Source organism: Salvia splendens, chromosome 18 (genome assembly GCF_004379255.2).
Source record: "Salvia splendens isolate huo1 chromosome 18, SspV2, whole genome shotgun sequence".
Taxonomy (NCBI): domain Eukaryota; kingdom Viridiplantae; phylum Streptophyta; class Magnoliopsida; order Lamiales; family Lamiaceae; genus Salvia; species Salvia splendens.
The window spans coordinates 7,093,696-7,210,829 of record NC_056049.1 but is presented as its reverse complement, the minus strand read 5'-3'; the positions used below and the strand labels follow the sequence as shown (position 1 = coordinate 7,210,829).

The window sequence follows — 117,134 nt, the reverse complement described above, 5'->3', positions numbered from 1 at the left end:
TTAAAATCTCAACCCCTTTTGCGTGGCAGCAGCCATTTTGTCCAAATTCTCTCAATACTAGCCTACGAATCCATCTCTGTGGGATCGACTCCACTTCCCTATACTAATCCATAGTATTCGGGTTGAGGAAATTTAATTGTTGAAGGAGAGTCGTGAGTGCCCAACGACCGGAGCGCCATTCGATCCCTCGAGTTACTGGACCCTGTGATTCAGTTAATTCGGAGAAGCGTGGTGTCTCGACCTAGCAATTGCTTAGATCGAATTTTGCAAGCGCATAACTCATAAGAGACATCCCACCCTTCAAATGGCGCCGTTGCCGGGGATGGATGGCGTGCTTAGTGCTAGTGTTCAGAGTCTGTGGTGTAAATAGTTTTGATTTGTTTTCTTTCTCTTTTTGTTTGCAGTTTATGAGCAGAGGCTCAAGGTCTACCTACTGGAGCAACTCATCTGGGTGGACACACGGCCAGTTTGGTTGGCGGGTTAAGGATACAGTCTCTACTGTGACCACCAGATCAGGGTTCACCACGGGAGGCCCGTTTTCGAGTGAATTTACTAGCGACGAATCTTGGACGTCATCAGGACGCGAAGATCCAGAATCACCACCCGAATCAGAAACAGAGTCAGAAACAGGGGAAGCAGAGGAATTAGTCATGGCGCAGGTGGTAGACCCAGATCCAGAAATCGGCTCTCTCACTGCCCATTTAGATGGAGAACCAGCTCAAGCTATAGTAATGAATCCACGCCAGAGGACTATCGAGATCAAGACAAACGTACTCGGCATCTTGCCGACGTTCTCTGGGCGTAGAAATGAGTGTCCGTATGAGTTCTTAAATGAATTCAGTAAGTTATGTGGTATCCAGAAGAGGCCGAATGATGCAACAGAGGAGGATTATCGCTTACGAGCGATTCCGTTTACCTTGAAGGGGGAAGCTAATACGTGGCTATTGAGGTTGCCTCCGGATTCTATCCGCACGTGGAGGGACTTCAAGTTGGAATTCTTAGATTATTTCTTCCCATCCAACAAGACGAATGCACTTAAGAAAGAAATACTAGAGTGTAAGCAAGATTACGATGAATCGTTGAGTCAGTACTGGTCGAGATTTAAGGGGTTGTTGGATGCATGCCCGAATCACCGGATGATAGAGGTAGAAACCTACTCTCTGTTTTACGAAGGAGCCACTCCCGAGTCAAAGGACTTAATGAACTCCTCGAGTGGGGGAAATTTCACAAGAAAAAGGGGAAGTGAGGCAAGAGAGATCCTAGGGAAGTTGATTGACGCTAAGAAGGCGTACGATAACCCTAGGAATGCAGTGAAAAGAGGATCGGTGCATGCTGGGAGAGAACAAGAAGATAACAAAGTCGAAGCGAGGATTGATAGGCTCGAGAAGGCTCTTTTGAACGCGATTGAAAAGACGATTCCACTGGCTTCACAAGGGAAGGAGAAATCTCCTGGTCCAGGAGATAATCAAATGCAACAATATTACGGGACCCAGGAAGGAGATTATCACGCCCAGGTCAATGCAATGGGAAGTTGGAATCCCGATGGGAGCTGGAATCCAGGGAGACAGAGAGATGCGCCTTGGAGAAACCATCCGAATTTCAAATGGACTGACAACGAACAGAATCAGCCGGCACCACAAGTCAGCAGTTTGCACCTCAGCCCGAAAGACAAGGTAACTGGTCAGGAAGGAATCAAGAGGGGCAGGGCAACTGGATTAATCGGAACCAAGGAGATCACTCGAGCTGGGGAAACATGAATCAGAATTATCAAGGGAACCCTTATGTACCACCGCACCAAAGGAATTTCCAAAACAATTACCAGGGCCAAGGAAATCAATACAATAACTCTTCAGGCGGTCAAGGAAACGCTCGTCAGAATCAAGCAAGTGGACCGACTCTGAGTATAGGGCCGGGACCCAGTCAACCACCAAAGTTAACAAAGAATATCGATGATATGGTGCAAGACCTCGTCAGTTCTCAGCAACATATGCAAAACAACCTGCAATCGAACAATGACGTAGTGCACAAGCTGCAAGATGCTCAACAGGAGCAGAAAGCAGCCATGGATATGTTGGCTAAGCAATTGTGCCAAATAGCCACTTCTTTGAGTGACATGCGGGGAAACGAAGGAAAAATTCCGGCCTCAGTAAGGCCACCTGATAGAGCTAATATAAGTCAGATTACCTTGAGGTCCGGGAAAGGATATGAGGGACCGGTGGTGAGAACAAAGGAGGGGACAGATCCTAAGGAAGGCAAGAAGAAAGAGGATACAACTCCCAGACCCAGACACTTGGAGGGAGGAAGTCCCTTGGTCAAGGATGACCTTGAGGAGAAAGATTTGGAGAAATAATTGCCTAGACCGACCGAACCATTCTTCCTCGATCCAGAGCCGGAGTTGGAAGATGAGGCAGTGGGAAAAGAAACTAGAGAGTTATCAGCTGAAAGTTCTACCGGAGCAGGGAAGCGACTGAAACCCTTTCCGAGTCGGGGGGAAGCCAAGAAACAGAAGGAAGAACCGGTAGACTTCATGGACATTTTTGGGAAGTTGGAAATCAATCTGCCATTTTTACAGGCCCTGAAGATGCCAGTCTTTAGCAAGTTCATCAAGGAATTTATAGCTGGGAAGGCTAGGCCCAGTGGGAAAATTCTTATAGGCGAGAATGTCTCCGCAGTAATTCAGAAAAGGAAGATGCCTTCAAAATGCAATGACCCAGATATGTTCACCTTACCCATCTCTATTGGTAATGTGAAAATCGAGCATGCTATGTGTGATTTAGGTGCGTCGATAAACGTGTTACCACTTTCCATATACAAGAAGTTAGTTGGGGTAGGCATGGTAGATACGAAAGTTGTGATTCAATTGGCGGATAGGTCATGCATCTGTCCTGAAGGGGTGCTTGAGAATGTGATAGTCAGGGTACATGACTTCTTGTACCCTGCTGATTTCCATGTGATTAAGATGAGTGATAATGAGTCTGCTGAGTCGGGCGGAGTACTTTTAGGGAGACCCTTCCTACGAACCGCTAAGACTATCATTGATGTTTTTGATGGAACAATTTGCCTTGATTACAATGGGGAGAAATATACATTCAGCATTGATGAGGCAATGAAGAAACCTCTTGACGTTGAAAATTTGCATGCTATAGATGTTATTAACCCTTTGGTCCAGGAATATCTTGAGACGGAATTAATGCAGGAACAGATTGAGAACTCCGAGATGAGTCTTGACATTGATAGAGAGGTAGCCAGTTGGTGTCAAGCAATGAACACAAGTGAGTTATATGATGAGGAGTTAGCTGAAGCAATTCTGGAATTCTGTGCAAATCCGGAGCTAGCCAGGTCAAGGAATACACCTTATGTGGCGAGTGTGGAAAGTTCTGCTGGGTCAAGGAAGGGAATGACTACGGAAGTAACAGAGAAAAATCCCTTGCCCCAGGAAAAAGATGTTCCCAAGAAAGAGCTGAAAACACTTCCACCAGGCCTAAAGTATGCTTATCTAGAGGAGAACGAAACTTTCCCTGTTATTATCAACAGCAGCTTGACCAAGGGACAAGAAGAGGAACTGCTGAAGGTAATCCGAAGAAACAAGAAGGCTATTGGGTGGACACTCTCTGACCTGGTAGGAATTAGTCCAGATTTGTGCATGCATCATATCCGCTTGGAGGAAGGAGCAAAAGCCTGCAGAGACCCTCAACGCAAATTGAATCCTAACATGAGGGAGGAAGTGCTTAAGGAAGTATTGAAACTACTCTCCCTAGGAATCATTTATTCCATACCAAACAGTGAATGGGTGAGTCCAGTCCATATGGTACCCAAGAAGTCAGGAATACAGGTGGTCAAGAACGACAAGAATGAATTGGTGCCCACCAGACTAGTCACTGGGTGGAGGATGTGCATCGATTATAGGAAGTTAAATGAAGCGACCAAGAAAGATCATTTCCCTCTACCTTTCATTGACCAGATGCTGGAGAGGCTAGCGGGCAAGCAATACTTCTGTTTCCTAGACGGGTATAGTGGGTATTTTCAAATCTATGTGGATCCCGAGGACCAGGAGAAGACAACTTTCACGTGTCCTTTCGGCACGTATGCTTACAGGAGGATGCCGTTTGGCCTGTGCAATGCGCCAGGCACTTTTCAGCGGTGTATGATGAGTATCTTCTCGGATCTTTTGGAGGACTGCATCGAGATTTTTATGGACGACTTCACTGTGTACGGGAATTCATTTGACTCATGTTTGGCTAGTCTGGATAAAGTATTGAGAAGATGCCAGGAAAAACATTTGGTTTTGAACTTCGAGAAATGCCACTTTATGGTCCCTAAGGGAATTGTCCTAGGGCACGTAGTCTCGGAAAAAGGTATACAGGTAGACCAGGCAAAGATTGAGGTGATATCAAAACTGCCTCACCCGACGAACCAGAAGGAGGTAAGAGGATTCCTAGGGCACGCAGGATTTTATAGAAGATTCATTAAGGATTTTGCGAAGATTGCTCAGCCACTCACTCATTTGCTGCACAATGATGTTGAGTTTGTTTTCAATGAGGAGTGCATAAAGGCTTTTCAACTACTGAAAGATAGACTAGTATCGGCTCCCATTATCCGAGCGCCCGATTGGAGTTTGCCATTTGAAATAATGTGCGACGCGAGTGACTATGTAGTAGGGGCGGTGCTAGGTCAAAGAGTTGACGGAAAAAGTTACGTAATTTTCTATGCGTCAAAAACGCTCAGCCAGGCCCAGAAAAACTATGACACCACGGAGAAGAAAATGTTGGCAGTCGTGTACTCTTTTGAAAAATTCCGACCATATTTGCTTGGGTCGAGGGTGATAGTCTTCACTGATCACGCTGCGATAAAGTACTTGCTGGCGAAGAAAGAATCCAAGCCGAGATTAATCCGTTGGGTGTTGCTTTTGCAAGAATTCGATTGGGAAGTTAGAGATAAAAAGGGAACTGAAAATAAAGTAGCCGATCATCTGAGCAGGATATTTCAAGGGGAGACCGAGGAAGCAATACCGGACGCATTCCCTGAGGAACATTTGTACTACGTGAAAAAATTTCCTCGACCTACCAGCTGGGAGGAGGTTATGGAGTTAACAGGTCCAGGGGATGACGAAAAAGGGAAATGCCATCAAAACGCTGAGCCATGGTTCGCAGATCTGGCAAATTACTTAGTCACTGGAGAAGTGCCCAGTTCGCAAGTAATCTCCCGGGCCCAGAAGATGAAATTGAAGAGCGAGGCCAAGTACTATTTCTGGGATGACCCGTATTTGTGGCGAATGAGAGCCGACCAAGTAATCCGGAGGTGTATCCCGGAGTGGGAACAGAGGGATGTGCTGAATCATTGCCATGCCCTAGCTTGTGGAGGTCACTTTGGACCTAGGAAGACAGCAAGGAAGGTGTTAGATAGTGGTTTTTACTGGCCTACGTTGCATAAGGATGCGTTCGAGTTTTGTCAGAATTGTGAGAGGTGTCAACAGACCGGGGGAATATCCAGGAGGGATGAGATGCCGCAAGTCCCAGTGATTGTGTGTGAGATCTTCGATGTTTGGGGGATGGACTTCATGGGTCCATTTCCGTCTTCATACGGGAACACCTACATACTTGTGGCAGTGGATTATGTGTCAAAATGGATAGAGGCAAAAGCAACCACCTCGTGTGAAGCTAAGGAGGTAGCAAAGTTTCTTAGAGCTAACATTTTCAACAGGTACGGAGTGCCCATAGCTATAATATCTGACAATGGGACACACTTCCGCAACCGGACTATTGAAGCTCTGATGAGAAAATATGGGGTCCATCACAGACTGTCTACACCTTATCATCCTCAATCCAACGGCCAGGCGGAAATATCCAACAGAGAAATAAAGGCGATACTGGAAAAGACGGTTAATCCGTCCAGGAAAGACTGGAGTAAGAGGCTTGGAGACGCACTATGGGCTTACCGGACGGCTTACAAGACGCCTATTGGGATGTCACCATATAGGCTTGTGTTCGGCAAAATGTGTCACTTGCCCGTGGGAGTAGAACACCGAGCATATTGGGCGGTCAAGGAAATAAACATGAGACCCGAATCCTGCGAGGAAGAGAGGAAATTGCAGCTGCAGGAGTTGGAGGAGCTAAGGCTGGAGTCATATGAATCGGCGATGTGGTACAAAGAGAAAACAAGACTCTGGCATGACAAGAACCTCCGGGTCAAGGAATTGCAAGTCGGGCATAAGGTTCTCCTATTCCAATCCCGGCTCAAGCTAATGCCTGGTAAGTTAAAGTCCAAATGGATTGGGCCATACACTGTTGTGAGTTTGCGTGCAAATGGAGCTGTAGAAATCCAGGGAAGTTCTTCAAACTCTACTCCTTTTCTTGTTAACGGTCATAGGGTAAAGGTATTTAGGGATAGCTCGGAGATGTGTGTAGTGGACGAAATGCCACTACGCGCACTCCACGATATCGCCTAATAGATCTGGGAAGTGAGTGTTCTTAGAGATTTCCTAGGTCCAGCATCCAAGAAGTTTTAGCATGACCTGACCTAGGGAATCTTGAGAACACTTGAACATAAATTGTAAATATTCAATCGCTTTCTTTAAATCAAGAAAAACCCAAACAAAAAAAAAATAATCTTCCAAAAATATTTTCGAAATACCAGACTCCTTAAGGAATTTTTTTGATACTGTCATACCCTAGACCCGGGGAGTCTGGCGTTTCAATTTTTAGTTTAATGTTTTTCTTTAAGTGTGATTTTGCAGAAGGAATTCACAAGGGCAAGGAGTTGTGGAGTAAAAATTTTGGAGGGAGTTGGCACCGGTTCGGATTTCAAAAGGAACTTTATGGGGAGGCGTACGGTCGCCAGCGTCATCACCTGCAACCGCCTGCCAAAAACGTCCTCTCTCATGCCTACACTATAATCGGTTTTGCCTTCTTATTTTCATTACCTATTCTCTGTCCAATATTCACAAACACAAAAAAAATCCCCAATTTCCTCTCCCCTTTTTTTTCTCTCTCTAACCCTAATCTGCAAATTCCGCCCCAAATTCTTTACAAAAATTCCACAGAACATCCATGGAAAACAAACAAGGAACCGGAAGCACCTCAGGGTCCGCCGACTCTGGGGCGGCGGCGTTTATGGCCGAGCTATTCTAGAAATTTGGGGGTGCGGAGAAGGCGATGGAGGCATTCGCCATGTTTGCAACCGCAATGGGTAAATCCGTACAGGCTGCTCCGTTTTCTAGTGTACCACAACCGGAGGCCGTCTCAGAACCCGTCGCCGAACCTGAAACCGTTCAAGAAGCCATCGCCATTCCGGAACCCACTGCCGTACCAGAGGAGACAGTTGTTCCGGAGACCACCACACAACCAGAGGACATTCAAGAATCCACGACCACTAGCCCGGAACCAACCACCGCAGGGAATCGTGAAGACGACTCAGATTTGGTCACAGGGTTGGAATTGTTGGCTATGTGCGAACCAAGGGTAGACTCTGCAACTGAGGGGGAAACCCCTGTTTCGATTAGTGTTTCTGAGGGGGTGAAGCCCGTACTTGCTAGTGAGGAATATGTTGAGAGAGATGTTCTGGAACCATCTGGGGAAGTCAAAGATTTTGTTGCTGATGTTAGTATTTCTGAGGGGGAAACCCCTGTTTTGGAAAAATCTGTGGGGGGGGGGGAGGCCCCTATAGTTGGTGAAGATGGGGGCGACGAGGCCCTAATTTCTGAACAAAATGTGGAGGGGGATACCCCTGAGAAACCGGTGGGTACTGAGGCCCACGTCGGGGAAAGATTTGAGGGGGTAGAGACCCCTGTTTACATCTCGGGGGCAACCCCATTGTTGTCCAAGGAGGGAGAAGCCCTCGATTCTGAAATTAGCCAGGAACCCGCTGACGCCGGGGTGAAGTTGATTGTGGATCTGACCGAGATCCCAGAGGATACCGACTCGCCGGTCAACCCCAGAGATGCTAGGAGGCGGGCTCGCCGGAGCCTCAATGATGAGATTGATGAAACAGTGGAGCCGACGGAGGAAGAATCGCTGGGTCCAGAGACCGCAGCATCTGAACAGGTGAACTCTCCCAGACCTGGCAGGGGGGAGAGTGATGAGGAGAAGCGTCGCCAAGCGGCTGAGAAGAAAAGGAAGGGGAAACAAATTGCTCCTTCCTCGACCAAGAAGGCGAGAGGGAACTCTACTGAATCCACACTTCCGCCGGCAGCTAAGGTACCATATGCCGCAGAAACCGAGAGCCCTTCTGAGTCCAGCGACTCGGAAAAAGAACAGGAAGAGGAATTCAACTTTGAGCCAACCGAAGTGTGGATAACAAACAGCTTGCTAGATGAAATGAGGACGTTTGACGACCCAAAGCGCACGGCCATTTATAAGGAGAAGAGTACTGAGGGGAAGGTCGCTAAGTCAGGAAAGATGTATAGCTCATCGGAGCTCAAAACGATTGCTTGCAACGATGAATTCCGGACTTATATCGACGCAATAGGCTTCGATTGGTTGCTCAAGCACAGTACTACCGAGGTCCCGATTGACCTGGCCCGAGAATTCTTTTCCACCTTCCGATTTAAGTCCACTACCGATTTGGATGCCGAATCCATTAATTTTAGACTTTTCAGTGAGGAACATACGATGAGCATCCGGGAATGGACCTTGCGGATGGGTTTGCAGACGCGAACGGAGGACGATGAGGGCCTGTGGAACGAGAGGATGATTGGTCCACCGAAAATGACGCCGGGATTCAAAGCGCAAAGCGCCTGGGAGTTCTTGACTCACCCGAGGGTGGGTCAGTTTAAAACGAGCTTTTCGAAGGCACACCACATCGAAAATAGGGTCCTGCGATTTGCCCAGACTTTTATTAGTTACAATTTAATGGGAACATTAAACAACGCTCTGACTACCGCCGATCTATACTTCACATGGTGCATGGCTACGGGGGTAAGAGTTCACTTGGGCTATTGGATAGCCCAAGCCTGCCATCAAGTGACTGCAAATCCTTCCCGGCACCTATACACGTGCCACCTGCTCGGAGCCTATCTGCAGAGGAATGTAATCATGAAGATCCATAAGGCATGCCGAGAGGTAAAGACATGTTCGCCCCCTGAAGTTTTTAACATGGATTATTTTTTCAATAAAGGGTTTCTGATCGCACGCGGAAGGGAAGTATGCTTTTACGAGGTTGGGCAGTCAGAGGCTCAGGTGAAACAGGACCCCGATGTGGTGGAAGTGAAGGATACTGCTGCCGTAGAAGCAGGAGCCAGGATAGAAGTAGAGGAAGTGCGAAAGGAGGTTGGTTGGATGAGGTCAGAAATGAAGATGGTTCGGGAGGAAATTGTGTCCCTGCGGGGAAAAAGTAAGAATAGTACTGAGAGTGTCAGGAAAGATGTCGCTGGAGTACGAACGGAACTGGAAGAAATAAGGACGGAAGTTCGAAAGGTTAGGGAGGAAATGGTGACCCTCAAGGGGCGCATGTCTGATCTTGTGGCGACATCGACCAGATGTACTGGGAAGATGACGGAAGGAGTTGAGTTGATGATGGCGATGACAAAGTGGCTTAGAGCAAGGTTCCCAGAGCCACCGAAGGAACTTCCGAAGCCTAGCGGCGATTCTACAACGCCAGGTCAAGGAAGTCTGACTGCGCAGAAGCCACCGCATGCCCCAAGGCCCCAGACTACTCCATCTCCCTCTCGGCCCGTGATATTGAAGACAATCGTACCCCGCCCGACAGAAGAACGACATGAGAAGCCGGAGTTGCCAGCCAGAACGAAAGCTAAGGTGACCCACCAGACAGCGCCACCAAAGTCTGGCCCTCGCGGGGGCCAGACCCCGAATTGAACCCCCCACGGAGCCAAGTAACCCTTATTTTCTTTTTTTTTTTTTTTCCGTTTTGTTTGTGTTCTTATATGCCAGCATGCTCTGTAATTGTACATATGTGTTGCCTTTCTTACACTTAGCCCAACTTTTGGTCTAAGTGTGAGAAGAGGGTGTTTTGTTTTTTTTTTTTTTTTTTTTTGCATGCCTTGGTTTGTTTGTTGCGCCTTCTCCCACTTAGCCCGATGCTCGGTCTAAGTGTGAGAAGTTTTGCTCTGTATTTGTGTTTGTTGTTGTTTGCTTTATCAGTCTGCTGTTAGTACTTCCCTTTTCCCCCCTTCACTACGATGGCTTGGGGACAAGCTTGAGTGAAGCGGGAGGGGGGGAGTAAGTATCGTTTTTGTGTCTTAGGATGTGTGCTTCGCATGAGCTAGCTAGATAATAAGGCGAGATCCCCTTAGTAAGAGTGATTGAAGAGAGAAAGCAGATCAACTTTGACACTTTCTTCCTTAATAAGCCGAATGCGATCTGAATGAAGTTAGGACGATGGAAAATGCCTTAGATAACCTAGCTGTACAGCCCTACTATAAAGTGAGTTATAAGCCTAAACACTTTTAGAGCTAACATGAAAAAATGGGCTATCACTTGATGCTTAGGGAGTAGAGTATGAATGGGAAAAAAATGGGTTAAGGAGGAATAAGCTGGACGAAGTCCAGAAACCGGAGGTATAAGCTGGACGAAGTCCAGGGGAGGTAAAAAAAAAAACAAAAAAAAAAAAAAATTTCTAGGAGGAATAAGCTGGACGAAGTCCAGGGGAAAGGGGTTATAATACAGGAAAATGAGGAAGAAAAAAAAATGAAAAAAATATAATCCTCAAGGGCAGAAAAAATCGTAGCCTGGCCCAGGGAAATTCATAGGAAAGGAGGAAGAATAGGGAGAAAACTCTCATAACCCGACGCATCAGTGGTATAACTCTAACTTTGGAGCGTTTCGATCCTAACATCCCTGGTGAGGAATGAGTGATCAAGCGAACCTAACAGATGGGAAATCAATAGGCTATCTTGACTAACTGACAGACCGTTTAGGCAGACGAAGGAAGGGGGAAGATTTGAAGACTGTAATCGATCAGATTGAACTTGAGCTTGTGGGGATAGTAGCTTAAAAATTCGAAACTAGTTCATGCTTGTTTGTTTTGTTGTGTTTCTGTTCTTTGTGTTCTTTTCTTTTCTTAGTCCGTAGTTGCTTAGGTCTAGGAGTTTGTTTTGTTTTCATTTTTAGGGTTTTACTTGGTAACCATGCATTGAAATTCGCCTTATTCCTATTTTCTTGTCTTTCATACTTGAGGACAAGCATGATTTAAGTGTGAGCAGTTTGATAAGGCTAATTTCATGCATCGGTCTAGGGGTTCATTTCATGAAATTGCTGGGTCTAACGCATTGAATTAAGTCAGGTATGTGAAGTTTTTCGCCTGATCCAGGAAAAGAAGAGGACGCTTGCATGGTCCTAGGAAACTGGCGAAAGGGTGAACAATTGGAAGAAAATTGCTAGACGGAGGAAGCCTCGGAGTTGAAGGGTAGAATAGGGATTTCTACGAAAACTCTAGAAGGCTATGTCCGCATCTATAAAAGGGAGAAGCATGCAGGCTGGAGGGACCTTCTCGGCTGGAGGCCTCACTAACAGCTCCTTGCTCGATTCACCTTTCCACACACTTGACTCTGAATTCGCGAGAGATTCCAGTTAGCACTTGGCTGGTGGTTCACGTTTAGCTTTCCGACAATGGTTCGAGGGTTGTAACACCGTCCTAGTTCAAGGGCGAAGAAACAATTTACATTTCCGTTGCTATTTACACTGATTCCGCCGAGCTTCGCTGTTCGAAGCTCGGTTTTCTTTTGACAACCAATATTTTCGGTTTTATTCCAGATTTTACTTTCGCTTATGTCTATTGTGTTCATTTCTGGTTTGCTGGTTGAGTTCGATTGATTTCGAGTTAGGATTGTCGGAGTTAGTTATTTTTGCAGTTGGTTCTGATTTATTGCCGATACTTGTTGTTTGGATCTGAAGAATGGTTCTGCTTTTTGGATGAATCGGAGGTTGGGTTTTGCTGGAGTTTGTGATTTGTTTGTAGATTGTTCATGATTGATTGAGATTGGAGTAGATCTGTGAAAATCGGAGTTATGGCGTTGGTTTTGCTGTTTGTTGGGTTCGGATGGCTTGGATCCGGAGTGGATTAAGCGTCCGACGTAATCTGAGAAGGAGTACTTGATTTCCATGCCTAGTTTACGTATTTACATTTCATTTCGCCTAGTTTACGTAGATCTGTTGTATCTTCGAGTTATTGTAAGTTTCCGTCGACCAAATCTGTTTATTATGTTTGAATCTGGGCATTTCCTCTGTTTTCTCCATTTGCGAATCTGAATTAGTTAGAAAAGTGCATGAAGATTGTTAGCTGCAGCTTTACCGTACGTTGTCAGGCTTGGATTTCATGGTCCCCACTTTTTATTTCCTTTGTCTAGTGGTTATCGGTAGTTATGTACTCGGTCTAGGAATTGTTTAAACTTTTCTGCCTGTTACTTGGTTTAAGAGTCCTTTGTTCTTCGGTCTAGTATTTACGTTTTGTACCTAGGTCTAGTAGTAGTTAAAATCTCAACCCCTTTTGCGTGGCAGCAGCCATTTTGTCCAAATTCTCTCAATACTAGCCTACGAATCCATCTCTGTGGGATCGACTCCACTTCCCTATACTAATCCATAGTATTCGGGTTGAGGAAATTTAATTGTTGAAGGAGAGTCGTGAGTGCCCAACGACCGGAGCGCCATTCGATCCCTCGAGTTACTGGACCCTGTGATTCAGTTAATTCGGAGAAGCGTGGTGTCTCGACCTAGCAATTGCTTAGATCGAATTTTGCAAGCGCATAACTCGTAAGTACTTCCACCCTTCATATGCATTAGAGGATTCATGTATATATCTCCTCTGGCCTCTTTTGTATTAATGTTACGAACAATTTGTCATTTTAAGATGCGTGGTTTTGTATATCTTTTTTACTGTATGTTTTTTCAATATAAGTATAAGATCCTTAAGAATAAAAAAATAAAAAGATTAATATTCATCATTCACGTTTAGTTCAATGGGTTAGTCCAAACTCTGATCATATATGATTATGATTTTTTTAATCTAATAAGATTTCAATCTCAGCAACCAAGTATGATTGATTGAAACTTGCTAACCAATCCAATTTACATCCCTAATTTCACATGTTCACATCGCCATCATTGATTTCGAGGAATTAACCACAGTTTAAATGTAAAAACATTCATATAATTAGACTATTGGAAACAAATTTTATAGTTTATGTGCAATAAGTGAAAGTTCATGCACTTATCCGTGATTACCCCAAGATATAATCACGAAGTACAAATTTACGTTTTTTTTTTTCTTTTTTAAAATTTATAACACTATACGAATAGGAATGTATTCAGGTCATTACACTAAATATTTGTAAAACAGAAAACTAATTAAAACCGTTTGATATTCAAATCTAATGCTTCTAAATTTGCCATGTGGATTTACTCAAAGAATATAAAAAATCATAAAAGTGCAATTTGGGTATTTTGCACAACATTACACGGTTATTGACTCCTAAATTAACGGCTACCATGATTTGATTTCCTTAATTACATATCATTATCTAAAAAAGTCCCGTCTCTAATTAAATTATTCACAAATTTCCATTAAGATTTAATATACGCTAGTCGTCTTCTTCAATCTTTTTTATCAAACTATATTCTCAAATTAATACAACACTGTTGGAACCATCAAACTTTTTACATTGAAATTTTAGCTTTTGTATAAGGTTTTAAATGAATTCAATTGTTTTAGTTAATATTATTTGTTTCTTCCAATGTCAGATTCAAGTGCAAAATATATTCTGGGAATTAATAAGTTCTCTAGGAATTAATAATTTCTTTTACATGATTCTATCTCAATGTAAACCGGATTCATATTTATTTAACATGGACAAGTCACAATTTTGCAGTATGTAATGTACGAATTTATTTGTTTAATGTACATTATGTGTAGTTGTAATGTAGTTTATTTAGTGTTTTGTAATGCATCAAAGTTCGGGCTTGACTGAATGTTCGTAGAATTCATACTGCTTGTAATGTACAAACTTATTATTTAACGAATACGTCACTTAGCTAGTAATGTAGATTTTTTTTGTTCGCTGATGGCCAGAAGTTAAATCCATTCCCCAATGGTGTAGTAGTCCATGGAGCTAGGGTGTAGTACCAACCCAGTAACCTAGAGTATATTTCTCATTCCCTGTGGGGTTAACTTATCCTTGGGGCTAGTGTATAGTACCCACACAGTCAGCTAACATCAATTCTCACTTAAGTAGCACATTAGTACAAAATAATGTAACCATTTGTCTACATAATGTATCGCAACCTAGTGCAAGCAGATAATTTACCATTACGAAGCATATATTGTAACATTTAAAAATGTATTAATCTCACAGAAAATAATACAACATCAAAAGATGTAGCACATTAGTAAAAATAATGTAAACATTTTCCTTAACAATATATCAAATCCTAATGTAGGCAAATAAATATTTCTTCAAGCATTTCTTGCCGTAGCCTATGCTCTGATGCAATAGGAATCTCGTCGTCGAAGTCATCAACGTAATCGACGTTAACCCTGTTTTTACCTATTCAAAAAAATTTACATTGATTAGTTATAAGGTTACATTACTAGTAAACACATGATTACATTACTATTAATAACAAACTATAATGTACACAGTAGTGCGAAATAATGTAAATATCAGTTGCAATGATGTGTAAAGACGCAAGTCACGCAATGTATGCTTATTTACTATACCAATAAGGAGTAGAGAATGTAACTGAACAAATTTATTAATGTAACATACCATAGTCTAACACATAATGTAGCACATCATTTTGAAATAATGTAGCACATTTGCTTAGATAATGTATCAAATCCTAATGTAAGCAAATACAAAACCCTTAATAGGCATACAATGTAACTCAATAAACATATTATTGTAGACAAAGCAAACAACAACACAATATAATGCAGCAGATTAATAAATAATGTACATATATGCTCAAATAATGTATCGTAGTTTAATGTAAGTTGATAATGTACCCTTATGAAGCATATAATGTAACACAAGATAATGTAGCAAATCAGTGAAAATAATATACAAATTTGTTTCAATAATGTATAAAAGCGTGCTGTAACATATAGTTCACTCACATATTTTTTTACTTGCTTGGCTATTGGAAGGGCGTTTTTTTTTCACCATTTTCGGTATTAAGAACAAAAACATAATTATTCACTGCAAAATGACCAAATTTACGCTATCAAGAATCAATTTTGACAATGAGGGAGGTGATTCACCAACGATTCAGTCTAATGAACAGAAACAATAATTCGACGAACACAAACCCCGAAAATTGGAATCTATAATTAATATTAAACTAAACTATAAGTAACAAACAGAAACACAAACAATTAGAATCGATAATCACCAAAAATCAATACATTCACTAATGAACAGAAAACCATTTGCAAAAACCAAACAATTTATGATGGAAAAATACCTGCCAATCCTGAGTTATTGTTCCCCGACGTTGAAACACTGAAATCGATTGTCTAACGACGAGAAGTTGTCGTACGTTGGAATAATGTACAATTTCTGTCTTGTTGACGGTGAAAAACAGGCATGAATTCGGTTTCAAGTGGCAGCGTCTAGGGTTTGGGATAGGGTTGAATTGGGAGGAAGAGAGAATGAATGAGAGTTGAATTGACGGAGAGAGGGAGAGAGATTGAGTTGTGAAATCGTCGCTCAAATTAATTATGCTAAAATCTCGGAACTGCAGTTTCAAAACTGCTACACATTATTGTGTGATACCAATTTTACCCCGATAATGTACGAAATTGGCCGAATAATGTAGCTCGCTTAGTTTAAATCATATCCATCCAATCTACTTATCCTATGATTGTAATTTGTTTTGTGTATAACACTAAAGGGGCGTAAGGACCTTAATGTTCCCTTATAACTATACATTGTATACCACGAGAATACACGTGGCGGCTTAATTTAGTTATGTCGTCCATGACCGTATCTATTTTCTCTAGCCAAATTAGTTCATCTACAATTAGGGTATGGACAAGAAATTGTAGTGTGGAAAGATAGAATCATAGAGACATATATGTTTGAGTGTCGTGAAATAGACTTTAATATGACGATTAATTAATTTTGGCTGACACTAATCTTCCATAACCTTGTTTAATTAAATTGAAAATCGGCGTAAGTAATTGTAATTCAGCTCAAATCGAACAGCTCAATATATCTATCTAATTATGTAGTCTTATCCTACAATCAATTTTTAATTCTGGCCTCTTATTAGTTTACACTTGGACCTTCGATAATATATTACGTGTCCCCTCCACCTAATTTTTTTAAATGCGGCTACGTTTTAGATTCTACTTATATTGCATAAATTAAATTAGCATAGTCTACGAAATAACTACTTCAACAAGATTTATTGTATTTCGCATGCCTGATTTCGAAATAATTGAAAAATGACCAAGGTACAACATGGGAAACTTTTAAAATTTTAATGTTTTTTTTCTTCTTATGTTTGAAGGGGAAAATTCCAGTTTTTTTTAGTGTTTGTGTCGTGTTATTGTTGTGCAACATATCGATACAATTTTTTTTTTATAAAAAAACACTGTTCAAACCTAAATAGAATTGCTAATTAATGCTCTTAATCTATTAGTAATTCTTCAAATTCGAAATTTGTCATTGATCTTTTCTACGCATTATAAGCTCTATAACATATCCTAGGGAATTATATGCGATGGTTAGAATGAAAATTTTATTCCGTAAAAACTACTCCACTAACCATGTTCTTTTATACAGTCCAGAGCCTTTGTCCTAGCGGCAATGCGCTTAGACATTATTGTATGAAGTGCCGAGTTCGAGCCTTGCATAGGTGGTTCATCAACTTCCAACCTAAAAGTGTACCGAATACTACCCTTTGGCAATATGGTTAATTTATCAAAATATATTACTATTAAGTTAATTTTTTGTTAGAAGTTCGAAAACAAACAAATAATCTGACTATTCTATGTAAATGGCTAGAATTTTTATGTTTTTATTTTTGTTGTTAAAGTTAATTTTTTCTTAATCAAAGTGGTTATTACTTATTAATGGTATAGATAGTCAAAACTCCTACGGAAAATGTACATTTATACACTGATGATTTATTGGTTTCTTCTTATCATTCAAAAAAACAAAAATCTTATTTTACATTACATACAAAAGCACTCACGCAATTGGTTTATGTATATACATACAAGTCGCAACTAACTCATCTTATTTCCACCAACATTATTGACAAATTATTTTGGTTAAATTTCACATGACTGAAATTGAGTATACAAGTACCTCAAACAAACCTTACTTCATTATTGAATATTGGTAGACTCTCATTTGGGCTGGTTTTAAATTTGGCCCATGTGTAATTGATTTGGGCTTGACCCAATACTTATGCCTTCCACTCCAGATGCAGGTATGTGTACTCCCACCCGAATCAAGGCTCTCAGTCGTTGGATAGCCGAGTGTGCTTGTTATGTGTGTGAATCTTTTGATTCTCTAACTCATTCTACACTCTTCACACTCTCTCTCTCTCTCTCTCTCTCAGAGTTCTTCACTCTTCTTCTTCCCTTCTTCTCCGACGTTTCTCTGGTGATTCTGTGTGATCTTGCACGGTTAAAAGTGCTTCAGATCTTGCTACAGTAATAGAGGAGGCAACCACTTCGGTTGCTGGTGTTGGGTGGGAACTAGGGTTTCCAGTTTGGAGTGTTTCTGTGCGAGGTTGTTCTCGAACGGTGTAGATCTGGGGTGTAGGAGTCAGTTAGGCTTGGAATCTGGAGTGTGAGGTTAATTACCGGTAGATTCAGCTGTGCTCCTCTGGATCTGTGTTCTGGAGAATATGCTTGTATCATCGGCGGGTGGTTGAGCCAATTGATTGTTGTCTTCTTTGTGTTTCTTTCGGTATTCCTTAATTGTTTGCACTGGATCCGAGTGGATCTGTTATCTTGTGTTTCTAACGAGGGTTTTGAGTGTGCAGGGTTATTGAAGCTTATCTTGGAGTGGTTAAACTCGAAGACTTAGTCTGTAATAGCTATTGTGTATCTTGACTGTAATAGCTAGACTCGTTGTATATATCAGTCGCTTGGTTGATGGTTTGACTGAGCCATCTTGTAACAAGACCAAAGAGGTCTCGGTAAATAGTGAATCCGAAATTCGTCTGATCCCTACATTCATTACAACAATTAATCAAAGCAACTACTCTTCATAGTAATATCATTCTCAAACTAGAATCATGTCAAAAACCATATATCTCTACTTTCTGATTCTTGCTGTAATCACAATCCATACTGAAAAATGCGATGCAGCTCGTCATCTATTGCAGTCGATTCCCCGGTTGCCAGCGATCCCATCAACGTTTCCTATGTCAAATCTCCGACCAATGCCGTCTATTCCAATGTTCCCAACTCAGCCAACTATGCCCAAGCTTCCCCCGTTTCCTTGGATCCCTACAAGCTTCCCAAATATCCCTTTCTTCCCTAGCTTTGGCCTTGTCTTGTCCCACCACCTTCTAAGTAACTTTGTTATTTCCTTATCATACACTTTCAATTGCGTGCAGCCATGTTACGATCGGTTTTGTAGATGCTACACTCGACAAAATACGATATATCTAGTATCATACATTCTATAGATTTCTTTCTATAGATTTTCAAGTTTGACACTTTCTTTAAAGAATTTGATGCTAGCTGTAAAGTTGGACCGGATGCTTCCAATAATCGAAGCAAATATGTAACTATTGTAACAGAGACATTTCTTTTCGGCACGAAAATTAAGAAAAATGTATGTACTTTAATAAATAAAAAGACGATAAAGTAAAAGAAAAGAAAAAATAGAAAGATTAAAGTAAGAGAAATGGAAAAATAAGTGAGAATAAATGTCTTGACTTTTATTAAAAAATGAAATGAGTCCACTATTATGGAACGTAACAAAATAGCAAAATGACTCCACTACTATGGAACAGAGAGAGTAATTCATTAGCCCCTTAAAAAAATTGTAAATTAGTTTAGCGTCCATAGCTTCTATTCAACGCAAGTCACACACGCCGACGTTTCTCAACTTATTATTTCTCTTTTAAAATGACAGAATTATACTCATCTGCCCATAGGAATAGACCATATTTCTTTTTTCACCTGTCACATAGAAATAGTCTGTATTGCAGTTTATGTCAATTTTTTCCTCATTTTCTTTTACTTTATCATTTATGGGCCTACCCTTCAGGCTTCACTACAAAATTTCAACAATTTTTCTCATTCTCTCTTACTTTACTAATTACGCATTAAAACTCATGTGACCTATTTAAATGGGATGGATGGAGTATTTGACTACCAATTCTAGTTATTTTTGGAACATTTTTCCACTTCTCCGTTTTCTTTTTAATTTAGAAAAATTAATAAAAAAAGTTCACTTTCACCAAATACTATCGTTATTTTCCATTTTTTTTCAATTTTTTATCATCCAATTCATCCTAAAACTCATCTATAAATACCATTTTCATCACATAATTTTTTTACAATAGTCTAACATAACTCTATCTCTCACTCATTTTCTTGAAATTTTTATTTTCATTCTCTATCAAGTATGTTTGATCCAAGGGAGGAAATTTTTGGAAACCTGGCGGAATCACTAGAATAAGCTGACAAAGCCCCCGCCAACCCTCCTGTGCGATGCTACGTCCATTGTGAGCGATAGCAAGCCGCCCAAAGACAGTTACTTGATTATTTTTTCGAGGAACCAAAGTAGAGAAATGAATACATCTGCCGCCGTTTCCGCATGCGTTGACACTTATTTTTTAGCATAGCAAATACATTGGTGGCTCGGGAAGAGTTCTTCCAAGAACGAGTTGATGTTGTTGGTCGGTTACTCTTACGACACTGTAGAAGTGTACGTCCGCAATCCAACAACTTGCTATTGGGGTAACGTCGGATTTGTTCGATGAGTACCTACACGTTGTACAAGCCACTGGCCGCAGAGGCTTGAAATTTTTTTGAAGAGGCATTCGGCAGCCATCGGTGGCGAATATCTTCGAATCCCCAACACCAACAATTGTCAATTCTTGGTTTGTCTTCACGAAGCAATGCACGGCCTCCCTAGGATGCTTAGTAGCACTGACTGCATGCATTGACAATAGAAGAATTACCCCACGGTGTGGAGGGAGACATACACAAGCGACCACAAAGGTACTTATAATTAGCTTTTCTTAAGCAAAGTGGTTAGTATTGTTTTTATTATTTATACACTGATGACTTATTGGTTCCTTCTTATCATTCAAAGAAAAAGTATCTTATTTTACATTACATACAAAATTACTCAATTGCGTTTATGTATGATTTCTCATCAGAATCGAACACATATATATACAACTACAAGTCGCAACCAACACATCTTATTTCCACCAACATTCGTGACAAATTATTTTGGTCAAATTTTACATGATTGAAATTGAGTATATAAGTACCTCAACCAAACATTACTTCATTACAACAATCAAAGCAACTACTCTTCATAGTAATATCATTCTCGAACTAGAATCATGTCAAAAACCATATATCTCTGCTTTCTGATTGTTACTGTAATCACAATCCATACTGAAAGATGTGATGCAGCCCGTCATCTATTGCAGTGGATTCCCGGGTTGCCAACGATCCCATCAACGTTTCCTACGTCGAGTCTCCCACCAATGCCATCTATTCCAATGTTCCCAACTCAACCAACTATGCCCAAGCTTCCCCCGTTTCCTTCGATCCCTACAAGCTTCCCGAATATCCCTTTCTTCCCTAGCTTTGGTCTTGCCCCGCCACCTTCTAAGTAACTTTGTTATTTCCTTATCACACACTTTCAATTGCGTGCGGCCATGTTATGATCGGTTTTGTAGATGCTACACTCGACAAAACACGATATATCCATCCGACATAGTATCATGCATTCTATAGATTTCGTTGCGAATTTATTTGCTTGTGTGAGTTTGAGTTGGTTCTAAACTTCTGTTATCGATGTGTAAGTTGGTGTAACATATGTTGTTGTTTTATGTACTCCTATTACATTTTCCTAATATTATGACACATGTTTACAATTATTCTCCATCTGATTTGATTTTATGTCTGCGTTTCCATAATTGTATATGTACTCATGTAGTATACTAGTATGTTCTGATGAACTAAAACACTAGAGCAAAATATGACACTAAAATTGATAAGTCAGCAACAGAGAAAACTTGAATTGGTAACTAAACTCAAAGAGCTTCTTAAGGTCTGCATCACATATCTCAGTACTCATATGAACTTTCTAAGCTCTGAAACAATGACGTCGTTCGGTTCTCGAAGAAATCATAAAAAGCGGGAAGAGCAAAAACTGGAATAATCTTACTTCTAATGACTCAATTCTTCAAGTTTGATCCCAGACAATGTTGCAAGTTCTTCCAATGGCTTCTCACCGCTGAAAACCTGTGGCCATCTGAGCAAATTAGACATCTAAAACACCATCATCAAAATTAACACCCTTTTCTCAATAATGTTGAATCCATCGAGAAAACGGCAACGTTAATGGCATGATGGTTTTTGTTTATTTGAAATATGCTAGCAATTTAGTACTACACCAAGGTCTGCAAACTAACTACTACTAGTAGAATAAAACATTTCATCGATGCAGATTTTTTGACAAATACACAGATCCATAGATATACGAAACAAAAACCAAGAAGGCGGAAAGATTTGGTTCAGATGAAGAGGAGTTTGCACCTGGCCATTTATTTCCCAAGACGGAAAATATTTAAGGTCAATACCATAACAGGCCTCGGCCATTTTAGTTCCTGCCTTTAATCCATCAGGATAGCACTCTACGTAATCTAACAGTTTAGCTGCTTCGCGCCCAAATATCTGTTTCCTTTGCAGTACAAAACAACAAAAGCAAAAGGAATTTAGAAGAGAATATCTGCAAATATCTTCTATAGGTCAATGTGAAGAACCAAATTTAGGATTTATAATTTTTCTTATTTTATCTCTATATCCTGAAATTTATCCTTCCTCTTAAAATCCCTAGATCCATACACCATAAGCTTCTAGAAGAATATGGCAGATGCTAAAACCAAAAATGGGGTAAAGAAAGAAGGAAAGAAGTTAAAGTAGCATAACGAGGAAAAAAAAAGTTAAAGTAGCATAACGAAATCTTTAACAATGGTGAGGGAAAACTTTTGGAGTTTGACTTCTATGCTTCAATCACTAGATAGCAAGAAATGAGAAGAACTAAAATATCATCATTCATTCCAGGAGAGCACTTATTCATGCTGTTTCTCAGTGCTACAGAATATCAGTAAAGCAAATGAGGTGTTTTTTACTGAAACTTCTAGCAAGTCGGAGACTCTGATCTTTTGTTCAAGTGTAACTGTGTAAACCTCAATAATGCTGAGAGGTTACATTTCAGGATTACGAAACCATACTTCTCATTTTTATGTTTCTAGTGGAGTTCGACGGAGAGCAATGATCACAAGTTTGTAAAGCAGAGTTTCCAACTCAAACAACATGAGAGAAAAAGAAAATTACCACTTTCTGATGCACACAATGTGAACACCAGAAAGCCCCATATAGTCTCGCTCCAGTAGAGTGCAGATGTTTTGCAAGAGAAATAGCCAAAGGACTTGATTCAGTTGTGATCTCTTTTTCTACATATGGTAATTCTGTCATTGCAAAACTGTTGGATACATAAAAAATCACTTAATACATAGATTACGGGATGCATGAGCTCTGACCATCAAAATCTAAACTTTGTAGTACCTTGATGAAACAGGTTGAAAAACATTATATGATGCAGCCAAGGCTATAATAAGCAAGCTAGCTATGCTCAACTTTGAGCCCAACATCTCTTTAATCTTGTCGATCCCAAGATTCTGCCAAAGGATTCAAAACTTCTTTTCATTGGTAACATAATGTAAAAAAGAGAAAAGACAATATCAGGAGAACCTTTATGATAATCAAGAACAAGCTGAAGGTTAGTGCTGATGATGTCAAACAGTGTAACCATGACTCTCCACCAAACTCGGTGCTCAGGGTATACAGAAAGTACGTAGTAGCAACTACAATTGAGGTAGTTATCCCAACCAAGACCGTATCAACATCAGTTTTCTTGACATCAAACAGTGTATTCTGGAAACCAATATGTTGTCCGAGGCCGAGAATCGCAACTAATCCATAGGCAGCCATGCCGTATAATGGCAGAGGAACACCTTAATATAGACAGCATCAATGTTATACTCCTCTCGTCAAAGGCACAGAAACAATTGGTTTAAACACAAGTGGTGGTGCTGATTTCCTTAATACAAAGCAAAAGCCAACTAGAAGCTTATGGAGGGCACAAAAATATCTAAAAATAAACATGCATTCTTAATAAAGTTCTGTTGGCAACACTAACCAAACAATTCCATCACAAATTAGTCACAATCGCTTAAAGCGGAGGGAAAATAAAAACCTAACTATTTCAACATTAGTCAAAGAAGAATACCTAAAATGGAAGCGAAGTGACTGTTAAGGATGCCATCGCAAGATCCCTCTCCTATGGGGCAAAATGCTTCCGAATTGGCGAGAGTCAGATACGCAGTCTCCAGAAACCCAACGCCGCCGAGAGCGGCGCACCATCCATATGCTGAAATGAGCCCGTCACTGGCGGCGGAGGAGTCGGATTTGGCGGTGCGCTGGCTGCCCGCCGAATCGCAGCTGACTTTCAGCATCAATAATCTCTGATTGGAAGCTCCTTTCTGCAATGACAACGGATCGGATTAATCGGTAGCCGAAGTGATGACAGAAAATCAAATACTAGTACTAAAACACGCGTAATTGGAGAGAAAATGCGGACCTTGAACAGAGACGCCGAGAGCTGAGGATGCGGCGGAGAAGTGAGGAGCTGCCGGGGAAGAGACGACGGAGATTTAGTGAGGAAACTGGTGCTGGACATCTTCGTTATTTGATCAAATTCAAATCAACATCAAACTCAACTAAAATCGGTAGTTTGATATTGTAGTTGATGTAGTTTAAGCTCAGCTCGAGTAAATCAAGAAGAGTAAACGCAGCAATTAATTTTTAGTGCAATTTGATAATTTTAATTCCTCGAATTTGCTGAGGGTCTCTTGAGAAAAACGTGTTGGAAATGTTAGGGGAGAATATACCTTGTTGCCAAAAAAACAAATTTTATTTAAAAATATACTACTACAATAATTTAAATGACCAATTATGAAATTCCAATTCTTTTGATGAGTGACAAGATAAAATATGGTCTGTCACACTCTACCGACTCATCTCTCGTCCACACTCATGGTGGATGAAATAATGGTTCCCCATCTATCCCGTGATGACTCGAAACTCCGATTTATTAGTTCTACTCCCGTGATGACTTGAACCCTCGATCTATTGATTAGAGGGGAAACGTCTTTACCAACTGAGCTGTGCTTCATTGTCTAAGCTATCTACCGATGGTGACGTCATTAGTTGTAGCAATGGTCGTGTCAATGAGATCGATGGGGAGATAGATGAATTAAAAATGGAGGAAGTGCTAGAGGATTTGTGGGTTGCAGCCTCTTAGTTAAAAGACTAATAACCTAACCATTACGGCGATAATGCTATTTTTTCAGCTTGATTAAGGTACATTTAGACTATCTGGATGGTCGGACGGGACAACCTATCTAAAGTCCCTAGATCCGCCACTGAATATGAGACACATATTTGCATACGGATGAAGTAATATGAATATTAGCTTGAGTTACCAGAAAATGTATAAATTTATATAATAATCATCTCGATTAAATAATTTAAATAATTAATTTTAAATCAAATGGTATTTTCAAATTTAAATCTTTTATATCAATAAAACATTTTTGAATTTAAAAAGCAAAAAAAGAATGCATGTATACAATTTTATTTGTGGGATTTATCTTGAAATATCATGTAATAATCTTATACTCCTATTAAATTTATAGTTACAATTTCAAGTGATAATCTTAAATAAAATTTAATAATATACTATTCCTCCAATTTCACAATAAGAGTCATATTTTACCATTTTAATTTATCTCATAAGAATAGTCATATTTCAATTTTACCATAAAATGTTAAATAGGGCTTACGTCTTATTAATTTATTCCACTCATATTTTATTATAAAATTAATATATATAAATAAGATTAATATTCTTTATTCAGTCTATTTTTCTTTATATTTTTTAAAATCCGTATCCAAATCAAATACAACCTTGTATTGTTGGATAAAGAGGGGACAAATAAGACTTAACAACCATTTCTAGTCGAACACGGCGGCTTCAAGTATTTAAATCCACGTTTAGAAAGAACCAAAATAGGTAGTGCGTTGTACCTAAAAATTGCAACTGATAAGTACCTAAAAATCTTATAGTAGTAGTACAAATTCAAAACTCTAAACTACCTCAAAAATTTATACATAAAAATACGGTTAATCTCATACTACTTATTTAATTTTGTTATATTTGAATCCGTAACTCATCTATGATATTACTATACTATTACATTTTATACACTTGATTAAATGATCATTATTTCAAGAAGAGCTTGTAAATCTTGAGCTAGCTATTCACATTATTACTCATACAATTTCAATAATAAACAACAGAAATTAAAATCGAAGGTAGGAAGATTAAGAGAGTAGTAACTGATAAGAATTAAAGAGGAAAAGAGGTAATAATTGCGATTTGCAGAGCTATCTCTAATTTTAGTAATCGGAGCAAGAGTTTCAGACGCCGCAGCCTCTATCTATTGATGTACAACTAAAGGAGTGCACTGTACAACCATCTAATGCTGAGTGAGGTTATGACCATCGTGTGACGAAACAACAATGGGCGTATCATGCGGCAGCTCTCTCAGGGATACGTGTAGCCGCGTAGCCGACCGATGCTCCCGCCTCTTCCCCTGCTTTTCCGACCCCGGTTGTTGTTTATTACTCTTTATTCCCAGCTTAGTTAGGTTTCCTTTTCATTTGATTTGATTTGATTTGATTTGGGGATTTTGTTTCTGATTGATTGTTTTGCTTTTGAATCTGTTTCTAGCCCGACGATCTGCTTTTTCTCTCAAATTAGCTTTGGTGCTGCTGCATATACTGTTTGTCGGCGTATTGTTTTTGTTCGACCGTGATTTGATTGAGAAGACCAAACACGAACCATGGTAATCTACAGATGCTTTGACTCTATTTAACTTCTTTCTGTAGGTGAAATTGGGCACAATTTTGGTGTAATTGGTGTGTGCGTGTGAGTCATAGTTGGTGGAGTGATCAGGAAATGGTAAAGCTAGCATTTTTAGGAGCTTCAGATGTTGTTTTAGGATACTAAGATATCGAGTTCAAATGCATATATGAGCTTTTTTCATAGAGATATATAAAATTTGTAGCTCAGATAGCCCCTAACTGCTCATAATGAGACTGACCTGCTTATTAATCTTGCCCAAATTTGAGTAGATATCTTCATACACTACAATGGATTTGGAAGATAAAGGTCCTTGTGGCTTCCTTGAGTTGGTTTCGATTGGATTTATCCTAGAACATTTAACCAGAAGGAATGAAGAGACGATCTAGTGGAAAATTCACAGCTACTGAAACTGGAGTACCAATTCAGGAATTAGACTGATCGCCAGTTTTATAATTTTTGGTTCTAATCATAAATGTTCTTGGCTTCTTGCATTTGCTTTTAGATCACTGGTCATTTCCATTCATATGTTTATTGTGATGGTGGTAACATGCTTGCTTCTCTTTTTCAACATAGGTACACTGCTACGTATGTATTATTGTTTGTAGCTACTCTGGTTCAGTATTTTGCGACTGCGGGAACATCTCCTGGGTAATTATGTCGTCAAGCTGCATATGGTTCCCAATATCTAATTATCTATTCAGAACTTCTTCTGAGAAGTAGATCATTTATTCCATAACTTTGTTGGTAAAGCCTCTGTATTTTTTCCTTTCCAAATGTAGCTATGTAATTGATGTTCAAAAGACTATTGATGAAAGGGATGCTGCAGCTAGAAGGACATTATTAGCTTCAGAGTAAGTTTGATTCTTCTGTGAAATTGTGGCGTAAGAGAATTTATAAGTTAATATCTCAGGAATTATATCCAGAAGGCTGTTCCAAATATGTAAATAGAAATTCTTCTGAGAAGCAGATCTCTTATTCCACATTAAACATCGTTGTTTCTCTATCTCTGAAATGTAGCATTCAGAAGGCCGTTGATGAAAGAGATGCTGCAGCTAGAAAGCCATTATTGCCCTCAAAGTAAGCAGGATCTTTTCTGATTCTTTTTATGAAATCAGCACCAGAGGCAGGAGTAGTTTATAAATTAATAGCTCAGATACTGTGGTGATGGTATTGGTGTTATATGCTGTGAATTGACCAATTGCCATGTTTTATTGTATGTCTTGTTAATACGTTTAAGCAAAGACAACCAGCTTCAAGCAAAAATGGCGATGTTGCTATCACTGTGGATGGAAGGAACAATCACAGAGGTAATGCAACAGCTTCAAGCAAAAATGGCGATGTTGCTATCACTGTGGATGGAAGGAACAATCACAGAGGAAATGCAACAGCTTGGACTAAATTAGTGATGAGTTTGTATCCGCAACGGTCATCAACTACGTACGTGCGTATTTTGAATATTTTACGCTGTTCAAGACAAGGATTTTTTTACTTGTTCCATACGTATCTCTTTTCGATAACCTACTGTTAGAGCGGATGAGTAAGTTACTGTCACTTAATGGCTCCTTTTCTGAAACTAGAAAGGACTTTAGTAGGACTTTTCCCTTTTAGAGTTTGGGACAGAGATATGAAGGTCGTTCTGACTTTAATATGATACTTAAACATGAACTTTCTAATGAAATTTCTTCCGGAATCTTGTCAACAAACAATATATTTGTTCAGATATCTGCCAGACTAGTATATTGTTTAGATTTGACTTCACATGGCTTTTTGCTCTTTTTAAAAATTATACTATGAGAACTTGGTACTATTTTAAATTATTAACACATAGAAAGAATCAGCGTTGCATGTTTGGTTGTGCAGAGTGCTGGTTGACAGATATTTTCATTCATCATTTTTGTATTTTGCATGTGAATTGGAGCTAATTGGTCACAAATGCTTGGCAGTCAGAAGATTCAGAAATTACTTGTAAAGAATATCGGCAAATAAGTTGCAATGTAGTGTAAAAGGAAATCTGCACAAAATCATAAAGAACTAGTTGGACTTTTGTAAGATTATGTGGTGGTAATACAATTGATGGCAACAACATTTGTCATTCACATACATAAATGTGATCATGATAGTTATATCCTGATATCTCAATAAATAAAATTTCTTTCAATAGCATTGTAGTTGCCTGCTCAAAAGTACTAAATTCCTTGTTTTGTTACTTCTTAGAATGGAGCCAATACACTCTTTGGAATAGTGTTGCACTGTTACTAATGATAGCGGTGGAAAATAAATAACTAAACACGTTTTATTTTGGTCACTGAACATATATTAATAATATACAAATTTATGCGTGGTGTCTTATTTATTTTCTGCAGTGAGGACCATAGACGTGCCTTGTGAAAAATGAAAACTGATGCAGTGATGCTTGGTTGAGAATGAGCATTGATTATACCTGAATAACTGTCACCGTTTCTGCTAATTGAAGTCATAAAGTGAATCATTAAAGCTTTTGAATGTAGATTACATCAATAACCATCTTGTTTTTTTTTTAAAATAGAATATGTCTCTAGTAAATATTTGTCACTATCACCATTTTTTTCTGATCGATTCTCTCTTTGTAATGATTGTTTTTTCAGAAGTTTGACCTGCCCTTACTGCAACATCCTTCAGGTAGAATATTTTGTCCTCATCTTTATTGGGCATCCTGACATTCATGCTTAGATGAAGCAAAACCTGATTTCTTTTGGCGCTGATCATACATACCAATCTGTTGCTCCCAGTCTCCTGTTGAGATTGGGTGTTTGAATTGTGTTTCTGTTATCTAAGAAACTGTTAGGATGCATTATCAAGTTGCTCAATCTCTAATCTTGCATATATAATTCCCATATATTCGATATAAATACTATGCTATTAAGTAGGTCTGATCTTGCATCAGCTTAATGCTTCTCTAGTAATTTATGATTGATGACGTAGACAAAATTTTTATCAAAATAGATCCTCCATTGGAAATATTGTAGTATAACATTTACGGGACTCAATTGAGTGAGGCAAATGCTGCTTCTGCAATGTGCTAAAATATGGAAATTAATTTTCATTTGATGGTCTTGTATATTACTCCTTGTATCTTTGTTGGTGCTATGTAAAACAAAGGTTTGGGAGGTTATTTCTCATTTTCAAGAGTAGAGAAGATTTATGCTGATTAAGTAATTGTTTTCATCATACCCATTTCTTCCTACAAACCTTTATATGTCTATTGCTTGTCCAAATGTTATTAATTTCTAAACTCAGCACCATTATATTTCTTTTGTAGCCTCCACGAGCTAAGCATTGTCATGATTGTAACAAGTGCGTTCTTCAGTTTGATCATCACTGTGTTTGGCTTGGAACATGCATAGGCCAGGGAAATCATTGCCGTTTTTGGTTAGTGCCGCTTTGTCTGTTGACATATTCAGTTTCTTATTAATGTTTCCAGTCCTAGCTTTTCATGTCTTATTTGAGACAATGTCATCAAATTCCTTGATATACTTTTGACTTGATGGATTGAAGAGCTAAGTGTTTGGGGGTATGTATGGGGGAATTTTTTTACCCCGCTACGAGTGTTCTCTTTCAAGATAGGCTCTAGTTATTTAAGCAGAGGAATGTTTCATGCTTGGTTGGATCGTTTTCACTACATAAAAATAATACATATTTGAATGTGCAACACATGTTTTCTTTAGTTAAATTTGTTTTTGTGGTAAAACAGGTGGTACATATGTGGAGAAACAGCATTGACCCTCTGGACTTGCATACTGTACATTGGATACCTCAAGTCTAACATATTGAAGGCATGGTATGTTACTTGTTATGCGTTAGAACCACATCTTCCTTCTCTTTGTCTATTTTGAAGAGGCATCCTGGTTCAAGTTGAGTTACGAGAGTGGTAGTTATTATAACTGGGGAATCCTTGACTTCTTTGTTTTTTTCAAAATTATCGCAATCATAGATAGTAGGAAAGCTTCCCCCTTGTTTTCCCAACCGTATTTCTACCAAGCTCCTCTAAGATATAGCTGATTTTGATATGGCCTTATAGTACTTATTTTAAGCTTGTCATGATTGAGAACTCAAATGTATTTCCTTCAGGTGGGCAGATATAATATTGATTTTGCTATTGGCTGCTCTCTCAATTTGTCTAATATTCCTGATGCTTCTGCTCCTTTTTCATAGGTATGTTTAATCAATCCATAGAACATACATGCTCTGTGTTGCCTATCTTAAAAATGCAAATATTTAACACGAATAATTGTGCCTCTGCCTGTATAAATTAACAGTTTCCTTATCATGACTAATCAAACCACGTACGAGCTTGTGAGACGGCGACGGATTGCATATTTAAGGTCTTCTTAGCTCCGTCCTTCCTGATATCTTATGCTTCACAACCAATTCTGATTCTTTTGAGTTATACTATAATTATTAATGAGTGTATACTATACAGGGGGATTCCTGAGAGAGTGTATCCATTCAACGAAGGAGTTTGCAGGAATTTGTATCTATTCTGTTGTGCTAGAAGCAGCAGCAGCAGCAGCATGTACAGAATGGAAAGACTACCTACAGCTCAAGAACTTGAGGAGAAGTCCAGACCTTATACTTGCTACGATGTTCTATCGTGTCGCTGCTGCTGATGGAACTGCACCCGTCTTTGTAATTTCGATATGTGTAAGATGCAAACTGAGGCTGTGCGATGCTGTAACACGTGTAGTTTCTCTGGCAAACATTATTTCCATTTGGTTCTTTGATGGATTTAGAGTGGTGAATGAGAAATTTCCCATAGTTTTACTGATACTGAAAGCAAAGGATCTTTTTAGTCCCCATTCAAATTGTATTCCAATGTTGTAATGTACAACACAAGGCCGAAGAACAATGCAAAGTCCATGTGTAGTTTTGGGTACTGAATGTGTAAAATCGACGTTTTATTTGGGCACTGAACGTGTAATTTGGCTGTCACGTCCATATTCCGGCCACCATAACTTTTTTGCAAGATATTTTATTCAACGAAGAGTATTATAATAAATAACAGTAAGACATTTTCTGGCAAACACAAACATGACAAAATTTATAAATTGATATTACAAGAAGAGTAATACACCAAAAACAAAATCCATGAGAATATCAACTCTCAAATAACAACATAAATCTGAAATCTTATTATTGTTATTATTTCAAACAGGAAAAAACAAGACTTGACTGACTAAACCTAAACCAAAATCCATCCATGCTTTCAAATCGCCACACAAAACTCATTAAGCAAGAACTCAAAATCTAGCAATGAAGAAGCAAAAACACCCATTTCACAATCAAAAAACCAAATCCATCAAGCATGATCATGCCTTGCCTGAAAATCCTTCATGAAAGCCACAAGCTTCTCCACTCCGGCCAACGGCATCGCATTGTAAATGGAAGCCCTCATCCCTCCAACCGACCGATGCCCCTTGAGCTGCACCATCTTCTCCTTGGCGGCCTCCTTCACGAACTCGGCCTCCAGCTCCGGCTTCGCCAGCGTGAAGGGCACGTTCATCAGCGACCGAACGCTCTTCTCCACGGGGCACCGGAAAAACCCCTTGCTCCCATCGATTGCATCGTAAAGAAGACTCCCCTTCTTCACATTCTTCTTCTCCACCTCCGCTAACCCGCCCTGCTCCACGAGATCCTCGAAAACCAGCCCGCACATGTAGATTCCGAAGCACGGCGGCGTGTTGTAGAGCGAATTGTTGTCGGCGTGGATCTTGTAGTCCAGCATCACCGGCGTGATCGGCTGCGCTTTCCCGATCAAATCGGATCGGATGATTGCGATGGTGACGCCCGAGGGGCCTACATTCTTCTGCGCGCCGGCGTAGATCATGCCGAATTTGGTGACGTCGACGGGTTTGGAGCAGAAATTGGAGGACATGTCGGCGACGAGGACCTCGTTTTCGCCCGCCGGGGTAGGGTAGGTCTTGAATTCGACGCCGTGGATGGTTTCATTGGCGCAGATGTGGAGGAATTTGGCGCCGGGGGTTTGATTGAGGGAATCGAAATTGGGGATTTTGGTGTATTTGTCGGATTTGCCGCTCCAGATGGAATTAGGGTTACAGTACTTGGCGGCCTCTTTGAAGGCCTTGTCGCCCCAGGATCCGGTGATGATATAATCGACGGCGTGGGTGGGGCTGCTGCAGAGGTTGAGGGGCGCGGCGGCGAACTGAGTGGTGGCGCCGCCCTGGAGGAAGAGGACGGTGTAATCGGGGGGGATGCTGAGGAGGGAGCGGAGATCTGATTCGGCCTTTTGGATGATGGAGAGGAACTCCTTGCCGCGGTGGCTCATCTCCATGACTGACATGCCGGAGCCGCGCCAGTTGTAGAGCTCGGATTGGGCTTTGAGGAGGACGTTTTCGGGGAGGGTGGCGGGGCCGGCGGCGAAGTTGAAGAGGCGGTCGGTGGTGGTGGAGGTTTGGGATTGGAGGGTGGAGGAGGAGCAGGTGATGGAGAGGGGACGAGTGGGGGAGGGGGTGGGGAGGGAGAGGGAGGTGGGGAAGGCGGAGATTTGGGAGGGTGCGGTGGGGTTGAGGTGGGTGAGGGGAGTGGTGGCGGCGGACGACATTGAGATGGACATTTTGGAAAGAAGGCGGAGGAGAAGAGAAGAGAAGAGAAGAGAAGAGAGTGTGAGCAGGTTGGGGGTTGGTGGGATATAATTATACAGAGTATAAATCAATATTCAAAATTGGATACTCCGTATACATTCTAATTTGACAAAATTAAATATTCACTGATTTCACTCCATTCCTCAAAATTTCCTATTTATCTTTCACTTTTATCATTTTTAGTAGTGAATATCACATTCCATTAACTCATTTTTATTCACATTTTATTACTCCCTCCGTTTCCAAAAAAAATGCACTTTGAGGTCGGCACGAGTTTTAATGTAAAGTAAGAGAGATGTAGAGAGAAAAAAATATATATAAAGTATTATTAGTAGAGAATGAGTCACACCTCATTAGAGAGAAAATAGTTTTCAAAACTGGAAAATGCATATTTTTATGGGACGGACTAAAAAGAAAATAGCGCATATTCTTGTGTGACGGAGGAAGTATAACACTAATACTCCTATATAAAAGTAGGACCCTTTCTCTACTAATTTTTTCAACTCACTTTCCATTACATTTCTTAAAACTCGTGTCCGATCAAAATGTGACAAAATTTAAGGGACGAATGAAGTATATTTTATCAGCGGACATTAATCTTTAATCTTCTTGATTTGTGTCGATCTAATTATTTATAATAACGAGAGATGATCAAAGTATAACTAATCTTAAATCATAAAATATAATTAATCTTAAATACATAATAAGATAACACGAATTTAGTTCATTATAAAAATGATGTTAATTTACTGTAAGAGCAATTTAATTCATTACAAAGACGATTTTAGTTCACTATTAAAGCGATTTAATTCACACTATGGAGTATAATTTACAATGAAGTATATTTACTTCGTGAAATATTTAGTTCACTATAATGACATTTTAGTTCGCTTTATGTAATAAAATTTGTATTGTGAACTAAAACGCTTTAATAGAACTAAATTACTCATAATAAATAAAATGATTTGTGGGAAATGATTTTATGTAGGAATATTTAATATTGAATCCGGGTGGTTGGTAGCTGAAAAGTGAAAAGGAAGGACAATAATTTAGACTAATATTCCACATAATGGTCACGCTCTTTTTTTTTTTTCTATATTCACAAATGGTAATCGGTTACTGACGATAGAATACGGTCCCATTAGGTTAAGATTTATTAATTTAATTGAGAATTAAGATGCATTTAATAAAAATGAGTGAGTGCATCTCAATTCTCAATTAAGCTAAAAAAATCTCAATTGATCACAACAACTCCAATAGAATGTACGTGTACCAATGAATTTTTATTCAAAACAAAGCCAAAAAGAGATATGTTTCGTTAAATGTATGCAAACTAAATATTTATTCGTCAAAATTGATTTACGAGTAATATAATATGCATATATACTCCCTCCATCTAATTAAAGATGACTAATTTTTTGACCAACGGAAATTTTAAGGAATTATTTATAAAGAAAAATGGATAAAAAAATGTAAATCTTATTTTTATATATTAGGAATACTATTTAATTTTATACTAAAATATAAGTAAAATAAATTAGTATAATGTAAGATATATTTACTAAAAATTAGTAAAAATGAAATTAGACATTTATTTTCACCATTTAGTTACTCCATGTGATTTATATGAGCTGTGAACTGCAACCAAAATCTTGGAATCAATCTCAGCTCCATAAACATCATTTTTCTTTCAAAAGAACTAATAGTAAAAAAACACTCAAATTATTCCTAAAATTTATTCCATACCGTTCGTGTACTATATTAAATTTGACAGGTGATCAAAATCTGAGATTCAAATTATTCCTAATGTAAAATAAATACCATACCGTTCGTGTATTATTTTAGTAATAAATTTGACAGGTAATCAGCATCTGAGATTCAACAACGAACGGTCTTACACATAATTCAAATTCAAACTTTACTTAATTTGAAACATTGAAGTTAAATAACCAAACAATAACAAAAGAGATGGTATTTATTTCCCAATCAAATGTAATAAGTAATAACAATCAGAAAGTGCAGAGTTTCTACACTTGTTCGAATCAGAATGAATAATTGGCAATTAATCCCAACTCAAAGTTGCTGCTAACCTGGTTATTTAATTTCTCTATCATTAAACTCTAATTAATCTCAACAACTAGTGCAGTGCCCCCTAATTAAATTTCACTCCAAATCAATCACATGTACTAACTAGTTTGGTTAGCCTGTACAAGAAGAAAATGTGCTGGTTCACATCTCGCTGCATATCCATATTTAGATGTGTTGTACTTTCTGTGAACCCCGGTCAGCTTCCCCGTCCCGGCCCCCTCGTGCAGCCCCACCACCAGCCTCGAGCATTCCCTGAGTAAAAAAAAACCGAGCTTTAGCCTCAAAACACAAGCATCATCATAGGATAAGGATAGATCAAGACTCACAATAGTTGCTCTTCTGAGTAGCCTGTGTGCCACTGGCAAGTCTTGCTCCACTGCCCGCCACCGTAGAGCGTCGACTGGGCCGTGTATATGGCAGCAGCCACGACAAACGAGGGCGGATACTTGAGCATCTCGTACTCCACTTGGCATAGCTCAATCAAGAAAAGTGAGAGCATCTCAAGCTGTTAACACATTAGACACATTTAGATTCTTGATTTTTCTTGTTAGTGTTTGGTTTCAGAAGCTCATCAAAGATTGTTTATTCGACCGACCTTCTTGTCTGATTGAGCGGCTTTGAGGAATCGCCTCATGAAAACAAAAGGAGTTGGGACAGACATGTTGAAATGCAATGTGTTCAGCATCAACCTCTCCTGCAAAAAATGGACTTAAAAATCAGTTCTTGAATGTCACAAATTGAATGAGTTGTGTTGTGATTGCGGATTAGTTAATATATGTACCATTTCAAGAACTTCCTTCCTTGTATAAGCTTTGTCCGAGATGAAGACCAGATCATCGACAACAGGGACCGAGACTTCCTCGTATTTGCAGGCGAGAAGCAAGGCGACCAGGCCGACTAGCTGCAGCTTCTTCCTCACCACGGATTGCTTCTCCAAGAACCGATCAATTAGATTAACCGTAAGAAACAATGTCTCTTCTCGTAGCTCGAATTTGTGGTGCACCTATTGATCATTAGTAGAAAAACAGTAAGTTTCACAAGATTAAGACAAGTTACACTTTGAAGCATTAGTAATTAATTACCTCTATGAGCCAGTCAATGAGAATAGCCCTCATTCTCTCATTTATGTCAAATTGTTGTGACATGTAACATGGTGAAACACAGCTTGAACTCTGCAACACAAAACAAAAAAATATGGAATTAATAAAGCTCACCATGTGGTGGATCTACAGCATTCAAAATTAGCATTTATGAAGAATAAAATGACAGCTCAATACCAACATGTGACAATTTGGTTATTTTGTAAAGTGCCTAGATGCATAATCAGCCTACCTTTATCTAAACGAATTCAAATTCAAAACACACATTGAGCTCCCTTTTGTCTCTATTTTCATTGACAGTATTCAATATCTAATCATAGGAGCTATTTTTGCACACCAAAAATGAAATTCTTGAATAGGAAAAAGGCCACATTTTACTTCAAAACATCAAAACTAAGCTAAATCATTAGGATTTCCATTTCCTCACCTCCATTTTCTTGTAAGAGGCATACAGATCTTCAATGTAGTCCACGACAGCAAGCGGATCCTTCGGGTCGCCACCGTCGATGTCCAAAACAGTCTCTTCGAATATGTCTTCCATTTCAACCTCCTACATTGTGAATTTTCTCCCAAACTCAATAAACTAGCTAAGGAGCAAGAACTAGTATTATTCATCAATGTGAAAAAGGGTTGCTACCATTTGATCCTTTTCGATCTCCGATTTTGATTTCTCCAACGACATAGGCATAGGCTGGTCTTTATCTGCCACATTATCATCTGCATCTGTCAAAGGGACATCCTCCCACACTGTGAACTCAATGCCTGATGATGATGTCTTTGACCTCTTAGATTCCTAGTAACAAAACAAAAGATTCTTAGCAACTCTTGCTATTCAACTAAGGATCCAATCCGAAACAAGATCTATTACTAGCCCATTACCTCAGGGCATTGATGCTGCGAGACTGCCATTTGAGCAGCATATTTCCTATCAAAATTCAAGAAAATCAAATCAGAAAAATTCAAATGTGGGAAAAAAAATTGAATTTGAGCACAAATTATTTTATTACCTTGTGATTGGCCTATGTGCTGGCACTGGACCATTCTTATCACAAACCCCATTAGACCTGAGATTTTTTTTCACATGGTGTTAAAAACTTCAACACAGAGAGAGATAGAGAGAGATTAGAAGATGGGAGCTAAGATAAGTACTCTGCAAAGCCTCTCTTGTTGACAACACAAAATTGATTCTGATTAATCACACCAAGAGCTCTTCTGTTAGCTTTGATCTCACCTCCAAACTTCCTCCCTTCCATTTCTCCCCCACCTAAATCAAAGAGAGCAAATCAATTCACGCAAAAAGCTGCAATCTTGAGCCGGCCCACATCACAAAATCCAATCTTTTTTACCTTGTTGAACATTAGCTGGTCTAATCTGAACAGAATTGTTCTCATCAGAAATAGCCATTTTCCAATTTCTTGAAAAAATCAGAGCTCCTGGAGCAGAGAGGAGGAGGGGAAGAAGGGAGAGGAGGTTCAGCAATGGCGGAATGAGAGGAGGGGGGGAGCTGTTTTTAAATCAAACGGCTAGTGAAGTGGGGAAAGCCACTGTGTGTGTGTGTGCGCAACGGTCACCTGTGTTGGCACGTGCCGCGTGGCTAAGGAGACGTTACTTTCAAATTGTGTTTTAACACATGCAATTGTGGTTGCTTGTCTGTTTTTTCACTTCATTTTTTAAACTAATTTGTTCAATTAATTATTGTGGGTTTTGAGTAGTTTGCACTTTTATGTGCAGTAATGAGAGATAAAAAAAAATTGAGAGAGAGAGAGAGAGAGGCGCTCTTCCCCACTTTTGACTAGACAGTTTGCAATTGTCAATTTAATTTGGGACGGCAACGGATTATTTTCTATTTTTATTTCAAAATTCTAGATTTTCTTAGTAAATTCAGACACCACATTTAATTGCGTTTATGATTAAGTAGCTAAGATAATGTTGTCAGATTTACTGATGCAATTACATTGGATTTTATTTTGTTTAGTTGTGTAAAGAGAAAATCCAGTTTGATTAGTACCACATCAAAAGAAATCGTGCAGTATAAAAAATTAAAGTAATTTCCAATTTGATGACTGTATTCCTAGTTTGATTTACGGAATTTCAAAATACTTACATAAAAAATTGATGAAGAAAGGGTAGATTTGTTTTCTAAAGGTGAATGAATGGATGAGACGAGAATTACAACAAATAGATCCAGTGATTAAAAAAAAAGAAATATTACTACAGTATAAAGTTTAAACTGATTGCCTCTCAAGATTATAATATAGCAATAATTTTATACGTGGATTTTTGTTCTTCTAGTATTTTCTAAATATCCGATTTCCCTTTTCTAATAAATTTCACCGAATGCAAATTGATGTTAAACGATGCTTCTAATCGCTTAATCCATATCAACGAGCTCAACCAATCCGACCTCTTCACTGAAGTTTTGAATGATAAAGCGCCGGCCATCAACTTCATCGCTAACAACCGCCAGTTTAAAATGGGGTACTATCTTGCCGACGACATCTATCCGAAGTGGCCAACCTTCGTAAAGACGTTCAACAGGCCGATAGACGACAAACAAACTCTTTTTGCGCAGAAGCAAGAGGTTGCTCGCAAGGATGTGGAGAGAGCGTTCGGGGTTCTACAAGATCAATTCTACATTATCAAATCTCCGGCTCGTACGTGGTTTATGGAGAATATGGTCGACATCATGTATACGTGCATAATCTTGCACAACATGATTGTCGCCGACGAAGGACCTGAGGCGGGAAATTGGTTCGACCCTGAAACCCCAGGAAGCTCTTCCGCAAGTAGTCCGCCTCGCAGTGGAGTGCATCCTTCTTTGCAAGAGCGGCTGTGTGTTCGGGCAATGACACATGATTCTATGGCCCATGCCCAACTCCAGGAGGATCTAATGGAGCACATTTGGGCAAAATTTGGCAACCGTTAGACGATCACCACATCACTTTCCATGATTATCCGGATTTCAATAAATTGTAATATTAGGATTTCAATTATGTATTTTTCGTATTTTCGGATTATGCAATTTTCATGATTTTTAATGATTTTATGAATTATTAGTATTAATTTAATATTTAAATGAAATATTAATTGATTTTGTTCGAAATAAAAATAAAAAATAAAATTGAATGAATAGTTAAGGGATGAGATGGAGGGATGCATGTGATGTCTCTTAGTTAAGAGATGGGGTAAAAAGTGTAGTGAGGCCCATAAATAGTTAAGGGATGAGAAGATTAAGGGACGGTATTGAGACATGGATGTGGATGGCCTAATTATGTTATTTCCCTTTTAACAAAAAACAATAGAGCTCATTTCTTACTTTATTTTCTCTTCACATCTCTACTTTATTCTATTTCATATTTAACTTTCTCATCACTTAAATCACTTAACACAATTTGAAGGATATCATTTGAATTTAATTCATAAAATTCAAATTCAAAATATAAGTTAAAGGATACCATTTGAATTTCACATCATGAGATTTTATCAAAATAAAATGGGAAAAAATGTTTTTTACAGTCTAAACAAAAAATGAATAAAAGAAAGTATCATTTCTTTTTATATAAAGATAAACCAGTCAAGATTATCCTTCTTTTATCAAGTGCTCTATATTTTCATGTGGAATAGTATAATTTAGTGATTAAAATAGTAGTAGTATTCAATTGCTTGTGCTGTATTTAAAGATTTAATACACTTGGTTCAGTAAAAATCAATACCACCAGTATTATACGAATACAAAAGTACCAACGGGTACATGTTGGAATAAATGCAGTACATTTAATTATGTGCAGAATCTTTAGATACTGTACCTTTTCACAATATTAGACTATTATTAATTGATTATGCTATTAATATTGATAAACATTATATAAAAACACATTTAAAATTAACTCAGAATTCACAATACACCATCCTCAGTTAAATTTGATTGTGGGCCATTAAACAGTTCAACAGCTAGACGTTACATTAGTTTTATACCTTTTGAGAGTAACATTCTAAAATTAAATTGATATACGGACAAGTATGGTAATGAAATTATGTGGTCAGTCTAGAAATACGGAGCATTATTTTCTCCTGCAACTAATCGGCCTCTCAAATTATTAATTAGGTTCAAATATGTTGATGTTATGACTTATGATTGTGGGCGACACTAAAACTCGCATGGCTGGCAAATCGTACACTTATGCTTAGGGCTGACAAATCATGCATATTGAGTTATTAACAAGTCCACCATAACAGAATCTAACTTCTTAAGGTAAAACTTGAACATGAGTACTTGCTAAGAAAAATTTTAAGCTCAAATATGAACCCGGCCTGCTACATATACTGAACACGATCCACCAACTATATGAACTGTTAGCGATGCATCCGATCCGTATTAACACGACACGATCGCGATAACAATACATTAACGACAAGGTAACATAATGCAACATATAAAAGTGAGAAATGACAACCTAATGCTAAGAAACATGCAACACATATGGTCTCGAGCTTTAGACTGTCCAAAGTGGAAGGAAATCCGACCATTGATGGAAAATTGTATAGAAGTGTCGTGGGAGCCTTACAATATGCAAACTATCACTAGGTCCTAAGATCATTTTTAGCAAGTCCTAGACTTCCAGTCAGATTAAAAAAGGGTAACTAATTTGTGCGCTGGTGTGAGTTGATTTGATTTTGGTTTTCAAATATAAATACTCCCTTCATCAACCAATACAAGGCTATGTTTGACCTGACATGTTTAAGAAATGTAGTAAAAGTGGATATAAAAGTTAGTGAAAAATGAGTCCTACTTTTATAATAAAGTTAGTGAAATGTAAGGTCACCAATTAACAAATGTAGTTACAAAGCAAATGAGACATTTATTGGTAGACGGACGATAATGACAAAATGAAACGATTATTGGTGGACAGAGTCAGTACTTTATAAGCATTGCAATAATAATCCACCTTCAATCATCATCATGAAGTTGACAAAAACTTGCATGACCACCAACTTACTTTGCGCTTAGGGCTCACAAATCGTGCACTCATGCTTAGGGTTGACTAATTGTGCAGATTGAATTATTAACCAGTTGACTAGATAACAATCCAACTTGGTAAGAACTTGATATCTTAGTGTTCCAAAAAGCAACCAGTTGTCCTTCGAAGCAATATTGAGGCTGATTACCAAAGTCTTGCTCAGACTGTCTCTGAAGTAAGTCACTTGGGTAACTTATCTCCTCTCCGAATTCAAAATCTCATCCACCCGCACTCCGATTGTGTGGGTAGATAGTATCAGTACCATTGCTTTATCCAGGAACCCATTTCTTCACGCTGCTCTAAGGATATTGAATTAGATATACATTTTGTTTGTTACAAGGTTCAAGCCAAATTAGCGGATGTTCGTCATGTTCCCTCTGCCGACCAAATTGCAGATGCCCTCATGAAGCCACTTTCTTTCGATTCTTCTCTAAACTTCGCAACAAACTCACTGTTTGCCCTCGGTCTCCACTCTAATTGCGGGGGATATTGAAACCTCTCACTTAAACGTCAAAATAGAAGAAGTCGGTAGTCATGCATGCAATCCCAAGATAGAAAATAACATGGCACTACACCAACCTGGAAAGAAGAAATGTGCTGATTAATTTGTGAAAAAAGCCAGTTTCAATTAGAAATGTTTATTCAACTAGATTATAAAACTGTTACATGATGTAATAATATACTAGTATATGATATTATAATAAAATCAAGCCATTTTGGATATACATATGTATTTTTAGTTAACACTCAAAATATAATGATATCATTTTATTATCATATTATATTTAAATTTTGATTATTAGTTTCAATTTTGATCATGTAACAATTATTTTCTTAAACTATGAGTTTGTATAAGTACTAGTTTGAAAAGTTATGGGATTAATAAAAAATCAAAGAAAATTTATTATTTAAATTACTTATATATTTTGTGCATGCACAACATAAATCTCGAATACATCATTTTATCTCTTCTTATCATCACTATTTTGTTATTCCACTAAACTTATACGTAAAAAAATCGTTTCTACAGTATTTAATTTCCTATTTCTTTTAAAAACGATTTCGATTTTCTCTCTCATATTAAAATATAATAGAATTTAAAAAGAATTTTCGAAAAACAGTTTATTCACAAATAAATTGCTGAAGTAAAAAAAAAAACTGCATCCATGCAACGTATCCCGAAACGTTGCGATTCTCTGAGATCAATTTTCGCACCTCTTCAAAGTGAACCAACGCCACCTCTTCCCCATCTCCGCTTCCTATAAATCCTCCCCCATTTCCCCCCATCCCCTTATCTCCGACCTCACCTTCCCACCGCATTTGAATTAAAAAAAACACCAATCAACCAACAATGAGCAACAACAACGAAGCCGCCGGAAGCGAGAGCTCCTCCTCGAACCCCATCCCTCCCCCCGTCGAAGGCCGCCGCCGCCCCGCCAGAGATCAGCCCAACCCCCGCGGCCGCGGCTCTCCCCCGCAGCAGCCCTGGGAACTGGCCCTCTACAACCAGCCCCCGCCCCGCACTCCTCCCACCATGGGCGCCCCGGGCCGCACCGCTTTTGGCGCCTACCGCCCGCCCCCTCCGCCACCTCAGCAGTGGCCGTTACCCGGCCCCAGCGCCCACGGCCTCGGCTCCCAGGCCATACCCGTCGGCGGCGGCGGCGGCGGCGGGGCCCTCCGTATTGGAGGCAGCCTGGCTGCCAGGAAGAGAAACCGTGACGGCGGCGCTGGTGGTGGCGCTAGGAATCAAGGTGTTGCAGGCGGTGGCGAAGCAGGTGATGGTTACCATTACTGTAGCGTTTGTAACAAAGGTTTCAGCTCGACAAAAGCCCTTTTTGGGCATATGCGGTCCCACCCGGACCGGGGCTGGAAAGGGGTGCATCCGCCCCCGGCGTTTCGGGCCGAGGAAGAGTTTGCGGACCTCCATATGGCGGGCGATGAGGAGGGCGGAGAGGATGCGGGAGAGGATGAGGGGAACTTTAGGGTGCCGGATTTGAACCAGCCGCCTCCAGAGGATTCCAACTGAAGATAGTGTTTGAGTTCTTCTTTCTTGTTTTTTTTTTTTATAATTTTGAGTTTGTTTGATGAATTGTTGTTTGATTGATACTGATATTATTGTTGTGTTTTGTTTGTTGTGGTTTGATCGAGATGTTGTTTGATTTGCAAACAGAGAGTCTTGGTCCTTGTTGTTAAGTCTTGCTGGAAGAAGAACGTTTTATCGACTGAGAATGTATTGCGTGTGTAACATGGAGTTTTATCAATACAACATTTTTTACGTCCAATATATGTTGATCGGCATGCAGTAATTCTAATTTGCATCTATGAATAAAATAAATAATTGTGTACGGTTTCATTACATAGAATAGATAAATAATTTAGTTCTCAATTGTTTTATCGATTTGTTGGTTTAATTATAGAAAAGAAAAGTTAGTTTAATCACTAAGCAATCTAACAAGTTTTAAAAGCCCTTGAACAGTTTCGCAAATTGATTACAACATAAGAAAAGCTACCCATGTGAAAAGAAAAGAAAAAAAATGCAAAAAAATGATGGAATTGAGTTATGAACCCACAACCAGCTTTTAGGTATTAACAAAACATATTCAACACTAGACTGTAATAAAACTTTGTTTAAGTGTAAAACCAAATGTCCCATATCGAAGTCACAAAAAATGTTAACACGCATTTTTCTTCATTTTACATACCAAATCATAACAGTAGTTGAGCGTCTTGAGAATCGCCTTTGCCAACAAAACCATTTAAACTAGTACTAGCCAACAAAACAAGGTAAGCAAGAATGCAACTCTCAAGATCCAATTTTGATTAGATCCTAAAACATATTTGACCCTTTTAATAATTTTACCATATAGTTTACCTCAACAAATATATTTGCTATTGGTTTTCGCACATGGTTAAGGTTAGATGCCCTCAGGCAACGCCCGACAGACTCGAATCTTCCAAATGACAATCAAGCCCTAGCCTTGCGACTTTAATTTCATTCATTTTCTTGGTATAATGGAATAGAATTCTCATATCATAGAAATGCAAAAGAATTAGTATCATTTCATTACATCCTCATTCCATTCTATCGTACCAAGGACTTTATAATTGTATCAATATTGGTGGAAAATTTTCAAGTTGTAGCATACTCTATATGTATGTTCAAATACTAGGGCAAGATATTTTTTGTCTTATTATACTACTCCATATACTTATAAAGGTTGAAAACATCATTTCCTGAGAAAATCAACTGATCATCACTACGTAAAGTACAAAGCATGAGAACATGAAAATAGCGTTAATTCTGTCATTCCTCACGATTCGAAGTTTCATCTTTAATATGCTAAAAAGGTCCCTTCCAAACAAACTTAACAGTAAGATCATCATCAGCATCTAAAACCCCTGCAATCGCAAAAACATGTCTTAAATAAAAATTAGCTAGGTCAGGCGAAGCAATAGGGTCTCCAACTTTCCATCATCCAACACTCCAAGATGATGTTATTTTTCAAGGACGTTTTTTTGCGTCATAGATTGTTGTTATTTTTTCAAATTTTCCAACACAAGTAATTGCGTCCCAATTTTGTGTCCTTTCCTACAAATTTAAGGGTTAGATCATCATCAACATCTAAAAACCCTTACTATTGCAAAAACATGTCTTAAATAAAATTTAGGTGAGTCGAAGCAATAGGGTTTCCATCTTTTCCAAAAATATGTTAACATAAATCTAAAATCTAATCACTACTAAAAACCAAACAAAAAATTTAACCAAGAAGCTAATATGATCCCCCCACAAAAATCAGTTGTAAGAATCTCAAGCGCCTCTTCGCAACAACTAATCCCAACCAACGCCTTCTTTCGCCGGTTTCCTCCGCCTATACAATCTCCACCACCACCACCCCAGATGTCTCCTGTCTCCGATCATGACCAACAACGCCTCTTCCTCCAACCCCAACACCAACCGCGGTGGAGCCAATCCCCGAGGCCGCGGCGGCCAACCACAGAACCGGCCTTATCCACCACCACCACCCCAGCATTGGCAGCCAGTCTTCGGAAATCCGATGGGCAGGAAGAGACCGGCGGTGGTGAAGGTGGCCGTGTGTACAACTGCACCGTCTGTAATAAGGCTTTTACTTCAGCGCCGGCGCTGTTCAGCCACATGAGGAGGAATTTGCTGATCTCCATGTGGGGCAGGCGGTGGATAATGCACAACCACCAGCGGCTGCGGAGGCCGAGGAGGAGGTTAACCACCGGATTCCAACTGAAGATTATAATGTCTCAAACAATTTTACTTATCATTGCTTTTGAACTTCAATTTTGCCAAAAATGTACTCCTCAATCTGAGTGTTTTTCATTTTAATATAATGGAGTATTTGAGTCTTTGTGATTCTTCTCTTTTTTATTAAAGTAAACACGTTGAGATGAGGCAAAAATTGCAGATTACTAATTCATTACATGTACATAAAAATTCATTGCTTGAATCGCCACGTCATCTGAACACGTGGCGGCACATACCAAAGTTGCCGCGAAAATTGTGTCATATTTCTGTTATTACTGTTGAGAGAGAGAGAGCGCACTGAACAAGTCGATCGGTTTTTGGATTGGTTTTCCAAAATTGCAAAAATGATGGAGAAGGGCGATCCCGTGGTGCAGAAGGTGTATAACAGAATGCGGCTATGGGAATTCCCAGATCAATATCTGGTGGAGCCCACCGATGGCTCCTCCGCCCCCTTTCTCGCCGTCAGCCGCTACAACGCCTCCTTCTCTCTCACCGGTAAACCTAATTCATAATTCATCTCTTATTGCCGTAATTCTTAATCGGCTCTCTCTCTTCCCAGACGAGCTACCGCAGATCATCAGTTCCCCAAAAATCTGGACAATCTACGGAGTGGTTGGGACACTGAAGCTCTTGGCAGGCAAGCCAATTTCTACTAGATCAATCGGATCGATTAATTAGGTCAATCAATTGTTGATTTTCCCCCAAATTGTTTAGGCAGTTATTTGCTAGTGATAACGGGACGCGAAAGCGCGGGGACATATGTAAATAAACCCATCTTCAGAATCTCGTCTATGAAGATTTTCCCTTGCGATATCTCCCTCAAGCATGCCACAGAAGAACACGTATAGTAATAATGCTTTAATAATAATTTTTTTGATATCTGAAATAAAACAGAGTTTGGCCTCTTTTGGGGCAGAAAAGGACGGAGAGTGAACTCTCCCAGTTGCTACACATTGCAGAGAACACTCCTGGTCTTTATTTCTCCTACGAAGTCAATTTAACATTGAGGTAAATAAACTTGTTAATTTCTTCAAATCTATGTAGCCAAATGTTTTTAATAGCCTTCAAATGTATGTAGCCAAATGTTTTTAATAGTCTTCAAATGTATGTAGCCTTCAAAGACTGCATGGTTTGAGTGAGGAATCCAAATTGCTTCCTCTTTGGAGACAAGTAAGTAATTTCCTTAATTTTAAAAGAGTTAAAATTAAGGAAATTACTTACTTTGTTAATGGTTGTTGCACAGGCCGATCCTCGATTTCTATGGAATAGCTACATTTCAGGATTTCTAGTAGATAACAAGGTTAGTTCTTATTTTTGGCACTCCTTCCACAACAATTGGGGTATGTGTAGTGCCTGATCTGCTGTGTGTTTATGCAGCTTGATCCGTACTTGCTTCCTGTTATGCAAGGCAATATCCTTTTATTTGACGCGGTAATCTTGATGATGAATAGTGTCCTACTACTTGTGTATAGCATATGAAGTCAACAAGCCTTAACTAGTCATCAGGTTTCACGAGCTTTCAGTATGCACTCGGAGAAAACATTCTCAAAGTCTCGCTAATTGGACGTAGGTGCAACAGACGAACTGGTATATATGGAATGAAATGCAAAATGGATTGAACTAATATATGATCTATACTATGAGTTCTCATTTTGGATGTTTCTGAAGGCACTCGGATGTGGACGAGAGGAGCTGATTCTGATGGTTTTGTTGCGAACTTCGTAGAAACAGAACAAATCATGCAACTGAATGGCCACATTGCATCGTTTATCCAGGTAATTCTGTGGAGAACACAATCATCCATTTGAAATGAAGAAATCTTTAACTTGTTGAGTTCTTGTTATAGGTTCGAGGGTCAATTCCTTTAATCTGGGATCAGATTGTTGATTTAACGTATAAACCTAAGTTCTTCATCTGGAATTTCGAAGTGAGGTTTATTTATATTCTCAATTCCAACATATAGTTTACTACTGCTGATTAATTACATAACATTGCTGCAGCCTCATGTGGTAGAAAAACACTTTAATGATCTGAATAAGAAATATGGAAATGTTTTAGCTGTTAATCTTGTCAACAAGGTAAGTATCTATAGACTTTTGAAAATTTGTTTTTTAGTTGCATATTTAAATAAAATTTCAATGCAATTTTATTTTATAGCATGGAGATGAGGGACGTCTATGTGAGCTATTTGGCTTCGCAATGCAGCATATTGCTAGTGATAATATTAGGTGTGAAAGATGCATTTTCTCTAAAAATCTCATCCTTGCCTAATTATTAAGTTCTATGCGTGTATGATAAATATTAATTTACTTGTACAATATTACAATATTTTGCACAGGTACAGGCATTTCGATTTTCATAAAATCTGCGGAGAATTATACATTGATTGGCTTTCCATTCTATATTATCAAATCGAGATATTTCTCTACAAGAACAGGTAACATTTCTTATACTCCATAAATATAATTATGCTTTCAAGTTTTATAAACGAGTCTGTCAATTGAATTGGATTTTGTTCAGGTATTTTTTATTGAATGATAAGAGGGAGAAGGTTGAGAAACAAATTGGAGTTGTTAGGACTAATTGCGTGGATTGTTTGGACCGTACTAATGTCACCCAGGTGGATAGAAATATACTTCAAATTTAGAATGTTTTTAATATTGAGTGAAACCATTAACCGATTATTGTATGTGCAGAGCATGATTGGTCGTAAAATGTTGGAATCCCAAATTCGAAGGGTTGGCGTTTTTCATATTGATGAAACTATTAGAATGCATCCAAAGTTGGATGAATGCTTCAAAAATAGTGAGTCTGATTAATATGCTATCTGTGTGCAGTATATTTGTTTCTGATGATAATATCTGAGGTTATTTGTGTAGTGTGGGCTAACCACGGCGATGACATCAGCATTCAGTACGCTGGCACTCGTGCTTTGAAAGGCGATTTTGTGAGGTGAAATAATTTGGCATGTATTAGAACTAGTACTATTACAAACATAACCATGTAATAATATCATCAGATTTGGCAAGAGAACAATTTGTGGTACTGTGAGAGAGGGTTGGACTGCTCTGGTGCGTTACTACCTCAACAACTTCTGTGATGGTTCTAAGCAGGATGCAATTGATCTGTTGCACGGACATTTTAGTTGGCTGGTGCTGAGGAATCGTAGCGTTGAGGCTGTTGCTGTGAGTCTCTTACTAACACCATAAATCAACCACTTTTACTTCATCTCATGTGTTTGCTTCTTTGTGGCTGTGGCAGTCGTTTCCACTGGCATTTTCGGCGATAGTCAGTGGGATTTTCTACGCGATGCTTTCACTTATACGAGGTTAGAATGCGAAAATGATGGTACTATTCTTGTTTGTTTTGTCAATACTAAATGTTTCTGATGCAGTTGTAGATGAGCATGATCCTTGGAACATATTTATTTCCATCATGTGGGGAAGCATGAGTTACCTTGTGGCCATGTTTGTTAAGGCCAATGCTCCCATCTTCTGCGATCGTCCTCGTCTCAACCAACCTAGGCTCTGACCTCTAAACAAGCAATTCCAACACTATATATATATATATAATGTTGAGCGATATAAGGGCCATTTAGGAGAGAAAAGAAAGTGTCAATTGTATTTGTTATGTATTCACATTACAGAATGGAGTCCCATGCATGTGTACAAGGAAAGGATTTCATACAAAGAAAGAAATTAGTCTCTTCTTCTGTAATTGATTCTTTGAATATCTTCAAGCCTTCGAGAGTTGACTAGCTTTGTATGAATGTCTGCCCCTTGATCTTTAGATCGAACAAAGGCAATTCCACTATTCCACCATCCATATATTTTCTTTGATGAAATGTATCTCTATTTCAACATGTTGGACTGAATTTTTTGAAATGATTATGTTCACATTACAACCGAATTTTGTATGGATGAATATCAATCTCACTCATCAACTTCTTAGAGCATCTCCAGTGGGCGGACATCCCACTAGGACATCCACTAGGACATCCCAAAAACACCTCCTGCCACGTCACTAGGACTTCCCATCCCACTGCCACGTCACTAGGACATCCCCTCCTATGTCCGCCCTTCCCACTAGGACATCCCGCAATAAAAAAAATTCATATATTCACAAATAAAACAATTTACATTTACGGAAATAAAATTTGACCGAGAATACGAACGGGAAAAATTAACAACTTCATCGGAAAAAACATACAAGATTCGAAAAAAAAAATTACGTACTAATAAAAAAAACTTCATACATTATCACGTCAACCCCTCCGAGTCCAAACCTCTTCGATGATATCCTGCTTAAGTCGAACATGGGCATCTGTTTGCCGCATGTCGGCAAATGCACGCAGCCGCGCGACCTCTCCATGAGGTACCCCCACATTCACATTCGCGGTGGCCACGCCGTGACTTGGACCTGCACCCGTATCATCTTCATTGGTCCACTGAGTCAGTTCCGCAGCTTCATTTTCGACAATCATGTTGTGCATTATGATACATGCGTACATGATATCGCCGATGTTGGGAATATACCACTGCCGTGCAGGACCCTTCACAACCGCCCACCGACTCTGGAGCACACCAAATGCCCGCTCCACATCCTTGCGCGCTGCTTCCTGACGGCTCGCAAAGTATGTCTTCTTTTGTCCGAGCGGATGCTTGATTGACTTCACAAAGACGGGCCAGTTTGGGTATATTCCATCCGCCAAATAGTACCCCATATTATGCTGGTTGCCGTTGGCGACGAAACTGATGGCGGGTCCAACGCCATTGCACTGAGCGTTGAACAGGGGCGACGACTGGAGAACGTTGATGTCGTTGTTGGACCCGGCGACTCCAAAATAAGCATGCCATATCCACAGCCGGTAGTCAGCTACAGCTTCAAGGATCATCGTGGGATGCTTGGCTTTGAAGCCGGTAGTGTACATCCCCTTCCAGGCGGCGGGGCAGTTCTTCCACTCCCAATGCATACAATCTATGCTGCCCAACACCCCAGGGAACCCGTGCACCGACCCATGCATATCTATCAGCATCTGGCAGTCTTCGGGGCTCGGACTCCGAAGATACCGCTCCCCGAATATCGCTCTCACGCCCGCGCAAAAATTCTGCAGACACTCGACGGCTGTCGTCTCGCCAATGTGGAGGTACTCGTCGAACATGTCGGCCGCGCCTCCATACGCTAGTTGTCTGATTGCGACAGTGCACTTCTGCAAGGGCGTGAGTCTGGGTTTGCCAGCTGCATCCTCTCTGATCCTAAAATACAGGTATCTTCTCTCTAAAGCACCCACGATGTGCAGAAACAGCGGACGATGCATCCTAAAGCGTCGCCGGAATAAGGCTTCCCCAAAACGCGGTTGCGGAGCGAAGTAGTCCGCATACAACCGAATATGTGCAGCAATGTGGTCACGGGGTACTTGAGTTCGACGATGGATCGGCCGAGGTACCGCCGCCTGCTGCCGCCGCTGCAACCTCTGTTGTAGCAGCCTCTCTATCGCACCTTCAACAGCGACCTCCAACTCATTCTCGCTATCACTTTCACTAGACATTCTAGATATACTTGAAATTAGAGATGTAGAGAGAGAAACTTGTTAACACAAGTGGTGCGAATGAAATAAAATTCAACGAGCCGTATATATAGAGTTTTAAAAAAAAATTTTAAAAACGGGACGTCCGACCGGACGTCCGACTGGACGCCACAATGGCGGACGTCCGCCCGCCCGTCGCCGGGACGTCCGTATCCGACCCTAAACGCCACAATGGCGGATGTCCCGGTCGCCCGTCGCGACGTCCGACCGGATGTCCGACCGGACGTCCGCCATTGGAGATGCTCTTAGCCACAAGATTTCAGTCAACCTGCTTTTTATTCCCTGAAATTATGGCGCCTGCAATATGTCCAATTAAAGTGTCTACAATAGTTTGGCCACGTCCAAATTCAAGCCACAAATTTTTGTCCACAGTAATAATAAACAAAAAAAAAAAAACTTGCACAGCCTTATAGTGGACATGCCACCGCCACAAATCTAATTATTTTATCAATTGTTGTTATATTTTAATTCAATTAGAATAAAAATTATCGGACTATAATAATTAGAAAAAAACGCATAATTTAATATAAAAAATATCAAACCAAATCTTCTTGTATTATAGATACCAGAAAATTATACAACGAAAATTTTATAAAAAGCATAAAAAAATATAAAATAACATAAAATAACATCGCCACGACCTACTCGGTGGCGTCATCGGAATCTGCCACTTCTTCTTCATTGCCGCTGTCGTCGCCCACCACCCATCGTGAAAAATGAGTAATATGTACTCCCTTCGTCCACCATTAGGAGTCCCGGTCAACATTATTCTCTCTCTTACTTTACCATTTCTCCACCTTAACTATTTATTATCATTTTTATAAAACGAGTGCGCAAAAGTGACCGAGACTCCTAATGGCAGACGAAGGGAGTAGTATTTATAAATAAAAACTGAAAATAAAAAAAAAAGTTTCCGGCAGCACCTCGGCTCCCCCTTTGTGCATCGTGTCCACGCCGAATACTCGGCGCAAGCCCGTCCACCCCCCGCCGTGGGCCTCCGTTTCCCAGCTATAGGGCGCCGTGGCCTTGAGCAGGTGACGCAGCGCCCTATTGTGGTTACTCTTACACTTCCAAGTGATCAGCTTGAGATTAATGCATCCCAGCTGCATAGAAAAATATTTGGTCATAGTCTGGGAAATGTAAATAAGTTTCTCAACTAGACGTTAGTATCTACTTTGATATGCCAATTCAGCTTCATTTACAATCTTTGAAAAGGTTAAGATTTAAAAGTCAAAATAAATCAACTACAGAGTACCAATGTACCATCCCAAGTATAATTACCGGATAAATCGAACAAATATATATGTAAAACGAATAAATTAGTAGAATAGAGTGAAATTCAAGAACAAATGCAGTTATATTAATATTATAAACACACATGCATACAGAAATACTAAGAAATTAGAGAAAAATCACATCGATCTAACCGGATTGCTTATCCGACTGATGAGTATTATTATTACACGACATAACATTATTATTCAGTATAATAGACAGGGACGAAGCCACATTGGGGCCTGGGGGCCCATGAGCCCCTCAGCTTTTGTACCTATTACTATATATATGCTGCATTTATTCTGTCATTTGTTTTGCTTAGATGGTTGGAGCAGTTGTCTTCAATATAATAGACCCTAGGATCGATATATGACTCTCTCCATTTCATTTTGAAATGCAGTTCTTATTTAGTTGATTATCTTAGTCCAAAAACACATGCAATTTTTCTCCATTTCATTTGTTTAGTGTAGTTCTTAATAATTATTTCAAAATTATTTCTTTAATAAAAAATGATCTTACTTTAAAAATATGCCCTGTTCTTTATCTGTTTTAATTGCTAATTCCAAATTCTCTGAAATGCAGTTCTTATTTAGTTGATTATCTTAGTCCAAAAACACATGCAATTTTTCTCCATTTCATTTGTTTAATGTAGTTCTTAATAATTATTTCAAAATTATTTCCTTAATAAAAAAATGATCTTACTTTAAAAATATGCCCTTATTCTTTATCTGTTTTAATTGCTAATTCCAAATTCTCTTAGTTCAAAAATTATGCGATTTTCTTCATTTCAATTTAATTTATGTAGTTAAGTTTAGTATAGTTATTTCATAAATGTTTCCTATTACAAATGATCTCACTCCAAAAAATATGCGTTTAATCTTTTTATTAATTTTCTATGTCACTTTAATTTAGTTTTTTCACACAACCGCTCAAAAAAATCTATTCTATTATTATACAGCATTACTAAATACTCCCTCCATCCTATACAAGATATCACCCTTCTTTTTTTACACTCGTTTTGAAAAATATGTATAAATAGTTAAAGTAAAGAGAGGGTAAAGTAAGAGAATAATGTAGAGAAACCTTTGTTACGTTATTCTCTTTCCATTTCCACTTTAACTATTTATTAAGTATCATTTTTTTCAAAACGAGTGCATAAAAAAGTGTGACATCTTTTATGGGACAGATAGAGTATCTTATTGTGCAAGTTCATTTTACATTGATTCAATTTTTTGTCATAGTATGATCTATCAACGTCGACATCTCTTTTAACGATAATCACTATGCACTGACAAGAAAATATCTCATATCTGTTAACGATGAATACCCTACAATTGTTAACGGTGATTTGGGCCCCCACTATCGAAATCCTGGCTTCGTCACTGATAATAGATATTTATTTTATAGAATTAAGTTTTATATTATTCAAGTCCTCTATCTCTCTATAAATCATTTAGAAGGTGGTGATGATGAAGATGGTGTTCTTCCTCCTCCCAGGATATCCCCAAGAATTCCGAAAATAATTCCAAAGAGATCAAGACCTTGAAGGCCCTGCCCCGATGATAGATGACGGCTCGTAGCCAGTGGCAGATCCATATACTTGAGATTGGGGGTGCGATATATAGTTAAATCGGCATGGAGATATAACTTTTTTTGTCGTTATCTCAGTTTTTTTAGCAAGTCACTTCATTGTATATAAAAATAAATGATATTTAAGTGTTATTAGTTGAAAGATTTTTACTACGGAGTACTATTTAAATAGAGGTTCTTTTCTAATTGAGAACTTATTTCAATTTTAAAATAGTTTTTAATGTTTAAAATAAAAAAATGCATCATATAATTTATAGAATTTCAAATATGAACATAATTGAAAACTATAAATAATAAAGATTAGATTCAACTATACATGCTTTTATTGTGTAAAAAACAAATGAAAAATTCAACTAATAAATTATATTACTCTATGTTTAATCGTACATTAGATGGATATTATTAATAATAGTAAATGCTTAAATTCAGTAATACGTAATAGTAAAAGTTAAACAGTCAATAAATGCAAACAAAAATACAAATTAATAGCAATAAAAACAAAACAGTTAACAAATGAAAGCAAAAATAAAAGACTAAATAGCAAAAAATACACCTAGGAGATTTGAACCTGGGTCTTACACTATAAAATAGGATTATTTTACCACTAGGCTATTCAACATTTTGGGGGTATAGTCGTACCCCCTTGTCCTTAACTCCGTCCGCCACTGCTCGTAGTATGACACATGGCAATGCTCATCATCATCACACAAACAATCACAACATGGATGATTTAGCTGCCCACCTTCATGATTTTCAGATTACTGAGCTATGTTTGCAATGTTGTTGCATGCCTTAAAGTGAGGATGTTGGAGTATTTATAGAGATACAATTTGATGCCACTTAATATCTTATATTAATTCAACTTCTATAGGTCTACCTTAGCCTAGCCATGCATAATTCCAAGCTACATTTAGGTCTTAAGAGGGTAATATGCTTTAAGTTGTTAGGCATGTCTATATATACTAGAATTCTTTTTCAATAAAATTGAAACATAACTTTTGCAACTTTATTCAATCGAAAAGTAAAGCGGCTACACTTAATTATTTCCGGTTAAAGTTGAATATTAGTAAGCTTTAAGAGAGTGTTTATTAATTACCAATTAAGTTCAATTAATTAGTGATTTCAAAAGATACACAGTTTAGAGTACTGTACTGTGAAAGTGAGAATATTCCTCACATTAAAGTTTAAACGGAGAAATAAAAAAAATTGTAAATTGTTCTTTTTTCCATATCTATGAATAATAATTTCCATTTTTCTTTCCGAAAGTGTGTTATAACTTATAAGGCAGTGGAAATTTTTCAGAAAAATGATGATTATTAATAGTCAACTACATCGGCAAAAACTTTATTTGTTGTGTATTTGGAGATTGTATTATAACATGAATGTTATACTATATACTTATACTATTTAAAATCTTTATATATCATTTAGTAATATTTATCTAATTGTTTTCCCATTAACAAGGAGTATATAATAAATCATGAGTGATCACCGCGGGTATGTCAAGATTTGTATTCTAACCCATTCTTGATAATTTTTTGTAAAATGGTAGTGTTGATAAACTTATAAGCATCTTTCATCTTCACCAAGGAATTAAGGAATAACACAATTTAACTCAAAACTCAAGTTTCAATGTAGTAAAACAACTAAAATGTGTGGATCTAAGTTAACAACAGAGGTAAAGCAGAGGAAACTTGAACTCTATATTAAAATTCACTAACGAGATCTTGATGCAGCTCGCCTCAATTCTTCAGGTGTTGAAGGAAACAACTCCACATATCTTGATCCAATCATCATCTTGTCCTTACACATGGCTTTCCTCGCCTCTTCCACCGAACCAAGCTCCACGTACGCCTCCCCCGTCGCTTTCCCATCGGACCGGCACGGGATGTGAATCTTCTCCTCCTCCACACTCACGGTGTCTTCGAAGAATTTCGAGATCTCCGACTTCCTCACCGAGTAAGGCAGGCCGCGCATCTTCAAGATCTCTGTATACTCCATCCTCTCCTTTACCGGAGACCTCTTTCGCCGCGCAGGCGGTGGCGACCCTCGACGCCCGACACTACCATGAGATCCTTCTTTCACCTCAGATGCTATCGCGTGGTAATAGTCCTGCTTCTTGCACCTAAACACCTCCACGTATCGTCTCCCCATGTTCTGCCTGTCCCTCCGGAGAGCGAGATCAGCCTGCATAGGCCCTGCAAAGAGAACAAACGCCTCTCCGGAGAATCTCCCGTCCTTGTTCACCAAGAAGACGTCCACGATGTCGAGCCCCGCGAAGAACTTGAAGATGTCGGCATCGGTGCAGTTGAATGGGAGGCCTCTCAGACGAACCACGGGAAAGGAGTATCTGCTGTCGTAGCCTTGTGCCGGGTAAGCGCCTGAACTGGTGCTGCTCCTCACTGCGAAGTAGGGACTCGATTCCATCATTCTTGGTCTCTTTGAGCCGATCTCGTACCCGTCCGACACCCCCCCGCTCCCAAACAATGCCCTTCAATTATCCATACCCAAGGAAGGAAAAAACCCCCACTCAACCTTGTTAATATAAGCCAATCCCAACCCATCTAGATTTTCTATTGCATCTAAAGCTCTTAATGAATAATGAAGATAACTCATGAACCCAATTGCAGAAATAGGGAGTATTAATGATAACAACGATTCCCCAAGCAAACCCCCAATTCATAAAAATGGAACTTTCATGTTATATAATCAGAACAAAAAGAAATATCAATTCAAAATGTGATCTTTCATTATGATTTCTACTATCCTTAGCCTAAACAAGTGATTGAAATCAAACCTAAAACCCAATCTATTTGAATCGAGTATCGAACCGGTGACATAGTTCTCAATGTGCAAACAAACACCCAAATTCACCCGTTAAAATCACTCGCGTCTAAAAAAAAGCCCTTAATTAGTAGAAGTAGCCATACAATCATAAATTTGCAGAATTAAAGAAAAACCTAGAAAATGAACCTCTGAAAAGAAATTCCCAATACCCAGCCACAGAATGTAAAATCGTAAATCAGTACAGAATGTTTTAAAATTGACAAGATTCCTTACCCCCTGTGGCCGTACATGGCAGCGGCGAAGACAGAATCCAATACGGCGTCGTGATGGAGTAGAAAGTCAGATCAAAGTGAGAGGGGAAACTAGAAACCCTAGCCGGAAATAGACATTCGCCCTGGCGAGATTACGGAACTACCCCTAATAAAATATTACTCCTTCTGCCTGAGGGCATCTCCAGTGGCTTTCGCCCAGCAATAGCTCAACCACAAACTCCTCCTGCCACATCATCACCACTAAAAATCCTCCTGCCACGTCATCAGGACAAGCAATAGCCCAACAATAGCCTAGCCACATCACCCCTAATTATATAAAACAAATAATTGACAATCACACAAAATACGGAATTAAATTTATGACACAGATACGGGAAAATCCAATTATTTTATTTAAATTTTAAAAAAAATAAATTTAAAAAAATTACATAATTAAAAAAAAAACTAACGCCATGCAATCCTCCGCGCCCACAACTCTTCAATTAAATCCTTTTGGAGTCGAATATGAGCATCCATTTGGGGCATGTCGGCATGTGCTTGGAGGAGGCCGGCTTCATCGTGCGGGACCCCATTTCGTACGTTGGGGGCGGCTATGCCGTGGCTTGGACCGGCTTCATTATCGTCGTTGGCCCAACTAGTCAGTCGTACACCTTCATCTTCGACAATCATGTTGTGCATGATAATACAGGCGTACATTATATCAGCAATGCAGTCGATATGCCACAAACGCGTTGGACCCCTAATTGCCGCCCATCGAGACTGGAGCACACCAAATGCGTGCTCCACATCCTTGCGCGTCGACTCCTGGCGTTCCGCAAAGTATGCCTTCCTCTCATCCGATGCGCATCTGATCGTCTTCACAAAGACGGGCCACCTAGGGTATATCTCATCCGCCAAGTAGTAGCCCATATCATGCTGGGTCCCGTTGGCGACAAAACTGATGGCCGGACCGACGCCATGGCACTGCTCGTTGAAAAGGGGCGACGAGTTGAGTACGTTGAGGTCGTTGTTCGACCCGGCTATCCCAAAATACGCATGCCAAATCCATAGCCGGTAGTCAGCAACGGCCTCCAGGATCATCGTGTGATTCTTTCCTTTGTAGCCGGTCGTGTAGAACCCCTTCCAGGCAGCGGGACAGTTCTCCCACTCCCAATGCATACAATCTATGCTTCCTAACATATCCGGGAACCCATGCTTCTCCCCGTGCATCTGCATCAGATACTGGCAGTCTTCGCGAGCAGGGCTTCGAAGGTACTGATCACGGAAAATTTCAATCACGCCCTGACAGAAATACTTCATATATTCAATGGCAGTCGACTCACCGATGTGGAGGTACTCGTCCATGTTTATTTTAACAACATCATCCATCATTCTTTTCTTTCTCTACTTTATATAAAATCTTTTTCCATCTATATTATTATAACGATTAGCCAATGTCATCTTTTATTTGACCAGTTTTCTACTTGCTGAAAGCCTCCAACTGTTTTTATTTTGGAAAAAATATCGATTTCAAATCTAAATTATATTGACTTCATAAAAAATATCTCAAAACTATAGTAAATTGTACTAGTAGTACTTAATTAAATCTCATATTATATCAATCGTGTATCAAAAAAATCTCACAACATTGTTTTGTAGTAGTACTAGTACCTAATAAAATGACTAGTTATTTTATAAAAAAAAATAAATGACAGCGTGCAAACGGTGTAGCAATAACAACGTTGAACTAGAATATATAAACAATAAATTACTTTTCATTCTGTGCACTCAAAAATAAAAAAATAAATGCAAAGGATTTGAGATATGGTTCACTTCTTATCATTTTCAGCAAAGCGCAACAAATCTTTGGCCATAGAAGAAAACGAGCGTGCTGTATCCTGCATCTCTGTTGTTTTCAAGCTTATTCCCTACACACCACAAAACCTCCATTCATTCCTCACCAAATTCTCCTCATTTCTCATATCATACAACTATGTGTTACCTGCAACTTCTTCAAGTTCTCACTCAGCTTCGTCTTCGCTGCGTTTGCTGCCCCCGAGTCCTGCATTTACGTTGCGAAATCCCATCAGAAAGAGGCTTCTTCTCCTTGCATTGCACTTGGATTTTATTATTTCCTTGTGTTATATATAATTTTGAACTTACAGATGAAGCATAGCCATATTTCTTCTTGATTTGATCAATAGCAGCACCAGTTTTCTCCTCCTCCACTTCATTTACACCCACTTTTTCGGTCTTCGCCTTTGTATTTTTCAACTTGCCTGTGAAACGAACGAAAAAGAAGGTCGAAAATGTCACTAATTTTCGACGTAAAGTGGCATGGGAGGATATGACTTAGTTACCTTTAATTGCTTGAAATCTGTTTGTAATATTTTGTCTATTCAACCCTGCTATCACTGGATACCCTCTTGGCTTCTCTTTCGCGTCATCGATCTCAATGTCATCTGTCAAACCATAAGCAACGACGAAAAGTGAAGGCGTCCTTGCAACACAACAACATAAGGAAAAAAAAAAGGAAGAAAAAAATACCTATATCCAAGTCCTCATCTTCCTCATTCATAACTTTCCTCTCCTCACTTACAACATCCATTGAGAAGTTGGATGTCGAAAATATGGTCGATAGTTCTTCGATACTTTGTCTGCAATCTTCGGTTTCCACCTCATGACCGTTCCTTGCTTTTGCACTCTTGCTGTCTTTGATCACAGAGGCAAATATTCCTTTTTTCTTTTCTTTCACGGGCAGTGAACAGATGAGCCCCTGAGCATTCACAAGTTCTTTCTTTAGAACTGTGGAAGCCGAGTCCACAAATCTGTAAGCCTCGTGGAGCAAAGTTGAGACGAAAAGTAACTCCTGATCACCGTTGATCTGATTCAGAGCAAGTATAGTTAGCAGCCTTTTCAAGGTAACGTTAGAGCGATGAAAAAGTGATGCTGAAGACTTACGATGATGAGTTCGCCATCAAGGGACGACGACACTACAATGTCAGAAATCGAGAGGGGTCTAAAAGTCGAAAATGTGAGTGCTCTTACTGAACTTTGTTTCACAAGAGACAATTCTGGCAGGGATCTGAAGTTTCATAGTAACAAATTCAATCATTCAACTGAAAACATTTAGTATGAGTTTTCGTAAACTAAGCACGGAAACGTTACCTAATCTCGATCTTTCCACTAGTGAAAAGAAGTATTAGCCCGACATCCGGAGAGCCAAAAGTTGATGCTGAGTAACAAGGGGAACTGAATTTCTTTTTGTACATCACTTTCTTGACACCCTGCGAATACGAACATTGTTACTCGACCTTTTCTGAATCGGTCATGCTGATTACACGACAGCCGGTTGCGCATATACCTGGACCAAATGCGACAAGGAAAACACATACGCTGATTTCTCAGTGCATAGCAACATAAACGATTGCTTTGGAGTTGAGTTGTCAGAACGAATGCTGTTGACTTCTATAGCATCAGGCACGCTAGATCCTCTGTAAGAGCAATCTGGAAACTCGGAGTTCTTTATTTCAGTCCTTAAAATCTAAGAAGACGAAGAGAGAATTCAGAGACGACACTCACCCAGAACCCGTGTAAATAGAGCTTTTGACGGTGTATTAGGCCGGACCACATCAGAGCTTAGTGTGTTTCCTGTATCCTTCTCGAGTGTAAAAATAGACGAATCTTTCGTTGCCACGACTATAACATCTTTCTCAAAGCCATGGAAGCTGCAAGTTTCAAAATGCATCGAGATATTCCCAGTGCAGAATTCGCTTGCAACGTGTTTCTCATACAACACAACGGGACCCTCTGGATCGATCAAATACACCTGTGTGCACGAGATACAACACGTAAACTTCAGATTTTAAGATAGATTGTTCTGCATTTTGTTTTAGGAGAAAGATATTTGAAAAACATGCTAGAGATAAACTTACATATCCTTGATCAGATCCAACAGCAAGCTGTTTTAGATTCCCGGTTGTCGCGATAGACAGAATTGCACCAGTTACCTTCACAACTTTGACACGACGAATGATATTGCTGCTTCCTTTCCTCGAATTACCTATGTTTAAGTAAGGAAACAATTAAATTCTTGATGCCTTTAAAATCAGTGACTTTATCTATTCATGAGAACAAGTACCTAAGGACAGAAACGTGCTTGGAGGGGCGAACGCCTCTGATTTAAACGTGAAAATCCGGACCTGCACAAAGAACTACAAGTGAGAAATCTGTGCACCAACGGAGCCCCACAAAGCACGTAGCAACAGAACTTGCTTACAGTTCCACTTTGATCTCCCGACACGAGAAGATGTGATTCATAGTTGAAATGCAACGCCGTCAGTGCAATGCCACTTAAAGACAAGTCATTATCACTCTGCAGAAGCAAGATGAAAATAAAAGGGATATAAACTACCAAGAAACGATGCTCGCTCACTGAAGCTCGTCGTAGTAAAGCCACACAATTACCTGTTGGGTGATTGAAGCTACCGGAAGCAAAAGTGGACAAGAAGCATCCCAGAAGTTGATTGCCCCAGAGCTATGTCCTGTAATGAGCAGGTTCTTAGCCTTCGAAAATGGAGTGAAAGTCGAGTTGCTTCCATCCTTTAAGCTTCTTTCAAAAGGAAAAAGTGGCAAGCTGTCTTTTGCCAGCATGCTAAAGTCCTACATAACAAGAAGGAAAGAAACTCAATGCACGTGTCCTCATTCGCCAGCCAACTACTTTTTCTGTGAACTCTCATGCTTACCTCGTCTGCAGAAGAAGGCATGCAGGGGATGCTCGTCACGAATTGAGCTACCGTGATGCTTGAATCACCATACGGAAGCTTGACCATCACCTCCTTTGGAAGCGAAGGAGATGATTTGCTTTGGCTCTGCGCAAGGTACCTTTCGATTAAAGAGTCATCGTAGGTATGGACGTAACTCGACCTCCCAAGCAAGAGAAGAGAATCACGCCTATGCTTGTTTTGATCAGAGCTCGTGGCAAGTTCAAAGTCCACCACTGGCTCGTGAGGATGGAGCCCTAGTTTGACAGTGCGCGTTTCAGTTTGTTCGTTCAATAAAACAACCTGCCACATTCCATCGAGCAAATCTGTAAAGCCACTATTGAAACTAACGCGAGTAGACAACAGTTTGGTACCTGTAACAAACTTGTGGAGCTACTGTCGGAGCTGCTGCCAAGAACATAAAGTCGGCTTGATTTTCCATCCGCGTCAGCCCATTTCAACTTGGTTATTGGAATTTTCTCTGCTTTATATCCAAGGTTTAGCTTGTAGGTTGGAGTAATCTGACTTGCAGCTTGCTCGGCATCTGAATCTACGGGGCATGGAACACTCCAGAGCATTATATCGCCGTTGCTGTACCCAACGACAACTTTAGTTCCACCAGAGCAAGCCCAACATGCTGCTGTTACTTTCTTCGCTTCTTGAAGCATAGTGGAAACACCAGAATTTGTGGATACGGCTTTGCTTTCTCGTATTCCCCACAACGTAATAACACCATCAGAATAGATAATAAGCACCCTGAGATAACTTGAAATATTTTAGTCCATATCCATAGTAACAACTAACAATCCAATAGATCATTACAACCTCAACAAGTACTACCTTTTACTTTCAGCTGTCGGTTGAGGAAGAACGTGCTTTGCTGCGATATCACTTCCAATCTCGTTTGTCTTGCCATAAGATACCAAAAGAGGTATATTGTATTTCATAGGTTCAATACTGAATGTCACCTTGTGTAACCTTAAGATGGACACATTTCCCGACGAATCTCCTATGTACCTGCCAAGATAAACATACCAATAAAAATCTATGGATTGTATGGATTTAAATTAGTTCCTGGCATAGTTTAAGTCGAGTACATGTAAGCTCCATTGCGCATGGCCGTGAATGAGGTGATCTCCTTCCCAAATTGATGGACGGAAGACAAACACTTGTTATCGAGATCCCAGACCTACGAATGAATAACACAAAATATTACTATTATATAAATCGAGAGAAATGTTTTCGTTCAAATAAACAAGTAGAAATCCGGAAACTGTCACTACCTCAATTTGGTTGTTGACATTTACGTTTAAAAGAATACCCTGGTTCTCGATAAACTGTCAACAAAAACTATTACTCGATGTAAGTTATCAAGGTTGTGAACGGATAAAATGTACTAATACGATGCCTCTGTACATGCCCAAAATGAAAACAATATGATGGCAGCGACGCGTACCAGCAAAAATTTACTTGGTATCGTTTCTGAAGATTCTAGTAGAGCTTGTGCGCCATCTTTACCGAACAATTTTATTTGTCCATCTCTGAGGGGGCGCAAAAGAGTTTCATCTAGTCAAAACACATATCAGGGAACAAAATTTGTGACCCCTTTAGTCACATGACCCGTACCATAAAGCGTTCGAATATCAATATAAATGTACAAGAGGAGCTTCAACGATTCTTTAATGAAATGCTGGAGAATGTGCTTACTTAGTTGAAATAGCAAGAATTTGTTGAATAGAGTCGTGAGCCACGAGCACAGCACCTGATGGAATCCCGTAGTGAAAAACCAAACGAGGATCCACATCGTCGGGTCTCAAACTGTCTGAAAACCCCGAATGCTGCAAAAGGGCAACTAGTTAACCTTAGGCCAACAGAGGTTATATCCCACACAGGACATAGAGAAATCTCCAACCTCTTAAAAATGCATGTAACCTTCAAATTCAACCGATATTACTAAATATAGTAGTAGTAACATTATGATGTGAAACATTTACTCCTTTATACTATGCAGATATGCCAATTTAAGAAATACTACATTTGACTTAAAATGGAAATTCCCTCCTAGCATAACAAAAACCACTTCCAAAAGGCAAATTGTGCAGAAAATCAACTTCGATTTGGATATCAATTCAGAAACTAAATTGCCAAAATCCACTTCTCCATTTGTCACAAGTAGTTACTGCATTTTTTTTTCTCCCAAAAATCCAGATATAATGTGAAAACATTTACTGCACTTATACTATACAGATATGCCATTTTAAGAAAAACATTTGACTTAAAATGGGAATTATTTCCTAGCATAAAAAACAAGTTACCACAGCTTCCAAAAGGCAAATATTGTTGTTAACAAACTTAAATGCAAAAAATCAACTTCGATTTGCATATCAATTTCATAACTAAATCACACAATCTTCTACTCCATTTGTCACAAGTAGTTAAATTTTTTTAATCTCCAAATAATCCATCAGATCCTCACAAATAAACAATTTTGTAACTGACTAGTAAGAAATTCAGAACTCCATTTTGTTTTTCTCACCTGATCGATCACAACTCTCAAACAATCAAAGAAAAGGTTTGAATATAAAAAAAAATTGAAAGCTCGGAAACTAACGAGTTGAATAGAAGAAGATGATTCAAACACTACTGAAACTGAATTTAAAATGTTCCGAAAATCTAACCTTCTTCATAGAAGCCTTTTCAACGAGTTTCTTCACGAAAACAGACATATCCGCAGAAATTGAATCCGAATTAATTTGAATTTCGAAACACTCTATGCGTGTAGGCTAGGGAAATGAGCAACGGAATTGAATGGGAGTGAAGGAATGGAGAGAGAAACAAGAGTGAGGAGGAGTCTTCTTTTGTAGAATTATATAATGAGGTAGCAACGGTTTATTTCATTAACGATTACATACAGTTTTATCTCTTTTTTTAGATTAAAATAATAAATTCGCAGCAAATAGAAAGAGACGGTTACTTTAAAAACAAAAAACTGACAATTTTTATAGTTAAAAACTGAAAACTAAATGATGGGCCGGTGGTCTGATTTTGAACGAAGAGGACACGTGGAAGCAGACAACGTGTGATCCGAAGATTGCGATAAAACGACGGTGAGATCTATAATTACCTTAAATTGTCCCTACCTACACGACAACTTACAGAAAACGCCACGTTACGGCATGGAATTTATGCGTTATTACGGGGGCAATAATGTAATTACACCGAAAGACGACAGGAACACGTATCGATTGTGAGAGTGAGTGTTTGAGCATTGCTAGAAAAAGAAATGATGGGATGGGAAACTTTCCTTTTTTTTTAAAAAAAAAAGTGACACGTCAACTTTTTTATTGGATAATAAATTCCTATCAATTTCAATGGATATTTAGTAGTGTATACAAGTTTACCTATAAGTTAATACTCCCTCCGTTCCATAGTAGTGGAGTCATTTTACCATTTTGGTACGTTCCATAGTAGTGGAGTCATTTCCCTTTTTAGTAAAAGTTAACACATTTCTTCTCACTTACTTTACTCTCTCTTACTTTATTCTCTCTTCATCTCTCTACTTTCTTAATCTCCGTGCCGAAAAGAAATGCCCTCACTACAATGGAACGGAGGGAGTATATATTAAAATAAAATAATACTCCCTCCGTTCTGCTTTAAGTGGAACATTTCTATTCCGACACGAGATTTTATGTATTGGTATTTTGTGAGTTAAGTGAAAAAAGTAAAGGAAGAAAGGGGTAAAAAATAGAGAGCGATGTTTCTATTTTTAGAAATGTGTCATTTAGAATGAGACATCACAAATAGAGAAATAGTTCACTTAAAGTGGAACGGATGAGTATGAATTACTAGTATTTAATTAATTTTACAGACATATTGGTTAATATAGTTGTTGGCCAAACTTGACATGTATCGGTGAGTTTCAATTGCAGCGAACAACTCATTTATTAAAATTAAAAATAAAAGTTACTCCTTACCTATTCTATTCCATGGTAGATCGAGTTTATTAAGGATTGCTGCTTGCTAGTAATTGTACCATTTCTATATGTCAAGGACAATTATCTTAAACTTTATTCACAAAAATAATTAGCCAATCAAACGGAATGATGTACAATTATTATATTCCGGTTTTATATTTGAGGCATTCAATTTAAACCAATCAGTAGGAAGATAAAGTCAAAGACGTATACTTTAAACATTAATGTCACAATTTTTTTTTAGTATAAGAGAGAAAGAAATCGAGTATATAATTGCCACCTAAGTACAAAACTTTAACAATGTCTATATAAGTCTGGGCAATTTTCTTATTAATTTGTTCGATTCATTTGTCAAATTAGTATCTTTAAATTCATCATATTCGAAATAATTACGTTATGATTGGAATCTATTACTCTCATTCTTCATATATTATATGTGGACACATAACTATCCGAAATATTGATAAATTGGTTTTACATAAATGTAAATATTAATGAAGAATAGTCATGGAAGACAAAACGCAAAGTTGTTATGGGCATACGTATTAAAGATGTTATTATCAGTCAAAAAGTTCTTAAAATGCTTTTGTTACATTATTTTTTTCCCCATAAACTTGTTACTTAAGTTTTTAATATGAATATGAATTGACACGTTAGCTGATGTTACGAGCTGCATAACTGTTTGTCAAGATCGAAAATAAAAAATAAGCTTATATGATTGGGCAAACACATAAAATATTTACATTGCTCAAAGCTACTAAAATTATTCACAAAGGTTAAGCTCAAAAGCTTATTAGTATTGGAAATGAGCATAAGACTTGGGCTTGACCCAAAGAAATAACATCCATCTTAGTCTTATTGGTCCATTAAAGCCCAACTGTCCAATGCAGATCCATTGAGCTATATTTATGGGAAATTTCCAACTTGATTCTCACTATGCTAGAATATATGTATGGGGATCAATGGATACTCACTACTCAAGTTATTTGGATTAACTATTTTGACTTGAATAATATAGTATGTTAAATATCAGTAAATCAATTATGCCAACGTGGCGCTACCAGCAATGCTAAAACGAAATCCTTTAAGCGACTAGTGAAGTCTTATGTGTCAGTTGGGTAACTAGTAACAAAACCAATTGTGTTGACATGGCGCTACAAGCAATGCTGAAAACGAAATCATTTAAGCAACTTTTGAAGCCCTTTCGTGCCGGTAGTAATATGAGTCACGTATTAATGGGACACTAGTAGTATAAGTGTTAGATTTATGCAATTTTTTTATATTAACAAAGAAGGTGATACATACATTTAAGAACAATATATTTGTAGTTGATATATTTGGAACTAGAAAAATGAATGGACGTCAACCCAAAGAAATACATCATATTATCATATATATCGAATTCCAATTTAATATATGTAAACTCTTGGTCGTTCCATTATATATTGAGACAATTATGGCCCCTCACTTCATATGGTGGTCCAATTTTATTCAACAATGCCCCTAACTTTAACTCTCATGCTTTAAGGGGTTGTACTTTTGTTTTTCTCATTGCTTTTAGGTTTCAAGCCACATGCACGTTTTCACATCATTTTGATTAGGCCCCTTTACAACCTATTTTTCTATAAAAAGTAATATAAATATCATGCCTTTTATTATTCTCTTAGTATTTTTTTATCAAATCCTAAATCTTCACTCAATTATTTGTTTTTTTTTCAATTGGGTCCTCTACTTGTCTCCTCTTTCCTCATTTTCACTTTTAAAATTGCAATTTCTTAATCGTCCTATTTTTCAGTGTAGCTTTAAAAGGTCTTGGTTTTTAACTACACGTGATGATAATGTTCAATTTTGATGTTAAGTTAATAGCTAAGGTTTTATGGTTTTTTTTAATGAAATACTATGTAAGTTACGAAATCAAAAGGGAGGTTCATGTTATAGCATGAAAAACAACTATTTGAAGACAATATTGGTAATCTATACATATGTACTCTCTATTAGCATAATCGAAATTTTATTTTTTACTTTTTATTTATTTATTTTATAAACAAGCAAAGAATGTGGGTTCGACTACATAATCAGCCCACGTTTGGGTTTATTTCTCGAGAAGGCCCCGCCCCATGCTTTTTTATTCACTTCGAATAGTATTACATTTTACTTTTGGATTATTAATTGATATAATCATATTCTGTTGTAGGTTGCAGCCTTAGTTCTTAATTAATTCATATATTCCCTTCCTCCTTATTTGGAAAAAAATATATATGGGTTTTTTTCTATTGGGATTTAGTATAAGTTTAAAGCTGCTATGAATCAGTGCAATGCCAATTATTAACAAAATTAGCATTCAGAATTGATATAATTGGGATGATAATCTAATCTAGAATGCTACTATTATATAGTAATGAACATTCCATCATTTTGCAATGTTTAATTAGCAGTTTATTTTTTATTCCTTTATTGGTAGGTGTATGTATAATTTTGAGAAAATGATGATGCGAGTTCTTTTTTTATTTATAAGGTATTAAAGGGAGTAAGAAAATTAGAAGTAGCCAAGCCAACTACGGCAAATAATAATGAGTTGTTCAAAACAATAGTAATTTTATTCAAAACAATAGTAATTTTAAACAAAATAAGTTTTATGAACAATAACCTTTTCTTGGAACCAATGGTATGAGGGAGTTATTTCAATGACAAAAAAATTTATGGTATCATCTAAGTCACTCTTAAAGAAGCTATTTGTGGAAAAAATTAATTAACTTTTATAATAATCATACAAATATTTTAATCGAGCGAAACACACAAATCAAGTTTTGGGTTTAAATTAAGTAAAATTATTGTAATTTAAAATTTATAAGGATGATAGCATCTATATCCTCACTACAAGCTAAAAATTAATACTTACAACTATAAGATTAAAATTATTTTCTAACATAATGGATTTCTTTATTTTATTATTAACGGCACATTTTCTAGTCAAATTGCCAATATGTTTCTCTGGGAATATTTTTGTACAGACAACAGTTGAATTCACGTGCATGATCTATTCTGTTACAAAGAATCAAGTACATTCATGAAAACATTAATTTACTATTTATGAATATTTCACTATCCTTTTTTTGGGTCATCATTTTATTTAGGAAACTTTTCAAAGTAGGAAGTCTATTTTCAAAGAAAGCAACATCATAATTTTATCAGCATAACTCTATTAAAAATGAGTAAACTACATAAAAGATATACAACACTTTGATGTTTGCACATATACAATTTGAATTTTGCTCATTTTAGTTATTTTTTTCATATTTTTTCAGACTTAAATGCCCCAAAAGCATGGAGGGCAGTTTTTTCCATTTAGATATTTTTAGTTTAATACAGTATCTGTTTAGCATTTTATTTATTTTCTCTTGTTTAACACATTTGTTTTAACGTATTACTTCATTTATCCTATTAAATATCTCATCTTTACTTGAGCAGTCCTTAATAAATATTTTATTTCATTTTTATTATTTTCAGTAAGTGGACCACTTATTCTACTAATACTCTATCCATAATTATTTTTAAACTAATAGTACTATATAAAAGTGACGTTCATATTTCACTCACTTTTCTTCATAAAGTCAAATAATTTGTTAAAACTCGCACCGGTCAAATATGAGACATTTAATGAGGTTCGCAAAGAGTATTATTTAACTATTCTATACACAGTACTATGATTTCAATTAGTTTTTTTTCTATTTTAACGTCATTTTGTTATTAACTTTGAATTTTATCTTTCAAATTTTTAGTTTTACTAGCATTTTACTTTGGATATTTTTATTTATAATTTAGGTATATATTGATTATCATGGCCACGTATACAAGCAAATGTGGTGCACATTGGCGGACACATGTGGAGGGATGGAATGGCTTAAGCCCTCCCCAACAAGATTTTTTTCATCTTTTTCTATTTATAAATTTTTTGAAAATTAATGATAACAGTTTTAAGCCCTTCCAAAGCCAATATAATTGTAGACTAAATTGCTGGAACTGAATGATGTGAAGGGGCTGGACAAATTTTGAGGATCGAAAATTTGCAAAAGATAATGAAAGAAGAAAATGGCTGACGGAACTTTGGGGAAGAAGTTAGTGATATAATATTACTATATTAGGTATTGAAAGTCACATTTAAAAAGTACTGTACCGTTTTGAGCTCCAATTAATGTTCTCTTATAAAATAAAATTGATTATGAAATTTATCCTAAGTTATAAATTTTGACCAATGATAACTTCCTTAATTCCTTTTGCTATGTTGCATAAATTGTTAAACTTATTTCAAATATACGAGTAGCTAAAATGCATAACAAAGATTTTTTCTACTTTTACAAGTTGTTTCACATCACTTCCTTTAATTCCTTTAGCTATTTTAAATTTATGATGGGTTGGACTAGTGTATATGATTTTTTACGATACAAGTATTAATTTTTCATATATACTAGTATATAATATGAGCCCGACTCAAGACAGGTGAAACATTTTTTTAGACACGATACTTAAGAAATTGACGTGTTAAATGTTAAAAGTGGAAAGAGTAAAGTAAGAGATGAAATAAAATAAGAGAGATGAAAAAAGAATAAAGTATAAGAGAAGATAAATTTTTTGCCAAAAAAGTAAATGACTTAACTACTTTGAGACAATAAAAAAAAGAATACGACACAATTACCTTGGAACAGAGGAGTATAATATAATAAAAATATACTCCATCAATTTACTAGAATTAAAAATTCTTTCATTTAAAAACAATTTCTTAAAAATAGAAACTTTTCATTTTAGAAAATGGACACACAATCCACTAACACTAATTTCCCTATATTTTTCTCCTCCTCTATCATATTTTATCAATTTTTTTTATTTTTTTTTCATTTTTTTTTACTTTACCGATTTTGCATTAAAACTCATACCGTTTTCAGAATTTCTATTTTTAGTAAATAAAAGGAGTATATGATTAAGCCCCTACCATTAAGATTTCCTGCGTCCGCCACTGGTGGTGCATACCATATTCCACGTCGAGTGAGCTAGAATGTGGACTGATAGGGATCTTAGTTGAACATCTTCTTCACATTAAATTCACGTTGCCCATACTCCTAGTTTTAATGGACCATCATTAGCCAACGGTGCTTGCACACGGTTCATGAACCGCCGGTTCCGGTTCATGAACCGCCGGTTCACGCTTCACGAAATGCATGAACCGGAACCGGCCCGCCTAGGGTCCCAGCGGTTCCGGTTCAAAAAACTGGCGGTTCAAGCGGCGGTTCAAAACCGCCGGTTTTTTGGGCCGGTTCGGCGGTTCGGCCAATTTTTTTTTTGCATTTTTTAATTAAATTACGACTCCAACGTGTAATATTTATTCAAAAATGTACGATGAAAGTTGCAATTTTACTGAAATTACACGTTTACAAGTTACAACAATTACAAATCGAAAAATTTAAATACAAGTTACAACAATTACAGATCGAAAAATTTAAATACAAGTTACAACAATTACAAATCGAAAAATTTAAATACAAGTTACAACAATTACAAGTTAACAAGTGTTGACAAAAAAGACTTAGAAGCTCTTATTAAAAAAATTATAAGTATATATACTCTTAATCGGCGAAGGAGATCTTTCTACATAACTAAATTAAGGACACCTTTAGCAATTCAACTTTAAATGTTGAGTTTAGTTTAACAATCAACAATGATAGTAGAATTGTCAAAAGTTTTCCGGATTTAGCCGTATAGAGAAATCTACTTCATCGACTAGAGTATATACAAATACAATTATGTAATTGTATTTGCATATTTTTAAAATAGGAACAAATGGGAAAAAAAGAAATAAAGGAAAAAGGACTTGAACTCAACTTAAATTTAAAATTTAAGTTGAGATGCCTACGTATCCCCAATGCTCATTTGCATTAGGGAATCAAAGCCCACGTAGTTCTCTTACCTTACTTACTTATTTGGCTTGGCCGGCGGCGGTTTACGGTTGGCCTACGATTCATCCCCTGTGAATTCATCTTGTGATCCCTTCTGACGATCATCCCAATCATTTTCTTGTTCTCTGACGCCGGCTTTGACCCAATCATCAAGTAACATCACGGCTTCCATATTTTTCGCCGAGAGCTTACTTCTTGATTCATCCAACACATGCGAGCCAACATTAAAAGCGGACTCGACGGCGACAGTGGAAGCAGGAACAGAGAAAATCTCATTGGCCATTGACGCAAGGATGAGAAAATCTTTCTCGTGGGTTCCCCACCAATCGAGGACGTCGATTTGGGCCGGAGGAGTAGGACCTTCATCACCAAATGAAAAGAGTGAATCGAAATATAAATCCAATTCACTTACCATACCTGAGCTCCTTCCGCCGGTGCTGTAGCTGTATAGGTCGGCTAGTTGGGACGCGGCGTCGGGGTCATCATAATCGGCTTGAAATGCAAAGCCATAGTTATGTTGTGGAGGAGGGGGGGTCTTCTGACTTGGTGGGTGTTGTTATACTTGGTTTCATATTCGGTGTAGAGAGCGCACAAGTTAAACTCGAAGGTTTGTTGGATAATGGACCGGTCCGGGAGGGTTATTTGAAAGGTTTCTGAGAGGTCTACTCCAAATTCATCACTGGTATCGGATTGGAGTGCTTGAAGGTGGCCAAGATCAATTGAACTCAAGTTGTTATAATAAAAATCCAAAATCCGTGAGGTACCAGCTAATTTCCATTTTGGATCCAATACCTTTGCAATCAAAAACACGGTTGGAATCTCACTGAAATACTTGAGCCATTTTTCAATCATGTAATATAAGACACACATTAGCTCAGGCAAAGAGGAAGCATTTTTCATTGCAGTTTTAAAACCAAGGGATATGTACATGCAATGTTCTAAAACACGAACATCAATGCAATAATAAACACCCGACAATTCAACAGTAGCATTTTTAAAATTTTTAAACAATTTAAATAAAGCCACACTATGTTCCCAACAACTATGCGAAAGATATAAATCATGAACGAGATATGTTCTATAAAAATCACATAAAGCATCTTTATGTGTCAAAGTAGAATTCAAACAATCATATGTCGAATTCCATCTATGAGACACATCCAAAGTAAAATTCGTATACCTGACATTCTTTTGATGGCAATATTTCTTTCATGCTTTGCCAATAGTTGGCTTTTGATGGATTAATCTAACTGCAGTTCTAATAGGAGAAACATGCTTTTGCCATAATTCAAGTGCTTTTGATGGAAACCTCTTCCATAGCATCTCGACGACTAGGTCGCCTTAATTTTGAGGGACGAGTAGTACTTTGATCTTGGGCAATTCTCTTGCCCCGATCACCACGTCCGGATCCACCACGAGAAGAAGACATATTGATAAATGAAAGTAGTATGGATGGAATATGTATGGAGTATAACTGTATACGTGATGAATTACGAGCACAACAACAAATATAGTAGTAAGTAGAAACTAGTAAACAACTTGAGCAATTAGAGAGAATGATGAGAGAATAGAGAAATTGAGATTGAGAAGAGAAATTCTTATTAACACAAGAATTGGGTGAGGAGAAATGAAGGGGAAGTGGGGTATTTATAGGAGTAAAATTGGAAGAAATAAATAATAAAAAAGAAAAAAATTTCAAATTTCAAATTTCAAATTTTCGGCCAAACCGCCGGTTTACCGCCCGAACCGGCGGTTCACCCACGAAACTGGCGGTTTTTCCACAATTTTAAAAATTAAATTAAGTTAACAATATTGCATCCATTTGATAAATCGAATGGCGATCGTTACTATGTTGATTAGTTTTGGGTTTCATTAGAGCATCTCCAGTGGGCGGATGTCCCACTCGGACATCCACTAGGACTTCCCAAAAACACCTCCTGCCACGTCACTAGGACTTCCCATCCCACTGCCACATCATTAGGACATCCCCTTCACAATCCGCCCTTCCCACTAGGACTTCCCGCAATAAAAAATCACAAATTCACAAATATACGTAACGGAATTATAATTTTGACACGGAATACGGGAAAATTGCAAATGCTTCATTAAAAAAAATTACATAAAAAAAGAAAAAAAATTACATAATAAAAAAGAAAAAATTACATAATAAATTTTTTGACTCGGCTCACTCCTCTCGTCCGTGCCGCCCCCGTCGTCCCCGCCGCTAATCTCAGCGCCATCATCTCCAATGGGTGGCATGCCCAAATCGCGCTGACGTCCATCGATGACATCCTTCAACATCCTTTTGTACACAGGATCTGTCGTGCTATGCCACCTATGCATGGTCCGGACCAAGCTAGTCGTTATCTGCGAGCGGGCGAGACGGTCGTACTCTTCTGGGGGAGCAGGGGCCTCCGATTGGACCTCGAACGACCCGCTGCTGCTTCCCCTAGCCTTCCGCTGCGCAGCCTTTTGCCCAATCGGGCGACGACGCCGGCGGGAGTCTGATTGAGGTAGCGGGGACACTTCCTAGGCTTCTGGGAGCTCGTGCGAACCAGCACTGCTGCTGTATTCCCCGGAAGCGTTGATCTTCGTCCGCTTCTGCCAGCCCGATTCGACACCCCCACAAAACTTTTGGGAATCCTTCACCACGAGATAGGACTCCCACTGGTCGAAATCTTTGAACTTCAAAGATCTGTCGAGGTAATGCGCCAGGGCACGGTTCTTCACATCCTCCTAGGACATACAGTTGGTTGCCTGGCGGAGATTGTTTTGGTAGAGGCTGGCAAATCGACTAAGCTTAGGCCTCAACCGCTCCCACTGTTTTCGGCATTGTTCGGGAACGCGACTCTTCGCCCCAGCCGGTTTGTGTGTGAGGTAGGCTTCAGCGACGCGATGCCACATTCTGTCAATATGCTGGTTAGCACCCACATAGGGATCCTCGACTATTGAAACCCAAGCCTTCAAAAGCGCGACGTTTTCCCACATGCTCCAGGCCGTCCGCTTTCCCGTCTCCTCATCATCCTCCTCCTCAGCCACCGTTCGCGAGGAAGAGCCCGTGGCTTTCCCCTTGCCCCTGCCCCTGCCCCTTGCCGCTGTCCCCACATCATCGGGAGTCTCCCTGATTGGAGATAGCCCCAACTCCTCAAAAGAGAAAGTTTCCACGCCGGTGAACTGAGTCTCCGGAACAAAACTGGAGGGGGTATCAGTAGACAGCATATCGATAACCGGGCGATAGACATCGTCCGCTAGTGGTTTAGGACCCCTGCCACCCCCTCCACCAAGCATGGTCTGCATCATCCCCGGCATCATCCCACCCATCCCTATCATATTTGGGGTCATGCCCCCCATCCACATCATATTTGGGGTCATGCCCCCCATCACCGCTGCCCTGGGCATCATACCACCATCCAATTGTACATACCGAAGTAAGGGGACATCATACCACCCATCCCACCCATACCACCCATCCTACCCATTCCACCCATCCCCGACATTGCCAGAACCATTGGCGCATTTCCGCTAGGGTTTCCTCCAGTTCGGCGGGAAACGTCGGAGTCAGCGATTCGCTCGTGCCGGGGGAGATTCTGTCGTTCTCCATTAAGTAGAAATGAAATTTGTAGTAAAAGAAGAGAGAAACTTGTTAACACAAGTGGTGTAAATGAAATGACGGGCAACGAGCCGTATATATAGAGTTTTTTTTTAAAAAAAATAAATTTAATACCGGACGTCCGACCCGGACCACAATGGCGGACGTCCGCCATCCCGTCGCCCGCACGTCCGAGGACATCCGACGTCCTTACAGGACGTCCGTATCCTACCTTCCACGCCACAATGGCAGACGTCCCGATCGCCCGTCGCGGATGTCCAACCGGACGTCCGCCATTGGAGATGCTCTTATTCCCAGAATCATGAAGTCGGGTGGGTCCACCCAGATTCTAACCACCCAGTCAAAATAGAATTTCAAGAGAGAGAGAGAGAGGGCGAGTGTGTGGAGAGAGAGACAGAGAGAAAGCGAGTGTGTGGAGAGAGAGACAGAGAGAGAGGCTTTTTTTTTTGGAGAGAAGAAAAAGAGGCTTTTGGGTTGCTGGTGGTGTGATTTCCAGCAATGGATTGTCATGCCAAAAGTACTACTTTTCTTCCTTCATTGTTACTATCTGTACTTCATTCCATCTCATGCTCCGTCCTCCTCTTTCATCACCATCCTCCAATTTCATTCGCATCAGATTCACACCTGCTGCTGATTCTGGTTTCTCACCTTTTTCCCCCTGCCTGTGACGGTGCTGGAGCTTCCAAGCGACCGTTTCATGCGCAATCACACCTTCAATTTTGTGATTGCATAATGTGAGTTTTCAAACCCGTTTGATTGCTGTATTTCGGATCGGAGGTTTTCGCATTTGCTCGAATTTGCGTTAGATTTGGAATGCGTTTATTTTGAGAGGCTTCAGCTTCAGTCATGGTTGTTGCTTGATTTTGTACTGTTCTATCGGTTACTGGATTGCAGGCTGTGATGGATTCGTTGATTTTTAAAATTCTGCCTCGGTGATGATAAATTATGCCACACGATGCGCGTGTTTACCAGTCGTATGTGGATTAATTTTATCCTGCAAATGTCGCGTGATTCTTAGTTAGCCGCTTTTTTACCGAAAGTTATTTTGCATTTGCTTTTTATTACTCAGCTATACTGAATGCATGATCGCCATATGCTGAAGAACACTATAATTTCGTTCATGATTTTTCGCTTTTTTTTGGTACGGATAATTCTACTGATGCATGACTACATAAAAATATGCTTGATTCATTATTAATCTGGTTTCATTAGACTTTATTATTTCTCCGTGTTGCTGTTAGGCCAAAATTTCTGGTATCCTATGCAGAGGAAATGATGCGTCGTCGTTTTGTGTTGAAATGTGGAAACACTAACGTTATCTTGAGCCCGCTCTACATTTTGATGTACTTCCTTGTGTACTGTTCTCATACCCTGACTGGATTGCTATTTGTAAATCCTATAGGTTGAGAAGAGGACTCAATTTAATTTAATGGAACAATATGAAGATGATGAGCCTTAGAGCAGTTTTCTCCTATACGACGGGGTAATTCTTTGTGGGATGGGGAGATTTTTGCAGCTGCCGTATGTAAAAGAAGACTCAATGGCCCAGCATGTTGTTACAAGATATGGTGGTAGGTCTACTAAATAATTCAAAATAATTAGACTTGCTAGGGGAGGTGCTAATTTTCCTGCAAGTGCTCATGAATCTTATCCAGCTATGATTTCCAACTAGAAAATTTCTTGTGGAAATAGTGAGTTTATTATTTGGACTTCTTCATAGTATGAAGCTATTCTTCGGGGGACAAATTTAATCTCCCAACTTAAAAGTTTAGCATACCTGAATTTTGCTGGAATGAACAATCAAACAAACTTTCTTTTGGTTAGCTTCTTGCCTTCTAATTAACTAGAAACAAAGTTTGTTCTTTGTTTTCAGGCGTGGAGACACCTAGAAACAGTAGGGAGCTGCCAGAGGAGACATTCTATGGCTTATATGCAGGAAGAGATAGGAAACTGGTGATTTTCTTATTTTAATCTCGTTAACTTATCAGCAGTTGTGGTTTATGATATACAATGTGTTTTGGTGGAGTCTTTTGGTTATTCTCATACTTTCATACTGTTGCCCTGATCACATCATACTGTAACCAAATCCAATTGGTAAGCTTGGCACCATTTATATAGGTCCTTTTTTTCGTGTATAACAACATACTGTTGTTTTGCAACATTTTTCAGTATTCTTATAATTCGTTCAAGGAGTCACCCAAGAAGACATGTTCCACTGAGGCTCCAATGAAGAAATTGATTAGTGAAGAGATATCTAAAAAATCAAATGCCAGACCAAATGCTCCAAGCTTAGTGGCTCGCCTCATGGGGGTTGACATGTTACCCGTTGATCTAGGACAAGAGCCAAAAATGATTGGAAGAATGAATGATGTGCCTGCAAGGAAGTTCACAGATAAGGAACAGTCTAGAAAGAGCTCAGATGGCCGTGATTCCTTTATCTGGGATTCCCCACCACAGCATGGTCTGGATTACTTTGACCGAAATTTTGATAGCTTTTCTGATCACTGCAGTAGCCACATGAAGTTGGGGAAGCCTAAACGCCGAGAACATCCTCAAGAAAAGGAACTTCAGAATTTCAAAAAAGAATTCGAGGCATGGCAAGCAGCACGAATCATGGAATGTTCAAAGGTTGTAGAGTTCAAAAACAGTCGTAGCCAGACAATGATGCAAGATGAACTCAGTGAAGAGACAAAGTTCTGTTATGACGATTGCAAGAGAGTGAAGTCTTTTGACAATTTGAAGGAACCAAAGGACCTCCCTGTGCGTTTGCGTGAAACACTTGCTTCTCGCAATTGTGAAAAGAAAAGGGACCATTTGTTAGATGGGATGAAGGAATCCTTGTTTTCTAACAAGTCAAAAAGAGACATTCCTCTCTCTAATTTGCTGAGTTCTGATAAGAAATCAGATATTGTCTCTGCTCCGACCAAGATTGTGGTTTTAAGGCCTGGCCCTGACAGGATGGGTGTCAATGAAGATTCGTGGAACAGTACTCCTAGCTCTTTTGAAGAGAGGGGTAGTATTCAAAACTTCCTTGAGGAGGTCAAGGAGAGGCTGAAGTCTGAACTGCAAGGTAAAAGTTCTAAAAAAAGTAAAGTAGCCCGGGGAGGAGGAATTGAGACCCCTTACCGGGAAAAGCCTTCAGAACCAAGACAAATAGCTCACCGTATTGCACAACAAGTAAGAGATAGTGTTACACAGGACATTGGGTTGAATTTACTTCGGTCAGAATCTACAAGGTCCTATATAAGTGACACTCAGTCAAATGGAACCGATTCTCCAGAGCTTGTTAACAGAGAAACAAGGAAATTATTGACTGAAAGGTTCAGGAATGTTCTGAAAGGTGAAACACATCGAGAAATTCCGATTGTTTCTCATAAAAGACAGAGATCGTCTGTGCTAAATCCTGAGAAGACCAAAGCTGTACAATCTAGAGATATATTGATCGAAAATAAAGTGTGCTACCCTGAAAGCTCTATGAATGATTTAGGAAAGCAAAATAGATCTTTCAGGGAGGCTCCTGATGATTGCAGAATGCTCTATAAGGAACCATCTCCAAGGAACCTTGTTAGATCTCTGTCTGCTCCAGTTTCAGGATCAGGAACATCATTAGGGAAGCTCCTCCTGGAAGATCGTCACATATTTACTGGGGCCCAGATAAGAATGAAGCATGAAGTAGTTGAGAATGTCTCAATGGATGTCAAGAAACAGAAGAATGAAAAATCCAAGATAAGAGAAAAGGTCTCAAGCTTTGGGTACAGCTTAACACTTAGAGGAAGGCTGTTTAGAAGGAGAGTTCAGTCGGTCGATGAATTACACTATAATTGTGATGACCTTCTAAAAGATATTGCAAGTGGACCAACAGTTATGATGAACTCCTATGACACTCATGTGAGGATCTTATTTGACTTAACTCACCCTTTTTTACTTTTGAAATTAAAGATGATTTCGAATGCTGGCGCATTACTAATCAATAATAATTGTATCTGTTTTAGGAGAATTCTACTGAAGTTCCACCAAGCCCTGCATCTGTATGCAGCAATGTTGACGACGAAAACTGGAGGCCAGCAGTTTGTTCGAGTCCAGCATCATCTGGTGCAGACCAACCAGAGGACAGTGAAGTGCCTTATGTTTTCAGCCCAATAAACCCAAGCTTGAATGGTAAGTGAAGTTGCACATCTTATTTCTATAAGTAGAGCTCTGTACTTCTGCACGAGCAAGGTTGACTGCTTTATTCAAAATGTTTTGAAAAGGGGGGATCATATAACCTGTGTGGATGCCTAACTAATTTAGCATAGTTAGCTTATATTTCCTTTTATGCTTTTTAATTTTATAGAACATGCTTCGGATTTCTGTTAGATTTATCATTTAATGGCTGGTCCAGTTGGTCTATTCATTTCATTTCTAATCTAAATAACACATAATTTGGTTTGATAACGTAGTAGCTATGTTAATGTAATCCATGTTTCTAAATAAATGTGTATGTTTGACAGCAAGAATAAAAGCAAACACTTTATCCAAAAGATCATGCAACATCTCATTCCTTTATCTTTACATTTCACATTTTCTTTTTAATTTTTCTGCATTCAAATCTGGTGTCGCAGTTGCCTTATGATTCTTGCTTCTACCATTTTTATTCATACAGATTCGGTAAAACAGCTGGATCAATTGGAAAAGCCAGGTCTAGAGGAATCTATTACCGAAGAGAAGTCCGATACAGTTGATCCAGAAATAAAGGACCCGACTGAAGCTTATGTTAGAGATTTGCTTGTGGCTTCCGGTTACTATGACGGTTCGTGCAGTCGACCACTGCCAAAATGGGACCCACTCAGTCAACCTATTAGCAACCAGGTATTTGAAGAAGTGGAAGAGTCTTACACACAAATCACCAAGGTTGATGAAAGCAGCACCAAAGATGAGGGAGCAAGAACAGATCACAGGGTGATACTTGATTTGTTGAACGAAGCACTGCAAATTGTACTCAAACAACCACCAAACATGTCTAGGCTCGGAAAAGCTATTGAGTCTTCGCGTCACCAGGCTCCTCGTGGAAGGGAACTCCTTTCTTTCGTCTGGGAAATCATTCAAGGTCATGTACATCCTCCAGCAGCTGATAGATCAACGTATGCTCTTGAAAGTATGCTTGCTCGAGATTTGAAGTCCGACTCGTGGCCTAGATTGCTGGATGATGACGTCAATGATCTAGGTAAAGATGTTGAGTGCCACATTACTTGTGATCTGATTGAAGAAATTGTCAAGGATATCTACTCATTGCATACTTGAGTAGATTCTGGAGTCGGATAGTTTGGATCGATCTTTGTGCTCCATGGCAGCTCGACTTCTTTGTAGGCATAGTAAATTATCTCGAGCCCAGAAAAATCGTCGAGGAAAATATGATCATGCTGTGTGAAATGTGTATAGTTTTATTATTCAGTATGCATGGCTGAGGTTCACTGTAAAAGACTGTGGTTTGCATATATTGGTGTGGTTGTTGTAGAAAGGTTGCTGGTTGGATAACTTAATTAGTTATGATTTTGGAATTAGACTTTTATTGTATTTTGTATCATAAATAATAAATTTAAAACCCATTCTGTAATGATCAATGAGAAACATGGAATTATGACCAGAAAGAATAGCAATTAGTCACTAAGTCAGCTTCAGTCTAAACTATATTATTAGGTGGAGACTTTTACTACTACTGATAATTGCAATCACAAGTTTCTCCATTATTAAGGTGAAAAACATTACCTTTTAGAGTCACTCTATAAACAATAATCATAATAATCTTAGAGGCCCAAACCTCAATTATTAATTTTGACGACAAATTCATACAATCGTGCATGTCGTATCTAGTTTGGGATTTTAATTTACATGTAATGTTTATTAATTTTTGTACGTTCTTTTGATACACTAAAGACCCACTATGCTATTGTTATCAACCATTCAATTTGCTCTTCCCACAACTAGCCCAACTAGATTTACATTAAATTTGTGGATGTCTATTCTAATTCTCATGAATGAGATTGGTTCTGAAGTAGTGAAGTAAAGGAAATTCAGAATGATTAGTGCTATACTATTAAACTACTAGTTAGATATAGGTATTGATGATTTGATATTGATATATTTTAAGGCGGAGATATAGGTATTGGTATTGGTATTGGTATTGGTATTAAATGTTTATGAATTTCATCGGTTAGTTTGCGAGCATGTAGTTTGACTGGACGCTCGCATTTATGTTCATTTGATTGAGACCGGGACTGAACTAGGATTTTAAGAAAGCTGGTGTTGAATTTAAAAATAATATTAACATATTTAATTTTATTTTTATTTATAATATTTTATAGTTTTTAGGAGACACTAAATTATTGTAATTGTATTAGACGGATCAGCATGACTTTAAACTATAAATATCAACTTTTTTTCGAAAAAATATTTCACTGATATTTGGATCACTTGAATACTCTATATGCTCTTCTACTATAGTACTTATATGATAGAGAGGCCTTTAACTTTACCATTAATATTTTTATAGTAAAAACGAAGTGGTTGTCTCAAAACTTACACTTACATATAATAACATGAATAAAAAATAGTAGTATATAAATATTCATAATATTGAAAAATAGATGAATATAAAAAAGAGACTAAAGAAATATCCTAAATAAAGTATACACTATAATATTAAGAAGAAGATCACAAAAATATTAAACTAAAAATGGTGCGTGGAAACTTAGAATGTGATAAAATATTTATTATTGCATCTTCTTAATAATGTGAAGCTGTATAAATAAGATTTAATATACTAATTAATTAGATACTTAGAAATTTGGGCTTCGATTCCAATCACGGATCCCTAATGACCTAAGCCCAACATAAAATATAACTAATAGCCCAGTAAAACTATCTTCATCCCCAAATCAAATTTCTCACACGCATAGTTGCAGAACGGATGACGGCCAGGGCGGGGATACTGGGTCCGGCACCAGCCAAGCCCCCGCTAGAGCGGTGGCTTGGCCAGTGCTATCTCCGTCCCTAGATTGAGATAATGTTTTGTAGAATCCAATAAATAATGCTACAACAAGTACTATACTAGGTGACACTTTCACGTACAAATATACTTTCTCCTTCCAAAATATAGTCCATTTTTTACATTTTGGTTCATCTTTGAAAATTAATTTATTTTCAGTTTTCATAATTATTTTTTCTGATAATCTAATTTTATTTTTAACTAATAATACTATAATTACTTTTTTTATTCTATCTTTCTCATCACCAATTTCGTAATAAAACTCATTTCCTTTCCAAATTCTGTATTTTTACCGGACGGAACGATTATAAAATTTGAATTTTAAGCTATGTAAGGACACCTACCAATTTCCATTATTCTCTTGTTCACATAGGATTCTCTTGTTCACATTGGAGGTAATAATAATAATAATAATAATAATAATAATAATAATAATAATAATAATAATAATAATAATAATAATAATAATAATAATAATAATAATAATAATAATAATATTGTTATTGCAAATATTTAAATTCAAATAATGATTTTCACGAATATTGAGTTGGGGATTGGCGTTATTCAAATTTGAATTGTGAGTTAATTGGGGAAGCTTTCTGGATTTCCAAAGAATTTATGATCCCAAAAATAAGAATATATTTATGAGGTGATGATTGAGCAGTATAGATACAGAAATACGTATGAATAAAATTAGTGCAGATTTTCGCAGACCTCAAGAACCGTACCTCTTTCACACTCAGACTTTGATTCCAATTGGATCAGTCGCCGCTGATTTCGGGCGAAGAAAAAAAGGTACTCCCTCCTCCCTTCCATCCCCGATTAATTGTCACTTTTTGATCGGGCATGAATGGAACTTGGAACACACTTTTTTATATTGATTTTATAATAAAATGCGAGGATAGTGAATTAGTGGAATGTGAAACCTACTTACTATTTATGGTAAAAAAAAATGAAGTGGGAAGGACGGACCGAAATGAAAAATAGTGATAATGGGGGACGGAGGTAGTAGATAAATTGCACTAAATTCTACTGCAGATGACACTATTCCTTGTCGCCATTCATTCACAATTTAAATTAAATATACATACATTGTATATATAATTGCCTCAATCCACCGTCTTTTTTGCTTTGCTTTGTCGTTACCTTTTTCCTGTTTGTCTTTCCTTTACCAGCAAATTAAGCGGAGAAAAGGCGACCATTTCTTGACTCTATGGAGTGGGAGAAGCAACCGCCGCAGCAGGCGGAGGAGCCCGCCGGCGGAGGGATGTTCGTCAAGGTCATGACGGACGAGCAGATGGAAGTTCTCCGCAAGCAGATTGCCGTCTACGCCACCATTTGCGAGCAGCTCGTTGAGTTGCACAAATCCCTCACTTCCCAGACCGATCTCGCTGGTAATTTCGTCAAACATCTCTTCTGCATTACTCTCCCTTTCGATTATTTGTGGAAATGGTGGGAATTGAAGGTTTTGAATTGGGAATTTGGCCTTTTTTGGTTTTTGGATTGGTAATTCAACGGAGATATGTACTCAGTTGAGTTTTTGCTGTGATTTTTTGGAGGTTTTTGGTCTGACCTTTTGGTTTCCTTGGGTTTGTGCAGTAAGCAGATGAAGCTTTAGAGGTGATTAGGCTGCTTTGTGATTTTTACTTACTTATAGTTTCCCATCTTCATGCTTTTATGATTCTGATGCCATTTTTGTTCTGTTTTAAAAAATGTTACCGTAGTGAGAAATTGTTGTTTGATGTTTGGTTTACGTTTATGTCGATTTTAGTCTTAAAAGATACCATCAAATGGTGTGGATCAGATGATTTCTCTTGTTTACTAGGATGGAAATAGAGGTCCTCTTTGTTTCCGCTGCCAATTGTTCTCTAAGCCCAGTGAAGTATGACTTTGTTTACATTCTTGAAACCGAGTATTCTGTACAGCAAGTTGCTGAATGGATAATGGAGGAGGACATATTTTCTTCACTTAACCATCTTTGATGAAGTGTTTGTTTTGTGAGTCAGTGAGTCTTGGCCAGAAAGTGCAGTGGGAAACAATTTGTGTCGTCGTTGTTTATCTTTCTTGTATGGGTGAGTGTTTTGGATGTGTGAATATATGTATGTTCGTATTCTGATATTAATGAATTGTGTTCCTCGATCAGGAGTGAGATTGGGAAATTTGTATTGCGATCCCCTGATCACCTCCGGTGCTCATAAAATCACCGGAAGACAAAGGTGGACCCCAACTCCTATGCAGCTTCAGATTCTTGAACGAATTTTCGATCAGGGTATTGGAACACCGAGCAAACAGAAGATCAAAGAAATAGCCAGTGAGTTGTCTCAACATGGCCAGATTAGTGAAACAAACGTCTATAATTGGTTTCAAAATAGGCGTGCTAGGTCGAAGAGGAAGCAGCAGGCTGCACCATCAAACAATGCTGAATCTGAAGTCGAGACAGAGGTTGAATCCCCCAATGATAAGAAAACAAAGCCTGAGGAATTTCAACCTCAGAACATCCTAACCTCCAGAGCAGAGGATCTCTGTTTTCAGAACCCTCAGACGAGTTCAGCAATACATTCTGTCGATCCAAGAACCAGCAAACCTGAACCAATGTTGCCCCCTGAAGGAAGCTCCAAGTTTGGGGGTAATTTCGGGCAAATGTCCTTCTATGGAAATATGTTATCAAATCCGAGTACGTATTTCTTCTCCCCAAAATAGTAATTTCTTCTATATTTTGTGCTTAGATGTACCAGATTGTAACTCCTAATGTATTAGATCATCATTATCTGATAATTTGAATCTTCTCAAAAAGAAAGAACATATGCTATAGCTCTCAACCCTTTCCAAGGGGTTTTAACTTCCAATGGAAGAAAATTGGATTTCGTCTTTTATTTTTCGTCCATAGTCGCAGAAACGAAAAATTAGACAGCGAACCATTTTAGCTTTCAGAACTAAAGGAAAAGCATTGATGATCAAAGATGAATAAGGGTTTTGCCTAGGTGCAAACTACTGATAATCGAAAGCTCATGCATTTTACATTTATGAAATCCTTTTAACTCAGACATTAAAATTTCTTTAATAAGATGAATATGTTATGCTTGCTGAAATACACAATTTGACCGCATGAAGTTGTTCGTATGTGCAGGAATGGACCAGTTCATAGGAAAGATAGAAGTTCCCGGGAACTACAATCCTTATTTACAGCAAGACGACTACAACATGGATGGATAAGCATATAGGTCTCTTGACTTCTGGCATATGTGCTTTATGAACTGAAAATATATTAGTTTGAGCTGATTAGTTACTTCTACTCGAACATGGTGACTAATGCTGATCTTGTCATCTTCGACTCCACTTTGAAGATGAAATTTGTCTTGCCATTTTGTTGGTATGACCAATGAAGTTAGTATTATGATACATATATCACTCCAGACCAGAGTCCGGCTTTATTGTTCATTTTCGATTTCGATTTGTTCTTTTCCTACTGTCTCACTCCTTTGCTTTACGAATATTGCAGTGTGTGGATTCTCTGTAGATTTGCCAGATTAACATATGCTCTTACTTTTGCGTCTTTATTGATTGTTTTAGCAACATCTGAATGTCTGATAGTTGGGAAAATATAATGATTCATATGATATTTTGTTTTATAGAATAGGCATTTATTTGATTTTGATTGGTATTGCAGGAAATTTCTGGGCATAAAATAATGTTGTCTTATTTGATTTTCAGAATCGTCACAGAGGTAGTCAGACATTGATGCTAAAATCCCAATGTCATCGAATAGAGTAACATATTCGCAACATGTCGTCATATCTCAATTTTAAAAATTCGTAAATACTTGAATATGAAAATGAGTAAAACAAGGTTGAAAAGTTCGCAAAGCATAATTTACAACATGGATCAAGAATCAGAATTATAGACAAAAAGTTGTGACCTAAATATTTACCAAAATCTAGGGCTACAATTGAACTCATTTTAAAAAGAGGGAATATATTTTTTTATCCATGAACTTTGTCAAAGTATCATTTTAGGTACGTGAACTTTGAAAATTTGAGTTCCGTCAACTATGAGTTAATATAAATCGAAGTACGTTTTACTATTTCCAAGCTTTTTTCAGACGAAAATACCCTCAATACCTTTAAGGGTACATATTTTTAATAAACTTATCACATATTCATATTTTTTATAATATATTCACTATATTTTTTGACTAATTTTTTAAATATAATTTGACCTGTAATATTATCACTTAATTTTGTGACATGCAAGAAAAGTTCCTTCTTCGTATAATTAAAGACCTTCTTCATATAAATAAAGACTTTTAAAATATTTTTGAGGTATGGATATTCGTAAAAATTAATCGCACAGTCAATAGACGATACTTGAATATCTTTACTCTATATTTTTTACAGTATATTTTTGACAATATATCAATATTCAAGCATCGTCTATTGACGGTGACAATAATTTTTGCGAGTATCCATATCTTAAAAATATTTTAAAATTCTTTAATTATAAAAAGTTGTAGAAGGAACTTTGAACTTTTCTTGCATATCACAAAATTAAGTGATAATATTAAAGGTCAAATTATATTTAGAAAAATTCTTCAAAAAAATATATAGTAAAGATATTTATAAAAAATATGAGTATGTGATAAGTTTATTAAAAATATATACCCCTTTAAGGTATTAAGGGTATTTTCGTCGGAAAAAATTGGAAATAGTAAAAAAGTACTTTGATTGATATTAATCCATAGTTGACGGACCTCAAATGATATTTTCAAAGTTCGCAGACCTAAAATGATACTTTAACAAAGTTCGTGAGCCAAAATAGATGTTCCCTCTTTTAAAAATACCTGGAAGATCCAACTGAAATGCTGAGATTAAAATGTACTATACTTAATTTTATTGTGTATTTCATTAATTTCATAATATTACCTTCATCCACTACTATTATTTCTGTTAGTGGACAACACAGATTGTAATATAAGGGGTGTTCGGCTTGCAAAATTGTATCTTAGGATTAAATATGAAGTGTGTTTGATTCATGAGATTCAATCTTAGATGGATAATTATGGGATAATTAGTCATAGATAACCCTCTACGACTAAAATAATCTCACAACTCAATCCTAGATTATATCTTGGTATTATTTTAGACTGAAGGCCTTTTTTGGTCCTAAACATATGGAGATTTTATGATTTTGGCCCAAAACATTATCTTTTGAATTATTTGGTCCCTCACAAATAAAAACAAGTCACATTTAGTTCGAATTTAAATTTAACTGTCAACGAATATTAATTGAATTTTGATCGGATTAAGTTAATATTAATTGGTATTCCTGAATTTAACTCCAATCGATCTTCTCCCCTCCTCTGCCGGAGCCGGTCCTCTCCCCTCCACCGCCAGAGCCGGTCCCCTCTCCTCCGCCACCATCTCCGCTGCCGCCATACGGTGTCAATTGTCCCCCTCCACCTTCGCCGCCCTGTGGCGGAGGCTGCGGAGGCGTCTACTACTATCCACCGCCTCCACCAGTGCAAACCTCGGACTATCCGCCACCTTCCGGCGGCGGCGCGTACTATCCACCGCCAAACCCTGGCTCCATCGATTACCCTACTCCGACGCCGCCGAATCCAATTATGCCTATTTCCCCATCTATTACTACAATCCGCCGCCGTCCAACCCCCACACCGACAATTACAATTCCGCTCAATTGAAAACTCACTCCAAATTTCTGCATCATCTCATCGCGATTTCACTCTTATTATTCCTTTAATTTCAGAATAGCGACAACGAAATGAAGTAAACTATAAACAACAGCTAGCTCCTTAATTCAATTCTCACGGATTTACCATTTCCTTTTCCTCCTTTTGCAAATTGCGACGATTTTCAAGTCAATGCGATGAAGATCGGAGCTGCGGCGGAGGGAATTCATCGTCATATAATGAAGTTGCAGATTAATTATTCAGTGTAATTTTTAACTTAATATTAACTTAATCCGGTCAAAATTTAATTAATATTCGTTGACCGTTAAATTTAACCATTTCCGTCCAATTCAGACTAAATGTGACCCGTTTTTATTTGTGAGGGACCGAATAATTCAAAAGATAATGTTTTGGACCAAAATCATAAAATCTGCATATGTTTAGGACCAAAAATGGTCTTTAGTCATTATTTTATCTAAGAAACCGAACATCACCTAAAATTAATAAAATAGGAGAAAGAAAAATAATACTGTAATTAGAATATTGTTAGTAAGATGTAGATAAACATAGAAAGAGGGGCTGAGATCCAATGCTGTGCAAAATGCCACAACAGGGGATGATGTGGTGATCAACACAGCATCTCCTGCTGTCGCATTTTGCAGAGTAGGGGATCACATCCAGAGAAAGAGGGAAGAAAAGTGGCAGACCATATTATCAAAATAGAAAGATACTCTCTCCGTTCTACTCAACATGTCCACATTCTTGAATGACACGAGATTTTAGGAGGAGCTGGTAGGTGGCAATAGTAGAAAGAGAAAAGTAGCTGAAATAGTTTAATGGGGAGAGAGGATAGAGAGGTTTATTTATAAATATAGAAAATAAGCATCTTGAATGATATAAACTAAAAAGGAAAGATTGACATCTTGAGAAGGACGGAGGAAGTACTAACTTTTGTGGACCGATCAAAATTGAAAAATAGACCATTGATTGTGAAAGGATATAATATAAAATATAATAGAATATCACTTATGTTAATTTAAAAGTAAATTTGAAATATAAATTGTAAGATTAAAATAGTATTTAAATGTAATTTTGTTAAAAAAAGGATAATGAATGGAATGTAATCGCTAATAATAGATAAGTAAGAACTAGAAGAATGAATGATATGATACTAAAAAAGTATGTAAATGTAATTTTGTTAAAAAAGGATAATGAATGGAATGTAATGGCTAATAATATAGATAAGTAAGAACTAGAAGAATGAATAATATGAGAGCATGCGCAGCGGTGGCGTCCGTCGCCACCGCCGTCCGCGCCGCTGGCACGGACGCCATCCACCGCCGCTGCGCTCGCGCCGCTGGCACGGCGCTGCTCGATGTATCGAGCACGTCCGTGCCAGCGGACGCACACGTGGCGCGCTCCCATTCGTCAAAGGCATAGCCGTTGTGTTTAAACATTTATTATTATTTTTTTAAAAATCGGTATTTAATTATAAATAATGCTAAAAAATAAAAAAAATATATTTTCCAAATCCCAAAAATATGGCCGTTTTTTTCCCGTTTTTTCTGAATTTTTTTGATTTTTTTTTATTTTTTTTCCCAAAATCATCTATAAATACACACATTCATCACTCATTTATCACATCAATTCATCTCTCATTCATAATTCTTATACAAACTATCAACACATTCAACCTTCACTCAAAACATCAAATGGATTTCACTCATCTCATGGCGGAAGCAGAGCGCGAAGAACAAGAATACTACGAACAACATCGTGCCGCTTACAAAGCATATGTCGCGGCGAATACCCCCGCTCATCCTCCTCAACGCACTAGATCAAATCGCCGCTACATCCATCGTGACCGGGAGGGAGCCCACGAAAGGCTCGTTGCCGACTACTTTGCCGACCATCCGCGGTTTCCGGCAGATTACTTCAGGCGCCGTTTTCGCATGTCAAAGCGCTTGTTCATGCGAATTGTCAACACATTGTCCGCACGTGTTGAATACTTTCAAACAGGTGTAGATGCAGCCGGCCGGCAAAGTATCATGGCGTTGCAGAAGTGTACGTGTGCCAACCGACAACTCGCTACTGGGCAAACGGCCAACATCTTCGACGAGTATTTGCATATCGGTGAGTCCACTGGAATCATTTGTTTAAAGAATTTTTGCAAGGGCATTCGTTCTGCTTTTGGGGATGAATTCCTTCGGGCACCCACTACCGATGATTGCCAACGGTTGCTTCGTCTTCACGAATCAGTCCATGGCTTTCCCGGAATGCTTGGCAGCATTGACTGCATGCATTGGAGGTGAAAGAATTGTCCGACTGCTTGGAGGGGGCAACACTTAAGCGGTCACAAAGGCGGCGACCCAACACTTATCCTTGAGGCGGTCGCCGACTATCGCCTATGGATTTGACATGCATATTTCGGCGTTGCCGGATCCAACAACGACTTGAACGTGCTCTATTCTTCACCACTCTTCAATGATGTGATGAATGGTGTAGCACCGGCGATCGACTTCACCATCAACGGAAATACATACCGCATGGGTTACTATCTCGCCGATGGTATCTACCCAAAGGTGGTCGACGTTCGTGAAGACGCTCCACAACCCGCACGACCCGAGACGGGTTCTTTTTGCGCAGCGTCAAGAGTCAGCGCGGAAGGACGTCGAAAGAGCCTTCGGGGTCCTTCAAGCTCGATTCAACATTGTGAAGGCCTCGGCTCGGCTGTGGTACGTGAATAATATCGCCGACATCATGTTCACGTGTATTATATTACACAACATGATTATAGCCGACGAAGGGCCGAGGGCAGCTAGCTTCTACGACGAGGACGAAGCCGGAAGCTCAACAGCGAGGTCTCCCCCACGCCGAGGCGAGCATACGACGGTTGGCCAGAGGATCGAGACAAGACACACAATGCGCGATACTCGAATCCACAATCAACTACAAGAAGACCTAATCAACCACATGTGGGTGAAATTCGGCAACGAGTAGTGGTTTTTTTAATTTTTAGGATTTTAATTATGTAATTTTTAATTTTTAGGATTTTAATTATGTAATTTTTCATTTTTAGGATTTTAATTATGTAATGTTTAATTTTATTTGTCTTCTGTAATATTTATTGTAGTTTTTAAATGAATTTTAATATTATGGAAATGTTATTGTTTAATTGAATTTTAAATTAATTGTGCTCGTCCTTGCGGAAGAGCACAGTTGTGGGTGTTGTGCTCTTGCCAGAGAGCAGGCATGAATAGTACCGCCCGGGCCCACAACCGTGCCGCTGGCAAGAGCACGGTTGTGGATGCTCTGATACTCCCCCGTCCCTAAAGAATATGTATTTAGGGTTTGGCACTGGTTTTAATGCAAAATTGGTAAAGTAAGAGAGATGTGGAGAATGAGTCCTACCGCAATAGAGAAAAAAGAGTTTTTAAAATTAGAAAATGAATATTCTTGTGGGATGGACTAAAAATAAAATGGTGCATATTCTTGTGGGACGGAGGGATAAGTAAAAAGAAAGGAACGATGATTCGTAACAAAAAATGGAGTACCATTTAGTGTTTTAACAAAGGAAGGCAACGAGGTCACAGTTCAAATCCCACTATCCGTTGGGAGACTTTCGCCTTAATACGTAAACTTAATCAAGCAGGATAAGTCAAATTCCGTCAAAGGCGGGTTCAATATACATGCACTCAAATAAAAAAAAAAGAGGGAACATCTTTTTTAGTACACCAACTATCCCAAATGAGCAAATTTGTTCCGTAACATTTCATAATATCTTTTAAGGTCCATCAACTATAAGTTAATAGTAATTCAACTACTTTTTAGCTATTTCCAATATTTTAATGACCAAAGTACCCTTAAGGCCAATGAGGGCAATTCAATCTATTTACCATCTCATTTTCATTAAAGTAGTAGTATGTAATTTGAGATAGTTGATGTACCAAAAAAGATAATCCCTCTAATTTTAATTTCAATATAAAAATATCTTAATGGTATTAATATTCCATTACTATTAATTATTTACGTTTAGTTTTACTTATTTGTAATATTTTAAATCATTGTACTATATTTAATATTAATAGTGAAATAACTTAGATATAAATATGTGTAAACATTATGCTTATACAATATTTGTATATAAAAGTAGTTCAATTTATTAGATGGAATATTAATTTTTCAATAGAATATGTTATTTTTAATTACAATACAAAATTGATAATTAAAAATAAAATAAAATTTATTAACATACATAGAATCTTAAATAATTCAAAGAGCTAAGTTTTATTTTATCTACTCTTAAGTAGTAATTATAGTCTAACAAAATAGTTGATATTATCAATTTAATAAAAAAGACAATGACATTCTTAGTTGAATATTTGATTAATTTAAATCTATGATTGTTTAATTAAATAAAAAATCAATAGTTGCTATCAATTATTTAATATCAATCAATTATTTAATATCACAATGCCGCGTCTTAATATTATCATTAGGTCATTTACAACATCATGAAACTGTTCATAATTCTCATATCTATTCCCTTGACTATTCGTGAATCATATTTTTTCTACTTTATTAAATTTTTATTTCAATGTAGTATATATTATATATTATGATTAACTTAAATTTTCAATTTAATAAAATTATGAGATTAATTAAAATAAAATATTTATCTTAGTTTTATTTAAATAATTGAGAATGTAACCATATAAAAGTATTAACTAGCACTAGAAAGTAATATCATAATATTCAAATAAAGGTATGGTATATATTAGTAATAATAGTATAAGATCTATTAAACTTAAGCCCAAATAAATTAGAAGAAAGAAAAAAAGTGGATGAATAAATAGATTGAATTGCCCTTAATTGCCTTAGGGGTACTTTGGTCATGAAAATATTGAAAATAGCCAAAAAGTAGTTGAATTGATATTAACTTATAGTTGATGGACCTTAAAAGATACCCCCTCCGTCCCACATAATTTGACTCAGTTTTCCATTTTGGGTCGTCCCACATAATTTGACCCATTTCACTTTTACCATTTTTGGTAGTGGACCCCACGTTCCACTAACTCATTCCTACTCACATTTAATTATAAAACTAATATATAAAATTAGGATCCATATTCCACTAACTTTTTTAACTCACTTTTCATTATATTTCTTAAAACCCGTGCCCGGTCAAAGTGTCCCAAATTATGTGGGACGGAGGGAGTATTATGAAATGTTACAGACCAAACTTGCTCATTTGAGATAGTTGGTGTACTAAAAAAATGTTCCCTCAAAAAAAGCTTTAGAAAGCAATGAGAACTGAAATATAGCCCACTAAATTTATAAGATTATAAATATAAATTTTAATTGATACTGACCCAGATGACCCTGATCGCAACTATTTTCAATATAAATTTTAATTGATACTGACCCAGATGACCCCGATTGCAACTATTTTCTGTTCCCCTGTTATATGAGTGTATAAATTCGTAGGCGTATTATTAATGTGTCAGATACTAAATAAAGTAAAAAATTTCCACGAATAAAGGGGCTACTTGTCACCCTCTCACATAACCGATGTTTATTCAATTAATTTGTAGTACTACTAAATAATTTGATACTATCATTGATGAAAAAATGGCCTCAATGTATATATTTTTGAAATATTTGAAAGCGCATGACTACCTCTGCGTCCAAGGTTTACGGTTCTGGTGGTTAACCGCGAAATCATAACCGGTGATTACGATTTCGAACAGAAACAATGAGAATTTACTCGAACCGAAATCGTCGATTTTTAAACTATGGTTTGGTTCAGGTTAAAAATTTTCGAACCGAAACCGTGTCGGAACCGCCGGTTCCGGGCGGTTCCAAACCGGAACCGCGAAAAACAGTGCAACCTAGCCGGAACTGCAAGAAACCGCCGAAAACCGGCTATTCGAAACCGTGAAAAATCGTATAAAACCGCCGGTTTGGAACCGAAACCAACGGTTTTAGAACCGGAACCGGAACCGGAACCATTTCTTATGAATTCACTTTAATTTTATCGAGTAAAATTGGTTAGCAATTAAATTGACTACTCTAGCTCGAGCTTGTCGGTCATCTCTCCTTCACAAGAATTAATTACTATTATGCAACAATAATATTGGCGTATTTTGGGAATTTTATTGTTTTAGCATTACTTATAATTGTATACTTATAGATTCGATATTTGATCCATTTCGGTGTTAAATTTGTTGTGTCTAATTGTGTGGTTTTCATGTTTAACTTTAGTTGTCACGTAATATTTGGTTGTTTAATGAGTTTGATTAATCAAATCAAAGCCTTAGAGATTCTTTGTTTTAGTATTTTCGATTTCTTTGAGGGACAAGGACAAACAATGGTTCGAAGGCTGGCATCTGAGTGGGGAGGATTTGTCACAAAAATTTCTGAATAAATCAATTACTTTTACAAGATACCGACTTGAGATGCCAAAGGTTTAGCGAACCGGCATTTAATCGTGAAACCGGAACCGCAAAATTGAAATGGAACCGTGACATTTTGAACTGAGCGCCGGTCCAGGTTTAAAAAATCTGGAACCGAAACCGTGACGAAACCGCGAAAAATATTGAGAACCGGAACTGACGGTTTTCGAATCGGAACCAATTATGCTTTGATTAATACCATTAGTAGTGTTGTTTTTGTGTGTGTTCTCATAATTTGTTTGATCACTTGTTATTTCATGCATGTTCTAGTATGTATAAGAAGTCACTAAACTGAGTGAACAACTTTTTCAGTTATTTCCACATTTAAAATCTTGAAAAAAAGGCACAATTGATGACCCCAAGATGCTCATTCCTTTCCACATATATCAAAAATTACTAATACATGGTCCTTACAAACATATAGTTGTTGTTTCATGAAATCACTTTCGTCTTCAATCCTCACAAACTAAATCAATAATGCAGCCATCCCATTTTCATACATATAAAATGGTTAGCATTTCTGTTTAGTTGGTTCAAAGGAGAACATATTGAAGCAGAGAAGTAGAGATCATTAGTTCTTCACCCTCTTGAAGGTGGCCTCGATGCCGATTGTGCAGATGCTGATCATAAGCATGGTGGGAGCCTTCATGGCAACTGACTATCTCAATCTCCTCCCACCTGATGCAAGAAGCTACATGAACAAAGTAGGTTCACAATCAGAGTAAAATTTTGTTGATTTTAGTTGGTGTTGATTAGTCAATATTGCAGATTGTGTTTGTGGCCTTCACTCCATCGCTCGTGTTTGGAAGCCTCAATGGCGGTACGTGACAGCAATAATATTAAAATCCTATCTCTCTTAACATAGAGTAAACTTATCAATAGTAACAGGTGGGAGCCTTCTATGTGTGGACGTACGCGTTTCACTTGATACGAAGCGCTGCTGTCAAATACAGAGCAGCTCTTGTTGAGGATATTCCGAGCAAGGATTTAGAGGCAGATGATGGCATTCACAAGTCTCTGCTTCTTCAACCTGTGAGATTAAATTGCAATATACTATTAACTTATAGTTTGCTAGCTTCTTGTGAAAGGATATAAGATGATGTGTAATGTTGTTTGAAGATTGAAGTGAAGCATATTGAGGCAGGTTTTTGGGAGAGGAGCTAATGTGGTTGCTGCAGTGAGTGATGGATTGTATTTGAATGAATCATAATGTATTTGTGGAATGATGTTGAAATGTGTTTCAGATATTGGGATTCATATTTGGAGCAGTGGCGTGGCTGGGAGACGTTATAATCGGTGAAAATGCACCACTCGGAGTTATCTACGACTCTATATCCTTGCCTACGGATCCACTGTTCCGGTTCGTGTTGATGATTCAGTTCACTCTTCCACCTGCCATGAACATTGGTAAGTTAGTATGGTTTTTTTTTTTTTTAGCAAGCTACTTTGTTTGGTAAGTTAGTATGGTTATTACATCCGTATTGATTGATGGTGTGTTGTTGGAGTTGTACGATGTGATGAAGGTGCGAACGACGTTGTTTTAGGTACGATGACGCAGCTGTTTGATGTGGCTCAAGAAGAGTGTGTTCGGTTCTGTTTCTGTGGACTTACTTGGCTGCACCCATTGCTCTAACTGCTTGGTCCACTCTTTTCATGTGGATCTTGACCTAATTGTACTAACTTAATCCAACCCATATTTCTTACTCCTTCAATATTTAGATTTAAAATTGAATTCCAATTTCAAATTCTCTCAGTTTATAATTTAAACTTTGTAATCAAACTATAGATTTGAGTCTCCAAAAACTGGCAAAATTAGACATCTTCCAAATGAACATTGTATACACCACACGCAAATAATACGCAAATTTCAATCCTAACCCTATCAATTTATCAAGCTATTCAGGTCAACTCCTAGATTTCGGATTGAATTGACAGTCTAATTTTAGGATCTAATAAAATTGTTTTGTGGTCAAAACAATGTTAGGTTGCGGATCCTCAGCAGATTTTCGTGCTATAACATACTTTTGTTCTAATAATTTATCCGGAAATTAGATTGATATGAGTAGTGATCAAAGTTTAGTGATAATTATCATATTCCTTCCATTCCATAGTAGTCCATTCCACAGTAGTGAAGTCATTTTGTTGTGACAGAATAAAACAATTGTGTAATCGAGATAAAACAGAAACCTAAAGAGACACAGACTTTACGTAGTTCACCAACGCTATGTTGGCTACGTCCACAGGCAGGAAACGGAAAACATATTGTATTCACATTGTTTTTTGGATTACAGAGTTGTGTGCCCTACTTTTATATAGATAGAAGTTTCATTTCTTTGCAGCACAAGTTTTAAGAAATGTTAAGAAAACTGGATAGAAAAAAGTTAGTAGAATATGAGTCTCATAAATAGAAATATAAATATATATAAATAAATATATATATATATATATATATATATATAGGGTAGTGATCTATGGCAAGTGCCCATTAACCATATAACTAGAGAACAAATCATAGCCACAAGATCAAAAAAATCAAGGACTAGTATTAATTTTCAAATTTAATGAGATATTAGCTCCCTCAATCACAAATTTACTCCATAATAACAAGTCATGGGTATTATGGTCATTGCATAGCCAAAATCAAGCTTGGAGAAGAGTGGCGACGAGCTTGCTGGCGGGGGATGCAGCGGAGGTCGGGGAGGGAGAGGTATTCGAGGAGGACGTGGTAGCGGAGGACATCAGCGAGGTTGGGGGAGGAGGGAACGCGGAGGAGGGGGTTGGGGACGGCGAGGAGGGTGAGGGGGGAGCGGGCGGCGAGATCGGCGGCTGAATCTCTCCCCTCCCCACCACCGGCTTCGCGCTGCAGACCGGCGAATCCAGAATCGTCAACGCGCCGTCGTCCTGGGGCGGCCAATTTTGGGGGCTACAACACGGCTGGCCCCTTGATGCTGCCCTGCTCCGTCGACGATTTTCTGCATCTGCGCTGGCGGATTGAGAAGGAGGCCGCCGCCCACCACCGCCATCACCTGCCGGCGCCTTCTTTGTCGTTTCACTCGTGTTGAGAGACAGAGAGATGGGGGAGTTTTTATTTATTAGTGAAAGGCTTCCTCTTTCTTAGCTTGTATCATTAATTGTGTATTTGTACTGGAAAATCAATGCCGCAGCTTCAGATTGAGCTGTTTTCTTGGCTGGTCAAATTTCTTTTACATTTTTCCGTCTTCTGTTTTGTTGTTGGATCGAAGGTATTTAGTATACACAGTTCTAATAACTAACTTTGTAGGAAGTGGACCTTGGCATTCATTCTTAATAGGTTGATTGATATTTGCTTATATCACATAAACATATATAATCTGGTTGAGCAGAGAGCAGGCATGGCGGTTCAGCTGTGCTTGGGAATGTGATGAATTGTGTTTGGATTTTATTGGGGATTTGGATTTTGGTGGACGTGAGTAAGTGGAGGCAGGGGACCGGATTGATGATTTCCATGAGATGAGAGAGAGTGGAGATTCCAATATGGTGGCTCTATTATTTTGGAATTTATTACTGATCAAAAGACTTTTTGGATATGTTTCTTTGTTTCTTATCATATGTACGAATAACCAGCAAAGTTTGATTAATACTTTCATGGTTTGACTCCCTTTCCCGATTTTCTCTTAATTAATTTCACAAAGATTAATACTTATAGATGTTTGCTTATAGATCTATTTTGTTAATAAGAGTGAAGTAAAATAGTAATAAGAGTGATGTGTTTTGTAAACAAGAGTGAAGTAAAATCATAATAAGAGTAATGTGTTTTGTAAACAAGAGTGAAGTAAAATCATGCTAAGAGTGATGCGTTTTGTAAACAAGAGTGAAGTAAAATCATAATAAGAGTGATGTGTTTTGTAAACAAGAGTGAAGTAAAATCATGCTAAGAGTGATGCGTTTTGTAAACAAGAGTGAAGTAAAATCATAATAAGAGTGATGTGTTTTGTAAACAAGAGTGAAGTAAAATCATAATAAGAGTGATGTGTTTTGTAAATAACAGTGATGTAAAATCATAATAAGAGTGATGCGTTTTGTAAACAAGAGTGAAGTAAAATCATAGTAAGAGTGATGTGTTTTGTAAATAACAGTGATGTAAAATCATAATAAGAGTGATGCGTTTTGTAAATAAGAGTGAAGTAAAATCATAATAAGAGTGATGTGTTTTGTAAACAAGAGTGAAGTAAAATCATAGTAAGAGTGATGTGTTTTGTAAACAAGAGTGATGTAAAATCATAATAAGAGTGATGTGTTTTGTAAACAAGAGTGAAGTAAAATCATAATAAGAGTGATGTGTTTTGTAAATAACAGTGATGTAAAATCATAATAAGAGTGATGCGTTTTGTAAACAAGAGTGAAGTAAAATCATAGTAAGAGTGATGTGTTTTGTAAACAAGAGTGGAGTAAAATCATAATAAGAGTGATGCGTTTTGTAAACAAGAGTGAAGTAAAATCATAGTAAGAGCGATGTGTTTTGTAAACAAGAGTGGAGTAAAATCATAATAAGAGTGATGTATTTTGTAAACAAGAGTGAAGTAAAATCATGCTAAGAGTGATGTATTTTAGAAACAAAAGTGAAGTAAATATCAATATTTTGTTTGTTTTCCTCAATTTTTACATGTTTAGATATGTCTTTAATATTTTGTTTGCTTTCCTCAATTTTTACTTGTTTAATTTTACAAGTAATGGAACATGATCAGAATGCTAAAATTGATATTATCTGGTAACGTCCAAGATAACTTATTGCAGCATAATCAAATGCATTTATTTTATTCTAAAACAACATGTAATTTTGTGATTCAACAATAGGGATAGCATTCATCGAAAATAAATTCACCTCTAGCATCGACTGGTTTATCATCGCAAAGATGCAGATTCACAGCTTGTTTAACGAATACGTTCCTATAGCAATTAGGACTAATCTAAAAAAGGGTTCAACAAATAGGACTTTCCTTCTACCTTCTTCCTATAGCAAATAGCAATTAGGACTAATCTCAAAAAGCTGCAATCTTCCTTCCAAACTGCAACTCTCCTCAATTTCATATCAACAAATAGGACTTTCCTTCTTCCTTTCTGCTTGCGATCGAGAAATACTAATTGTTAGCTAGAGAGAGAAAGAAATAGAGAGAAGAGAAGTAATTAATTGCCAGCTTAAGCATCTGATCTTCACCATGTCTGTGGCGGCGGCGGCGAGCGGGAGCGGAGGGATGGACGGCGACGATGACAAGAAGAGGAAGCGAGCTCTACCCATAGATGCTCCATATCCATTAAGTGAGAGCAGCGATGATACTGATGATGAATCTGCTCCAATTAACAGCGTTTGAGCTCGGCGGCGGAGGCTGGGAAGAGGAGGAAGAGAGGGGAAAGGAAAAGGAGTGTGAATAGAAGCCCATTTTTTGAAATTGGAGTTGGAAATTTGAAGGAGACAGTTGGAGTTGAATTTAATTTCCAAAAATGCCCTTAATAATTACTTTTTATTTAAAACATGTGAAAATAGCTAAGACATAGGATTGATTTGGAGTATTAAGATGTGTGGCTGAGATTTGTTCTCTAGTTATACACTTAAAATTAGTTATATCTTGATCACTCCCCTATATATATATATATATATATATATATATAGGGATGTATTCATTTCCTTTTCCCATATTTCCTCCTTTTTCCTTCTTAATCTTAACCGTTTATTTTTACAATCCTATGGACTATATTTAGCCGTGTAACCATTTAATTTAATGATTAAAAATTGTGAAAAGGGCTAAATTGGAACTCATTATTTTAGTTAGTTATGGTGATTCCTTAATTCACGTTCATGAAGATCTGCACAGTTATTCTTCTATGCAATACAGTCCAGACGTGAGTTCATCCACTCTTCCGTCGCCGCAATTGAATTGTTCGCTAATCACTATTTTCAAGTATCGGATATCCATTCATGCGTTGTCGTCGTCGTTAATTTTGTATGTTGAAGGGGTCGTAGAGATTGGTCTTTTGTAATTTTGGAAGAATGTAATTCAGATACGCCTTCGTTTGTGTATGTGTCGATTCTGTTACTAATAATTACGTTATGTCCGATTATTCGGTCGTTGTTGAGCTAATCCGATAACTCTTATAAAACCATTCTTGTGTATGTATCGATTTGGTTTAAACATTGCGACCAATGCTTAGTAGTTGTTCAATACGATTATGTTAATGGCGTAGGGTTGCAATTCTGGGCGGTAGAGTTGTAACGTAGAATGTTAAACGTACCCCGTATGGAGGACCGTGAGTATGAATCAATTTATAAGGGTGTAGTTATAGTCTTGGCTACTGTAGATAATTAACAACATACGAATAATGCACCCAATAGTAATGAGTAATGGATATTAGTGGATATATAATGATCAATATGTGAACTGCAATGCATACGTTGAAGATGTACACCTTTTTTCGATTTTGGCACACCCTTCTTGTGTCTTCTACGGGTTTAATCAGTTTATGTGTTAGGGTTTAATAAGTGTGTGGGATAGTGTTTAGTACTTAAACAGTAATAATGAATTGTAGCAAGCAGCGAATAATGCAGCAAGTGTAAAATTTTAAATAATGAATTGTAGCAAGCAGCGAATAATGAATTGTAACAAACAGTAATAATGAATTTTCCACACACGTGATTCTTCTCCGTTTCCGAAGACTCATTTTCTCCTCCTCAATTTGAATATAGTGGAGTTGTAGTAAACAACAGATGTTAAAATTTTAAACTGCATATATTGGTGAACATGATCTGAAGTAATAATGTATAGATTATATATATCGATTTGGGATACATTGATGGAATGTTGGTTATGAAAGAGATATATATGCACTATTTCTGAAGGGTAATGTACAACATATGAAAGAGATAATACATGTAATGTATAAATATGAAGATGTAATGCACTATTTCTGAAGGGTAATATGCACCGTATGTCATATAATGCATATTAAGCTTAACATGTATTGTTTTGTGATTAATAACAATGTTTAAACCGATACGAATAGTGCTCTGAATGTTAACGAATAATGGATATTATTGGCTATAAAATGCACCATATGTGAACTGCAATGTATACGAATAAGATGTGCCGTGTTTCGTTGTTTGGCACACGTTTCTTGTTTCCCCTAAGGGTTTAATAAGTCTAGGGGCTAGGGTATAGTACGTACACATAAATAACAACGTTTAAACTGATACGAATAATGCACCGAATGGTTACTAATAATGGATATTATTGATTATTCAATGCACCATATATGAACTGCAATGTATACGATTAAGATGTGTCGTGTTTCGATGATTGACACATGTTTCTTGTTTCCCCTAAGGGTTTAATAAGCCTAGGGGCTAGGGTATAGTACGTACTCATTAATAACAATGTTTAAACAGATACGAATAATGCGCCGAATGGTAACGAATAATGGATATTGTGGACTACATAATGCACCATATGTGACCTGCAATGTATACGAATAAGATGTGTCGTGTTTCGATGTTTGACACACGTTTCTTGTTTCCCCTTAGGGTTTAATAAGCATAGGGGCTAGGGTATAGTACGTACTCATTAATAGTCTTTGTTAACGTTGTTATTAATGTGTACATACTAGACCCTATCCCCTGGGCTTAATATTAATGCGTATATGATGTACATAAAATTTAGGCGTACTATATGTATGGCTTAATATTTTAGGTGTACAATATACATATGCATTATTTGGGTTTGCCATTGCATTACGCCCAAGTATTGGTGCATTATTTGGTTAAAATACACAAACAACGTTCAGTAATGCATAATCTAATACGAATACTTACATTATATGCAGATATGATGCACATTAAATTGAGGCCTACTATATATATGGTTTAAATTATTAGGTGTGCAATATACAAATGCATTATTTGGTGTTGCCATTGCATTGCGCATAACGATTGGTGCATTATTTGGGTTAAATACACAAACAACGTTTTGTAATGCATAATCTAATACGACTACTTACATTATATGCATATATGATGCACATAAAATAGAGGCGTACTACATACAGGGCTTAATGTATTAGGTGTTTAATATACAAATGCATTATTTGGTGTTGCCATTGCATTGCGCACAAGGTTTAGTGCATTATTTGGCATATGTTAAGCATTACGAGAGTTAATCGGCCAACTATACAGACAAAAAACATAATACAAACAAGACAAATAACATAATACACCAATTACACACTAAGTATTCTTAGCCGTCTGAATAATCACGATGAACATACGGTTAGACTGATTGTTCACAAGATCAAAATCAGAAAGACTAGTCTCAAAAACATTGTTAAGGGTATTCAAGTTTGTAAAAAGATCTAAAGTGCTAAGTCTTCCAACAAATACCAGAAACCATCAAGCACTACAAGCTGACTTGGATTTAACTGCTTCAAGCAGTTCAGAAACTCCGACGGTGTGCGCCTGCAGTAAAGACGATCAGTCTTTCTTCCCTTAACTTGTGTCTGTTGAACATCACCTGCTGAGCTACTAGGGGCAGCAGCTGCCAACCGATCCCTCAACTTTTGTGCCAACGCTACCGGAATTAAATCATCAACTGCATCGTCGAGTTCAGATCTAACTCGCTTCTCTGAAATTGCACAAACAAAGTAACAAATCACAACATTTTCAAAAAAGTGGACTACGTTCTGTGTAATGATGTGTTCATGTTAATGTTTACATATTAATGCAAACAACGTAATCAATCACATCACATGAATGATTGAGTAAAACATTCGCATAATGCATTAAACATCACTGATAATGCACTAAATATTAATGCTACTGCTTTAGATACTACTGATAATGCACTAAATATTACTGCTACTGCATTAGATAATACTGTTAATGCACTAGATATTACTGATAATGCATTAGATACTACTGATAATGCACTAAATATTACTGATAATGCATTAGATAATATTGATAATGCACTAAATATTACTTATAATGCACTAAATATTACTGATAATGCATTAGATAATACTGATAATGCACTAAATATTACTGCTAATGCACTAATATACCTCATATAATGCACACAGTAACACTAAAAAATACATGCTTATAGTTCCACAATTCATTGAATATATCTGAAATTATGAACCGTGTCATGTTTTTAGTTAGCACACCACGCAACATGTATAATGCGGATTTAACAGAATTGCTAATACCATCACTCACAATCTAAATATTAATGATACTGCATTAGATACTACTGATAATGCACTAAATATTACTGGTAATGCACTAGATAATACTGATAATGCACTAAATATTACTGATAATGCATTATATACTACGGATAATGCACTAATATACCTCATATAATGCACACAGTAACACCAAAAAATGCATGCTTATAGTTCCACAATTCATTGAATATATCTGAAAGTATGAACCGTGTCATGATTTTAGTCAGCACACCAGACAACATGTATAATGCGGATTTAACAGAATTGCTAATACCATCACCCACAATCTGAAAAAACAAATATTGATTTGAAGCAACACGATGTAAATTTTACCTGCAGCCTCTGTTACTTGCGATAGCGGACGACCCCTCTTCGGCATTTTCGATCTGGCAAAAACCACAAAAACATATTATGGTACTGGAATTCATCATTATTTAACCGAACCCAAAATGGGTCTGCAAAATCACGAAACCGCCGCCTTGGTCTGCAAAATCACGAAAAAAGGACGCCTAAATCACTGTTTAAACATACCTATTAGAAAGTAGTCGGTGTTTCCGAGTCGATTTCAGCGTTGAAAGCTAATTCCCTCCGAAAATTTGGTCGACAAAATCCAAAATCTCCAAACGCGCCGCTGGGGAGGTAGATTTCTAGGGTTTGGGTAGTGGAGAGAGTGGAAGTAGTTGTAAGGGTTGTGGGCGTAATGAATGAGGAAAGAAGGAGAATATGAGCGTTTGAAATCCCGTGAAATTAGCATATTCCAAGATATGGCGGTTCAGCTTCTGTCAAATGGCCAAATTACCCCTGTAATGCATTAAGCCAACGTCTATAATGCAACACGGAGGTAAATTTATTAAAACAATCCGATCCGTCGATTCCCTAGATCTAACGGGTATTATTAAGAAGGAAAAAGGATGTAAGATGGGAAAAGGAGAATAAGGTCCCCCTATATATATATATATATATATATATATATATATATATATATATATATATATATATATATATATATATGTATAGGGTAGTGTTAATCTCCTTTTCCTCCCTTAGATTTAAGTTCCTTCTTAATTGGAACCGTTAGATTTGAGGGATGGACGATCCGGATAGGAAGCTTAATAATGATCCCGTGTTGCATTATTAGGCTCATTCTGTGCATTATATGGGTATAATTGTAAAACAACAATGAATTAAAACGGAATGAGCGAGATTTTAGTGGGATTTTCATTGACCTTCCATCTACTCACTCCCCTCTCACTCCAACCGTCACTCTCCTCAACCCAGAATCAAAATTTCGTCTCCCTCAATTCCCCCCTTTTCCAAACCCTAGCCGCCGGCGAATCACAACCGAAACCACACTCCCTTCGCCCGCGACCATCAAGTTCAAATCGACAACAAGGTAGGGTTTAAATGCTTTAGTTTTTTGTAATACACAGTGTTAATCGACGATTTTCACCGCCGGATCGACGATTCAATATTTTCTCCCAAACAATATCACGTTTTTCAAACTCGTTTTTGCCGAGAATTTTCGTAAATCTTAGAATCATTTTTGATTTTGTTAGGGTTATGTACAGTATTGAAGTTTGTAGTTAATGACCGGTTTACTATTGTCTATTGAGCGATTTGGTAGTGAAAATCGTATCCGATTTTGATTTGTAGTTCGTCTCACGGATCTGCAATAACGAAGAGAGGCATGCCTATCAAAAGCCAACCAACCCAGGCTGCAGGTGAGCAATTACTTGCATTTGCTTGTATATTTTTTGGATTATTTGTACATTATTGTATGGCGTGGTGTACAGTATGGTTCTTGGTGTTTACTTGACTGGATCTGTACATTAGGCAATGTTTGTGTGGTCATTACTTGAATGCAATGTTTGTGTGGTCATTACTTGAATGCAATATTTATATGTGAATTGTTTTAATGAATCTGTACATTATTTAACTATTTCTATGCATTATATACTTGTTTCATGCATCAAGTGCTTGCTGTAGTACATGGGTTAAAGAGTGAATGAAATATTTTTATGTTCATAACTAGCTTGGATCTGTACATTATGTAGCTATTTCTATACATTAGTTTCATGTTTTATGCATCATTTAAGTGCTGTTGTACATGAGTCTAAGATTGAATGGAATATTTTTATATGTCCATTACTTGAGTGATTCTGTTCATTATTTGGCTATTTGAATGCATTATTTATGCTGTTTTATGCATCATGTGACTGTTGTTGTACATGTGCCAAAGAGTGAATGAAATATTTGTATGTTAATTACTTGACAGGATCTGTACATTATTTAGTTATTTTATTGCATTATTTATCATGGTTTATGTTTTATGTGACTGTAGTTGGACATGTGACAATGGGTGATTGGAATATTCATGGTGCATTTGTTGATTTATTCTGAATATTATTTGATTATTAAAATGCATTATGTATCAGTTTTTAGGCATTATTTTGATGCTTCTGTACAAGGGTGTATAAGTGAATGCAGTATAACTGTCCACATTATTTTATTCAATCTGTACATTATGTAACTAATTGTATGTTATTATTATGTATGTTGTACAGCATCAAAGCAGCTACGATTGGACATCAACGACGCGATCGATGATATACTGCTAGTAGGAATTGCCCAGAAACTCCGGGAGCGATTATCAGAGGCCGGGACTAGTACAGCTCCGGAAGAGACGGAGGATAGGAAACCAAGGGGTAGGAACGTCGACCATCTGTATTGTAGACGAATCCCTACAGAGTTTCTGAATTGTATAAAGAGTTTAACTCCACGGCAGAAGGAAGCCGTACGAAACTTGTACATGAGTCTAAGAGTGAATGCAATGTTTGTACAATATTTAGCTATTTCTATGCATTATTTATCCTGTATTATGCATCATTAGACTGCTGTTGTACATGAGTCTAAGAATGAATGCAATATTTGTATGTTAATTACTTGAGTGATTCTGTACATTTTTTGACTATTTGAATGCATTATTTATCCTGTTTTAGGTATCATGTGGTTGCTGTTGTACATAATAGACCCTAGCCCCTAGGCTTGTTAAACTCTTAGGAAAAACAAGAACTGTTCGCCAAACATCGAAACACGGCACAACTTAAATTATACAGGTCAGGATAAATGTTCATTATATATCACAAATAATGCATTACATAAACTAAAACTACGCATTACACTACATAATATGTACATTATGTATATCTGTTTTAAAAAATACCTACGCGCTATGCATGTGCAACCCGAGACGAACTACTGCAGCTCGTGTATTTGGACAACGTTTTTTAGACTTAGAACATACTACACCCTAGCCATTAGGCTTGTTAAACCCTTAGGGAAAACAAGAAACGTGCGTAAAACTAGGGCTGGCAAATCGTGCGGATTGGGTCGTTATCGGGTCAACCTGATAATGACCCAACCCAATAAGGCCTAACCTGAACCCGACCTGTTAAGGAAACTGTAAATCCGAACACGAACCCGACCTGGTACCTTCAAATCCGAACACGACCCGCACCCGACACGAACCCGTTATCGACACGATATAATATGGGTTGACACGACACGATAACAACCCGAACCTGATATTACACGATTAAACCTTAATTTTTAACCTAATTAACACAATTAAAATTCGTTTTATACTATTTAAACCTAATTTATAAGAAATTAAAATATTAAAGTAATATATATAGTTTTAAATAATAATAAAAATAATAATATTATTTCTTAATGGGTTACCCGTATCCGACCCGCATCCGACCCGAACCCAACCCGAAATTATCGGGTTCTTAATGGGTCAGCCCGATAAGGACACAGATCCAATAAGACTTGACCCCAACCCAATAATTTCGTGCGGATTCGTGTCGGATTATCGGGTCGTGTCGAAAATTGCCAGCCCCACGTAAAACATCGAAACACGGCACAACCTACATTAAACGAGTACGGATAAATGTTCATTACATAGCATAAATCATGCATTACAGAAACTAAACTACGCATTACACTGCATAATATGTACATTATGTATATCTGTTTTAAAAAAATGCCTACGCGCTATTCATGTACAACCCCAGACGAATTACTGCAGCTTGTGTATTTGGACAACGTGTTTTAGACTTAGAACATACTACACCCTAGCCTCTAGGCTTGTTAAACCCTTAGGGAAAACAAGAAACGTGCGTAAAGCTTCGAAACACGGCACAACCTAAATTAAACGGGTTCGGATAAATGTTCATTACATACCACAAATCATGTATTACAGAAACTAAACTACACATTATACTACATAATATGTACATTATGTATATTTGTTTTAAAATATACCTACGCGTTATGCATGTGGAAACCCAAACGAATTACTACAGCTCGTGTATTTGGACAACGTTTTTTAGACTTAGAACATACTACACCCTAGCCCCTAGGCTTGTCAAACCCTTAGGGAAAACAAGAAACGTTCGCCAAACAACGACACACGGCACAACTTAAATTAAACGGGTCAGGATAAATGTTCATTACATATAACAAAGAATGCATTATAGAATTTAAACTACGCATTATACTATACAAAATATACATTTTGTGCAACCCCAGACGAATTATTGCAGCTCGTGTATTTGGACAACGTTTTTTAGACTTAGAACATACTACACCCTAGCCCCTAGGCTTGTTAAACCCTTAGGGAAAACAAGAAACGTGCGTCAAACATTGAAACACGACATAACTTAAATTAAACGCGTCAGTATGAATGTTCATTACATATCACAGATAATGAATTATACAAACTAAACTACGCATTATACTATACAATATGTACATTATGTGTACGTTTTGTGCGGCTTCCTCCTTATCGAACTGCACAAAGCCATAGCCCCTCGAGTTCTCGTTGTGATCGACTGCGATCTTGCAAGACAACACAGTTCCGAAGGCAGAGAAGGTCTCGAAGAGCGCCTTTGTGTCGATTGCTTGATCCAGATTCTTGATGAAAAGATGAGCATATCCACTTTTCCGGAGGCTAGAATCTCTGTGAGAGAACATGATCCGGATTGGCTTATAAGCTTCTAAATGGGAATCATAATTCATAAGGAAATACGAATTGGAAAATTGTACACACACAGTTCATTCAGATTGGGGATCTGAATAATCAAATCACACCATCATCACTATTAATTCAATGATATTCCAACAAAAAAAATATGTGGAGTAATGAATTGGAGATGCATGCTAATGAAAAAACAGAATGAATTACGATCACATCATAACACGAAACCAACGGCCTGGGCATACACATCATAAAACGCGAGTGCAAAATCTAATGATTGGAACTTCTGACCAACAACATGCTTTAATTCTTCAGAACAGTCAGGCACAACCCTAAATGTTTATAAACACGAAACAGTACATGTTAAGCTAAAGATGCATTATATGAAATATACTATGAAGGGGCTAGCAGCGGAAGCGTGCGTTCAAAACGGATCACATGAATTTGATCTATTTAGCAGATTATTTAGACAAAATCTATTCGCGTAATTATCACATGTATCATGCTCATAACTTGAATTAAAACATGCTTTAGCACATAAAATTCCTAAAACATGCTTACTACGGAATTAGCCAATTTACCTCGTTGATTCAATCAAGAATCGATGATGGCTTGCTCCGTCTCCACGTGAAGATCTTCAATACAAGACCTCGGATCTTCTGACTGGTGTCCCGGACTATACGCTGATATTTGTGTGGGCAAATCTCACCAACGTACTAGGACTCGAATAATGGAAGACATAACTCAGCTCACGGAGGGAGCACAATTTTCGAAAACTCTCTCAAGAGGGGGGATGAAAATTTTGTAAAATAATTGTTGTTTTTTCTGTCTCCTTTAGTCTCCTATTTATACAAGTCACATATTGGGCCCAGTCAGGGATCTAAGGAAGAATCTGGAACATGCCTCACCCAATTAGCTTTTTACTAATCAAATTGAACCCACAATTTAATATAAGCTTATATGGGAATATTACGAGCAGCCACTACAGAAGTAATATTGCACTGCCTTCCAAATCCGAAATTACAAGTATTCCGGGTTTCCTTTAATTGTATTTGATTTATTTCCCGCGCTTAAGATGGAAACATCCATTAATTAATTAATGTCTGCTATAGACTTAATTAATTAACATATTTCAAATTCCAAGAGTGGACTTAGCAAGAAACTCTTATTTATTATTCATAGAGTAATCAAACTCCAACTAGCTAGGTTCCGAATAATAAAACCTCGTTTCGAGCTCCTCTTGTGGATGTTATCAAACGAGACTCTCCTCGCGCACGTTTCAACATAATAGCAATCCTAGCACCTCTAGATAATGATCACCACTACCCAATATACCTGGATCGTTGGGTTACGAAAAACCCGCACCTTTGGTAAGTCAAAGTAGTGGATACTCAATATCGTATGCTCAATGCTAACGTACATTGATTAAGAAGTTAATTCTCAAGACCTCGTCTTTCAGTAGATAGCATAAAGACTCGTCTTGCTGTTAGATCCATTCAGTGCTATACCACACCAACGTCATCTTATTTCAATAAGGTTTAGAAATAATCGGACTGACATTGCAACCTTTCGCGATAGGTAGTCTAGGCCTATCTAGGTTGTGAAATTCTTATTTTTCTTTGTTTAGAACTGACCGTGTTACCTTAAATTGGATGACGCCCACAACTGGTCTACTAAAACAAAGACTTAGACTTTGTTACGTTTGCTCATACATTTAAATATGCAATAAACAACCATTAAATGTAAAACATAACAACATTATGACAAAAATAATCTGTTGCATTTATTGGAAAATAACCATTAGAGTTTTACAGTATCCAATCACTCGAAAGGTGATTTCTAGTATACAAAACCCTAACAATCTCCCACTTATACTCAAAACAGCTTTCGAGTATACAAAATAGTAGTGCACACGTCTAAATTTCTCCCACTTATACTGAAAGCGAGTTGAGGTCTTGAATGAGTCGAACTCCCATCCCTTCAACGTGGCTATCGAACGGTTTTACCGCCAAAGCCTTTGTAAAAGGATCTGCCAGGTTGTTCTCTGACGCAATCTTGACCACTTTTATGTCTCCTCTCTGCACTATATCTCTAATGATATGATACTTCCGCTCTATGTGTTTGCTCGCTTTGTGAGCTCTTGGTTCTTTCGAGTTTGCCACAGCACCAGAATTGTCACAATAAATGGTGATGCTCTTGGGCAGATTCGAAACCACACCTAAATCCATAAGGAAGTTCTTGAGCCATACAGCCTCTTTTGCAGCCTCCGAAGCGGCCACATACTCGGTTTCCATGGTCGAGTCCGCGATGCATTTCTGCTTCACACTCTTCCAAATTACGGCTCCACCTCCTAAGGTGAACACTTATCCTGAAGTAGATTTTCTCGAGTCCTGATCAGCTTGAAAGTCTGAGTCAGTATATCCCAAAGGACAGAGCTCGGCTGCATTGTAAACTAGAGCATAGTCCTTAGTCCGTTTAAGGTACTTGAGTATGTTCTTTACGGCAGTCCAATGTCCTTGACCCGGATTCGACTGATATCTTGCCACCATGCCAACAGCAAAGCAAATATCTGGTCTAGTACAAAGCATAGCATACATGAGACTTCCAACTGCCGAAGCATATGGAATCCTTCTCATTGCTTGTATCTCAGACGGCGTTTTAGGGCACATCTCTTAAGATAAATGGATGCCATGTCTAAAAGGTAAGAAACCTTTCTTGGCATCATGCATGCTAAAACGACTAAGTACTGTTTCGATGTAAGATTCTTGAGATAAGCACAACATCTTTTTATCTCGATTCCGAAGAACCTTGATTCCGAGGATGTGTCCCGCGTCTCCCATATCCTTCATCTCGAACTGGTTTGATAACCATGTTCGAACTGATGACAACATCTTTTTATTGTTTCCAATTAGAAGAATGTCATCTACATATAAAACTAAGAACACCACATTCCCCTTATCAACTTTCTTATACACGCAGCTTTCACTTGGGCACTTTTCGAATCCAAACTTGCAAACAGTTTGATCGAAACATTGGTTCCACGATCTGGATGCTTGCTTGAGGCCATAAATGGCCTTCTTAAGCTTCCAAACCATGTGTTCGTTGCCCTTTATGGCATATCCTTCGGGTTGTTCCATGTAGATGGTCTCCTCAAGACTACCGTTTAGAAATGCAGTCTTAACGTCCATCTGCCACACATCCCAATCCATATAAGCTGCAATAGACAACAGTATCCGGATCGATTTGAGCATGGCCACTGGGGAGAAGGTCTCATCATAATCGATGCCTTCCTTTTGGGTATACCCCTTGGCCACTAGTCTTGCTTTGAAGACTTTAACTCGTCCATCGGGTCCACGTTTACGTTTATATATCCACTTGCTCCCAATGGCAGTACAACCTTCGGGCAGGACGGACAAATCGTAGACATTTTTGTTTATCATAGATTGTAGTTCCGAATCCATTGCTTTTACCCATTCGCAATGATCGATATCTGCCTGCGCCTCCGCAAAGTTCCAGGGATCTAATACATTGCTGTCCGAGGAGTGATCCATAGATTCTCCCAAACCAATGTATCTGTCGGGCTCATGTGAGACCCTCCCACTGCGGCGCGGCACTACAATATTTTGAGTAGAAGTTGAAGTTTCGGGAATTGTTTGTACACTTGGTACTTGTTCTTGGTTAATGGAACTTGTGACTGAAGTTAGCTCATCAAGAGCCACTTCACTGCTGGGTTTATGATTCATTACATAGTCTTCCTCTAAGAATGTCGCGTGAGTGCTCACAATGACTTTCTTATCTCGGAGACTAAAGAATTCATAACCTTTCGTTCCTTTGGGGTATCCTATAAACAAACATACCTCCGTCCTAGATCCTAGCTTAGTTGGATCCTTTTCCAATACATGAGCCGGGCAACCCCAAACCTTGAGATGTGCTAGATTGGGCTTACGCCCAGTCCACAACTCATATGGAGTTTTAGGTACGGATTTTGATGGTAAATTGTCTAAAATGTGACTTGAGGAAAGCAAGGCATGTCCCCAAAATGAAATAGGCAGACGTGCATAACTCATCATCGATCGAACCATGTTTAATAAGGTCCTGTTCATTCTTTCAGCCACGCCGTTCTGCTGGGGCGTGCCCGGCGCAGTCAGTTGGGATTGAATTCCCACTTCCGATAAGTAGTCCAAAAATTCGGCACTGAGGTATTCGCCTCCACGATCAGATCGTAGGCATTTGATATTCTTCCCATGATACTTCTCCACAAGAGTCTTAAAGTCTTTAAACTTGTCAAAAGACTCTGACTTGTGACGCATCAAGTAGACATATCCAATTTTCGAGAAGTCATCAATAAATGTGATGAAGTATCGAAAACCACCTCTTGCCTCAGTTGACATTGGTCCACATACATCGGAATGAACGAGCTCAAGTACTTCCTTGGACCTATTGCCCTTAGCCTTAAAAGACCTCTTGGTCATCTTACCTTCTAAGCATGACTCACACTTATGAAAAGGTTCCTCCTCTAGACCTTTGATAAGATCTTGTTGAACAAGAGAATGGATCATCCTTTCATTGGCATGACCAAGTCTAAGGTGCCACAAGTACGTTTCGTTCATTGAATTTGAAGGTTCTTTTCGTTTCTTTGAAATTTTCGATGTTGTATTGAGTTCTGATTTGTTATTATTAAACTATGTAGAAGTGATTGTGTACAGATTGTTTTCCATGATACCACGACAGATATAAGAACCATCTTTCTTAATAACGCAGTTGTCATTAAAAGAAATCGAATATCCATCATAAACCAATTTAGAAACTGAAATTAAATTTCTTCTAAAAGAAGGTATCAACAAAACATTCTTCAAAATCAAAAATCTATCACTACTAAAACGCAAATAAATGTCTCCCACTGCAACGGCCGCCACTTTGGTAGCGTCGCCCAGCTGGACTTTGATCTCACGATCATGTAGCCGTCTTGTCACCTGCAATAAGTCAGGATCAAAACAAATATGATCAGTGACTCCTGTGTCAATAACCCAAGTGCAAATTGATGTCGAAGTCAAACAAGACTTGACAACTAGAGCCTGGTGCATACCTGTAGCCTTGCCCCGTTTAGGATAGTCTGGCTTCCAATGCCCCTTTTCTCCACACTTGAAACACTTCCTCGTGGGCTTCTTGTTAGCCCTCTTCTTCTTCTTTCCCTTAGCTATCCTGGCCGGTCCTGAGTTCGGTGCCTGCCTTTTTCCTTTGCTAGGCTTTAAGCCAGAGGAACGAGGCGCCGAAATCATCATGGCCGCATTAGCTTGGACCATAAGGTCCTCTGCCGACTGGAGTTCAGTCAACAGCTCTGCCAAGGTGTAATTCCTTTTGTTCATCTCGAAGTTGAGCTTGAACTGTTGGAAGCTAGGGGGAAGACTTTGAAGGATTATCGTTACCTGGGACTCGGGATCGATTGTCCCTCCCAAGACCTCAATTTGGTTGAGGTGGCCCATCATCTCGAGGACGTGGTCCCTCACAGACGAGCCTTCCTTCATTGTCTTCGACATGATACTCCGGAAGGCTTGAGACTTCGCCGTTCGGTTCTGAGTACCAAAAAGATTTTTGAGATTCTGCATAATCTCGGCGGCTGTTTCCATGGCTGAATGCTGATGCTTGAGTACTGAAGACATAGAACATGTAGCACTTAGCCATCTCATTCGCCTTATGCCATCGTCTGTGTACATCTCTGACTCCTGCCGCAGCGGTAGCCGCCGGCACTGGAGGTCGCGGGGTGGTGAGCACAAAGATGTACTCATCTGCTGTGGGAACGATATCCAAATTTTGTTTCCATTCTATGTAATTTTGGCCCTCGAGTTTATTTTCTTTGAGAATAGCGGAAAGAGGATTGAATGACATATTGACGATTTGATTTGCACTGCAAAACAGAGTATTTTACTATTGTCATAAACTTATGTAAGAAGTTTGATTAGATTAACCATAAAACTTTTCAAAATCTTACAACTGTAAAATTAAAATTTTGTACCCTCCAGAGGAAGTCAATACGCATTAAAATCTTACAATTTTACTGGTCACAACACCGACGAATAGTCCAGAGACCACAGAGTGGCATGGCCGCCTAATGTTGCCTATGCAAGACCACCGAATTTAGCATTACAGAGTCTCATTTCTACAACACACTCCCATAACAATGCTTGTGTGCTGCTAACAAGATCAAACTATCTCATAAATTCTGTGTGAACTTCTGAATCTCGCAGTTTCTTAGGATTATTGTCCCCACAGAGCAGGTGGCGATAATATTGGAAACTACATTCTAGTTCATACTATTTATATTTGAGAAGTCCGCCCTCATGAACTTGCTATTTTCTTAGGATTATTGTCCCCACAGAGCAGGTGGCGATAATATTAGAAAAAATGCTTCATAAATTGCAGACCAATTGATGGAGACCATATACAAACGTTGAGTTCGTAATTATAGCTTAGATATTTTGGGTTATGGTTTTACTTTAATTATCCTTAGCCTTGAGGCAGTTTAAGGCTTAATTAAATTCTGTTGGTATTTAATCTACTAGATAATTAAATCTTTTATTAATTGATATCTTCCATTAGGAAATTATTGTTCTAGAATATAATTCTTATTCATGTCTACTATAAGGTATGTCTAAAATAAACAAATTATTTAATTCTTAATAAGACATGAAAAATTAAATTCAAATTAATTCCATGTTCAAGATTAGGAAGAGATATTTCATTATATAATGTATTCATACATATCTATCATTTTTAGGATCTTAGATAAATATTAGGAAACTATTAAATTATTCTTATCCATATCATCTAGGAATCAAAATATTATTATTTATTTCCATAGATATAGAAAATAATAAAAATATTCCTTAAATCTAGATAAATATTAGGAAACTATTAAATTATTCTCATCTATATTATCTAGGAATAAAATAATATTATTTATTTCCATAGATATAGATAATAATAAAATTATTCCTAAAATCTAGGTAAATCTTCCAAAAAGATTTTATTTCCATTAAATAATAATATTTTAATAATATCTTTTAATAAAATAATTAAATAATCATTAAAATAATCTTTCATCGTTATCTCATCTACGAGGTTCGCACGAACGATGAACGACGAAAATCCGACAAGTTCTTCGTCGGACCACGACGCACGAAGTGTCTCGGCCACCAGCGCGCAGGTGGCGCGCCAGCGTCTCGGCCGCCTGGCTCGTCGGCTGTCGCAGCTTCTCGGCCAGGCGCGAACACGGCGGCACGCGCCTCTCGGCCAGCTGCTCGACGCCTGTCTCGGCGTCTCGGCTCGTCGGGTGCCGACGCTTCTCGGCCAGGCGCTCGCACGGTGGTGCGCGCCTCTCGGCCAGCGTCTCGGCGCCCGGCTCGACCCTCCGAGCCGTCGGATGTCGCGAGCTCTTAGCCAGTGGCGCGCACGGTGGCGCGCCCGCTCTCGGCCAGCTCGGACCTTCCGCCTAGGGTTCGGCCCGGTGTCTCGCGGTGTCTCGGTGGCTCTTGGACGAGCCACCACTCCGCGCCAGTCACCGCCGTGTCGACCTTGACCCGGGTTCCGTCTGGTGCGTGTGGTCTCGGCCGGCGGCGCGCACGAGTCCCCACTCGTTCGCGCGTCGTCCCGTGATCAAGGCTCCCGGCTCCCACTGTCACAACATCCCTATCTCGATCGCACGTGGTGCGTTCGAGCAATTCAAGTTCTTTGATTCAATAGTTCTTGAGTTCATCATGCATAATTAATTAAACAAAATACCAAGAACATGCTTCGCAATTAAATAACACATGCATACATCAATTTCGTGAAATTTAAATCCAAATAATCAGAGCCAAAGACTGGCTCTGATACCAGCTGAAGGGGCTGGCAGCGGAAGCGTGCGTTCAAAACGGATCACATGAATTTGATCTATTTAGCAGATTATTTAGACAAAATCTATTCGCGTAATTATCACATGTATCATGCTCATAACTTGAATTAAAACATGCTTTAGCACATAAAATTCCTAAAACATGCTTACTACGGAATTAGCCAATTTACCTCGTTGATTCAATCAAGAATCGATGATGGCTTGCTTCGTCTCCACGTGAAGATCTTCAATACAAGACTTCGGATCTTCTGACTGGTGTCCCGGACTATACGCTGATATTTGTGTGGGCAAATCTCACCAACGTACTAGGACTCGAATAATGGAAGACATAACTCAGCTCACGGAGGGAGCACAATTTTCGAAAACTCTCTCAAGAGGGGGGGATGAAAATTTTGTAAAATAATTGTTGTTTTTTCTGTCTCCTTTAGTCTCCTATTTATACAAGTCACATATTGGGCCCAGTCAGGGATCTAAGGAAGAATCTGGAACATGCCTCACCCAATTAGCTTTTTACTAATCAAATTGAACCCACAATTTAATATAAGCTTATATGGGAATATTACGAGCAGCCACTACAGAAGTAATATTGCACTGCCTTCCAAATCCGAAATTACAAGTATTCCGGGTTTCCTTTAATTGTATTTGATTTATTTCCCGCGCTTAAGATGGAAACATCCATTAATTAATTAATGTCTGCTATAGACTTAATTAATTAATATATTTCA

General features: G+C 38.1%; 10 protein-coding genes across 17 annotated transcripts; 5 read left to right on the top strand and 5 right to left on the bottom strand.

The window, feature by feature from the left end:
* Nucleotides 1-21,160: 21,160 nt before the first annotated feature.
* Nucleotides 21,161-24,104, bottom strand: LOC121776415 (thiol-disulfide oxidoreductase LTO1-like). 2 transcript variants are annotated; one of them, XR_006045288.1, is made up of 7 exons: nt 23,810-24,104; nt 23,459-23,711; nt 22,921-23,183; nt 22,735-22,847; nt 22,504-22,651; nt 21,703-21,847; nt 21,161-21,408 (listed from the first exon to the last, which is right to left on the bottom strand). XR_006045288.1 is itself a non-coding variant. In XM_042173591.1 (7 exons), exons 1-7 carry the CDS (start codon nt 23,906-23,908, stop codon nt 21,334-21,336), a joined length of 1,089 nt encoding a protein of 362 aa, XP_042029525.1. In that variant the 5' UTR covers nt 23,909-24,103; the 3' UTR covers nt 21,161-21,333. The 2 variants fall into 2 exon arrangements, 1 of the variants encoding a protein (XP_042029525.1); XM_042173591.1 differs by having other exon boundaries at nt 21,703-21,840; nt 23,810-24,103.
* Nucleotides 24,105-25,515: 1,411 nt separating this feature from the next.
* LOC121777017 (protein S-acyltransferase 10-like) lies at nt 25,516-31,103 on the top strand. Of its 2 annotated transcripts, none has more exons than XM_042174149.1 (12): nt 25,516-25,935; nt 26,024-26,138; nt 26,732-26,806; nt 26,938-27,009; nt 27,176-27,235; nt 27,401-27,595; nt 28,783-28,816; nt 29,457-29,566; nt 29,889-29,975; nt 30,266-30,349; nt 30,454-30,519; nt 30,618-31,103. In XM_042174149.1, exons 1-12 carry the CDS (start codon nt 25,869-25,871, stop codon nt 30,802-30,804), a joined length of 1,152 nt encoding a protein of 383 aa, XP_042030083.1. In that variant the 5' UTR covers nt 25,516-25,868; the 3' UTR covers nt 30,805-31,103. The 2 variants fall into 2 exon arrangements, with proteins under 2 accessions (XP_042030083.1, XP_042030082.1); XM_042174148.1 differs by having other exon boundaries at nt 25,518-25,903.
* A 123-nt stretch (nt 31,104-31,226) lies between these two features.
* On the bottom strand, nt 31,227-32,808 carry LOC121777016 (phosphoserine aminotransferase 2, chloroplastic-like). Its single transcript, XM_042174147.1, has one exon. It carries the CDS (start codon nt 32,766-32,768, stop codon nt 31,494-31,496), a length of 1,275 nt encoding a protein of 424 aa, XP_042030081.1. The 5' UTR covers nt 32,769-32,808; the 3' UTR covers nt 31,227-31,493.
* Nucleotides 32,809-34,753: 1,945 nt separating this feature from the next.
* Nucleotides 34,754-37,459, bottom strand: LOC121775849 (G2/mitotic-specific cyclin-2-like). Its single transcript, XM_042172925.1, has 11 exons — nt 37,331-37,459; nt 37,134-37,248; nt 36,992-37,048; nt 36,864-36,909; nt 36,622-36,777; nt 36,412-36,534; nt 35,967-36,056; nt 35,666-35,887; nt 35,480-35,578; nt 35,211-35,389; nt 34,754-35,136 (listed from the first exon to the last, which is right to left on the bottom strand). Exons 1-11 carry the CDS (start codon nt 37,386-37,388, stop codon nt 34,983-34,985), a joined length of 1,299 nt encoding a protein of 432 aa, XP_042028859.1. The 5' UTR covers nt 37,389-37,459; the 3' UTR covers nt 34,754-34,982.
* A 4,894-nt stretch (nt 37,460-42,353) lies between these two features.
* Nucleotides 42,354-43,028, top strand: LOC121776663 (translation initiation factor IF-2-like). The gene has a single exon (XM_042173848.1). The coding sequence runs from the start codon at nt 42,354-42,356 to the stop codon at nt 43,026-43,028; it is 675 nt and encodes a 224-aa protein (XP_042029782.1).
* Nucleotides 43,029-45,610: 2,582 nt separating this feature from the next.
* On the top strand, nt 45,611-49,003 carry LOC121776375 (phosphoinositide phosphatase SAC6-like). The gene is made up of 19 exons (XM_042173548.1): nt 45,611-45,770; nt 45,835-45,912; nt 45,990-46,117; nt 46,192-46,283; nt 46,388-46,445; nt 46,519-46,575; nt 46,653-46,683; nt 46,782-46,862; nt 46,944-47,050; nt 47,122-47,202; nt 47,276-47,353; nt 47,433-47,503; nt 47,614-47,712; nt 47,796-47,895; nt 47,972-48,080; nt 48,155-48,227; nt 48,295-48,460; nt 48,537-48,603; nt 48,670-49,003. The coding sequence occupies exons 1-19, from the start codon at nt 45,620-45,622 to the stop codon at nt 48,804-48,806; spliced, it is 1,764 nt and encodes a 587-aa protein (XP_042029482.1). The 5' UTR covers nt 45,611-45,619; the 3' UTR covers nt 48,807-49,003.
* Nucleotides 49,004-55,320: 6,317 nt separating this feature from the next.
* On the bottom strand, nt 55,321-56,893 carry LOC121777575 (heterogeneous nuclear ribonucleoprotein F-like). Of its 2 annotated transcripts, none has more exons than XM_042174871.1 (2): nt 56,788-56,893; nt 55,321-56,218 (listed from the first exon to the last, which is right to left on the bottom strand). In XM_042174871.1, the coding sequence occupies exons 1-2, from the start codon at nt 56,802-56,804 to the stop codon at nt 55,444-55,446; spliced, it is 792 nt and encodes a 263-aa protein (XP_042030805.1). In that variant the 5' UTR covers nt 56,805-56,893; the 3' UTR covers nt 55,321-55,443. The 2 variants fall into 2 exon arrangements, with proteins under 2 accessions (XP_042030805.1, XP_042030806.1); XM_042174872.1 differs by having other exon boundaries at nt 55,321-56,129.
* Nucleotides 56,894-58,343: 1,450 nt separating this feature from the next.
* Nucleotides 58,344-64,416, bottom strand: LOC121776162. 3 transcript variants are annotated; one of them, XM_042173305.1, is made up of 21 exons: nt 64,207-64,416; nt 63,236-63,366; nt 62,985-63,069; nt 62,812-62,865; nt 62,626-62,717; nt 62,369-62,545; nt 61,903-62,284; nt 61,511-61,831; nt 61,233-61,427; nt 61,045-61,140; nt 60,907-60,967; nt 60,701-60,828; nt 60,348-60,594; nt 60,130-60,272; nt 59,934-60,052; nt 59,727-59,850; nt 59,313-59,649; nt 59,126-59,227; nt 58,929-59,044; nt 58,768-58,827; nt 58,344-58,693 (listed from the first exon to the last, which is right to left on the bottom strand). In XM_042173305.1, exons 1-21 carry the CDS (start codon nt 64,252-64,254, stop codon nt 58,595-58,597), a joined length of 3,117 nt encoding a protein of 1,038 aa, XP_042029239.1. In that variant the 5' UTR covers nt 64,255-64,416; the 3' UTR covers nt 58,344-58,594. The 3 variants fall into 3 exon arrangements, with proteins under 3 accessions (XP_042029239.1, XP_042029240.1, XP_042029241.1); XM_042173306.1 differs by having other exon boundaries at nt 62,985-63,094; nt 64,207-64,414; XM_042173307.1 differs by lacking the exons at nt 63,236-63,366; nt 64,207-64,416 and having other exon boundaries at nt 62,812-62,878; nt 62,985-63,077.
* An 11,044-nt stretch (nt 64,417-75,460) lies between these two features.
* On the top strand, nt 75,461-80,653 carry LOC121777056. 2 transcript variants are annotated; one of them, XM_042174183.1, is made up of 6 exons: nt 75,461-75,794; nt 76,463-76,631; nt 76,934-77,013; nt 77,230-78,948; nt 79,053-79,218; nt 79,703-80,653. In XM_042174183.1, exons 2-6 carry the CDS (start codon nt 76,559-76,561, stop codon nt 80,338-80,340), a joined length of 2,676 nt encoding a protein of 891 aa, XP_042030117.1. In that variant the 5' UTR covers nt 75,461-75,794; nt 76,463-76,558; the 3' UTR covers nt 80,341-80,653. The 2 variants fall into 2 exon arrangements, with proteins under 2 accessions (XP_042030117.1, XP_042030116.1); XM_042174182.1 differs by having other exon boundaries at nt 76,916-77,013.
* A 2,520-nt stretch (nt 80,654-83,173) lies between these two features.
* Nucleotides 83,174-85,641, top strand: LOC121777726 (WUSCHEL-related homeobox 8-like). Of its 2 annotated transcripts, none has more exons than XM_042175071.1 (3): nt 83,174-83,478; nt 84,228-84,758; nt 85,212-85,641. In XM_042175071.1, the coding sequence occupies exons 1-3, from the start codon at nt 83,298-83,300 to the stop codon at nt 85,295-85,297; spliced, it is 798 nt and encodes a 265-aa protein (XP_042031005.1). In that variant the 5' UTR covers nt 83,174-83,297; the 3' UTR covers nt 85,298-85,641. The 2 variants fall into 2 exon arrangements, with proteins under 2 accessions (XP_042031005.1, XP_042031006.1); XM_042175072.1 differs by lacking the exon at nt 83,174-83,478 and adding an exon at nt 83,566-84,156.
* The last annotated feature ends 31,493 nt before the right edge of the window (nt 85,642-117,134 follow it).

Coding starts and splice junctions, on each gene's coding strand:
- LOC121776415 (XM_042173591.1), bottom strand. CDS start 23,908: ATGTCCAGCACCAGTTTCCTCACTAAATCTCCGTCGTCTCTTCCCCGG. Junction 23,184..23,458: donor TCACTTCGCTTCCATTTTAG/GTATTCTTCTTT, acceptor GTCTATATTAAG/GTGTTCCTCTGCCATTATAC. Junction 22,848..22,920: donor TGTTCTTGATTATCATAAAG/GTTCTCCTGATA, acceptor ATCCTTTGGCAG/AATCTTGGGATCGACAAGAT.
- LOC121777017 (XM_042174148.1), top strand. CDS start 25,813: ATGGGCGTATCATGCGGCAGCTCTCTCAGGGATACGTGTAGCCGCGTA. Junction 25,904..26,023: donor CCCCTGCTTTTCCGACCCCG/GTTGTTGTTTAT, acceptor ATCTGTTTCTAG/CCCGACGATCTGCTTTTTCT. Junction 27,236..27,400: donor AAGCCATTATTGCCCTCAAA/GTAAGCAGGATC, acceptor GTTTAAGCAAAG/ACAACCAGCTTCAAGCAAAA.
- LOC121777016 (XM_042174147.1), bottom strand. CDS start 32,768: ATGTCCATCTCAATGTCGTCCGCCGCCACCACTCCCCTCACCCACCTC.
- LOC121775849 (XM_042172925.1), bottom strand. CDS start 37,388: ATGGCTATTTCTGATGAGAACAATTCTGTTCAGATTAGACCAGCTAAT. Junction 37,049..37,133: donor AACAAGAGAGGCTTTGCAGA/GTACTTATCTTA, acceptor AAAAAATCTCAG/GTCTAATGGGGTTTGTGATA. Junction 36,778..36,863: donor CGCAGCATCAATGCCCTGAG/GTAATGGGCTAG, acceptor TTTTGTTACTAG/GAATCTAAGAGGTCAAAGAC.
- LOC121776663 (XM_042173848.1), top strand. CDS start 42,354: ATGAGCAACAACAACGAAGCCGCCGGAAGCGAGAGCTCCTCCTCGAAC.
- LOC121776375 (XM_042173548.1), top strand. CDS start 45,620: ATGATGGAGAAGGGCGATCCCGTGGTGCAGAAGGTGTATAACAGAATG. Junction 45,913..45,989: donor GACACTGAAGCTCTTGGCAG/GCAAGCCAATTT, acceptor CAAATTGTTTAG/GCAGTTATTTGCTAGTGATA. Junction 46,284..46,387: donor GAAGTCAATTTAACATTGAG/GTAAATAAACTT, acceptor AAATGTATGTAG/CCTTCAAAGACTGCATGGTT.
- LOC121776162 (XM_042173305.1), bottom strand. CDS start 64,254: ATGTCTGTTTTCGTGAAGAAACTCGTTGAAAAGGCTTCTATGAAGAAG. Junction 60,273..60,347: donor TCTATTTACACGGGTTCTGG/GTGAGTGTCGTC, acceptor CCGAGTTTCCAG/ATTGCTCTTACAGAGGATCT. Junction 59,851..59,933: donor AGTGGAAAGATCGAGATTAG/GTAACGTTTCCG, acceptor ATGAAACTTCAG/ATCCCTGCCAGAATTGTCTC.
- LOC121777056 (XM_042174182.1), top strand. CDS start 76,559: ATGGGGAGATTTTTGCAGCTGCCGTATGTAAAAGAAGACTCAATGGCC. Junction 77,014..77,229: donor CAGGAAGAGATAGGAAACTG/GTGATTTTCTTA, acceptor AACATTTTTCAG/TATTCTTATAATTCGTTCAA. Junction 78,949..79,052: donor TGAACTCCTATGACACTCAT/GTGAGGATCTTA, acceptor TATCTGTTTTAG/GAGAATTCTACTGAAGTTCC.
- LOC121777726 (XM_042175071.1), top strand. CDS start 83,298: ATGGAGTGGGAGAAGCAACCGCCGCAGCAGGCGGAGGAGCCCGCCGGC. Junction 83,479..84,227: donor TTCCCAGACCGATCTCGCTG/GTAATTTCGTCA, acceptor TTCCTCGATCAG/GAGTGAGATTGGGAAATTTG. Junction 84,759..85,211: donor AAATATGTTATCAAATCCGA/GTACGTATTTCT, acceptor TCGTATGTGCAG/GAATGGACCAGTTCATAGGA.